Here is a 144,179-nt window from a genome sequence, read left to right on the forward strand (position 1 = left end):
GAGATTTAGCATATTACCAAAAACCAAAAGAGTACAATTTTGTAAAAGAACAAATATTTTTTGTATATAAGAAAGATCCCTCTCTCATTGTGACTATTAAAAATGCCAATAGTTCTACTCAAAGTAAAGGTTCTTGCCTCAAAACAGAAACAGCCTCAGTAGTAGAAATAAGAGTGATACATTCCAGGTGGAAGTTCAAAATACCCTCAAAGGGAGAAATTCATAGATGGAACTTCTCACAAAAGGAGAAATACACATGAGGAGAATTTACTGCTTATTTGGGGTGTCAGACCTAAAAGAAATGTGAGAAGTGATTATCAACACCCCAGGGTTACCAAAACACCCAAAAAAAACATCCAGGGAAAAAGGGGAGGAAAAAGATCTAGAAAGATGAATTCAATTAAATGCTAAAGGTATTTTCAACTTATCTAAAAAAAACAGTTAACCCCAGCTCAAATTTTATTATTGAACAAAGGCCTAAAAAATGCTCCATTCTCAGAACCTAACATGTTTGACTTATTCATACAGCTTAATAGGTAAATACGAGATTTATTTAGAAAAAAAAGTATTTCTTTAATAAACAAACAAAACACAAAAGTCCTCTTTCCCAGTTGTACTGGATAAAAAGTATCAACCTAGTTTAAGCATGTACCAAGAATTACTAGAAGAGAACTACACTATACCTGATCCTCCCAATGGGAGTCTACTTATTTATATTACTTCACATTTAGCATTGAACTATCGAGGAAGAACCAATTCAAATCAAAATCTGATTTGTTTCCTCATACAAGCTATAAGCTTAATTTAAAGCAATTGTGTAACAAACCCATATAACATCATAAGAATCTTACCAAAATGGAAAAACAAACTTTGAGAGAACTGTCCCATATGTCCTAAAATCAGCAGATAAAGGTGGTGAGGGGGGTGTAATTCAAAATTTAGCAGATTACAAAAAGAAAGCCCTCAGACTAATAACTGATCCATGGATTATCAGTCAATCCAATCTTGGATTATAAGCATCAATACAAAGTACTTTTACATAATGCACTGGTTGATGGGGTCATTTTCAGAGACAAAAGGGTATTCCTGTATATTACTCACTCAGTCACGTCTATCTAATATCGCTTACTCAATATTCACAAAACATTCACTGCATCTCCGGGGCTTCCTTTTACTTGAGTTTGGGTTCCCTCACATCTAGTTTTCACACTATATCACATTAACAGGTGTATTTATGTTGTAGCATTCGACATAGCTTAACTGCACACTGGTGGACTCCAAAAAACTATTAAAGTGATTTGTGAAGAAAGTTAGTTACTTCAGAGGCAATTATATGGGTATAGCAAGGGGGTAAATACTAATGCAGTCACTTTTTTCAGTTTTTGTTCATAATTAATTTGGACAAACGGTTGTATTACATTTTTTTGGGCCAATTATCAAGTACTTTGTGTTGATTAGTGGTATTCCAATAAATCCATCATGGTTCCATTTCCAAGGGGGGTAAATACAGTTTATTTATATATTTATAGACTAATATGCTGATCAACTGATTTATAAAACCGTCTTCAGGGACAACCAAGGTGTGTAGGTTGGTGGCCATTAGCAAAAGAGAACCTGTCCTCTTTGAGACAGTTCCTCTTCTTCTAACTGAGCTAGTTGCAGGTTTATTTTAAGAATTAATAATTATATTATTGTTAGTTTCTGAGTGTGTATTATAAAAAAGTTTTACTCACCAATAGGAGCATCCATAGTTATAGAAGATGCACTGGCTGATGGGGTATTTCCAGGGACCACAAAAATCCACTGCAGGATGATCAATTTAATCAAATCACAATTCTAGACCAATAGTAGTTAGTGGTTAGACACTGACTGGTAGTAGCCCGGAGGCCACAGAAAGTAGTAGGATACAATGTGATACCATGATTATGTCATAAACAATAGGCTTATGATACTGCAGCCATTATTTGCTAAGCTGACCACCAGCAGCATTGTAACCCAGCCACTGCATGTAAATAGAAAAATAGCAGAGGTGTTTCTCACATTGAAATACATCTCTCACTAATATTTTCTAGATGTACAGTATAATATGAAAATAACCCATTGGGTGAACTTGGGGTTAAAAGGAAATATATACAGTATATGTAACTGCTTTATTCTGCCATATTAAATGATTTTCCTCATCAATCAAAATTCCAATTTGAGAGCCAATATTGTCAACAATAATTTGGTGTATAAATTACATGTATCAGTGGCCCATATGCAGCTTAAAGCCAGATTAGTCCGTATAAAAATATTTAAAAAGACTGTATTCAAGTATTGTGGCTAGTAGTATTATATACAGTTAAATCCTCCTAATCATTCCCTGATTATACACTTTGGGTCTGAGTCAAGGAAAGTAAGGCAAAAAAGGAGTAAATGTTCTTCAGGAAAAGCTGTGTTACAATGCAAGGGGTGCAAATACAGCCTGTTTAAACTCTTAAATTGTATAATTCACAATGTTGACTAAAGCTCACAATACATCCAATTAATAGATTGAGGATAAAAATAAATGATGCAGATTGCTCCCTGATAACAGATATTGTTGAAGAAATTTACCCCTTGTAGACCAGATAAAATGCTAAAAAGCAGTTTAGGCAGCTATCTTTACATATAGACTTTTTAAAGTAACACTTAATATTTCAAGCATGCAATAGTATAATGCAATAGAAAACAGAGATGTGGAGAACATAGATAGATTGTTTACAACATAACAGAATATACTGGTTGAAATAGTACAAATTCTCTTATACCCCTTTCATACTGCACCAAAATCCCAGGTTTTTCCTGGGTTGAGCTGAAACGACCCGGGTCTTGGTGCAGTATGAATGGTACAAGTCCAAAATCCCGGGTCTAAAAACCCGGGTCTTCAACTCGGGATTTATCGAGGGGTAATTCCCGGATCGGACCCGGGTCGCCTGCACTATGAATGGTGCAACCCGGGTTTTTCAACCCGGGTTGCACAGAAAACATGCTGATTGGCTGTCTGCCTGTCTCTGGAGGATGATGTCATTGTTGGAAGCCCGTGGAACATTGTAGAAGCTTTCTAGGAGAGATGGTGGATGGTGGTCTCAAGCTAAAGCTGAAGCAGAAGCGTTTTTGTACAGAGAAAATTGCTTTTATTAGTTTGCAAAAACAGTGTTTATACAGCAATAATGACACACTGGATGGAGGAAGAGGTGCGTGAGCTGCTGAATGTCAGAGGGGAGGAAGAAATTAGAAGGCAAGTGACTGGGACTGTGAAGGATGCCAGTGTACTACAACATCGCCAAAATACTCACTCAACGTGGCATAAAGAGGACACAGCAACAAGTCCTGAACAAATTGAAGTCCCTGAAGAAGCAGTACACTAAAGTCCATGACCAAAACAGGCGCAAAAGTGGCGCTGAATGAATGGACTGGCCCTTTTATGACCAGTGCAATATGGTCTTTGGACATTCTCCTCTGACAAATCCAATTGCACTGTCATCTTCTAGCAATGTGGATGCGGCTATACCAACACCACCAGAGAGCACACAGACAAGCGAGACCGCAACCATAATAATAGAAGATTCTATTGAAGACACCCCAGAACTGGAGTGCTCTGTCACAACAGATGACACCAACATGTCTTGGGAGGAATTGAACGATTCACAGCCATTCCCTGCTGCGCAAGTTGTTAGAGACTTCGCAAGAAACGCAGCCAGAACCAGTGCCGGTGTCAAAGTCTACGCCAGGTCCCAATTTACGCTCCAACAGTAAGTATCTTTAATAATCTCACATAATAACCAACCATAATTACATACATATATATCTACATAATTGAAAAAAAAAAAAAAAAGAACTGTATAAACAAAAGTCCCAAAAACAGAGAACTATATCAACCGAAATGCAAGCCAAATACCAATAAATATATCTACATAACTAAAAAAAAAAAAAAAAAAAAAATGTTTGAACATAACTGTCAAAAAAATAGAAGTATATCAACATAAATGCAAACCAAACACCAATGTTTCTACATAACTTTAAAAAGAGAACTATATCAACAAAAAGCCCAAAAGACAAATATAATACACTCCAAAGTATTAAAACATTAACAGGCATATGTTGCAGTGCAAAACTACTGAGCAAGAGGGAGGAGGCCTCAAGCACATATCAGCTTAGAACACTGCTTTTTTGTTCTGCCACATTATATATTCTAATGTATGTTTTACTGTGTTTTTTCTACGTACAGTTTACAACGTTCCAAAAAAACGCAAAAGGCCCAACAAAATGGACCAAGCAACTAAAACAATGACACCTGTCATGATGGATCAACTGCGGGAGATGGACAGCACCATGAGGGAACACGAGAATACACAACTGCAGCGTTTCATGGACAATGAGCGGGAACTGCAGGACTCTTTCCTCATGCAAATCATGAACATGCAGGAACGCGTGTTACGCGAAAATCGTGAGTGTATTATGGGATTCATGGACAGACTCCTCTCACGGGTGCAGGCACCTCCTCCAAGTCCTTACTATTATGACGGACATTATCCTATGTACCAGCTGGGGCAACCCATGTTAGGCAACAATAACCCTCCAAACCCGGTACACAATACACAACACGCTCAACCTATGGGTAACCCCAACATAGAATACCCACCAGGTTATCCACTCCAAACCACTCCACCACCAGAAATGCCACAATATAGGCAATTGTAATAATCATGTTTTATGGTCAAATGTTTCACTGTTAATTGTTATCATGTCTGTTACGTGTGATCTGGAATCACACCGTTAGCTTCTCATATATATATATATAACCTGAAAAGCAAATTTGCACTTACTGTTTGGGCACATTTGTGTCTTGGGTTTACTACTTATGTATATATTTTATTTTTTTCTACATGCAAGTAAGCACTTTTATATTGTGTCATTTTATATTTTTTTGTGAAGAGACATATGAGGAAATATGTACAAAGTAAAATACAATATGTGAAATAAACATATATTTTTTAATTTTACATTTGTGTGGTACATTCAAACAAGTGAGGACAAATTGGCAGTGAGGGTGGTCCTAATAAGTTCAGCAGAGGTATTGGTGCGCTCTCCTTCAAAAGTACTGGAGTCCACTGACAGCACTGGCATTTCCGATTCCTGCACATTCCACTCAGGTAGAAATTGGTCTTTTGGAATTTCACAAATGTTATGTAAAATACAGCAAGCAGCAACCACGTGGGGCACAAGCTTGGTGTCAATGTCAATGCGCTTCAATAGACAGCGCCAACGTCCTTTCAAGCGCCCAAAAGCATTTTCCACCACCATCCGAGCCGAGCTGAGGGTATGTGTAAAACGGATCTGTTCCTGAGACAGGTGATGTTGCTGAGTGAACCCCTTCATCAGCCAGCGCCTCAAAGGGTAAGCAGCATCCCCAATGATGTGTACCGGTATCTCCACACCATCAACAAACGTAGATTTCTATAAATAAAAACATACAGTTTCACGTCACCATGTTTAAAATATTGGTCAAATAACGCAGTATACTTGGTACTATATGGTGAAAATGCATTTTCCAAGTGATACATCTGTATATAAAAAGGGGCAGTAAATACATACAATATTGATAGCAAACAATAGTATATAAGCTTCAATTACAAATACATTATACAACATTACACCGATATTTACCTCTCTAGGGAACAGCCAGTCATCTTGTCTTTCCTCAGCAATTTGGTAAAGGTCCGAATTTTCTAGAACTCTGATGTCATGGGAACGGCCAGGCCACCCAATGAAAACATCTGTGAAACTAACATAAAAAAAACCCATATATAAATATGTTTTACAATACGCATTACACATGGCACAGTCACATACAAAAAACCCATAAAAAATGCTTACCAATAGTTGTGGTCAACCACAGCCTGCAGAATGATGGAATGCCAGCCTTTGCGGTTGTAGTAATCTGCATGGTTGTCTGTGGGGGCAATGATGGGGATGTGTGTCCAGTCTATGGCTCCAGCACACTGAGGAAACCCACGCTTCAGGAATCCTGCAATTGTATCATCCAGGCGCTGACCTTGCGGTAAGGAGATGAAGCGATGATACAGGGCTTCCAGCAATGCCGTGGTGACTTCATGCACTAGAGTGCACACCGTGGATATTCCCACTCCAAACAAGCAGGAGATTGTCCGGTATTCTCCAGGGGTAGCATACCACCACAACACAATAGAAAGGCGCCTACATGGTGGAATAGGTTTCCCAAAGTTAGTGGCCTTCCTGGTAAGTGCTGGGGTAATAAGGTCCAGCACATAGTTAAATGTCCCACGTGACATTCTGAAGTGTTGCATCCACTGCTGTTCCTCAAACGCTTCCACAGTAGACCAGAAAGCTTCTCCGTGGCTACGCTCTCTGGCATGCATGGTTCGGTTACTGGCAGCACTGAATCTCAAAATTGAGGCAATGCTGGCCCTGAGAAACGCTCTCCTCCTGCACATATACAGACACCGAGTTTTCTTTTGTTGTGCCATAAACTTCGCCTTTCTCCTCCTGAACTGGGACTGTGCAAGAGTGTACAGTGTCAGCAGCTGCAGCAAACTCTCATTTGCTGCATAAAACATCAAAAAAATACTGGTAAACATGAACTCTGGGCTACACAAAAGTGAGTCGTCGGCCATGATGAAAAGTAATGTGGTAAACAATCACCACCCACTTTAGCATCATCTTTATGCGTCAACAAACCAGTCACCTTTCAATGACATCACCGTTTTTCAGCCAATGAAAACTGCTCTGGTGATGACTCCCACAAATTGCCAGGGCACAGACTTGTGCAGTATGAATAGGGTCAACCCGGGAAATTCCCGGGTCCGAGGTGCAGTATGAATGGTGTTTCTGAGCTGGGACGCTCCGAGACCCTGCAAAAACCCGGCTTCAAAAACCCAGGATATTGCAGGAGCGGCAGTATGAAAGTGGTATTAGTGTATTTCCTCTGAAAGGTGACCGATTATATCTTAGAATGAATATTCATGAACACTGATCCCACAAAACACATAAATACAAAAATACAATCTATTACATTTAAATAAACCCATCCCTGGCAATAATATAATTTTTATTTTGACCCCAGAATACTACAAGATTACACTTTTCAAATGTTACATTAATCTTATTCAGATGAGAAAACACATAGAATAGAGATTAGAGGTCAGATTTAGACCTTAAATTTGCATTGCTGGCTGCTAGTACATATAGTTATATTACAATTTCGTCTAATAAATAATGATTGTGCTGAAAAAAATCTGATCCAAAATAGTTTTCCTTATTAATGAGAGAAAGTAATACATATCTATCTTAAAAAAACGTAATATGTAACATAATACATGTAATAACAATCATCCTTATTATTAAGAGAAAGTGATACATATCTATCTTACAAAACATAATATATAACATAATATATGTAATAACAATCGTGGTATTCTAAAAACTGCAAGAATAAATAATATTAAATAAATATAGCATCTAATAAGTTTCGCTAAAAACCCAAAAAAAACAACCAATCATTAAAATAGTTGGGACAAAAATTATTTTGTTGTTGGTATTTTCAAAACCAAAAAAATTTAGATCCATTTCACCAAGAAGTGGATACAACCAGAGACTCTTAACTAGACCCGTGGAAAACGTCATCATGGGCCAATATACTATCTCTGCCTTCAATATGGCAGAAATGGGTGAGCCACAGGGATACTACAACAGCAAACAGACTTGTAGAAATGGTGGAGAGGTATTCAGCGATTGAGGATCTATTGAGCTTACTGTAGCGCACCATAGAAATGCAACAGCGACCTTCAGTGGTAAGACTGTTCCATGGGAAAAGGGTGCTGTGTGGGTGAAGGACTTTAAATCATTTGATAGTAGTCTCAGGACCTGGAGACTGGCCAGCTAAGCCAGTATAGACGCCGCCTCATAAAGCACTTAGTAAATGCAAGATAAAATGTTTCAGGTGTGGTGTGTTACTAAGACATGTGTTGCTAATAGGTGGGATACACCATTGCGATGCTGAAATGTACCACAGAAGTGTCTGTGACAAATTAATTTCGATATCTGTAATGTAGACAGTTTGGAAATTGGTGTGTGTCACTTTCTGCGTAAGTTGCTATTTCCAAACTGTTTACATTACAGACATTGGAATTATTTTGTCACAGACACCTGTGTTGGAAATGTAGTCATCGGATTGAGGTTCTTTTGGAAGGAGATTCCAAAAGAGTATGTTCGCTTAGGAAAATCTGGTAAGGGTCCCTTGTGTTTTGTAGGGATGGGCTCCATGCAAAAGGCCCAGTCTGGGTCGTCTGGTCTGCAGGCTCACAGAAGACTAATTAGGAACTGCGGGTGAGTGAAGGCTCTAAAAGGCTGCAGCTCTGCCTCAAACTGGCTCTCAGACCTGGGGAGGAGGTTAGTTGCCTCCTGAGAGACTCTGCTGTGGTGAGCAATAAGATGTGTATATGATTTGTGTGTGGGACATAAGGTCCTGCACAGGAGAGAGTGTCTACACAAATGTTTACATAAGTGCTGGACAGGCAAGGTTTTTATTTGTTTTGTTTACTTTTATTATGCTAATAAAGCTGGTTGAGGCCAGTTAAACTGAAAACCCTTCTTTCAAGTAACTTATAACTGCTGTTCGTGGCCATATACCCCAGGAGATAGTACCTATTACCCTTGCACGGTCACAGTGCCTAGAAACAGAGAAGACACAAGAAAGCCCACCCACAATGCTGTCTACCGGGTTACTATGTGCTGCCCTCACTAATGCTAGCTACAATAACACAAAACAGCGTCCTGATCCGAACAACTAAACTATGTGACCAGATGACGCATTTATAAACTCCAAGCACTAGGTGTTGTGTACTACCCTAACTTAAACCCCACAGTCACATACACAAATCTCAATATGCAGACAGTGAATATGGATGCCAAAAGCCTAACTTTAATGGGAGCCTGATTCCTGAATCCTAGAAGGGAAAATACTTACACAAAATCCCTATACAGTACAATGCAATATCATAAAGTACAGTGAAGGATACACCACAAAATTACTTCAGAGTGCAGTTTCAAATGACAGGGTACGTCCTAATTTCTTCCATGCCTAATGTCAATCCAAAAGTGCCTGAATTATGTGCGCCCGTGCTACTCCTGTAATTTTATTGGTGTCAGAGGTGAATTCTGGATGTATTTGTTAGCACAAGCTAAGACTGAATTATTTCTAGAGGAATTGGTGATCTTCTGCACAGAACCTTATATATTATTAAGAGAATTTTTTTAGTGAAAAAACCTGTTCATTTTTTAACTATTTGACATAAATGGTAGCATCCCTTATAATGTTAGCTTTAAATAATACAGGGGGTACTTGAAGAAAATAAAAGATAAAGGAAGTCTTTTATAATAGTGGCACTCACGAATTCACACTACTATTTTTTTAAGTTAAAATCCAAAATGTTATTTCATTAATTGAATCTATTACTAATTCAACTTCCACATAACAAATTCCATAAACAATGAAATATTAAAATACAGAAAAGAATCAGTAAAGATTAAAAAAAAATGTAGTGTTTTAAAATGTGTGATTACACAATAGATAGCACTCCTGTGGTTAATTAGACACTAGAGTATCCATCCTATCTTATGTATGTTGTAGGACTACAACCCAATAACTCTGCTTGGAATAATTATTCCTCAAATTGCATAAATTTCAATATCTTTTGGGATATTTCTTAATAACTTAAGCCCTCTTTTCAGATTTCAGTAATTCAGGTATGGTTTAAACTTTGTAGGCTATATTCTATTATCCTTCCTATTACTTGCAATCGCACGTGCATAACTTATCTCTGTCACAAATCGGGGTCTTAGTCCTGTTTACACCACTCGGCGGTACCATATCACCGTACATCTCCCTCCTGGTCGAATGCAGCATTCTATCCAGGGACATCGTGACTTCTGTCTGCAGTACTGGAGGCTGCCATCTCGGGTGAGACATTTGCTAAACATCCTGCCGAGTCTGAACACCTGGGGGTAAATGTGTGAAGCTCCGGGTTCTTCAACACCCGCGAGTTCGGAGTCTTCAGAGCTTAAATTTAAAGCGGTGCTGCCTTGTAAAGGGAAGTTTCCCTTTACAAGGCAGCGCCGCTTTAAATTTAAGCGCTGAAGACGCCGAACTCGCGGGTGTTGAAGAACCCGGAGCTTCATAAATTTACCCCCTGATCTCATCCACCAATTGACTTCCTCTGCAAACTATAAGAGTTTCCTCCTACACTCAGCAAATTGCCAGTGCAACACTTTCCTAGTTCTAGACTCCCACAGTTGCTGGTGGTTGCTGCTTTAATCCTGTCTGCTGTATACAGATCTCAACCATCCTCCTTTGTGTGAATTCAGCTTCACCCTGTTTGCTATTCTATGGATTTCTACAATTAACCCTCTGAGTTCAGCTTCATTGTGTATGCTTTATATGAACTGTAAACCATTAACCCTCTTGTGTGAATTCAGCTTCATCCTGTTGCTGTTCCAGGTTTAGTCTGTTCAGGAGGTTGCCACTCCAGTATATCCTCCGCCTGAGTTCTGAGTCTTCCCAGTCCCAGTTGTGGTACTAAATTTGCCTGAGTCTCTGAGTTCTTGGAGGTACTGAGTCTCTGGTCGTGAGTTCAGGTTCCCCCTGTTCCTTCGTCCAGGTTTCAGTCCATCAACTCCAGATTCCAGGCATTTATTTCAGTACGGAGTCCAGTCCAGCATTCCTCCTCCTAACATCCAGTATATGGGATTAGAGCAAGCTCTATGAGCAAGGCATTCATCCGGCCTCCCAGTTTCCACTACACTCCTGCCGCGACTAGCCCCAGGGGTCTCGAGATGGATCCCAGAAACCCTATTGCCGTGACAGGTGGTCCGCAAGGGGATGGCGGTGCTCTCTGCTGACCAGTAGCGCCGATCACCCTCCTGTCACTTCTTTTATTAATCTGTAGTACCAGAGCGGTCTGTGCTCTGGCAAAACAGCAGCCGGAGTCCTGTGAGGAAATGGGTTTCCAACACAGCCTCAGTAAGTAGCAGCTGCTGTACCTGCACTTAATCTTATGTAAAGAAAGAAAAATTTATTTTATTTTCATTTATTGTATCTAAGTCTATAAGAAAATGCCTAAATCCCTCTGTTCTTATTAAATATAGAGTTGGCTCTAAATCTAATGTTTGTAGCTTTCTCATCAGCTGGTTACGATTAAAAGGACTGTAAAAAATGTCTTGATTAATAAAGGTAATGGTGTCCAAAGCAAATTAATTATATTCCTCTCTGCATAACTACAATGCTTTTCAGCAAATGATGTCTAGAAATATTTTCCTGGACATGTGTATGAAGCACCGTGGAGTGGTGGGTGGCTTCAACATACATTTGCAAATGTGTGCAACTAAGACTTTTGCATTTTTATCTACAGTAGAAATAGCAGATCTGTTGCTGGCTATAGCAGTGTGCTGGGGGTATTTGTCTGTGTTTGTTCCTTTTAGGATAACCCCACCCTTTCATGCACCTTATATAGCCTATAAATTGATTTGAGCAACTTCCATTTTCTTTATGTGTATGAAGGGGACAGGTGTTCCTAGGCTGAGAGTGGGGTTGGACCCCACTCCAACCTGTTGGCAATGTGCAGTACTCCTGTGCTGCTTTTGTGGTGGCTACTGGTGCTTTCTATGGAACACTAACACTAGCGGTTCTGAGGCTCTTTATATTGGCGTCTTTTAACCCCTAATGTGGTGGTGTACGCATAAAGCACCTGCATCAACGGACGTGCCATTTTCAAATCAATTTCAAAACTACTATTCCATTGCACCACTTTTACCAAAGGTTTTGCTTTTGTTTGCGCAAAGAAAATAACCTTCTACTTGTCCTAACTATCCTATGTTAGAGACAGGAAAAGACAAAGGAGAAGAGGAGCTGGGCTCCAAACTACTTCTTGGGGTGTTTCGAATTTCCTTTACATCCATTGTGAAATTACAAATCCATGTGAACACGATTATGCTGAAACCTAATTTAAAAAAAAAAAGAAAACAAGAAAAGAGGACGGGGGTTATTTTAGGTGGTCCTTTTTAATAATAGTGAGTTGTTATAATCTCACCAATTATAATGATGTTTATCAAGAAAATCTAAAAAATATGGAAGTGGTTCTTTTTTGCCAGTACAAAACATATATGTAAATATTACATTCACAAGTAAAATCTTCATATGAAAGCAATAAATATAGCCAAAGCCAGTGGGAGTGAAGTTTTAATGGCCCTTCTGGTAAATCAGTACATACAATTTCTCCCATACACTTCTACATGTCTTGCTCCTTCAGGAAATTGTGAAGAGCCAAAGTCTACAATATAGATAGTTAGTCCGTGCTTCCTTATTGGTTCCCTGGAGCAATTAAACCGGTTCTGATACCAATGAGGTTTAATAAGATTCAACAACAAAAAGTGTCCCATATCATAAAAGGAATATAGAGAAAGTCTCCAATTTCCAATTATTATAATCTCTAAGGGATCCGAATTAAGGAAGCATTTGCAGCAATTAATACCACTGCGTCAGGATGTAAAGTTGAAGTAGAAGCAGTCACCACCAATTTTTTAGTCTGCGTTGAGTTCGCAGTTTTGTGTGTCCCAGATGTCACACGTTATGCTCATTCCAATAAGCTAGTGAATAAAAACACATGATCTACCCCTAAAACAGTGGAATCTTTTGAACAATAAAAAGTAATTTTAACAGCACAAAATAAGTGTAAATGGCATATTCAATATTTAGACACAATGGGCCCGATTCATCTTTGAACACAAGTCCCGTTACGTGCTGTATCTTGTGTGAAATTGCTCTGTGCATGCTCAGAAATGGACTTTACACTAGTGAACACAACTGCAAGCAATTCAAGTCCAAACACAAATGACGCTTCTGACTGCAGACGCATGTAGGCAATGTACAGTAAAGCCGTGCCGAGGTCAAATGCATGCACATTCGTCAGATTCCAGCACTGGGCATCTCTAAGGTATGTGTTTTTTTTTTAGAAGTATCACTTGCACCACCATGTGTAAATGCCAACTGATAGTGATGACTGACGCGTATGCATGCCAGAGTATGTGCTTGCAAGTAAGAGAAACTGTAAAAATGCATTAAATATACAATACATATTAAGAACATCCTGATTTATTTCATTGATAATGAAAAACAAATATTTTTTAAATATATTTTATTAGTGATTATAGTATTATGAGTAGGGATGTGCACCGGCCACTTTTGGTGTCTCTCGTGTTTTGTATTCGGATTTGCTTGAGGTTTTGGGTTCGGATTTGTTTCGCAAAACACCTGACGAAAGGTTTTGGTTCGGATTTAAGGTTTTGGATTCGGATTTATTTTGAAAAAAAACATAAAAAGTGTTAAAATCAAGTTTTTGGGTTTATTTTCACTCCTACGCTATTATTAACCTCAATAACATTCAATAACAATCATTTCCACTAATTCCCAGTCTATTCTGAACACCTCACAATATTGTTTTTAGTCCAACTGGACTTATACTGCTGAATCAGTGAACTTTGTAATATAGCAGTACCAATGGACCTATACTGCAGAATCAGTGAACTTTGTAATATTGCAGTACCAATGGACCTATACTGCAGAATCAGTGAACTTTGTAATATTGCAGTACCAATGGACTTATACTGCAGGATTGTTTTTGGATATTTTTTTTTAATTTCTTTTTTTTATAATTATTTTTTTTTAATTTTTTTAAAATTTTTATAACTTGGGAATAATGGGGAAATATCAATGCCCTTAGAAGGACACAGCACAGCACAGCACAGCACGAGATATAGCAGGACAGAGGACCACCTAACACAACCTCCCTCTACCCTGATCAATGCCCGAGTGAAGATGGCGGCGGCTAGCGGGGAATTTATAGAATACGAGTATCGCGAGATCCGACAGCAGGATTATGACTCAGAGCCTCGATTTCAGTTTTGCAATTGACGGGAATACCCGGATCTGTCTCGGATCGGCAACGTTCGGGTGGGCTCGGATTTCAGATATCCGAGCCCACTCATCTCTAATTATGAGTTAATGTATTTAATATATTTGTGTTTGGCAGTCTGCATACGGCAAGTACCATATGTCCAGAGCGTACTTATACCTATATTCAAATTGAAACGTTTCTGGAGAGCTGCTTGTACTTGAATACTGGCATACGTGCATGCAGTTTATGTACGATTTAAAAAAAACACGCAAATTACGTTCCAAGATGAAGCAGGCCCAATATTTCAATCTACTTTCAGGGAACAAGAAAATAGAAAAGAAAATCAATTTTATTTTATGACAACTTCAACCAATATACAGTTTACTGCATTATTATTTATTACAAATATATTCTGTAGTTATGTAGAGACAACACCTTGACCCATTGCATTACAACATGCTTATAATGTATGCCAACTGGTTGACACACAGCAGTCAATTATAAAACACATTTATTATTCTTTAGAAGAATGTGACATTTCTAAAATGTACATCTCTCAAGATGTTAAAATAGCAACACTTAATACTGTAGCACAATCCTATACAAAAGGCAATGTATTTGGAATGTAAGTTCTGATGGCACATGTTGTGTATATCTGAGCCAGAGTATCTGCAGACCATTGACCTGGTTCATACGCACAGTCCATGCCTCTTCTAATGGGCCAATCTTCATCCTTCTTTGTCTTCCATTTCTGAAAAATCCGTCAAGGTTCCTATGTCGAGTGGAATGATCAAATATTCCACTCCGTCTGCACCCTGCAACAATGAAAATGACAGTTTAATACCGTTATAATTACTAGCTAGTTGCAATGTAAAAACTATTCAAGCTACCATGAAAATACCCTATCCAAGTGACCATTACTCATAAAAACATCCCAATAGCTAAATAAAAGTTGTTGTTACTGAATAAATTAGCTCATTGCCTGATATTGTAAAAAGTTGTCCACAGTCGCAAAGCCCTCTTTAAGAAAACAAGCCCCCGTCCCTCCATATGGCAAACAATCTCTTTTATTGAAGAGGTATGGATGAATGTGTTCTTCTAGCACCATGATATGATAAATAAGCTGGAACTTCGTTTCAGGTAACCTGGGAGGTTTAATGGAGGGGGGAGGGGGGGCTGTTGTACTCTGGGATAGGGATTTGTTATAAATGTGCTATATGGGGGGGGGGGGGGTGAAGACAAACGATTACACCCTTTTAAATAAAATGTTTTTTTGTTTACTCACCAACAAAGACAAAAATACACAAACCATATGCAAACTGCTTACGTGCAGGAACTTCAAATCTACATTTGGTGTGTAGTGCAGATGTAAGAGAAACACCCTTTTGAGGGTGCTATTTCGCAGTAGCACCCTTATAAAAAGGTCTGAATTGAGGAGGGCAAACACAGGAAATCTGCTTCCTCTATGCTTTACTATAGCTCTTACAAAAAAATACACAGAAATTCCATGGCAATCTAATTACTTACCATATCAATTCTGTACCATTTTTTTTTTAAATGGAGAACATTTACAAGTATGTAAGTAGCGAGAAATAAAAAGTTTGCTCTAATTTGTTAACATTTCAAATAACTTTTCTATAGAGATGTAGCAAGCATCAACTTGAATCTTTCTTTAATGCTGGGTGATTTTGCAGCCAAAGCATAGACCATGTTAGTGATATGTCTATAGGGATAATGTTAAATATCAAACCATTGAAACATTTTAGTTGCAATACCATTAAACACAAAAAGGGGAAAGTTGGCACAAATTTGAAAAAGTGCAAATTTTTCTTGCTTTAACACATACCTTTACAAAAAAAACAAAAAAAAACCTAACTAAAAAAATATAATAATAAAAAATATATAATAATAATAATTAATTAATAATGTTAATGCAGCAAGCCCATAACCTGCCCGCTCTCACCAGGGACGCCTTGATAGTCTGGGACCGATTGTGTGAAGGCCCTGAGGGTTTTCCTCGACCCACGGAAAATGTCTCAATACAAGCAGCATCAAAACAGATTCCCGACTTAAACCTGTCGGGATGGGTATCTAGGGGGATTCTGACTTCAGGCCAATTGTTTAATTCAGGTACACTTTCCTCCTTTTCTCAGTTGAGTGAACAATATAATTTGCCGAAGAGCGACTTTTATAAATTTCTTCAGCTTAGACACTGGCTGTCAGAGCCCTCATTCAGAGGTATAGTCATAGGTTCCCCCCCGGCTATATATCAAGTAAACCTGACAAAGAGTAACAACAAAGCTAGCATAACTACCTGGTATAATATTTTAACTTCGCAAGTCGTTATCACCAAATCAAAAATTCAACTCCAATGGGAGGTAGATCTCCAGGTAGTATTCACGGAGGAGGAATGGGAATGTATTTTTCGAAACTCTTTCACAATGTCTAAATGCCTTAATCATACTGAAATGTTGGTGAAGCTTTTGAATAGATTGTACGTGACCCCTGAGAAACTGCACAAAATTTGGCCCTCAGTACCCCCGACATGTTGGCGTAATTGTTCTGAGAGAGGGGATATATTCCATATTTTTTGGGCATGCCCAGTCCTACAACCCCTGTGGTTATATTTAAATACTACAAAGTGATAAATGTCTAGATTGCTGGTGTTTTATGACATATTGTTGTGTTTCGTCCCCACTATGTACCCCTTTCCCCTTTTATGTCCTACCCTTTTCCTGTTTCTTTTTTTTGTATCCTTTGCAATTATCTTAGAAAATTCAATAAACTTTACTTCAGTTAAAAAAAAAAGCTACTCAGACTAGCAAGACCCACACCAGCAAGCAAAGGGTTAACTATTCACACCTCCAGACTGTTACACAAATGTAAAAAAAAGCATGCACAGCTTGTTAATCAAATGTATCAACAAATCACACACTGGCATTCAAAAGTTAATTTGGTCGAGCTACATTCTTCTCAACAGGCTAATGGATTTGTTAGAGTATCAAGGATGCCACATATTAAATTATAGCTTTAATATACAAAACTACAGGGCATACAGATATAAAAAAAATAATTTATAAACAATCAATAGATTGACATAACAAGCAAAACAGTTTAAAATATAGTAGCACTTACGTGAAATGCCTTTTCAGGCCAAGGGAAATTGGCTTGGAAGATGGACAACTTATCAATGTGAATTGATTTCCCAAAAGGTCTGACCATTTGCTGTAACTGGTTTCAGCTTTTTAAAGACACTTCCACACCTCTGCTTTTTAATTATTTGTACTCTGTATTATTGCTGTTAGCTGTTTGTATTAAAGGATAAAACACTATATATCTTTCATATCTTCCCTGTTTTGTTAAAATCTCTCCATCTTGTGAAATATATGAGAGAAAATCTACAGGAGAAGCATTTATGTGATACAAACAGACAGTTATGATGATTATGTGGCGAATTATACCATCATTTGTGATTTTATTCCTTTAAGTACTGGTATTTATTTCCAGTATATGTGGAGAAGATTTGTAGCATCCAATAAAGATATATTTGAGTGAATTATTTGATCAATTCCTGGACTAAGTAATTGTATGGATTTATAGACAGCTTTGGACTTTATTATATTACATATCCTTATAAGCAAAAGTTTAGCGCCGTATGTTATACTTCCACACCTCTTCCTACCCAGGGGGGGTTGTGGCCTGTGACACTTTTTCAATCACCATTTGCATGTTGTCTGATTTACTACTCAATTCTACTATGTGACCTAACTTTTCTGTGGCGCGTCACACAGACCTAATTCTATTATTAATAAATCCCTTATGACTTTGTCAAAATTTCTTCTATCAAAAGATAGACAATGTGACATACCGTATCCGTAGCTAAAGATATGTGATTTTAGCTGTTCTCAGATACCACCCGTACCCGTCATTCACAACCCTGGTGTGATGTCTGCTCCTCAGTATGGAGGAGCAGAAATCAGTAATGGCACCCGGATTTCCCAAAATATGAACTATGAAAATATTTTCCTTGGAAGCTCATATTTCTATATACCTGTATAGGCCTTCAAAATGCTGCAAGGATGTCCAGCTGTGACCGGCCCCACAAAGTCTATTCAGGAGTCCAAAAACTAACTTGTGTTAGGATATAGCTCACAGCAAGAGTCCTTTGAAGCTGCTACAGGTAATATGGTTATCTTCTCACAGAGCCATCAAATACACATACAACAGACTTTCTGTTTTCACATTTTACGCTTTAGCTAAACTTATCTATGGATTAATTTGATATAACATTTACACTGCAGTTATGATTTATCCCTTATAAATAACTGTAAGTTCTCTATGTTCACGACAACCACTAAAATTAATGAATTTCAAAATTGCATCTTAAGAGAGTTATGCATGGCATGGTTTTAAATAATCTGACCCTTTCATTATAGTGCAGGAACTGGAGTATTGCCTAATACTGTGCTCTGGGCATTACTGTGTTCTCTGGGTCACAAAAATTATGTTCCAGTTGGCTTTCTTAAAATGCCCATTAGAGCCCCCCATATTTTCTAATTTTGTAAGTTTCCACATTTGGGACCTTACATTAATTGAGAGGATTTTACAATACAAATTGCTCAGTATTTAAAATTTGTCTGCTTTAGTTGTGTTGAAATGAAAAAATTACAATATTCAAGGAAACGAAGATGAGCAATTACAATATCAAAGGCAAAATGTCCTGTGTCTGCTTCGATTCCTGCAGCAGCAGTGAACTCTGACACTTTTTTTCATCATTTAGAGGTGCTCAGATAGGGTTACTCACGGCACTGGGCACAGGTGATCTTACCAGCGGTCGCTGTTACCAGTACTACTCAGTAATAATTGAGATCCAGGTTTACGGTTACCATTTTTGTCAGAACACAGAACAGCAAGGGCCTCCTCATCACTATAAAATATGTCTGCTAGAATTCTAGTTATGAACAAAATGTTTTTTTAACCTCACATTAGATAGCCATGTTACTCCCGATTACACAGATCTGAATGCTTAGATTAACATAAACTTTTCTTAACACTATATCCAAATGGTAGTTTTAAGTAATTATTGTAACACACTACCAATTCCCTAACTCCCCATTAACAAAAGGACTGAAATGGTGAACCCACAACTAAATCTTTTAAAATGATTTTCTTTGAATTATACAATCTTTTTGAATTTACGCCTCCAGGCTGTAACAAGCTCCTTGTCAGAGTACTCTTCTTCTGCAGCTTTAACATGGCAAACTGCAATTGTGTGTGTCTCACACAGTATGTGCCAAGGGGGCAGAATTTGGTGATAAAAGTCAGTGTTTCAAAAATACCGACTTTACTTGTCGGCTATTGTTATTTGCTCCCAGCATTTGCAGCGTGATCCAAGGCAGTCAGCAACAGACCAATCACAGTGCCAGCACTTGGACATTTAAACTTAAAAATATAGCCCTCTCCCACAGGACGTAGCGACTACATTACGACACACAGTAGGGATCAAGCAATTTACAGAAAAGGACAGTGAGTAAGAAACATACATCCAGAGTCTCATCAATTGAAATGTAAAAAACGGAAATTAGGTAAATGAAGCAAAGCCACAATCATCCATCTTACAGCTATAGTGTAACCATTCTGTTTTTATAGCCCACTGATCACTGATATATGGCTAATAGATTCACTTGAGAAGTACATTATAATACAAAAACATGCATTTTGAAATCTTTGCAGACAAACAAACTTTTTTCACTCTATATTATATACAGTATCATGTTTAAATGAGATATGAGTTATTAATTATTTTTGTTTCCTAGATGCTCACCACACGTGCAGAGAACATGCACATGTTACTGTGACCAATTGAGTGTGCAGAATGGGACAATGCACGTAGGGTCGTGATCTGTATAAAAGGGTACTTCAATGTTTGAGGAATGCATAGTTTAAGTTACTGCTTGGCAATGCTGATGAAGCATTTTCGTTCTATTTCTATAGTTCCCCACCACCCCTGCCCAATCGGTTCTATTCTATGCAAGATTGCAACATTTACTCATAAAAATATGAATATGCATAGGAAAACAGCTCTGTTCAGAATTCATGTGCATATATTGTACATCTCTCATTTAATTCACCGGGAAAATGTGACATATACTGTACAAATGGATGAAGAAATGACTTCATTGTGCTATCACAAGACCATGAAACTTACTTTTTTTGTACGGATCAGTTTGTGGTCTCTAAATTCAGTAAGCTGAGCTCTTAGTGTTAAGTCACTGTTGACAAGAAAGGCTTCTCGGCATTGTTGATAAAAATCTTGAAATGAGAGACCTAAAAAAAAAAAAAAATGATTTATAGGAGTAGGGCATGATCTTAATTTTCATTGGATCTGTTTGATAGTGGGAAAGACATCATACAGAATACATGCTGCTTCTTATAGACACATTGAATCCAATACATTGAAAAAGACAAGCTGTACACTGGAGCCACAACAAATCTGAAGTTTGATTGAAAGCTCAATTAAGGGCAGTTCTGAATTTACTGTTAAACTTTTTACGCTCATGCTATGCAGGGAGATAGACAATGGGTTATGTTTATCCCTTAGGATGCAGGGAGTAATCTAAGCAGTCATCTATGTCCCCCTACTGCATCCTCTAAAAACTTTGATAATTGGGGGAAATATTGTATCTACTATGAAAGAATCTGCAGATATAATGGGTAGGGTACATATTTCCGACAGTGTAAATGTCTGCCGACACAAAAATGTTGTAAGGTTAAATGCAGACACCTACACTGTGTTAATAGGTGGACAACGTCGTCAGTGTGATTGGCAACATTCACAATGTCGGCAATCTCAATGTGGACATTAAAAAACCAATGCTGACGTGTCTGGGGTATTGGCGGCATTGGTCCACTTGTGTCGGCATTAAGCCTGCTGACTTTGTCATGTTGACAGGTTAAGTGCCGACATTTACACGGTCACTGACCACCACCGGGACTAATCACTACAAAAAAATAAAACACAAAAAGTAATACCCCATTCGTACTGCAACAAAAACCTGGGTTTTTGCCGGGGCAGCCCAGACGACCCGGGTCGAGGTGCAATATGAATGGTCCCAGGTCAAATTCCTGGGTCATCAGACCCGAGTCTTTTGGTGGGGAAATTCCCGGGTCTGCCCGGGAAGCCTGCACTATGAATGGCGCGACCTGGATTTTTCAACCCGGGTCTCAGACAAAATGTTATACCAAAGAGCCTCATAAGACACATCTATCATGCAAATGTTAACAGTCATGTTTCATTAGTTTCTTTATCCTGACAAAGCCAAGAGGAGCAGTTGCTGACCGTAGCCTACCAAACTTTCACCTTAATTTATTTAAACAAGATAAAACAGTGTATGAACTGCTTAAAATAGCACATACCCCATAATCAAAAGAGAGATACCTGTATATGAAGGGTTGTCTTTGTTGGCTAACTGGTACTCTGCAAGCAGACTGAAAATCCCCCTAGACATCAGGATAATATACAATAAGTTTAGAATATACCAGCAAATGAAATGAAAACTTATTTCTCTTCCCTGCCATTGGGGGGCACTGCGAGACATTGGGGTATAGTAGGTGGTCTGGGAGTTTAGGCACTTATAAACTTGTTGGTCTGTCACACTCCTCCCCTACTAAACCCCTCCTCTCCAGCTCAGACCTTAGTCTTTTGCAAGTGCCTAGGAGATAGGTCACTTCGGTATAGGCTCCTGCCTATACTTGTATTAGTCTTTAGGCTTTTCGTGTTTTTATTTTAACTCCCTTTCAGGTGCAGTGCAGGACTCGAACCAAAGACCCAGGAGAGTGAGTAGCACACAGCTCTGCTCACTCTGGGTCCCAGCGCAGGTAAGAGAAGCCCTGGGCTCACTTAACTAGCACCTCTGCCGGCAATCCCCTAGAAAAGTGCAAAGAGGGGACAGATTTTTTATTAAGGGTCTGCCATAGCTATTGTTTGTAAGGGGGACAACAGTGGCAGCTTTAAAAGCACCGCTGACCTTATATAGCGGGGCCGCCGACTGCAACCGCAGCAGGCCTCTAGAACAGACGGGAGGAGGCTGTAATGCTCCTCCTCGTATTCTCCCCTCTTGCTGGCAGGTCCACCCAGCGTCTCCCCCCTTTAAACGAGCAGCGGGTGGACACAGCAGCTTCCGCACTCAATAGGAGGCAGGCCACCTGTAGAAGCCGCACACGCGCCCTTGGGCACCATTACAATTGGCGTGGTGCAGGCACACAGCGCTGGCCATATTGCTACAGGCAATAGGCGGTGGAAGCGGCGGGAACAGGAGGAATTGAGGGAGGAACTTCCCCTCTACTCCTTACGAATTTCATGGCGCACTCGGCGGCCATACTGGATTAGGAGAGACGCTGCCCGACTCGGCCTCTCCTCAGCTGGTATTGTTTGTATCTTTGCTACTAATCCTATTGAAAGTGATGGTTAAACGATTGAGTGTGGCCTAATGTGTTTATCTTTTTCACAAACAGCGCTGTTAAACACTGTGTTGGGGAGAGTGGTGTTATAGGAATGAATACCTTGTATACAGAGTAAGACTCGGTAATTTCCTATTGCTTCAGCCAGCAGACTACTATAAGAGAGAGAGCCTTATTTTATTTATCTGCTAATTTTAGGCTATGGCTGAAAAAGGGAACAAAAACAAGCAAAGGACCCTCTGGTTCTGCTGTGTTATACTATACCTGTACCAAGTGTAAATGGGAATTGCCAATTTCACAGGTCTACAGATAATTTATCTCAGAACACTGGAGATTAGTGGCTATTGTGAGGATTACCTAGTATATAGTCTTGGTAAATTCCTACTATACTGTGATTATGTATGTATATATATATATATATATATATATATATATATATATATATATATATATATATATATAACATGGATATTTATATTATGCATTTTTCTCTGCCGTGCCATTATGCCTAAAAAGGAGGGGACCCCAAGGGGTCAGAGACTCTCTGGTATGTTTGCATTCCATTATATAAGGTGTCACAAGAATAACAAGATTTATTTCATATAAAGGCACCAGCGAATGGGGCCATATTGCAATGTCTAAATATGTCCCAGAGGAAAGATAACAATTTTATTCTGTTGCACAGGCCTTACCAGGGTATTATGGCCAAAAGGGGACACCTCCAGCAGCAGGCAACACTCTGGTTCATCTGTACTGCAAAATATATATATAATATATATATATATATATATATATATATATATATATATATATATATATATATATATATATATATATATATATATATATATATATATATATATATATATATATATATATATATATATAGTTACATTTTCAGCAGCTTAGCCCAGATACTCTCGGTGCAGCTTGTGATACTAAGGCCTGTGAACGAGGTGCTCCCACTTCGGTGTCGGCAACTCTGGAGAAGGCAGTCTAAGCAAAAATCACTAACAGTATCAGTGATCGAATGCACTAGAGTGACGTTAGGGTCTGAAAAGGTATGTAAACCCTCCCTTTTCGCACACCTCCACCCACACTCAATATACACAGATCATATCTGTCGCAGGCACGTCTTCCCAGTCAGAAGGCCCATGTGTCCTGATTTAATTCCACACAAACATGGACACATCTGCTCACCACCTCACAGGGGTAAGCATAATTTTGATTTTCAGAGCTTTTCAGTCAGGATCAGGATACGGACCAGTCCTCAACAGACGAGGGCTAGTTAGATCCGCTTTCACAGACAAAAACATAACTCTGAAAATGTAGCATCCATTCTCAAGATGTATATTATCAGCTTAAGCATCAAACACACTTTAACCCTGGCGAAATTTGAGTTGGAGGGCCCATCCACACCTCCTTCAGAGGCTGGGCTCCGTGTATGATCTTTTGGCTGAGAGCCAAATAAACAATTATTACACAGGCCACAATTTCTTCATATAATTTTCCTCCCTGGAAATTAGATGGAAAGAAACACATGGCATTAACAACCCTTGTGATTCGTATATTCACCTATTCTGCTATCCCTACGCAGGGCAGACGCCCATGGTAGGTTTGTCTCTTACTAAAGGTGTAACATAGCCTCCACTCAACTTAACTGACGGCTACTGGTATGTTTTACACCCTACAGGGTCATAGCTAAGTTTGGAAATACGCCATTCAGCCATGGCCAGAGCAGTTAGCCAAAGGTATACTGGAGTACGTTCCAAGAACGGAGCTGCTCACTTTGCCAGTATTACAGTGCAGTCTAAAGGGGGCCTCTGACAGTAAGAGTACATTTCTTCCCGTCAGCTCCACTAGGCACGTCAAGGGCGGCCTTAAACCCCTCATTCATCTTCTTTCCCGGGGTCGGCGTGTCCCAGCATGTAGTCCCTTCCTGGCTCCCGTAGGAGCATACAGTACCTGCTCAGGTGCAGTTAGGGAAGAAGCCTATATACCTGGTGGTATTCCCAGAGGTTGGTGTAGTTATTCCAACCTCTTCCCGATCCACAAGGGGATAATTTTTCTTCCTGGAAACTGGCAGTCCTGCAACAGGCAGTCTGCATTCTCTTGTTTCGGAGATAGCCACTGCAAGCAGTGTACAAAAGGCGTTCCGGACATCAGTATACATGATGTAGGCCTTTTTACATGTACCAGTTAGGAAGAAGGCACCGGTGTCTCTTTCGCTTTGGCGGACCAGTAATTCCAGTTTCGGCTCAGGCCCCTGCCCTTTTCATTACGCACATTGCACCTCGTAAGATGCCGAGGTTAGGGCAGTCAGGCCAGGGCTACGCTGCACCCGGCAAGTCATGATGGTACCCTGCCTGAACAGACACTTTCCGAGGGCTCCGCCATCTCTCTCTCTCACACAGATAAACCTCCATCCGGTTCCGGGAAGCACACGTGCGGGTGCAAAGACTACATTGTTAAACACCCAATTTGCCACAGCAGATACGTGCATTACACCTCAGCTTATATACTGGGTCACACAGGGTCTCCCTACCGAAGGAAAGGGCCCCCCACTTCAGCGCAGGAATAGGATACTCCTGACGTGGAAAGAGGTCCTCTCTTCTCAGTAGCATTAGGCTCCTGGTATACAGGGTACCAACTTTCAGGGTAAAGATGGTTGCATACTCATCTCTCGACATTCCTAGAGGGAGATTCCCCGGATAGAACCTGGTTCACCGGTTATTGGACTCACAGTTCATCACGCTGTCCAAACTTACGTGTCAAACTCTCAGTGGTTAGCCACACAGTCAGGAGTAAGGTCAATCGTCCTCCAGCTCCTGAACTCCGATCCGAACAGGCTCTAGTCTGTTACTGGAGGCGGATTAATAGAATTCTTAGAGTTCCAGGGTCTTGTGGGTCCTCCCAAGAAGACTGTTATTCAATCAGAGGCTCAGGATTCACAGGATGTGACGCCAGGTCCATCGGGTCCTAATCAGTAAGCCCCCTAAACAATCTGTCAGATAGGCCATGCCTGTTTTAATGCTAAAGTATCACAGGGGAACTCGTGGCTCGAGAGCAGTGGAACAGACAACCAGGTTATAACCTGAGCAACGGGTTAAGTTCCCACTCATTTGTCCATTATCCAGACATAAAAAGAGGGGAAGCCGAGAATCTCAGCATGCAGGCAATTAACCAAGACGAACGGTCTCCACAGTAACGTCCGTTGCCCTCCAGGTGGAGTATTGGGGGCACTTCAGATTTTGCCACCGGGGCGTCCATACTTAGTTATCAGGTCACCCTGTTACTGTTCATAATCTAGAGACCCTTAAGCGGAATTCTCCGATGCCAGCATACCCCCTAAAGCTTCGATCTGGTGTACCTGTTGCTCCCAATTCCCAGGTCCCCATGGAGGCTAAGGAGTCTCAAACATAGTGCGCCTTCCTGCTATACTGCGACCCTTCATTTACTTTGCAGGGTATGGTTCTCGAACATTGGCACCTCCCTTCCGCCTACCTCGGTGGTCAGATCGGAACGGTCAAGGACCTCCTTCTGTCACTCTTCATATCAGCTAGCTGGTGGCGTTGGAAGACTCTAACCTTAGGGCCAGAGGTCTTTGCAGGGAGCTGCTTAGTACCTTGGATAGAGCGGGAGGACAATTTCCTCATCTGGTTTCCTAGGTCTGGAAACAGGAAAGAGTTTGGTGTGAGTCCTGCAGTTTCACACGTCTCCGTGCTGACTTTCTAGGTCTCTTTCTTACACAACCTAGCTCTGATATCCGTCTAGTTTCCCGCAGGGTGCTGCCCCCAGTACTCTACTTCTATTTCAGCACCGGTTTACAGGATCTTCAAGTCTTCCTTGGACGGGTCTCTGCCGGTTAAGGTTAAACCATGAAATCTAGTCCGGGGGATCAGAGCACTTGTTGTGCCCACGTTTGTCTTGCGACTAGAGGAAGATATGTTTATCCCAGGATAGGTCACTTGCCTATCACCTGGTCCCAGGGGTCCAGAGGAGGTAGTGTGCAATGCACTCCCACATTCTTCTTTACCTGTAGGGGAGAGAGGTGCGTCACTCCAGCCAATATTGGTTCAGGGAATAGTATCAGCATTATACGCACCTCAGAAGCTTGGGGTCAAGCATTAAGTTATTCTTCCTCCTCTGCGTGTTACGCTCTTCGTCGGCTGGATGCGGTTTGTGCTCCTCGGGGCCGGACTGACTGCAGAGTCTCTAGTCGGGAGACTAAGGGTTCTCTTCGTCCTTTCGGACGCTATTTTATCCAGTTCTGGTGTTTTCTTGGACGACATGTCAAAGTGCTTCGGTAGAACTCTTGTACAGGATGGCAATGCCTACATCTTCTACAGAGTTTCTTGGTGGCATGGTTTGGACTCCGCTGATACGAGCTGTGCCCATAAGTTGTGGCGTATAGCCGTTCCAGAGCATTCCCACCCTTGAGGAAGCTTTGGTATATCCCCAATGTCTCGCAGTGCCCCCCAATGGTACGGAAGAGAAAATAAGATTTTTACTCACCGTAAAATCCATTTCTCTGACTCCATTAGGGGCACTACGCACCCTCCCTTGCTCTGAAAGTAGTGCTGGTTTTGGTGCTATTTTCTGTATTGCTTCTCCTTTCTTCCTAACTTGAGTATATAAGACTGAGGTCTGAGCTGGAGAGGAGGGGTTTAGTAGGGGAGGAGTGTGACAGACCAACAAGTTTATAAGTACCTAAACTTCCAGACCACCTATTATACCCCAATGTCTCGCAGTGCCCCCCCAATGGAGTCAGAGAAATGGATTTTACGGTGAGTAAAAATCTTATTTTTGGTGAGGAGAAACGTAATTTATTTTTAAACAAAATATCAAATTACTTTCAAGCCTAAGAGAGCTAAAACTTTAAACATCAAACATTTAGGACTGACCTAGCAGTGATGCTGTGGGATTTTCTAAATATGACCTGTAATTTCCTGTCTGTAAGACACTGCAGAAAGGCTTACAGAGTCTTAACTAGCTGATAAGAGCGAACAACTAAGGTACATAGGCATATTACATGCATCTATTAACTAAAGTAGCATGGGAAACTTACTTGTAAACAATGCAAGATCCTTTTCATACTGGATCAACTTGGATTTTAGATATAGGGGCTAAGACAACTAGAAATATGTTATAATACATATAATAAGAAATTTGGAATCGCACTAGGAATAGGACCAACCTCATTTCTGAATTAAAAGAGAGCTCAATATAAATGGTCAAATACAGGTGAGGGAGTGCTAGTTCTAACAGATTAACATATTAATACTTAAAGACCAGAGTTAGAATAAGAACAAAAAGGCACTCCAGTCCACTAGTAATAATCTTTCATATATAGATATGTCAATTATACATTGATAATCATATAGTAATTGGCAAAAGCCTTTACTTGATATTACATGTAGGCGAAATATTAAAAACTAGGTAGAAAGTGAAAAACTAAGAATAGAAAATGGTGAAATTAAAATAATCTGAACCCTTCAGACACCTGCATTGTGTTGACAGGTCGACAACATCGTCAGTGTGATTGGCGACATTCACAATGGGGTAAAAGGAACAATACTTTTGGAGAAAGAAGAAAAGAGAAAAATACTTAAATGTCAAGAAGTGAGGAAGTGGCTCAACTAGTACCAGGTAATGTAGTGTGATAAAATGTGTACCATGAATCCCATGTCTTGTGAAAGTTTAAAACCTTATCCTTTTAAAAGGCTTGTGATGTACTCCATCGACGCAATATACCACACCCGAGAGATCAGCGCCTGGAGGCATGAAGGGGATGAGGATTTGGATGTCACCTTTATATCAACATATTAGAAAATTCACGCGTTAGCTTATCACTCCTATGTTATTGTATACAATGATAAAAATGTAGGGATTAGCAGAAGTTTATTAATCTTCTTGGAGGATCCTATTATCCACACATTGTGTCTACATATAGTGTAATTAGATTGATGTATGCTGTATTAGTTAGTTTCTCTCCTATTGTAGTACCAGAGTATTTAAGATCTTCTTCTGATCAAAGAGATTTGTGGTTTATTATTCCTTCAAAGAGTGAGATACATATAGTAATTACTATATACGACGCACACATAGATAGTATAGATATTTCAGATCCTCCAGAATACTATCATTCCATGTGTAATAACCTAAGAGCGTCTCCTATATTGTGAACTAATAATCATTGAAAAGTGAGATAGATATTCATACATGTGTATTACATTAAATCTAAAAGTCCCGTTATTCATATATCTTCTCTAGTCTCCTAATCTCTTTATTAGGGCAATTTAATTTATAGGAGTGATTTTGAGAGTACACAAACGCGATGGACGCAGCTACATCGCCGCCAGCACCCACCACTACCGGGTTGAAGAACGTCACTGCTGACATCCAAAAACGTCCCAACGTACGTTTCGCCCTCCACTTTTTCAAGGGATAACTCAATGGACGGTCAAAGGATTCCCTTTATATTTCCCTGGGCCAGCCAGCATTGTCTTTACTTAGATTGACACTGGCATCAACCACTAAGTTTTTTGTAACGATTACTGCATTACTGCACTCCTACAATGACACAATACCTGAAACAACATATTGGATTAAATCATGTGTATCTAGGCATCTGGATATATGTATAAAGAAGAAATAAAATATTAAACTCATACATAGTAAAAAAAAGTTATTATTTTCTATTTATTTATCTATTAATTGATTTGCATCATTTATTAAATATTTATTATGTAATGTTAGTTATATGGAGGTTTTATTTGTCGTATTGTACTAATGTTATTTATCTTGTTTTATTGATATTGCTTATGTTTTCATTTGTATTTTCTTTTGATGTTTTTTTTTATTTTTTAGTAATTTTTTGAGTGTTATTTAAAAAGTGATAAAAAATGATTAAATCATCCCCTAAAAAAAATCAAATGGATGATGAAAAAGTGAACTACGAACCATTATGGTGAACAAGGTAGCTATGTGCTATAGTGAAATAGGATAAATAAAGTGCCAAATGATATTAAAAAACAGAAAAATTATTATTAATTAAATAAGTGTAACAGTACTGTTACAAAAAAGGATAACTATATTTCAACAAAAACTAATATCAACTTCATATGGTCAAATATATCAATTACAATATCTATGACTCAAAGCTCTATAACTAAAGAAATTATTCTGAATACATAACTATCTTACATACTTCTAATATTGTCTATTGTGTTTTAAATTGTTAATGTCTTGTTTACAAACAAAAAGGTTTATGCATAGCCATCCATTATCATGTTAGTATGTGATATAAGCATGTGTGCATTTACATAGAGTGTGTAAGTGTCAAAATGGTTCTCAGAAATGTTATTTCTCATAGGAGAATGAGAGCAGGATCCCATACAATTCTTCAGTTATACTACCAAAGATGACTATATGTATATAGTCTAGTACATTCAAGTTGAATGTCTTGTTCACAAACAAAAAAGGATTTATACATATCCAACCAATATCATACATTGATATATGCTGTATGTGATATAGGATTTACACTGCATATATTCCTGAGGTGTACAGTGTTAAATAGATCTAAAAAAAAATATTTATCATTGGACAGTGAGAGCTACACAATACAATTCATCACAGTTATACTGCCAAAGATGACTATATATAAAAATCCCCAAAAATAGATCATAAAAAGCTCATATAACTGTTGTATTCCTTGAGTGCAGATGGAGTAAGAGAATCCAGGAGAAAGATCCATCTACTTTCACGTTGTAATAATAGTCTTTCTAAATCTCCTCCTTGAATCCCCATCTATAAATTCCAAAACATTTCAATATCAGTAGGATTGCCTTTATGTTTTGACAGGAAATGTCATGCCACCAACGTTATTCCTTTGAGCATTCCGAATTGAACCAATGTGTTCAAGGATGCGTAGTTTCAGCATCCTGACTGTCTTGCCCACATCAATCATGTTACAGGGGCACCTAAGAACATAAATGACACCTTTGGTTTTACAATTTATGTATTGATCAATACGGTGTGGATCACCATATCGATCCACAAATTCAATGTTTTTTTCCATATGCTTGCAGATTTTACAACTTCCACATCGAAAGGATCTTCTCTATGTTTTTTAGATGTGAAGTGGCTCTTTACCAATCTATCCTTTAAGTTGGTACTACATATCCTACTAAAATGAACCTTATCCTTCAAGACCTTTCTTAAGTCTACATCAGATAGAAGAATTGAACCAGTTCCTCTGAATTATGGTTTGGATTTCTCTTCATTCATTACAAAAATCACCAATGAATCTGATATTGTGAATGTCATTCTTTTTCTTTGAAGAAAAAATTAAGTTAGTGCGATCTTGCTGGTTAACTGATCTCGGAGCTTTCTTGACAGATCTCCGACTATAGCCTCTTGCAATTAATCTATTGGTTTGCTCTTCAGCCCTCATTTGAAAATCCCTAGGGTTAGAGCAATTCCGGCTGATTCACCCTTAGGGATGTTATTCATTACAGGTGAAAAGTGAAAACTTTGGCGATGAAGAATGCTGTTAGTAGCAGTAGATTTGCAAAATAAGTCTGTCTCAAGCTTACCATTAATTCCTATTCTAATAGTGATACCCAGAAAGTCCTTAAATTAATTTTCATTCCCTTTCCAAAATCATAACATCATCGATATACCTGATCCAAGTGATTATATGGTCGGTATACCTCTGTAAGTCATTGATAAATACAGTATCTCGTTCCCATTGTCCCAAATACAGATTCGCAAAAGTCGGGGCACAGGCCGCTCCCATGGCCGTCCCCCGAATCTGCAGATAGAACTTATCGGAGAAAACAAAGTAGTTTTTCTTCAAAACAAAATTTAGGAATTCTATTAGGAAGTAAAAATTAAATTCCCCATTAGCCTCGGTTTGAAGAAAATACCTCACTGCATCTAAGCCTATTTGATGTCCTATACTAGTGTATAGAGATTCGACATCTACAGTTATCATAAAAGGTCTCTTCATCTAAGGCTACTCCATCTAGCATTTTTAGAACATCTAAAGGTGTCTTTGATGTACGAGGGTAATGATATAACATGTTTTCTCAGATGTGTGTCTAGGAAAATGCTTGCCTGTTCGGTAAGGCTACCATTTCCTGAGAGAATCGGCCTACCTGGAGGTATAATTTTGTTTATATGTATCTTTGGTAATAGATACAGAGTAGGTACTTTTGGTTTGTCGACACTCAGAAAATTGAATTCAGCTTTACATATTATACCCTTAACCAGGGCATTATGAATTATCTGATTGTAAATTTCTCTGTTGCAGTGGAAAATAGATGTTTATAACACCTACTATCATTCAGTTGCCTGAAGATTTCTTTAATATACATAGTTGTAGACTAAATGACTATATTGCCTCCCTTGTCAGAGGGCTTAATAATCCTTCCATTGTTCCATTTGTTTGAGGGCCTTTCTTTCATCTTTAGTGAGATTATCACATCTCATTCAAACTTCTGATAACCCCTACATTTTTATCATTGTATACAATAAGATAGAAGTGATAAGCCAACGCGTGAATTTTCTAATATGTGGATATAAAGGCGACATCCACTGAAGGGTTCAGATTATTTCAATTTCACCATTTTCTATTCTTACTTTTTTTTACTTTCTACCTAGTTTTTAATATTTTACCTACATGTAATCTCAAATAAAGGCTTTTGCCAATTACTATATGATTATCAATGTATAATTGACATATCTATATATATTACTAGTGGACTGGAGTGCCTTTTTGTTTTTATTCTAACTCTGGTCATTAAGTATTCATATAATGCATAGGGTGGCAGATCTATTTTATGACTACTTTACTATAAGAAAAGGAGCTGTTTACCTGGCATTAGGGGTCAGACTGCGAAGTACATGAGTGAGGGAGCTGAGAGCCAGCGCTCCAGAGCGTTTCACAAGCAGAGAATTCTCATAGGATGTCTCTTCTACATAAGAGCTGTAAGTGGTGGTTTCATACCACAGCCAGTTATACAAACTTTGTTTTGACTGATCCCACACTGAAAGGAAAAAAAACAATGTCAATTAATCATTTTGGTTTCTGAAGGACAGATTGTAATAATCGTTGTTCAAAAGATTTTACGGAAATTTTACAATGGTGACTGAGCAGCTAGGCCAGGCCTGGCCAACCTCTGGCTCCCCAGGTGTTGTGAAACTAAAAGTCCCAGCTGGCCAACTACTGGCAAAGCATGTTGGGGCTTGTAGCTTCACAACACCTGGAGAGCTGCAGGTTGTCCAGCCCTGAGCTAGGCAATGAAAGGGACAAAGACTAAAATGAAAGGATGATGAAGTCCTTTGGTTTGATTTGCAACGTGAGATACCTCTCAGCTCCATAAATTTGCAGATAGTCACTTTTATATTACTGAAGCTATCCTGTTAGATATGTGTAGACACCTTTATTAGGAATAATCACAAAATGGACCTCAATCAAACAAATCAGAAAAGTAGAAGTGAATATCTTTAGTCTACCATTTATTACATCTTAGGGAAAGCACCACTCTTTTGAATAGAAAGTAATGCTTAGAAATGAAAAAAAGATATTAAACCCCATTGGACAATTATACCAAAACTAGAGTACTTCTAAGCTGAATAATATACAAGACATGACTTGTGTGAATAAAACAACTCCCTTCCCTCAACTAGCATCAACTCACAGGTCAACAACATCCACTATTCCAGCTGTATTTGGTCAGTAAGTAAACAGTCCATTTTCAAGGACACATATCCTTTAAAGCGATGCTAGTACAAGTGAACTGGGCATTGGTGTAACAGTTTGGTATGGAGGGCAGTTTTAGAGGTGTACACGGGTGGCAGTAAGACAGCTTACCCAAGTAACAGATTGCATGACAGTGAGCTGGGTCAAAGTGGCCAGCAACAAACTGTGACAGATGAATATTCTATTGAAGGATAGTGGTGTAGGAGTGTGGTAGCTTCACCTGTCCCCAGACTTACGTTACACACTCCCTTAACTCCCCCCCCCCCCCTCCACACTACCAGCCTAGGCTGTAAGTGCTTGTACTGGGAACACTTATGGGAAGGGGGTCACTGCTTTATTTATATTTAATCTCTTATTATTATTTGTATTTTTTTGTACAACACATTAATTACCAGTCTTCATCATCATGCTTTAACCATTCACACACAATTGCGTGTATATGTGGACTCTAATACAAGTATAATTGCGTATTTTCGTGTGAACACATTTATCATCTGCATTTTGGACGCAAATGTATTCACACTCTACATTAGGCTCAATATAACAATAGTCACAATAAATAGAACACTGCAAATATCATCCACCATGGAAATGAACAAAGATTTCAAGAATATTATATTTTATAACTTACAAAACAAATTACTCCTATGAGAAACACGCCCTGCCATAGGATTTAATTACACAGCAAGATATAATTAACGACAACTATGTGACCAACTACACAAGTATCTTAACATTCAAAAGACCACTTAACCCAATTTGTTGTTTTTTTTAAACTTTTTTTTCGTACAAACAAAAGTCATAGCAATAATGTTGTGGTTTACATCGTTCCAGACAATGTCAAAACCAAGTGTATAAATTGTAGATATAGCTTGGTAAGACAGTCAAGGAAAACTGAATCAAACGGATTATCACACGCTGTGTCACTGATCAAATGAAACATCAATTAGGACATTGCTGGACTCTCCTATCCCGCTTTGGACATTCAGGATATCAAGGTTGGTCACAGACTATTATCATATTGGACTTACCAACCATTCTCGCTCCTATCATTGAGGTTTTCCCGGGCAACCTCACTGCAGCATTACTTGGACTTTCATTTACATGTTTTGTTATTTGCTCATTTATTTGGTCAGTGACACATTTGTAACTTATTGCATTGTGTTTTATCCCTCTGCAGCTGTCACTTTTTTATGTACATTTTAATGTTTTAATTTATTAAATGCATGTAATCTTACCCCTTTTTGATGATTATCAATTCATCCACCAATTGAATTCATACCCACTTATACTCTTCAGATCATTTCAATATTCACCCTATTCCAATAGAACAACTGAGCACTCACTATATCCTCCTAACAAACATCTAATCCTAATAGGGACAATTGAGCGCACACTATATAATTTTATTATGGTTACTTTGTCACCTCTACAACCATTTACCAGTAACATCATAGTAGGGTTGGAATACAATCCCCATATTATCCCTAGTCATTATCAAAAGGCCCTGTATTGAAGTATCTCAAACAGATGAGACCGTAACTTCATATCGAAGGCCTTGTGAATGTCTAAGTTCAATAAAGTGTTCTGTATACTGGGCTGTGATTTAGATGCTATCACTGTGGTTATAGCAGTGCGAATGCCCCCGACGGAATGCCTTCCCCTGACAAAACCCAACTCATAAGAAGACGCAAGAGACTCAGGTAGTATAGACTGCAACCCATCTGCCATTATTTCTGCCTGTATCTTACAATCTGTATTTAATAAAGTAATTGGGTGATAAGAATCCATTATTTGGGAGTCCCTGCCAGGCTTGAGGAGTAAAGTTGTATGGGCATCGTTAAACCCAGGAAATATGGCACCCTGTTTGTGAATAGTTGTACACAATTCCACCAGGACAGCTGAGAGTTGTGGCTGCAGCATTTTGTAATATTCATTTGAGAAGCTATCAGGACCAGAGGGACTTACCAGATTTTAAGCCTTTGATCATTTTAGTGATCTCCTCCAACGTTATATTACCCTGCAATGCCTCACGTTGAGACTGGGATAACTTGGGTATTTTAGCTTTATCTTGTAGTCGGGTTTGTAATGTCTTGTCAATGGATTTGCCTGCATAGAACTCTGAGCAATACCTCTCAAACTCAGCTAGGATGTCCTGTGCCTTTGTTGCCAAGGCACGTGTGGTAACATTTCTAATAGCAGTAATACGCTTGTGCCAGGGTTTTGTGGACAATAATCTCCCTGCCCTATTACCCCAACTGATAGTTAGAGAACTCTAGTTGGTGCTTATCCTGGGAGAGAGGGAAACTAACCAATAGTTTATTTGCAGTTATATGAATGACCCACAGGACTACTCTCTCACAGATTATTTACAGGCAGTGTTTCCCCAATGATTTGTGAAGAGACAGATATGTGGAATTGGATTCTTTTTCCTAGATATAAAGTTAATAATGTGGCCTGCATAACTGCCTTAGAGGCATTCTAGAACAGCACCAGATCATCCCAATGCTCAAGATTATCGTCTTGATAATCCATCCAAGACACCAGCAAAAATCGTCAAAACTCGTCATAATTACCCATATTTCCCGGGAACCTCAAGAGTCTTTCAGACCGAAGAGGTCCAATATATTGGAAATGGGAGCATAAACGGAGATGATTTTGTTATGTATGTTAACCCTGTGAAACTGGGTAACCCAATTTGTTTAACAAAGTACATTGAAAGAACAAACAAAGCCAAGATAGAGGGCAGGACTTGAAAAAACACGATCAACAGGATGACTAGGAAATGCTGTGATTGAAGCATTAACCACTTCTGTTCCTCCTGCTATCTCCCTACACTGGCAGCCAACTGAGAGTAACTACCGACTCTCTGGTTCATATAACGGGAATCAATGAATCTGGTTGGCAGGTGCTGCAGCTCACAGCATTATAAACACTCTGCTGAAATCCAGAAAGTGGGGTATCTTTCTAGTGCAGCTCTGGTCATCGGGACACAACAGCATTTTAGAAGCTGCACCTATGAGCTGTATTTTCCGGGAATTAAAACATGCCATGAAGAGGGGGAGGAGCCAGGTTACAATTCTGTTATGGGCACAGGTTAGCACAAGGTGTGTGATGGAGGGCACAGCCAGGCACAGAGTGTATGGTATAGGACGCAGTGTATGCGATAGTGTACACAACCAGGCACTAGGTGCTTTTGTGGGGAGCACAGGTTAACAAGCTTACTTAACTGACATGATCTGTTAAACAACAAAGCAACCTACTGTAGTTTCCAAAGAAACGGTATAAGGAGAAATATCATAGACAAGAAAAACTTCACACTTACTTAGAGGAGCATTAATGTGGTCAATAGAAGCAATAAGGTGGATGTTGGAGATAGACGCCAGCTGCCCAAGGATCTGTTGACTTTTGTCACCTCTTAACATATGACTGTCCAGATTATGAATCAGAAGATACAACTCTAGAGAGGGATCTAAAAAACAAAAATAGCACAACAACAAAACACAAGAGCAAGAAATTAAAAACCCAAGAGAGTATCATCCATTGTCCTGCTTGTAGGTGTGAATTAATCAAATCAATAGACCCTGCATTTAACATTCAGGCTACCATAGTGAGAAATGATTCCCGTTGCATGTGTAATAAAAACATTCATGCCTGACTAAGCATGACCTTCGTTATCATAATAATAGCTGTGGCTATGACACAAGTGTAACTAAATCAGCTTGATAAGGACATACAATTGCCTACAAATTCACAGCTCATTAAACACCAACTCACTGTAAAAAGCTTTGAAAGAAAGGCAAAATAAATACACTCATTATGAAAATGCCACTGATCAGAGAGACAGCTATCTGTTATATAACTTATCAATGCTCAAAATACAGTAGGTTGACTACACTATCACATTTTAAATTTAGAATAAGCACAAATCATCTGTTTAGCCAGTGGGAAAAAAAAATTGCTCTGACAAAGAAACTTTGTTTATTATAAAACATACAGGTATGAACTTTTTCACTAAAATTCTTGGGACATTGTTTTCCCAGATGAGGAATTTTTCTAAAATGTTCAGCACAATACTAAAATATCATACATTACATTAAAAATGACTCAATTAAGATATGCTCAACTCTAAGTACAGATGCATTTTGTTATGGATGTGCGGTACGGAAATGCGTATCTTTAGGCACAGCAAAGGGACTCGTGTCCAACTTTAAATAAGGGCTTAAAATTATTAATATGGCTTCTCGCAGTGACTCACAGCCATTACTTTTTTCAGAACTTTGTGGTTAACAGATTTCCAGATAACAGCTCCCATACCTGTACAACAGAATGGTTTGCTAAACACAAGTGTTAAGATTCAGCAGATATATTAAACATATTGAAAGTTTCTTTTAAAAGGAGACAAAAATTATGAAAATTGTGACCACCTTAGTACAAATAAACCCATATTATTCATTCGCACAAAATACCTGTGTATAAATGTCTAAAACAACACTCCATCTTTTGATAAGACACATATAAATATGTGATTATGAAAGCTACTGAGGTCTAGCAAAAAACATCCACTGTCTCTGATTCCAACAAGTCAACAGGAAACTGCCCAATTTAATTTCTGGCAAATAATTTGTGAATACAAACTGCTATGTCCAGGGTTGTCAGAGTCACAGAGAAGTCTACTGGACATTCAGTTAATTTAAAATAAGCTTGTGGAGAGCAGCTTGTATTTCCAAATCTCTAAGCTGGCATTGTCTGGAAAACTGTGTGCTTCTGGCAGGAGTTAGTACCATATATCATGAACATAGGACATTCACATTTCTACTAGTTAGGGGAGGCATATTTAACATTAAAAAACTAGGCTCTGAATGATACCGATTAAGCTCATAAATTTATTCTGCATTTCAATTACCATCTTTGAACTTTTGTACTATGAAGTCCACTTGATCCAAGGGACTACGAAATGCTCCAGAGTGACCGAGAGCCTCTTCTGTGACAGAATTCAAAATCTAGGTGAAAACACAAAAGAATATCTGTTAAAAATACATAATTATTGTTTACTTGCATCTCAAGGACAGTAAGTGCTGCATGTTGTACTGTAAATAATGTATATGTAAAATATGTTTAATTGCCAATTTACAAATCTAAATTGAGTAGAAAAAAAGAAAATTGAAAATAACTGTTTTTTGAGCAGATCTAAAACAGACTGTTGGTATCCAGTGAGAGAAAAGAGGATTTATGTACTTACGTTAAATCCGTTTCTCTGATTCTGTCTGGGGGACACTGCTTACCATGGGTTGTGGAGGGAGCTTGGGGGAGTCGGCACCTAACTAGTTAACTTTTAGTACTGCCGACACACCCCTCCCCTCTACAATCCCCCTGCCCCCTCTTGTTCAGTTATACCGCTTTCATACTGCCGCCCCGGCAATATCCCGGGTTTTTCAAGCTGGGTTTTTTGCCGGGGCTCGGAGCGTCCCAGCTCAGAACCACCATTCATACTGCACCTCGGACCCGGGAATTTCCCGGGTTGACCCCATTCATACTGCACAACTCTGTGCCCTGGCAATTTGTGGGAGTCATCACCAGAGCAGTTTTCATTGGCTGAAAAATAGTGATGTCATTGAAAGGTGACCGTTTTTTTTTTCTTCCACGGGCTCCCATCGATGACATCATCCTCCAGAGACAGGCAGACAGCCAATCAGCTTGTTTTCTGTGCAACCCGGGTTGAAAAACCCGGGTTGCACCATTCATAGTGCAGGCAACCCGGGTCCGACCCGGGAATCACCCCTCGATAAATCCCGGGTTGAGGTCATTTGAGCTCGCCCCGGCAAAAACCCGGGATTTTGGTGCAGTACGAATGGGGTATTATACTGCACCAAGACCCGGGTCGTTTGAGCTCGCCCCGGCAAAATCCCGGGATTTTGGTGCAGTATGAATGGGGTATTAATTAAAAAGCCCAAGGAGAAAAGGCCAGTCAAACAAGAGCACACAGAAGAAAAGCAGAAGGGAGGGATTGCAGTGTCCCCCAGACGGAATCAGAGAAACGGATTTAATGTAAGTATATAAATTCTCTTTTCTCTTTCATTCAGTCTGGGGGACACTGCTTACCATGGGGACGTTCTAAAGCAGCCCCCTAAGGGTGAGACTACTCTGAAAACCCCGCTCGTAAAGCACTACGAGCGAAATTTGCATCCGCGGATGCAAATACATTAAACTGGTAAAATTTTGTAAAGGTGTGGACAGGGGACCAGGTGGCTGCCCTACAAAGCTGGTCTGCAGAAGCCCCATTTCTCGCTGCCCACGACGCCCCAACCGATCTGGTGGAATGGGCCGTAAGTCTCTCCGGCACAGGACGGTTAGCCTTTATGTAAGCTTGCTTGATGGTTGACGTAATCCATCTCGCAATGGACTGTTTTGAGGCTGGCCAGCCTCTCTTATCAGCATCATAAAGGACAAACAGAGAATCCGTACGTCTAATCTGAGAAGTTCTTTTAACATAAATGCGGAGAGCCCTAACCACATCTAACTTTTCCATAGACTGATGAATCGAATGGGAAGTAGATGAGAAGACCGGAACTACAATTTCCTGGTTAAGATGGAAAGCCGAAACTACTTTTGGAACGAAAAAGGGGAGAGTTCTTAACACCGCTCTGTCCTCGTGGAAAACCAGATATGGTTCCCGACAAGACAGAGCTCCTAATTCCGAAACCCTACGTGCAGATGCAATAGCCAAAAGAAAAAATGACCTTCCAGGTCAACCACTTCAAATCTGCTAAAAGTAATGGCTCAAAAGGAGGCCCTTTAAGCATATCCAGTACCAGGTTGAGATCCCATCGTGCTGTAGGCGGAACATAGGGAGGCTGAATATGCAAGACTCCCTGGAGGAAAGTCCTAATATCTGGTAAATCCGCTAATTTCAGGTGAAAAAATACTGAAAGTGCCGATACCTGGACTTTTAGGGAACCTAACCGAAGCCCTGCTTCCAGGCCATCCTGAAGGAAAGCCAACAAGCGAGGGAGACGAAAGGAGGACGAGTGACATGTCCTATTTTCGCACCATCTGATGTAGGCTCTCCAAATCCGGTGATAGATGCGAGCTGAAACTGGCTTTCTGGCTCGCATCATAGTGTTCACTACTCTGGAGGAAATACCTCTAGCCCTCCAGAGGCTGGCTTCAACAGCCATGGCATTAAACTGAGCTGAGGTAAATTCTGGTGACGGAAGGGACCTTGCAGAAGAAGGTCGTCTCGACCCTGTCCTTCCGCCATAGAGATTATGTCCGCATACCAGACTCAGCGCGGCCATGAGGGAGCTATTAGAATTACTGGCAGACCGCCCTACCTTACTCGTCTGAGTACGCGAGGAAGCATGGGAATCGGAGGAAACAGGTATCCCAACCTGAACTCCCATGACATCGTCATTACGTCCACTGCCACCGCTAAGGGGTCTCTTGCCCTTGCACAAAACCTGTGAACCTTTCTGTTGTGTCTGGAGGCCATGAGATCTATGTCCGGAAGAGCCCATCTCTGAACCAGAGACTGGAAAACTTCCGGATGGAGTGACCACTCCCCCGGCATCATCTGGTTTCGACTTAGGTAGTCCGCCTCCCAATTTCTTATTCCTGGAATGTATACTGCTGATATAGCTGGAACATATTGTTCTGCCCAAACCAAAACTTGAGCTGAAATATTGATTGCGGCTACACTCCTGGTTCATCCTTGCCTGTTGACATATGCAACGGCCGTGGCATTGTCGGACTGAATTCCGACAGTGTGGCCCCGGAGGAAGGACTGGGCCCCCCGGAGAGCCAAAAGAATAGCCTTCAACTCCAGCATGTTTATTGACAGGGCTGATTCCTGAACCGACCAAAGCCCCTGGAGCAGGAGGTGCAGGATTACCGCCCCCCCAACCTTTCAGGCTGGCGTCCGTCGTGGCTATGATCCATGACCATGGAGCGAAGGACCTGCCCCACTGTCATGTGGTCCTGAATCAGCCACCACTGAAGCGATTCTCTCGTCCTCGGAGATAGAGAGATCCTCTGAAGATCCAAGCGTAGGTGGGATCCTGACCATTTTGTAAATAGATCCCACTGAATACATTGAGAATGGGCTCGACCGAAGGGGATAGTCTCGAAGGAGGCCACCATCTTTCCCAGCAGCCGCATGCACAAGTGCATTGAGGGGCTGGGAGAAGACAAGACTTGAGTTGTTATGCTCTGAATCGAACTGATCTTCTCGACAGGAAGGAACACCCTTTGCTGGCTGGTGTCCATAATAAGCCCTAGGAAAACCATGCGTTGACACGGAACCATCTGGGATTTCTTTAAATTTATTAGCCATCCATGGTCCTCGAGAACCGCCAAGGTGAGGGATAAGTGATGACGTAAGCAATTTTCTGTGGAGGATTTGATGAGCAGGTCGTCCAAATAAGGCACGACCTGAACTCCCTGAAGGTGAAGACAGGCTGCCATTACGGACATGATCTTCGTGAAAACCCTCGGCGCTGTTGAGAGGCCGAAGGGGAGGGCCCGAAACTGATAGTGGAAGGATCCCACCGAGAATCCTAGGAGGGACTGATGGTGGATGCAAATGGGAATGTGGAGGTATGCGTCTTTTATGTCTATGGACGCCATAAACTGATCCTTCTCTAAGCCGTTTATAACTGACCTTAGGGATTCCACCCGAAATTTGTCCACCCGTAAGTGCACATTGAGGCCCTTTAAGTTTAGGGTGGGACGAAAGGAGCCGTCCGGCTTCTTGACCAGAAACAGGTTTGAATAAAACCCCTGTCCCTTCTGGTAATCTGGGACCCTGCAGATAACTCTTTGAGAAAGAAGAGAGGCGACACAATCCTGTATTGCCTGCCTTCTTGATGGATCACGGGGGAGCCGAGTCATTAAGAAGCGATGTGGAACCGGACCCATCAGGTCTATCCTGTACCCCTCTGATATAATGCCCCGAATCCAAGGATCTTGGGAGGACGCTGCCCACTGTTCTTGAAACAAAGACAGACGTCCCCCCACTGGCGCCCCCTCCAGGAGAACAAAGTGGTCGTCGGGACGCAGGCTTCTCCTGGGTCTTGGAGGCCTGGCGCCTAGCTGCAACCGAGGATCTTCCCCTGGCAGAGGAGCCTCGAGAATTGGGCTGCCTGCCTCTAAAGGACTGACCTCTAGGCAAGGAGGTCCCCCGAAAGGGCTGACGAAAGGAGATGACCCGAGGGTTTCGGCTCCTGCTAGGGAATACCGGCAAGGAAGTGCTTTTGCCCCCCCCCGTTGCCTGTGAGATAAGGGTATCCAATTCCGGGCCGAACAAACCTGCTGCAGAAAAAGGAATGGTTTCCACTGACTTTTTTGATTCCGCATCTCCTTCCCAGGATTTCAGCCATAAGGTTCTTCTTGCTGACATAGATGCAGCCTGAATAGAAAAGGATACAGCCGCTGTGTTCTGGGCCGCCTCATAAAGGTACCCCGATGCTTCCTTCAAATGCAAAGCCAAGGGAAGTAAATCAGAGTCCTGTAAGGCCTCTGCCAGCTGGTCTTCCCATGCCTCCATGGCTCTAGCAACCCAAGCTGAAGCAAATGTGGGCCTAAAGGAAGAACCCGCAGCCGCAAATATAGATTTCAGCTGGGATTCCACTCTGCGGTTATTGACGTCCTGCAGAGATGCAGAACCTGGAGCTGGGAGTAAAGTGTGCTTGGCCAATCGGGCTATTGGAATATCCACTTTTGGAATACTCTCCCAGCGAACCACATCTTCCTCCTGCAATGGATACAAGGAAGAGAACCTTTTGGGAACCGAGAACCTCTTATCAGGCTGTTTCCAGGCTCCTTCTGCAATATCCTTAAGTTCTACGGAAGGGGGAAAACGAAGAGCCTTTCTTTTGGCCTTCTTAAAGAGACTTCTGTCTCTAGGAGTAGGATCCTCCGGTTCTGGGAGGTCCAACGCCTGTCTCACTGCTAAAACCAAATCATTAATAAACTGGCTCTTAGAGCCCTCTCCCTGTCCCAAAAGCTGAACCTGGTCAGGGTCAGAATTAATTTCCCTCTCTTCCTCTGAAAACTCCTCAGAGTCTGAAAGGACCATAAGGGGATTATCGGATCTAGGCCTCCTTCTTTTAGCAGGCGGAATGTTTGGGGATTCAAGTAACTGGTTTAGTTTATTCAAACCCTTTATAAATGCTGCAGACCATGCCGGTTCTGTGGGAACAGGGGCCTGGTCTGTATGTAAAGAGGAAGGTCCTGGTATAGACGTTCCAATAGAACCTGTGGCAACAGGGAGGCCCAATTGTGTACTAGTATTATTAGCCACCGAAGTTGCCACAGTAGAAAGCAATTGATTGGATTGAAAACCCATCTGTGCTAAAGAGGAAACCGACTGTGTCAGGGAGGCCACCCAGGACGGTTCCTCCGTCAGTGGGGCTGAAATATGCTGGGTTTGCGCAGGGGGGACCCCTGCTTCGCAGACAGAGCAGAGCGCCAACGGGTCCTTCTGCCCACAAGGTAATTTTATATTACATTTAGAACATGTAAAATATTTTGCAATAGGGCCCTTTCCCTTATCTGTCATTTCTTAATAAAGGAAGGCACACCAAACACACAGACTTAAATTGTAAAATTTAGCCAAATATAGAGAGAGATATAAATGTGTGGAGAGAATAGTGTAACAAGTAATCAACTAATCTAGATATAAAAGTTGTACTTGTAATTATCTTAAACACAAATAATACTTAAGCAAGTAGGAGAACTATAGTATAACCCCTACTAGCCCACTTGTACACAGCAATACAGAGTATGTGTTTAAGTAAATCAGATACTTAGCCCATAGGCCAAACAGGGGAGAAGTCCAACAGCAGTATTCTGGTGCCTGCTCCCTCAGCTCTGTTCTCTCTTCCCGGGCTTCTCCTTGGCGCCAGAAGATTGGGATAAACCATCTCTCTGGAAGGAGGGGGGAGCTCTCTGTCTTAGCTCCCCCCCTTCAGTAATGTTGTCTGTGTAGCCGATATCCGCTCTGTTCTCTCTTCCTCTTCCATAAAAAAAAGGGGTTAATGTGGCAGAGTAGTGGAGACCTCCAGGGGAGGTCTCCACAGCGGATGATACCAGATGCCCCCTCCTATGCATGAGGGGTGATCCTGGTATAGCCCCCTTCTCCTCTCCTCCTTAATAGCGCTATGTCCCGATCCAAGATGGCCGCCGCTATATCAGATATCCGATAACCGGCGCTCTATGCCTGCAGTGGCAGCGCCGGTTATTGGGGAGGTTCCAGGAGTGACAGCGGTCCGGTGAGACCGCTTGTCACTCCTAATTCAGGCACCCATTCCTCCTGTCCCTGTCAGTGAGAGCCGCTGGCTCTCATCTGACAGGGGAGTGCCTGCGCTGCTCTACTGTGTGTGTTCTCTATAGCAGAACACACACCAGCGCTGCCACCTGCAAAAAAAAAAAAAAAGTTTATAAAAAATAAATAAATGAAATTAAAGTTTAAAATTACACTAGGTACAAAAAAACGCTGCCCAACTCCGCGGGCACCTAAAAAAAACTGAACAAGAGAGGGCAGGGGGATTGTAGAGGGGAGGGGTCTGTCGGCAGTACTAAAAGTTAACTAGTTAGATGCCAACTCCCCCAAGCTCCCTCCACAACCCATGGTAAGCAGTGTCCCCCAGACTGGATGAAAGAGAAAATACAGCAGTAAAATTGCTAATCTTCCACTGATTATGAAGACCAAATTGGATTTGAGGTTACCATAGGTTAAGAAAAAAAAATGGGCAGATTAGATGGGCCAAGCAGTTCTTATCTGCTGTTAAATTCTATGTTTAAGACTTCACATTATGAGTAACGTCTAAACAAAGCAAAAGGGTATCATGCTTCAAAACTAATGTTTAACGTAAACGATTAGTAAGACACCATTTATTGTCAACTAATTGCGAATATATTGTAACTTTACAATGTGCATTATTAGAAAAAAATGCAGCCCTGTATATTTATGCGTGTGTCCATCCTGTTATCTATAGAGAGCTTTTAGCCGCAGAGTAAATTCAGCAGTCAAAGACGACAGCTACGGAATTTCCTTCACAAATGGCACAACCCAACTACCTATGCGAGTCACCTACATTATTACAATCAAATTGCTAAACCAAAGATTTAGTATAAACAGATGGCATTCTAATCATCACATGCCGTTTATGTTTTCATGTATTTTTAAGCATTATATTCCCTTTGAAAACTTAAATGTGACCAGTAAATGGTAACTGATGTATGACATCCAGATCCTGTGTGATCTTACAATAACGTAAACCACTTACAGCTTTGATTGTAATACTTGGAAAAAATCCATTGATGACGATGTGGAGAGAATCCTGCAGCAGCGAGGTCCTAAATTTCTCTATGAGGTTTCGTTTAGAGCCCAGACCAAAGAGGATAACATTGAAACCTAAACTAATCAGGAAAACAAAAGAGTTTGTTAGATAAAGCTTGGAAATATGCTCGTCATGGAAGAATTTTATATACTACAAGACTTTTTTATATATACTATTCGGGCAGGGTAATTACTCATATTAACTTTAATGCACCTTTCTTGTTAGCAACTCTCCTTCAAGACTGACAGGCAATATTTCAGTGAGAGGTTTCCCTGCACATGTCTCTCCCCACTCCCTCCTCCCGCTCTGCTGACAGGCTGAACCACTGTGCTGCAGTAAAGTCAAGCTTAGGAGCACCTGGAGAAAACCCATACAAAAAAGTGAAAACATTTTTCACACCCAGATAACTCAAGAAAAACTTCCATTAAATCCAGTATTTTAAAATTCTCCTAGTATTCTACTATTTGAAAATCAGCCTGTTCAGACTTGTTACCCTATGCTATGGAATTTCATATTGTTTTCCCACATAGCTTACTAACTCATTGTACTGTTCTATATTATCATTTACAGGCTGTGTGAAACCAAAAAGTTACAGGTAACAGGAGCTACAGGTGTAAAGCAAAAAATTATGGCAATTACATTGGCACATCCCAAAAAAGGTTGAGGTTGCTATCTACTTTCCATTAATCTCTTATTGGGAACAAGCTTATCACTGTGTAAAATCATAGATAAGAGAATTTTTATACTCACGATAAATCCGTTTCTCCGATTCCATCTGGGGACACACTGCTACCATGGGTTGTGAGAGTGGAGGTGGGGTTGGCCATTAACTAGTTAACTGTTGATGTAAATGTTGTTAATGTATCATGCCGACAACCCCGTCCCCTCTGCAACCCCCTGTAGCCTCTTCAGTCTAATTATAAATCCTCAAAGAAGGGGAGTCAACCAGAGACCAAACAACAAAAGAGCAGAAGGGAGGGAAAGCAGTGTCCCCCAGACGGAATTAGGGAAACAGATTTATCGTAAGTATAAAAATCCTCCTTTTCTCTTTCATCCTATCTGGGGGACACTGCTTCCACGGGGACATTCTAAAACAGAACCCCTAAGGGAGGGACCGCTCCGACAGCCTGGCACGTAGAGCACAACAGGCAAAACTAGCGTCTGCCGACGCAAATACATTGAATTAATAAAATTTTATAAAAGCATGGACCAAGGACCAAGTGGCTGCTCTGCACAACTGGTCTGCTGAGGCACCATTTCATGCAGCCCAGGACGCCCCAACTGAACTGGGAGAATGGGCAACAATACGATCTGGCACAGGTCAGTTAGCCTTGACATAAGCATGCTTAATAGTAGCAGTAAGTCACCTAGCAGTCGATTGCTTAGACGCCAGCCATCCTTGTTTCTAGGTGTCCAAAAAAAAAATAAGGAATCCGTGTGGCAAATTTTTGATGTCCTCTGAACATAAATTCTTAGAGCCCTGACCACATCCAGGAACTCCATGGAGTCTGTCCCTGAAGACTGTGCCCCCCCCAGTGAATACCGGAACCACTATTTCTTGGTTCACATGAAAACTGGAAACCACCTTTGGCAGGAAAGTAGGAACGGTTCTGCGAACCGCCATATCATTGTGAAAGATAAGGTATGGTTTGCGACATGAGAGAGCACCCAATTCGGAAACTCTACGAGCCAATGCAATAGCTAGTAAAAATACAACCTTCATTGTTTAGAACTGTAATTCCGCCTGTATGTAACCCCCTCCAGAATACCTGGAGCCGTAAGTGAAGGACCACAGCCCCCCATGCCCTTAGGCTGGAGTCTGTGGTTACCAAGATCAAGGTTCATGGGGCAAAGGACCTTCCGACAGCCAAATTGTCCAGAACCGTCCACCATCTGAGGGAAGCCTTTGCCTTTGGTGCCAAACATATCAGTTGGCCCTCTAATTTCAAATGGGATCCTGACCACTTTGTAAATAGAGGTTCCATTGGAAACAGCGAGAGTGAAGTCGACCATAAGGGATGGTCTTGAAGGTTGACACCATCTTTCCGGATAGGCACATGCATAAGTGGACCGATGGTCAGCGGCAGACCAGAACTCGAGTCGTCATGTCCCGCAAGGATTGAGCCTTGTCCTCTGGAAGGAATACCTTTTGTTCGTTGGTATCCATGATTAGTCCCAGAAAAGTCATTTTCTGTCAGGGAGTCGATTGGGATTTGGCTCGATTTAGGAGCCATCCGTGCCTCTCCATGATCCCGATAGTGAACTCCAGGTGCTGGTTTAGCAGGTGAGTTGAGGAGGCTTTTATGAGCAGATCATCCAGATAGGGCCCTATCTGCACTCCTCTGGAATGAAAACAGGCTGCCATTATTTTTGTTAACACCCTTGGTGCTGTTTAGAGGTCAAATGGGAGAGCTCTGAATTAGACGGTCCCACTTTGAATCTGAGAAATGCATGATGAACCTTCCAGTTATGAACATGAAGATAGGCGTCTTTGATTTCCATTGACGCCATAAATTGATTTGGTTCCAGTCCATTGATGATGAACCTGAGAAAATCCATGCGAAACCAGTCCACCCCGAGGTGTAGGTTTAGTCGTTTTTGATTTAGTACAGGTCAGAACGAGCCATCTGGCTTTGGCACCAAAAGAAATTGGGACTAGAACCTCTCGTTTTTGATGTACCAGAACCAGGCGGATGACTGCCGGAGAGAAGAGGGGCAACACATAGAAGCATTGCCTCTTTTTTTTCGAGGGTCACGGGGCATGCTGGTTACAAAAAACCGACAAGCGCCCAGACCTGAAGGTCTATCATGTATCCTCTCGTCATGTTTCCCTGAATCCAACGGTCTTTTGAGGAGACTTCCCACTGATCCTTGATGTCAACCCACTCCCGCTGCCACCACGAGGAGGGGAGGGTGACCGTCAAACTGCCAGCTTGTCCGGGAGCTTGGGAGAGGGACGTTGCGTGAAGGAGGAAGATCTATCTAGACACGAGTGCCCTCTGGTGGCAGATGGTCTGTATTTATGTGCCTGGCCCCGACCAGAGGAGCCCACTCGAAAGGACTTTGGGACATTTACTGGGAGGAAGGTGCTTTTGCCGCCTGTGGCATGGCAAATTATGCTTTCCAATTCAGGACCGAATAACATTCCTCGAGTAAGGGAGGGATTCTAAAGATTTCTTCGCTTCAGTGTCCACATCCCAGGACCTAAGCCATAGAATCCTCCTGGCCGCTACTGCGGTTGCGGCAATGGAGGAGGAAATGGAGGCTGAATTTTGGGCGGCCTCATATAAGTATCAAGAAGTCTCCATGAGGTGTAGGGCAAGAGGAAGTAAGTCAGAACCTTGCAGACCCGTTGTCAACTGGTCAGCCCATGCTTCTATGGCCCTGGCAACCCATGCCATTGAGAACATATGTCTAAATGAGGTACCTGCCAGTGTAGATGTACTTTAAAAATCCCTCTATCTTGCGGTCCATGTTTTCCTGCAGGGTAGCTGTCCCTGAAACAGGGAGTGTGGTGTGGTGCGCTAAATGTACCACTGGAGAATCAACCTTTAATACCTGTTCGCAATGGTTTAGGTCTTCCTCCAATACAGCAAGATACCACCACGGAATAACAAACCTGCGATCTGGTTGTTTCCAGGATGCTTACGCGATATCTTTCAGTTCCATTGATGGTGGAAAGCGGATTGCACATCTCCTAGCTTTTTTAAAGAGACTTTGATCTGCTGTTCTACTCTGTTGTAGATCCAGAATACCTAATGATTGATGAACTGCTACCACCAGGTCGTCAATACCTTGATATCTGGAGGATTCCTCTAGGTCCGTGATCCGTGCGGAATCAGAATCCTCTATCAGCTCACCCTCCTCTTCTGAGGATCTCTCTGAATCAGAGAGGGACACTAGGGGGTTAGTGGATCGGTGTCTTCAATTCCTGGGTAAGGGTCTTGGTGCATCCAAGAATCGGATTAACCAATCTAGGCCTCTAATTGAGGATGCGGACCAAGTCGGATCTCCTGTTGGAGGGCCTTGTTTGGCGAGGATGGATGGAGCCCAAGCCTGTCTTAAGTCAATAGACTCAGCGGTCCACATGTCCTGCCTGTTGCAAGGGAGTCAATTACTACTGAGGTAAAAGAGAGAACCGCAGCAACTGCTGGAATCTCTGCTGGCTTAGAGATCAGTTGGACTAATGTCTCAACCCCCTGCGTCAGGGCATTTGCCCATGCTGGTGTTTCCGCTAGTGGTGGTTCGCTAATCTGGTCATGAACGGCTAGGGTACCCCCACTGCAGACAGTACAAAGTGCCACTGGGTCCTGTAGTCCAATGGGTAACTTTTCTTTACACTTGGAACAAGTAGAATATTTTGTCCGGGGTCCCTTATCAAACATTTTATAGGGGAAAAGGTCACAGCAAATAAAATGCAACACAGGCAGTCAATCAAGAATAAACAGATACTGGTCTATGACATCATCAGCTATTTTTATAGCGCTACTAATTCCGCAGCTCTGTACAGAGAACTCACTCACATCAGTCCCTGCCCCATTGGAACTTACAGTCTAAATTCCCTAACATACACACAGACAGAAAGAGAGAGACGGACTAGGGTCAATATTGATAGCAGCCAAATAGCCTACTAGTATGTTTTTGGAGTGTGGGAGGAAACCAGAGCACCCGGAGGAAACCCACGCAAACATGGGGGGAAAATACAAACTCCACACAGATAAGGCCATGGTCGGGAATCAAACTCATGACCCCGGTGCTGTGAGGCAGAAGTGCTAACCACTGAGCCACCGTACTGCCCATGACAGAAGTCAAAAGGTAGTATCCCTGTTAAGATTATGTGTTTATACAAATAGAATTCTATATTTTATTAAAATGCTATTGCAGTAATATTTTTTTTGTTTCAATATACCTTTATATTATAGAGAGAGTATAGAAGAAATGTGGTACTTAACCTTCCATTCAGGCTAATATGTCTGGAGCAGGAGAGGTCTGTCAGCAGCTCGGTGTCCGTAGGAGTGGCTGTTGTGTTTCCTGGGCAGTGTTTTGGCGCCTTAGAACAGTTCAACGGATCCAGACTGCGGGGTGGGGGAGGGCTCTGTTATCTTTACCTCCTCCGTGCTGCGCCTGTATTTTGTTGCCCATCAAGAAATCCTCCTCTCCCAAATGCAATCTGCTGCATCTATTCTATGCAGCAGTCGGCCCAAACATAATTTAGGTGGCCGTTTTTCTTAATAGACAAGATGCCCCCCCCCCCCTTTGCTGAGAAGAGGACTTGGTATGTTCCAATATGGCGACCCCCAGCGTTCTGATTACCGGTGCTCTTTGCCGGCTCTGGCAGTGTCGGTATAGCGGTCCTGTAGCAGCGTGACCGCAGCTTTCCTAAAACGCTTGTCAGCGCTGAGCGCTGGAGGTTAATGTTAAACTTTCCGTTGCTCTTAGTGAAGCTATCCGGCTCTCACTATCTGAAAGCTGCCTGGTGTTGAATAAGTGTGCTCTGCATTAGTAGAACAGAGCACACTGCAGTAGAAAAGCAAGAAGTTAAACTTGAAAAATTAAAGTAAAAAATTCTTCCTAGCATTAAAGTAAACCGAACTCCCTTGGGCACTTAACTAAGATTGAAGAGGCTACAGGGGGTTGCAGAGGGGAGGGGTTTGTCAGCATGATACATTAACAAGTTAACTAGATAAGTGCCAACCCCTTCTAAACTCTCACAACCCATGGTAGCAATGTCCCCTAGATAGAATAAAAGAAAAAAATAATGCACATCTTATATATAAAAATCATTGCTCTGTTTATCTGTCCACTTATGCAGTCGGGAACCCCTGCACTGATTGGGATGAAACCAACGTGAGGTGGACCAGTTGGATCCTGACCAGCTTTTAGGGGGGGTTAGGGTCCAGGTCAGAAAACCCCTTAGTATACGATGGGCAGAACTTTGAACCAGGGAGCCTGTTCTGAGCCTTCCACTGGATGGATTTGGAGGATATCTTAGATGGTAATAATTTTTAAAATGATGACAGTTACATCCAACTCATTCATAATGGAATAACAAACATTTAAATCCAGGCAACGCCGGGTACTTCAGCGAGTATAATATATGTTTGTTTACAATCATTTCTTAGGTACTTACTGCAGCTGTAGCATCCACTTGTCGAACAGGGCTTCATGTTTCTCATTCAGACTGCGAAGATCATCAGCGAATGCTGAGGAATACTGGTCCAGGAGTTTTCTCAATGTTTCCTGTGGATGTAATCAGTTGGAATACTGTGTTGTTACAAATGTCTTGAGACAGTGGTGGACATTAAACAAAATTGGTGCATGGGTAACTGTGGGGGAAAAAAACAGCATATGTAACCCCTAGCAAGCATTCTTATACTGTAATTTTCTACTACTTTAGAAAATTAAAGGAAAGGTCTTATAGCATGCCATGAGGTACTTTTATATGTATTCCAATCAGGCCCGGCGCTCCCATTAGGCAAGGTTAAGCAGTTGCCTAGGGCACCGGGCTCTGGTGGACGCCACAGAATTAAAATTACTTTAAAACTGTGCGGCGACCGCTTTATGGAGGCAAGTTAAGGTAAGGAAAGACGTGGGGGGGGGGGGGGGATTCTGAAAGTGTGCCTAGGGCGCCAAGGACCCTAGCACCGGCCCTGACTCCAATTTTCATAAATATGTTATTACAGAATTTAATAACGACTTCCCTGTATTATAGAAATAAAATTCAATATGATGCCTCTGAAAACAGCACTGCCCTTATTTCCTCTTCTAATCACAACAACAAAACATTATGTTCTAGGATTCATCATATGCAAATTGGATCTTTCAGTATTAATAACAGAGAAATACCCAAAACATTATACCAAGAGTATGGGGAAGTTAATGTCCTTTTTTAAAAGCTTGTCTGTTCTAAAGAAGAACCCATTTACTAGAGATATCTGAACCTGAATTATGTATTTCATTACAACAATCATCTCATGAGATCTGGTTGGTTGAAAAGTAGGTTCCATTCATTAACAAAACGCCATAAAGGATCATTCCACATTGCAATAATAGTGAGCCCCAATTAATATTTCAACTTCAAATCATACAAAGGAAGAAGTATAATGAACCAGGGCAACCACTCTGTGAGAATTTAGTTTTAGGTGAAGTGTCATAAGTAAAACCTAATCCCAAACATGACTTACCAGGGGTCATGTTCATGCAATCCAGCAGGTACCCCAAGACCTGAGCCCACCCACAGCTGCTGCCTACCTTTGATTACATTGTTTAAGTTGAAACATTACTTGGTGCTCGCTACTATTGCACCAAAGCAAATCGTTTTGTATTGAAGATTTTTGTCATTTTAAACCATCTGTTTTTATGTTTAATCATTATTGGAAGGAATTTTGCTTCATACCTGGTCTAACTTTGGAGTCTGTAACTTCTGCAATGTTCTGTCTGAAGTGATGACCTTGGAGCTGCTGTGAGCTTCAAAATACTCTTCCACCAAGTTGCTCTAGGACAGAAATGCGATTGATAAAACACTAGGGGCTAGATTTACTAAATGGCGGGTTTGAAGAAGTGGGGATGTTGCCTATAGCAACCAATCAGATTCTAGCTTTCATTTTGTAGAATGCACTAAATTAATGACAGCTAGAATCTGATTAGTTGCTATAGGCAACATCTCCACTTTTTCAAACCTGCCGTTTAGTAAATATACCCCTAGGAGTGCTTGCTTTTTACAATAAGCATTTAAACTGAACAAATCTTCAGGTAGCACAAGCTAGTAGAAGTCCAGAATCAAGTGGCTGTGTTAAGTGAGAATACTAGTGATTTCCATGATTTCCAAATAAAATATATAATTACATTGTTCATTTAGATCAGTGGTCAGGGAACAGGGGTAAATTACCCCAAATGGGGTAAAAATTAAATTCATGGGGGTAATGCTGCCGATTCACATGTTGTCAGTTAGATTGTAGACCCCTTTAAATGTGAAATTGCTGTTGTACCAGAAGAGCCTCAAGGGTTGGCAGAGGCAATAATGAAGCACATATTGCATTTGAAAACAAAGCAGATCTGTCATATTTTTGGATGTCAACAGCTGCAAAGGCATTCAAAATTGCACATGAGGAGGCAGCTGCAAAGGCATTCAAAATTGCACATGAGGAGGCAAACGGTTGCTGCCTTTTGCAAAAACCTACCTTTGCGAACAAGGATTTTCCACTCTAACGAACATAAAAACAAAGCCGAGAAATTCCCAATATTGATGCTCTCGTATCAAACATGAAGCAACATCATTTCTCCAAAACATGAAGTTTTGAAGTTGAAGCTTTCAAAAAAAATTTGAATAGATTCAATAAAATTTCGAATTCCAATAATTAATAATATATGATTTCCTTCCTTTTAAATCAAGGGGGTAACGTTGGCGTATCTAAATATATTTGGGGGTAAAAGGTAAAAAAGTTCCCTGACCCCTGATTTAGATTCATGTATTCCCCTCTCTGACCTAGTAACAAGGAAATAAAAATCTACTTAAATGAACTTACTTTTTCCTTTCCTTTTTTGGATGGTGTTTTACCAGGGGTTTGAGACCCTTTGCTTGGTGTCTGTGACGCTTTACTTGGTGTTTTGGCTATAGCTGGCCTCTCTTCCATCTCTTCATCGGAGTTGGAGGCAGAGTAATCACTCTCACTGTCCGACCTTAGATTTGGTGCTGCAAGAGAGCAAGGATATTCCAAGACTGGAGACATTCACAATATCCTAACATCCAAGGAAGGACAACCTTTTAGTGAATTGAATATTAAATCTGTGATCATTAGGATGAAATTAGTTACAGCCTGGGGAAAAAAAAAAAAAGAGGATTTTTACTCACCGTAAAATCAGTTTCTCTTACAGGGACACTGCGTTACCTTGGGGTATAGCAGGTGGGACTGGAGTTAGGCACTTATAAAACTTGTTTGTTCCCATGACTCCTCCCCCACTATGCCCCTCCTCTGTAGCGGACTTCAGTTTTGTATAACAAAGCCAGGAAGAGGGAAAAAGCAATTCAGAAAGCAACACCAAAGACAGTACTACTTTCAGAGCAAGGGAGGGCGTGCAGTGTCCCCCAGTGTAGTAAGAGAAACTGATTTTACGGTGAGTAAAAAAATCCTCTTTTCTCTGTCCTACCACTGGGGGACACTGCGTTACATTGGGGAGCTACCAAAGCTGTGTCCAAGGGAGGAAATGCTCTGGAACGGCTGTGCGCAATATTTTGTGGCCAAAACCCTGCATTTGTGAATGTTTCTGCTGCATGTTGTTTTCTTTGTTGCACCCCTTTGCAGACGCTGCCACTCTGTACAACTGCGCCATTGAATGACGCTGTTGTGCCATCCAAAAAGCTGCAACCCTCCTGGAAAGTGCACTGTAAAAGTCACTGGAACCTGCAGAGGGGTACAGACAGAATGTTGGTCGCGATGCAGTGGCAAGAGACCACCTAGACCCTGCCCCCCCTATGCTCTTTAGCGCTAGAGAGGCTAAAGGGGCATTAAATTCCTAAACAGGAACTGTGCGAACAACAGCACAAACTATCTCCCGTCGGAGAAACATTACACAAAAAGAAGAGGCACAAGAATGATATACCGCAATCCCTCTGTCAGTGGAATGCAGGCACTAATCGTCATAACCAATAATGTCTCGTACAACGCGCCACTAATTTTCTGGGAAAGAAAATGAGGAAGAGCCATACACACTCTCGCCCCGGATCCCCTACGAGATGTGACATCCAAGGGAGCAGCCTGCATTGAACTCAATCCACTCAGTGATATCAAAAGGATCACCATATACAGCAACAGCTTAAACCACTCAGCGATATCTAAGGGAGAACTGATACAGTGCTTAAACCATTCAGAGATATACAAGGGAGCACTCATTCCATGAGCTAAACGGCTTAACTAACTCAACGATATCTGAGGGAGCACTCATATAGAGAGCTAACAACATAAGCCCGACATATATACAAGGAAGCACTCATACCATGAGCTAACAGCTTAAATAATTCAGAGAGTCATCGGAGGCCAAAGCAAGCCCCCTGATGACGAGAACTAGACTCCCTGGAAATTTACAACCAACCAAAGGGGGGCTGAGCCTAAAGAAACCCCTTAAGCAAAACAACCTTCCGCTGAGCTAGACAGAGAGCCACGGAAGCTGCACGCTGAAGGAAGTAGGGCGGAGACCCAAAACGAATCCAGCAGGTAAAGAAAACCTTTTAAAGATTCCTGAGTGGGACGTGTGAGATTCTAGGAATTTACACCAACCGAATATAGTTTCTAGCCCAAAGAAAACAGCTGAGGAAGAAGCTCTACGGCTGAATTGAAGGTAGCAACCATCTCCCTGCAAGGATTCTCTAGCCGAAAAGGTTGGCCATCCGACGCCACAGCGTCAAACCAGATGATGAAAACAAAAAGAGCCAAACTACGAGATGAGGCCACTCTGGAACCGGGAAAAGAGGGAAGACAACACTAGTCCCCTAAACCAGTAGAACACTGCTTTGCGAGACACACGGCGGACCACCAGACTAGCTGGGATGTGCACCCTCCTATAAACTCTTGAACCCCCACGAGGAAATTGGACCTGTAAATCAACTGTACACCCCCTACGTTCTAGGGAGAACCGACTTGGCTATGGACAAATCCACCTGAGGGTCATTAGATTGAGAGCCGATAGAGAAAACAGGTTAACATGTGAAAAGAACCTGGGATCCCTCTCAGAGAGCCCTATGACCTTAACCAGGAGGGCACAAACGTATTACCCTGATGTGACCCACTTTACCTGGTAAATGATTGATTGCTAAGGCATTCGGCCCTCAATAATAATAAGTTGGTCTAGCTTGGTCCATAGTATGGCACAAGGAACACCCCTCTGACCATACACAGGTCGACCCTTATCCTGCATTAGGATACGGGAATTGCATAAGTGCTACAAATATGCAACAGCCCTGCATTATGAGACCGAATCTCTACAGGTTTTCTGACCCCCTTGACAAGAAGGACAACTGGCCCACTAAAAAATCAGTGTGACTAAGCACCACCCGAAAGGTAAACTAGTGAATCAGGGCAGAGGGATGCTATGCACGTCCAAAACAAGGAAAGCAGCTTCCCTTGATGAGAATCTCCCTGTTGAGACATGGGAGATGTTCAGAACAAGGAGAGCCAAAGATACAAGTAGAAGCTTGGTATCCTATTTTGCAAAACAGAAACTCCTGTTACTGAAATGAAATTTTGCAGGGAGCATTTTGTAACTGTGTAGAAGAGAGATGAGCGTGTTCTTCGGTAGGAAGATACTGAAAGCTTCAATCTAGAATATAAGGCATAAACCAAGGCTTCTAGTGTGGTAGAATAAGCAAAGACCTGGGTAGGCTCAAAGTGACCTCCTGTGAACCCAATAATGCAGCCCTGCTGCTTGCCGAGAGGCTGCAAGTATAATATTCTGGCTGAAAACATCTAGCTGTAAGCCAAGCGTTGGATGTAATAAATAACTTCCACTTCCGAGGAATGTCCCCAGACCTATGGATGTTTACCAGACTGCCACTGTACATAAACTATAACCACCCTTGTAAGGCTAAGCCTGACTCGGGATGTGGCACCCTGACCTCAGATCAACAGAGAGGATGAACGGATTAAACACGTAAACATCATGGCCTGGTGTCGCTGACACAAAAAAAAAGAAAGCACACCTACCGCCAGAAGCCTTTGAATACTCGTTTGAAATGATGCAAATTGAGAGTTCCGATATTGGAACGTAGTCCTGTAAGCACGTGGCTAACTATTGGTATCATAGCTGAATAGCTGTATGCCTACCAGCTATGACGCTGCTGGGTGAATACAAACCACCCCATTAACCCTTAATGTGAATAAAGGCTAGAGAACTTCTTCAGTCGCTAGATAAAACCCTTTATCAGCCCCTGCTCTGTGTAGGAGGACTTCTTTGTCTGCTCCCGCCGGGGACAGCAGAATAAGAGAACTGAAGAGCCACAGGATTGTCACCAACAGGGATTACTTCCCTTATATTGACTCTGGAGAGTTAGGGGAGGTGAAAATATAGCCAGTCTATTACTGTTTACCTGGTCTTTGTCCAAAGACAGACACTAAGTCTAAGATATGAGGGAAAACATTTTCCCAACTAGGGTGTCACTAAGGCTTAGGTTGAAAATTGAAAACCAAGTATAGACTGTTGTTTTGCAAATGCGAAAACTGTGTAAAGTTTAAGCTGGGATTATCCACCTCGTGAGTGTAATCAGAAGGAATACTCCTCTTGTTAGTAAAACAAGATGGAGATAGACATCCTCTGGTGAGGAATTAACTATATCCCTATTCTGACTGTGAGAACAGTGAAAGATAAAATCCTGTCCATCTGTGAAAGATGGTGAACAACAGCGTCTTTGTATGGATAACCAGCACAGTGTAAACATGTGAAGAAGCATGAAAAAAGGAATACCCACGTACCATTTCGAACTTAAAAATCACCTTAATGTGTTCGGCCACCAGAAGAGACAGTGATTTAGACCAGACCTGTTTCTGCAAAACAGCTGACAGCGAAATGGGAGCACCCTGTTTGTAGACCCTAGCCCCGCAGTCTGTGCCGAGGCAATCGGGCTAAGCTGTGGAAAAGATCATTTAAAAATTACATTTCGCACATATATAATGTCACTCCTATTTCCCAGTTGATCCGTCAGAAAACATAAGGAAATGGTAGGCAAAGTAACAGGAAATCAGATTGTCTAACAATTATTTTGAAGACACATATACATATAGTAATTATATATAGTAAATATATATATATATATATATATATATATATATATATATATATATATATATATATATAATATCTCTATCTATCTATCTAAATATATATATATATAAATTTTAGAGTGTGCCAGCCAGCGAGTATTCTACTCCTGGAAGAGTCACCTATTGTAACCTGAAACACCAGCATGAAAAAAGACACAGAATAAATCTGTTCTATCTTTTAAACAGGTAATATATATGTGCTATTAGGGAAAATGAACCCACAACACCATGTAATCAAAAAGAGGATTTTTACTTACCGTAAAATCTATTTCTCTTTCTCCACTGGGGTACACTGCCAGACATTGGGGGTATAGTAGTGGGATTGGGAGTTTAGGCACTAAAAACTCTTTGATTTTTACTCCCCTCCTCTGCTATGCCCCTCCTCTCCTAGATACCTCAGTTTTGACTAACCAAGTGTACTATAAGGAGCTGCCCACAGGGCAGAAGAATGTAAATCAAAAACATTCATAATCAGATCGTCTACAGAGCAAGGGAGGGAGCGCAGTGTCCCCCAGTGGAGAAAGAGAAATAGATTTTACGGTAAGTAAAAATCCTCTTTTCTCTCTCCTACCACTGGGGGACACTGCCAGACATTGGGGACATACCAAAGCAGCCTCATGGGAGGGAATGCTCTGGAGCGGCTGCATGTAATACTTTCCTGCCAAAGCTCGCATCAGAAGATGCGAAAGCCTGCAATCTGTAAAACTTTACAAAAGTATGAACAGACGTCCAAGTGGCCGCTTTGCACAGTTGTTCAGCCGAAGCCCCATGGCGTGCCGCCCAAGATGCACCAACAGCCCTGGTCGAGTGAGCCCTAAGCGTCTGAGGAACTGGCCGAGAAGCTCGGACATAAGCCAGACTAATAGTGGAAGTAATCCACCGAGCAATAGTCTGTTTAGACGCCGGCCAACCACGCTTCTTGACGTTGTATAAAACAAACAGATCCTTTGTTTTACGAGTAGAGGCTGTGCGGTCCACATAGCACCGGAGAGCCCTAACCACATCCAGTAGATGAAGATCGTAATCAACAGAGTCAGTTGAAGACGACAAATCCGGACAAAATGCCGGAACCACAATCTCCTGGTTGAGATGGAACCTAGAGACTACCTTTGGAACAAAGGAAGGTTTAGTACGTAACACCGCTCTATCTTCATGAAACACCAAAAATGGAGAACTACAACAGAGTGCTGCCAATTCCGACACCCTCCTAGCTGAAGATATAGCTAGAAGAAAAACCGTCTTCCAAGACAGATGGTGCAATTCTGCGGTATGAAGGGGCTCGAATGGAGGAAGACAAAGAGCCCTCAACACTAAATTCAAGTCCCAAGGTTCTACCGGATGAGAAAATGGGGGTTGAATATGAAGGACTCCTTGTAAAAAGGTCTGAACCTCACTCAGAAGTGCCAATTTTCGATGAAAATAAATTGACAGTGCAGACACCTGAACTTTAAGGGAACCCAGTCTGAGTCCCTTATCCAGGCCCTCCTGCAAAAAAACCAACAGTCTAGACAGGCTAAACCTGGAAGTATGGAAACCCTTGGATTCACACCAAAGGATATAAACCTTCCAGATCCTATGATAAATAGCCGCAGAAGATGACTTTCTTACCCTAATCATGGTGGCAATAACTCGTGACGAAAAACCCTTAGCCTTAAGAACTAAGGATTCAGCAGCCACGCCGTCAAAGCCAGCCGATCTAAATCGAGATAATGAAGAGGGCCCTGAACTAGTAGGTCTGCGCGCATGGGCAGACTAAACGGCTGATCTGCTGACATTCCCAGAATGTCTGAGAACCACGCCCTGCGAGGCCAATGAGGGGCTACCAATATTGCCTGAACGCGTTCTCTTTTTAGCTTTTTCAGAACGTGAGACAGCATCGGAAAAGGTGGGAACAGATACACCAGCCTGAAGCGCCACGGAATCGCCATGGCGTCTGCTGCGTATGCTCGAGGGTCCCGGGAATTTGCACAATACCGAGGGACCTGACAATTCAGTCTGGAAGCCATGAGGTCTATTTCTGGTAGACCCCATTTCTGAACTAGAAGAGCGAATACCTCTTTGCACAGGGACCACTCCCCTGGATGAACTTTCTCCCTGCTTAGGAAATCGGCTTCCCAGTTGTCCACTCCCGGGGGATATATACCGCCGATATCTGGGGAACGTGATGTTCCGCCCAGATTAAAATCTTGCCAGCCTCTTGCATGACTGCCTTGCTGCGAGTTCCTCCTTGATGATTCAAGTAAGCCACAGCCGTGGCATTGTCTGACTGTATCTGCAGGTGTTTTCCTTCCAGAAACCACTGAGCTTTTAACAGAGTCTTGAGCACAGCTCTCAACTCCAATATGTTTATGGGAAGAGCTGACTCCTGGGGAGACCAGAGTCCCTGAAACCTTAACGGTCCCGTGACTCCTCCCCAACCTGAAAGACTTGCGTCCGTGGTCACTAAGGTCCAGGGACCCGATTTGAGGGTCTGACCTTTGCTTAGCTTGCTCGTGGAGAGCCACCACGTTAATGACAGTCGAGTTAAAGGAGACAGTCGAATGAACTGTCTGTCCAACCGTTCCTGTGACCCCGACCATTTCCGGAGAATTTCCAACTGAAGAGACCGGGAATGAAATTGGGCAAACGGAACTGCCTCGTACACCGACACCTTAGTTCCTAGAAGTTTCATGCAAGAGAGTATGGACACTCAAGGACGATCCAATAATACTCTTGTTCTCCGCTGGAGGGCGATGATCTTTTCCTGAGGAAGGAACACCCTCTGAACCATTGTGTCGAACACCAATCCCAGAAAGCTCATGTGCTGAGCTGAGATGAGAGACGATTTTGGCACATTCAGAATCCACCCATGGTCCTCCAAGAACTCCATTATGGTCTGAACCTGGCGAGATAAAATCTCTGCAGACCTCGCCTTTAAAAGGTCGTCTAGATATGGAATTATCGCGACTCCCCTTCTTCTCAGGGCACTTGCCATAACTGCCATGATTTTTGTGAACACTCGAGGAGCAGAGGCCAGACCAAACGGAAGGGCTCTGAATTGAAAATGATCGGAACTCACCGCAAACCTCAGGAACCGATGATGCTGTTCCCATATGGGAACGTGTAAATACACATCTTTTATATCGATGGAAGCTAGAAACTATCCCTCTTCCATCCCTGCAATGACTGTCCGAAGAGACTCCATTTTGAATCTCTGGACTACCACTTGCTTGTTAAAGGACCTGAGATTCAGTATAGGGCGAAATGTTCCGTCCGGCTTCGGAACCAAGAAAAGATTGGAGTAGAACCCCTGACCCCTTTCTGGCCCCGGCACCGGAACCACCACTCCCGCACCCTGAACCTTCGCCATTGCCTCCAGCAGGGCCTGACTTCTGAGGGGACAAGCGGGCACCAGTGAGGATAGGAACCTTATTGGTGGAAATAAAGTCTATAACATATCCTTTCGACACCACTCCTCGAATCCAAGCATCCGACGTGACTGACTACCACTGGCGCTTGAAGAGAAGAAGCCGTGCCCCCACCACGGGTACCCGTGTGGGGGCCAAGGAGTCATGCTGCAGGTTTTTCACTGGGACGCGACGTTCCCCGTCTGGGAGCGCCCCTACCTCTGCCGTCGCCTCCTCTGGAAACTGCCGGCTGACCCCTTGGTGGGCCGCCACGGCCCTGCAAGAAGGAGCGAAAGGACCGAAACCGAGCTTGACGCGGTTTACGAGAGCCCATAGGAAGAATATTACTCTTCCCTCCTGTGGCTACCTCAATCACTTTCTCAAGCTCCGGCCCAAACATAGTGAATCAAAAGGCAGGATTTCCAAGGACCTCTTAGATTCAGCATCCGTCGTCCACGAACGTAACCACAGGGAACGTCGTGACGCCATAATAAGGCCGCCAATTCTGGCATTGACCGCTACTGCATGCATGGATGCCTGTCCCATATAATCCACCGTCTCCTGAATGTGCTCAGCGAGAACCCGGAGATCAGGTAGCGGAGCATTACTTTGGATGGCCGAGATCAACTGCTCTGCCCATATCTGCACAGCCTTATTTGCCCAAGCCATTGCCATAGTGGGCCTAAACAAGCTACCAGAAGCCACATATGCGGACCGGAGCGCATTGTCACACTTTCTGTCAGTGGAGTCTATAAGAGATACTCTCTCCTGGGTAGGAATGGCAGAAGAAGTGGACAACCTGATAATGGGTCTGTCCACCTTGGGAGACGGCTCCCGTTTAATACAATCCTCTGTTGAAAGAGGGTAAAAACTCTTAAATCTACCTGGCATAACGAACTGTTTTCCTGGGTTTAACCAAGCATCCGTCACAATCTGTACCATCTCTGATGACGGTGGGAAAGACATAACCTGAGATTTAGTCCTTTTGAAAATGGAGAAACCTGAGGGAGCCGAGGGTGTAGGGTCAGCAAAACCAAGGCTATGCCTAATACCCAACACCAGGCTTTCAATATTACCCACCGAGGTGGTCATAATACTCAGTGAGTCTTCTTCCTGAGTATCCGAGACTATATTCCCATCCTCATCTGATGGGATATCTGAGCCTGGGCTACGACCCTGGTTTACATCCAGTGAGGCCCTTTTGGCTCTATGGGAGACTGCAAGTGGGCGATCATCACTATGAGTCAGAGAACTCTGTGAGGATGTGCCTGCAAATTCTGTCTGGTCACTCGCCCCTGCTACATGTGAAGAGCGCTGCCCTGCAGTGAGAGATACCTGAGACTCTGTAACTACATTCTGACGTATCTCTGCAGCCTGTAACATCACCGTAGTAAACTTCTCCATAGTTGCAGCAAAGGATTTAACCCAAGGCGGCTCTACCATGGCTACCGGTGTTTAAGCTGGGGCGGGACGCTCCTGAGATCCGGTCTCACAAGCAGCGCAAAGGGCACCTTTGTCATGCTGTCCTTTTGAAAGTTTTACTTTACACATGGCACAAGTAAAATACAATGCAGACCCTCCAGAGGATCCCGTCAGAGGACTCCTTGTTAGACATTACTGGTTAAATACAGTCTAAACTGATTATGACTAGACAGATAAATGATTATTGTCTAAACAGTTAATGTCAGAATACAGCAATACACAATTTGTAGCCAAATCTATATACCCGGGTACAAATTTGCCCCACAGTAACTTTTAACCTCTCCCGCTAGGTAGAACAATCAACCATGAATGTTTAAAATGTTTTTGTACACAAACAAACACAGGATTTAACGATACCAGTCACAGAAGAGGTAAATGAGAGGAGAGAAGCGACATGCAGCTGCTCGGTGTGAGCTAAAGATGGCGACTCCGCTGTGCAGGATCCTGAGAAGTGCGGGAAACGAAGGTCCTCCTCCAGCTCCGCCTTCATCAAATAAAATTTCTGCTCCTCTCTAAGTTACCGAACAGCTCATCTATAATATGGCTGTCGGTAATCTCTCCACAACACGCTTGTTACAGTGCCCAGGTAGCGTGTGCGTCTCTGCCCTCCTCCTGCAGCGCCGCTCTCTATAATAGAGGGAGCGCTAACGGACCCCGCTGCTCGTTGTCAGGGGAAGTGGGGGTATGGAGGAGGGGCTTGCCGGCTAGTCCGTCGGCGGGGAGAAATGGATCCTGGATCTCCCCCGCGCGACCTATCTCTGTGGCCCGCTGAAGAGGTCTACCTACGTGGGCACCTAAAGCCCTAATGGCGCTATCCACAACTAACAGCTCGTTTCTAGGGGATGAACTACCGGCAAGACTGGTGCAGGAAGACCCGGGCATCAGCCACTTCTTACCTTGCGCGGGGATCAGGGTGAAGGAAGCCCAGGACTATTCACCCTCTCTGGGACTTAGGATCGATCCCCGCGAAGCACCCTTAAGAAAAAATAAAAACGTGAAACACTATCACTAAATAACATATAGGCAGGAGCCTATACTAAACTGGCCTAACTCCTAAGGCACTAAAAAAACCAAAAACTGAGGTATCTAGGAGAGGAGGGGAGTAAAAATCAAAGAGTTTTTAGTGACTAAACGCCCAATCCCACTACTATACCCCCAATGTCTGGCAGTGTCCCCCAGTGGTAGGAGAGAGAAACAGTGTATATATCAGATGAGCCCCAGCTCCTGATGTACACATACATATATACATTTACGCACACATATACACATTGCAATACAGGCCAACCAGCCTACCACGGGATAACACTGTATATTAATTTTGAACCACATAAATAATGTAGAGCATATAAAACAGCGTATTTATTACCCCTTAGGTAATTCCTGAGACATACCGCATAATTGGAAAACTGTATAAAAGTTAACCAGCCACAATACTTGGGAACACAGACTATACATAGCAAAAGGGATTTTATATATACAGAACTCCCTTTACCAGACTTATGGAAAAAGTCCATCCACAGTCACCATGTGGAATATTATACATATATGTGTTCCCATATGAATATATATCTGCCTGAAAAGCAAAATATGTCACAGGAGGATAGGAAACTACCAATATTGTATAATAGGTAATCCTATGATATATACAGCAGTCACAGGACCCTGAAACAAAAGTCCTGACTGTGTGGCAAACAGGCTGACAATCATTTAAAAAATAGAATTAAAAACGATACAACATTACCCGGTGAAGAGAGACAGAGTCGGGAACAGCATGCACTAGCTGTGTGTGCTCCGGATCCAAGATGGCCGCCATTTGCTCCATTAGGGAGAGAGAGATGGGGAGGTGTACTCCCCTCCCTTAACATGGCCGCCTCTGATCACCGCCGCTCAGCCCATATACTGAATATGGCTGCAGCCGATGAAAGTGAGAACCTCCGCGCTGCCGTGCCCAGGGTGCGTGCGGTCTCACTGACAAATGCATCGCCTCCAGAGAGAGCGAGGATTGTCCTTCTCCCCCGATGCTAGTTGTCTAGGGGCGGAGGAGGGGGAAGGAGGCTGCCGGCAAGTCTGCGGTCGGAGAGGAGAGGCTGAGACACCTTCACTCCCGCCCGCCTGTTTAAACGTGGCCGCAGCCGTTCTATATGGCCGAATATAATAAATACATGCCCCAAACAAAGCTGCCTTTAAAGGCATACTTATAAATAAAACATGGCCCCTTTGCTCGTTTTCTTCTAGGGAAAGACTGCCGGAAGAGGTGCAAGGGAAGCGTGCTGAAGAGCTGCTTACCTGCGCTGGGACTCAAGAGTGAAGGAATCACTGGGACTATTCACTCCTCTGGGTCTTTGCATCGAGTCCAGCGCTGCACCTGAAAAGGAAAGAAAACTAAAAACAGGAAAACCTACTGCTAAACTAAGTATAGGCAGGAGCCTATACAGAAGTGACCTTTCTCCAGAAGGCACTTACAACAACTGAAGTCAGCTACAGAGGAGGGGCATAGTGGGGGAGGAGTCATGGAAACAAACAAGTTTATAAGTGCCTAACTCCAGTCCCACCTACTATACCCCAATGTAACGCAGTGTCCCCCAGTGGTAGGACAGAGAAATAATGGGATGGGGGGCACATCATAGGCTCGACAGCCGAGTGTGGGATTTCCTGTTAGGTTGACAAGGTTGGAACCTCGACCCACTTCCAGTCTTTTAATAGGAAGTGGGGCAGCTACATTGCAGGAATCCTCTGTTGACCCACCTCAACAGTCTTGTCAGCTAAAGATGGGATTCCCCATTTAGCAAAAACATTTTTATATATTCAGTCCTTTTTATTTATATTAGAGAAATACAAAGAGGGGGAAAAATATAAGTCCAGACTCATCATAAATAATTCAAACATTGCCAAGATGACAGTGGTTTACAAAGCAAAACTTTACCTGATAGCCTCTTCCTCAGTCTGTGGGGTGTGGTGGAAATGAATTCAGGTTTTTTTCCCTTAACAAGAAAAAATAATGTGGAATTGGTTAACCCAATGTAATCTCTTCTACTAACATTACATATGATGGAGAAAAGTGGAAGAAGAAACTGTTTTACATTTTGAAGTAAGTGGGCCTGATTCATTAAGGATCTTAACTTGAGAAACTTCTTATTTCAGTCTCCTGGACAAAACCATGTTACAATGCAAGGGGTGCAAATTAGTATACTGTTTTGCACACAAGTTAAATACTGACTGTTTTTTCATGTAGCACACAAATACTTGATAGCTTATTTGTACACTGAAATTTAAAGTTGATATTTGTGTGCTACATGAAAAAAACAGTCAGTATTTAACTTATATGCAAAACAGAATACTAATTTGCACCCCTTGCATTGTAACATGGTTTTGTCCAGGAGACTGAAATAAGAAGTTTCTCAAGTTAAGATCCTTAATGAATCAGGCCCAGTATTGTTAACGTTTTAAATGGGATCAGCACATAAGATTACATGTGACTGTTTAAGATGTACATTATTTAAGAAAAGAAAAAGAGAAGAAGGATGAACTGGTATTTCAGACAGTGAAATTATCCTGGCTGACAAACGCTGTGGTTCTAACACAAAAGAATATCAGACTCGGCCACTGCATTTACCACACTATATTTGTTCTGCACTTAACAATCTGAAGCTTTCAGATACAAATTTTCCTATGTATCCAATCTGAATTCTGTACAATATAATCGTATAATGTTTTCGTGAATTGTTTGCACAACTTGCACATAGCAGGATTTCTCTACAATTCAATCAAATTGCAATGCATGTGTCGAGTACTAATAGTGGACTGCTCCTCTCATCTACATTCTTTTTTCAGTAAAAAACTCAATCTGCACTGACCAGTTTGAATGCTGTAATTACATCAAAATCCACACACCAAGCACAGGCATAGTGCATGGGTAGAATAAGCTCTGTGTATGGCTGTTACTGGCAACCACTCTGCCAATATAAGAAAAGCAACAAGTCATTATGAGAACTCATTATCAACTGTAACCAGAGAGGAGTTAAAGTATGGAAAGATATTTTCAGAGCATAATGGACTTTTTTTTTTTATTTTTAGACAAACTCTTCCTCAGTCTGTGGAGTGCGGTGGTAATACATTCAGGAACGGAACTATATTTTTGTCTATGAGAACTAAAAGTAAATAATTATGTTTTATATATGCTACATAAGTTAAATACCCTTGACATTATTGCTAATTAGAAAAAAGAGGATTTATATACTTGCGTTAAATCCGTTTCTCTGATTCCGTCTGGGGGACACTGCTTATCATGGGTTGTGGAGGGGAGCACGGGAGTTCGCACCTAGCTACTTAATCTTTAGCACTGCTGACAGACCCCTCCACTCTACAATCCCCCCGCCTCTTCCTCCTCAGTTAATTTAAAAAGCCCCAAGGAGATAGGCCAATCAACCAAGAGCATACAGAGGAAAGGCAGAAGGGAGGGATCGCAGTGTCCCCCAGACGGAATCAGAGAAACGGATTTAACGAAAGTATATAAATCCTCTTTTCTCTTTCATCCAGTCTGGGGGACACTGCTTACCATGGGGACGTTCTAAAGCAGCCCCCTAAGGGTGGGACCGCTCTGAAAGCCCCGCTCGTAGAGCACTACGAGCGAAATTTGCATCCACGGATGCGAATACATTAAATTGATAGAATTTGGTAAATGTGTGGACAGAAGACCAGATGGCTGCCCTGCAAAGCTGGTCTGCAGAAGCCCCGTTTCTTGCTGCCCATGACGCCCCTACCGATCTGGTGGAATGGGCCGTAAGTCTCTCTGGCACAGGAAGGTTAGCTCTTATGTAAGCCTGCTTAATAGTTGCCGTAATCCATCTTGCAATGGACTGTTTAGAGGCTGGCCAGCCTCTTTTGTTAGAATCATAGAGAACAAACAGGGAATCTGTTCGTCTAATTTGAGATGTTCTTTTGACATAAATACAGAGAGCCCTAACCACATCTAACTTTTCCATAGACTGCAGATCAGACTGAGAAGTAGATGAAAAAACCGAACTACAATTTCGATGTTTAAATGGAAGGAGGAAACCACTTTTGGAACAAAAGATGGGAGTGTTCTCAAAACCGCTCTGTCCTCGTGAAAAACCAGATATGGTTCCCGACAAGACAGAGCTCCCAATTCAGACACCCTACGTGCCGATGCAATTGCTAAAAGAAAGACGACCTTCCAGGTCAAACACCTAAAATCTGCCACAAGTAAAGGCTCAAAAGGAGGCCCTTTAAGCATATCCAGTACGAGGTTAAGATCCCATGGTGCTGTAGGCGGAACATAGGTAGGCTGAATATGTAAGACTCCCTGAAGGAAAGTCCTGATATCTGGCAAATCTGCTAATTTTAGGTGAAAAAAGACTGAAAGTGCCGATACCTGAACTTTTAGGGACTCTAAACGAAGCCCTGCTTCCAGCCCATCCTGAAGGAAAGCCAATAAGCGAGGGAAACGAAAGGAAGACGTGTGACATGCGCTATTTTCGCACCATCTGATATAGGCTCGCCAACTCCGGTGACAGATGCGAGCTGAAACTGGCTTTCTAGCTCGCATCATAGTGTTCACTACACTGGGGGAAAAACCCCTAAGCTCTCCAGAGGCTGGCTTCAACAGCCATGCCGTTAAACTGAGCGGAGCTAAATTCTGGTGACGGAAGGGACTTTGAAGAAGAAGGTCGTCTCGTGACGGAAGACAAAATCCTTGTCCTTCCGCCATAGAGATTATGTCCGCGTACCACACTCGGCGCGGCCATGAGGGAGCTATTAGAATTACTGGCAGACCGCCCTGCCTTACTTGCCTGAGCACGCGAGGAAGCATGGGAATCGGAGGAAACAGGTATCCCAACCTGAACTCCCATGACATAGTCATTACGTCCACTGCCACCGCTAAGGGGTCTCTTGCCCTTGCGCAAAACCTGTGAACTTTTCTGTTGTGTCTGGAGGCCATGAGATCTATATCCGGAAGACCCCACCTCTGAACTAGAGACTGAAATACTTCCGGATGGAGTGACCACTCCCCCGGCATCATTTGATTTCGACTTAGGTAGTCGGCCTCCCAATTCTTTATTCCTGGAATGAATACTGCCGATATAGCTGGAACATATTGTTCTGGCCAAACTAAAATCTGAGCTGCAATTTCCATTGCAGCTGCACTCCTGGTTCCTCCCTGCCTGTTGACATATGCTACAGCCGTGGCAGTGTCGGACTGAACTCTGACAGGGTGGCCCTGGAGGAGGGACTGGGCCCCCCAAAGGGCTAAAAGAATTGCCTTCAACTCCAACACGTTTATTGATAAGGCCGATTCCTGAACCGGCCAAAGTCCCTGGAGCCGGAGGTGCAGGATTACTGCCCCCCAACCTCGCAGGCTGGCATCTGTTGTGGCTATGATCCATGACCATGGAGCGAAAGACCTGCCCACCGACAGGTGAACCTGATTCAGGCACCACTGGAGCGATTCTCTCGCCCCCGGAGACAGCGAAATCTTCTGAAGATCCAAGTGTATGTGGGATTTTGACCATTTCCGTAATAGATCCCACTGGAAGCATTGAGAATGAGCCCGGCCAAAGAGGATCGTTTCGAAGGAGGCCACCATCTTCCCAAGCAGCCGCATGCACAAATGAATAGAGAGATTGGGAGAGGACAAAACCTGAGTTGTTATAGCCCGGATTGAACTGATCTTCTCCGTAGGCAAGAACACCTTCTGCCGACTGGTATCCATGATAAGCCCCAGGAAGACCATGCGTTGACACGGAACCATCTGGGATTTCTTTATCAGCCATCCATGGCTCTCGAGAACTGCCAAGGTGAGGGATAAGTGCTGACGTAAGCAAATCTCTGACGAGGATTTGATGAGCAGATCGTCCAAATAAGGCACGACCTGAACTCCCTTTAAGTGAAGACACGCCGCCATGACCAACATGATCTTCGTGAAGACCCTCGGAGCTGTGGAGAGGCCGAAGGGAAGGGCCCGAAACTGATAGTGGGAGGACCCCACTGTGAATCTTAGGAGAGACTGATGGTCGCGCCAAATGGGAACGTGGAGGTATGCGTCCTTTATGTCTATGGAGGCCATAAACTGATTCTTCACTAAGCCGTTTATTACGGACCTCAGGGATTCCATCCGAAATCTGTCCACTCGTAAGTGCACATTGAGGCCCTTTAGGTTTAAAATGGGCCGAAAGGACCTGTCGGGCTTCTTGACCAGAAACAGATTTGCATAAAACCCCTGTCCCTTCTGGTTGTCTGGGACCCTGCAGATGACTCTTTGCGAAAGAAGAGAGGCGACACAAGCCTGTATTGCCTGTCTTCTTGTTGGATCTCAGGGTAGAGGGGTTACAAAGAAACAATGTGGTACAGGACCCAGCAGGTCTATCATGTACCCCCTTGATATAATGCCCCGAATCCAAGGGTCTTGGGAAGACGCTGCCCATTGTTCCCGAAACAGAGACAGACGTCCCCCACTGGCGCTACCTACGGCAGAGTAGAGTGGCCGTCAGGACGCAGGCTTCTCCTGGGTCTTGGAGGCCTGGCTCCTAGCTGCAAACGAGGATCTGCCCCTGACAGAGGAGCCTCGAGCATTTGGTTGTCTACCTCTAAAGGACTGTCCTCTAGGCAAGGCGGTCCCCCTAAAGGGCTGACGAAAGGAGCTGACACAAGAAGTCCGGCACCTACTTGAAAATACCGGCAAAGAAGTGCTTTTGCCCCCTGTTGCCTGGGAAATCATAGTATCCAGTTCCGGGCCGAACAGACCTGCTGCTGAAAAAGGAATGGCTTCAACGGACTTTTTTGACTCTGCATCTTCTTCCCAGGATTTCAGCCATAACGTTCTTCTTGCTGAAACAAACGCAGCCTGAATAGAGGAGGACACAGACGCTGTGTTCTGGGCCGCCTCATAAAGTTACCCCGATGCTTCTTTCAAGTGCAAAGCCAGCGGAAGTAAATCAGAGTCCTGTAAGGCCTCTGCCAGTTGGTCTGCCCATGCTTCCATGGCTCTAGCAACCCAAGCTGAAGCAAATGTGGCTCTAAAAGAAGAGCCCGCAGTCAAAAATATGGATTTCAGCTGGGATTCCACTCTGCGATCATTGGCATCCTGCAGAGTTGCTGAACCTGGGACTGGTAGAAAAGTGTGTCTGGCCAAACGGGCTACTGGAAAATCCACCTTAGGAATACTCTCCCAGCGAGCCACGTCTTCCTCCTGCAATGGATACAGGGAAGAGAACCTTCTGGGAATAGAGAACCTTCTATCAGGCTGTTTCCAGGCTCCCTCTGCAATATCTCTGAGTTCTACCAAAGGGGAAAAACGGGAAGCCTTCCTTTTGGCCTTCTTAAATAGACTTCTGTCTCTAGGAGTAGGATCCTCCGGTTCTGGGAGGTCCAACGCCTGTCTCACCGCTAAAACCAAATCAATAAATTGGCTTTTAAAGTTCTATTCCTGTCCCAAAGGTTGGACCTGGTCAGGATCAGAATTAATTTCCCCCTCCTCCTCTGAGAACCCCTCAGAGTCTGAAAGGACCATAAGGGTATTATCGGATCTAGGCCGCTTTCTATTAGCAGGCGGGATGTTTGGGGATTTTTTTTTCCTCCTATTTTTGACAGGTTAATAGAAATTAACCAGATGGTGACATCATAGAGATCATTGATTTCTAAGCAGAGACGTCATCCACTGTATTAAACTGCCAAGTACACTTTTTCTGTGTCTCCCTAGAAAGAACAATATGTGTATCTGTCTATCCTCTGTTCATCTGTCAAAAATGGAATAGAATAAAGATGGATTATAAATTTTTTGCATGCAAAGTACTGAAGAGGTGCATCAGAACAATACAATGAATAGTCATGGCCAAAGGTTTTGAGAATGACACAAATATTGTTCACAAAGTCTGCTGCCTCAATTTTTATGATGGCAATTTGCATATACTCCAGAATGTGATGAAGAGTGATCAGATGAATTGCAATACATTTCAAAGTCCCTCTTTGCCATGACAATGACCTTTATCCCACAAACAACATTTCCACTGCATTTCAACCCTGTCATAAAAGGACCAACTGACATCAGGTCAGTGATTCTCTCATTAACACAGGTGAGACTGTTGACGAGGACAAGACTGGAGATCACTCGGTCATACCGATTAAGTTAGAATAAGACATTGGAAGCTTTAAAAGGAGAGTGGTGCTTGAAATCATTGTTTTTCCTCTGTTAACCATGGTTATCTGCAAGGAAACACGTGCAGTCATCAGTGCTTTGCACAAAAAGGGATATTGCTGCTAGTAAGATTGCACCTAAATCAACTATTTAACGGATCATCAAGAACTTCAAGAAGAGAGGTTCAATAGTTGTGTAGTAGGCTTCAGGGTGCCCAAGAACCCCCAGCAAGCGCCAGGACCATCTCCTAAAGTTGATTCAGCTACGGGATCGAGGGCACCACTAGTGCACAGCTTTCTCAGGAATGACAGCAGGCAGGTGTGAGTGCATCTGCACACACAGTGAGGTGAAGACATTTGGAGGACGGGCCTGGTGTCAAGAAGGCCACTTCTATCCAGGAAAAACATCAGGGACAAACTGATATTCTGAAAAATGTTCAGGGATTGGACTGCTGAGGACTGGGGTAAAGTCATTTTGTCTGATGAATCCCCTTTCAGATTGTTTGGGGCATCTGGAAAAACACTTGCCTGGAGAAGGAAAGGTAAGCGCTACCATTAGTCATGTGTCATGCCAACAGTAAAGCATCCCGAGACCATTCATGTTTGGGGTTGCTTCTCAGCCAAGGGAGTGGGCTCACTCACAATTTTGCCTAAGAATACAGCCATGAATAAAGAATGGTACCAAAACATCCTCCAAGAGCAACTCTACCCAACCATCCAAGAACAGTTTGGTAACGAACAATGCCTTTTCCAGCATTATGGAGCACCTTGCCATAAGGCAAAAGTGATAAGTGGCTCGGGGATCAAAACATCGAAATTGTGTGTCCATGTCCAGGAACCTCCCCAGACTTTAATCCTATTGATAACTTGTAGTCAATCCTCAAGAGGCGGGTGGACAAACAAAAACCCACAAATTCTGACAAACTCCAAGCATTTATTAGGCAAGAATGGGTGGCCATCAGTCAGTATGTGGCCCAGTAGTTGATAGTGGTTAGCACTTCTGCCTTACAGCACTGGGGTCATGAGTTCAATTCCCGACCATGGCCTTATCTGTGAGGAGTTTGTATGTTCTCCCCGTGTTTGCATGGGTTTCCTCCGGGTGCTCCGGTTTCCTCCCACACTCCAAAAACATACTGGTAGGTTTATTGGCTGCTAACAAACTGACCCTAGTCTGTGTGTGTGTATATGTTAGGGAATTTAGACTGTAAGCCCCAATGGGGCAGGGACTGATGTGAGTGAGCTCTCTGTACAGCGCTGCGGAATTAGTGGCGCTATATAAATAAATGATGATGATTGACAGCATGCCAGGGCGAATTACAGAGGTCTTCAAAAAGAAGGGTCAACACTGAAAATATTGACTCTTTGCATAAACTTAATGTAATTGTCACTTTGACACTTATGAAATGCTTGTAATTATACTTCAGTATACCACAGCAACATCTGACAAAAATGTCTAAAAAAAACAATGAAGCAGAAAACTTTGTGAAAACCAACACTTGTGTCATTCTCAAAACTTCTGGCCATGACTGTACAGAACAATTACAGTAAAAATAAAAGAGGATGTGTTTTTTTCTGCCTTATAATTAATTGCAAAGTCCAAGTATATTTGATACATTTATACCATATAAAAACTGTATCTTGGGACACTTTCCCTTTAGGGACCAACTCAGCCATGTCATACACAAATTAAGTAAAAAAAATTGCTCACCTTAGAAGGAGTTTTATTTACTGCAGGTTGCTCTGTTAAAGAAAACAAAGAGCATTATTTGCTCATTAAACGCACAGCCATGCATGTTCCACTCATAAAATAATCTCCTATATAGTAACATACTCTTGTTGTTCAGGGGTAAACGAATAGCTTCTTCTGGGTCATCTGTTGTGGAGAACGTCACATTCTTACCAGGAGTTCTAGCCATTTCAGAGGCTGAAACAATAGAAAAATTAAGAGCATGATCAGAAGTACGACTAATATTGCTACCTATATAGTGAAGCAGCCTTGTAGTCATGCATGCTCAAGGATAAGGAGAACGGGAGAGTGACAGCAATTCAAACTCTACATTTGCATTAGAAATAATTGTTTTCTGCCTGAAGATCGTAGCTCCTTACCTGTGCTAATTGAAAACTTGCGAGCAGGGCCCTCTTACCACTTTGTCTGTTTTACCCAGTATTGTTTATTACTGTGTTTGTCCCCAGTTGTACAGTGCTACAGAATTTGCTGGCGCTATATAAATAAATGTTGAGAATGATCATCCCAAGCAAGGGTATATTGTGAGAATTCTAATTCGGATAGGGGGAGTTCTTTATATTTTTTTCAAGCAGGGGTCTTCCTGTAACAAGTGGTTTAAAAAAAACCCAAAAAAAACAGGTGTTTTACCTAAATGCGCCATTTTATTTGAACGCTTGACTGTGTGGAAAGAATACACTTCGCCACCTCCAGGACAATTCTGCAACACATCTGCACATGGGAATAAATATAAGCCATCATGAATTTTGGAATTGCATGAAACATTGAAAGAAAACATTTGTTGACTTATTATTTTGTTAATAAAATACCTTCGCCATCTGTTGCTAACACTTCCAAATAGTCCTTTTCCATCCAGACTTCTAAACTTTCGTTGTCCGCATGGTGTTCATTTACAGTCTTAGTCAAGTTCTTCACATTAGCTAGGCGCTGAATTGTTGTGCTATTTCGCAGTTTAAGTCCTGAAACAGCAACGTTTAGAGACAGATCTTTACATATTTCACAGCGTAAAGGCAATAAAATAAAAGCGTTGCAGACTCTATCCCATTGCTAAGTATGCCATATTTTATTTGGGATTTGTACTACAATTACTATGAATCATGGAATAACCATGAGCATATATTTCAGTAATGTATTTTAAACGGACGTAAAGGGGGGGAACTCAATTGACCGCATTACTCGTGAGAGTAAAGCAGCCCGCGCACTATTACAGTTACTAAAGCAATAGTAGTAATTTGCTCCAGGCTCTGAGAGCAGCGAGCATAAATCCACATAAAATTACCGTACTAACGGTAATAGTGCACGGGCCGCATTACTCGTGAGAGTAACAGTCAATTGAGTTCCCCCCAGAATGTTTACAGGAGTCAGTTTTATGAAGGGTAACTTCTGACTGCACTAGCAGATACACTTGAGGCTCTTGAAAATACAGGTAGATGAAGCTAGAAAGAATTTATATTTGTGCGCTAAACATATAAGAATCACTAAAACAGACACAAACAAACACATTATTTCAAATTTAAAGCACATGTGTAATTGCCTGCAAAATTAATACAATTGCATAAAAGGGCTGCATTTTATGCCCACCAAGTACCATTTTTATTATTCTTTACTAATGGCCAAGACAGGGGAGCTCAGTATTTTGATCCTGGCTCCAGGCTGCACATCTCAGGGGTAAAAAAAAAAAAACACTTATGTGTCATTACAATGTTGTTATTGTATTGTATAAATATGACACGTCAACACAGGTTGATATTTTGAACACAGTCTTACAGACTGTACTAGGAAAAGTATTTCTGATGTTTCAGTTATCATACAATAAAGAGCAAACATTTTGATTATTCTGTAAAAGTGAGATGTGATATATAATGGCACAACAAGTGCACCTATCTTGATATTTTTGGTGTCAGTACCTCTTTCTACTGGTAGCCTACACAATTACTTTTGGATTATTCTTCTCTATTAACAGCTCACATTGGAACCAATCTGTCATAGTAGAGGCTCAACTACACAAAACGAGTTCCAATGGTGTCCAAACAATCTCATGTCTCATCTCAAATGTAATACACCTACCATAAAGGGCTAAAGGCTACATATGAAACCCTGAAAAATATCATGCTGCCCTTCTGAGTTCTACTGAAGTCTTTCAACATATCACAGGTAATATTAAACTAGGGATTACATGAAGCAATATATTTATTTATACAGATTTAATTTCTTCACTAAGAACTGATCTAAAAGAGAGATTACATCAAAACACTATTTTAAAAGATGGTGTATATTTTGAGGAACGCCAGTTGTTGTTTAGTAAACTCATCAACCCATTTAGTTTAAACAGTTTTGAAGTAAGGTACAAACGATGTGAATGATATATATGTGCTGTGTTGTTACCTCTGGCTATGTCTTATTGTTACATGTGAATAAATATGGGTAGCCTTTCCTGAAGCTTACGAGTACCCTGTTGCTTCTTCAGTTTTGTCTATTTGGATGGAATCCCTGCTAAACAATCGAGTTTCCTTGAAAACACCACTACAAGCCAACTTCAGCAGCTGATGTCATTAGTGAGTGTCAGATGGAGCATCTATGTTACTCCTAATGCTGGCCACACACGATGAACTATCACAGGATGAGTAGCCTGAAAATAAACTCCATGCCAGGTAGTGATCTAATAAAATAAATCATTATCTGGAATGTTGGCAAATGCAGCATGAACATGATTACAGGTATCAACTTGTTGGTGTGGTTACATGGTGATTACACATAAACAAGAGTCAGTGAAGTCGGCAGTGACCTAGCCATGCAGGTTAGGGATCTGAGATTTTCTCCAATTTGGTCAATGGTTCTGTCCCCCAGTGTCCACACTAAGTGGCAGCATAGACATGTGTGCCAGCTTTAACCTTTCAGTGCCACAGACATGCAATGTGTGAATAGCGCTTCTCTTCGAGGTGTATAGAGGCCACAGATTCTGCATCCCACAAGCTTTTGTTTCCCCATATATTAATGGATGTAGTTAACTACTACTACAAGGCAACACAGTAGATAGGACAACATATTAGGCTGACATACCTTCTTGTTTATCAATGATGTGTTCCAAAACATCTTCATCTGGCACAAACTGCACCTGAAGGTTTTTACTCCTGTTTTCCGAGTCTCGACTCATGTCTCACAATCTGTAATAGAGACAGAAGCACTTTATGCTACGGTTCAACACTATCTTTTGTAAAGAAGAAAAATATTACAGCACAGCACAAAGTAAAGACATGTCATTCAGAGACATAAATTATTCCAACATCCAAAACAGTGTGTTAGACTGATCATCAGTGTTGGAATACTTTACTACATGATAACCTAGAAATGTATGCAAACATTAATAGAATGGCAAAAATATAAACTATGGCAATCACTGGTATCTACTGCTGGAAGCACAATTATATATATATATATATATATATATATATATATATATATATAGCACAGACCCAATCCAAACAGCAGAATATAAACTAAGAAGCATATTACTGTATTTATAAAATAACTTGAAGGCTTAGAATTGCTGTATTTATATATTATACGTTATAAACATTAGTAGGAACTGTATTCTCAAAAAAAAACAATCTGCGTGTGTACAATACTATATTATAATCATGATAGTATGAACCAGATAAACCTAAGAAATCCTACCCTCTTATGAGTATTACCGAACCGCTAACTCTCTATCTCTCTCCCGCCAGCTACCTGTCAAAAGAAAGTCTCTAAGCAGTACGAGCTGAACCAATCAGGAGACAGACGATCACCCTATAGTCAGTCATCTAGTAACCCGGAAAGTTTGGGCTAGTAGGGAACAGACACTAGAAAACAAGACGTCCTTACGTAAACGAATCATAAAGCTATAGAGACGTGCTGCGTGATGACATCATGGACAGACACGTGTAGTCGGTGGGTGGCGCCATATTGGATGTTGTGTATTGTGTAGGTGAGTCTATTTATTCAGTGTTATGTGTGACAGTAAATAAAAAACGAGTACTGTAGAGACGTCATGTTGATTTCATACATGCCGAAAGTGTGGCAGTGTGAGGCGAAGCTAAGCTATTTTGTTAGGTGATCTTTTTGTTAGTTACTGGGACTTCTGTATCTTTAAGAAAAGAGCACATCAGCGTATTATTCCGTATGACGTGTAAGATTGTCAGCGAATTTGATCATACTCTTGGGATATAGTCATTATTATGTGTATTTTGTTAGTCCACTTTAATAACTCCTTTATTTTCACTTTTGTCAGATTCAAAATACAGTGAATGGAACATATTGCCCTTCTGCACCACAGGAGGTTTCTGTCCTCCCTGAGCTCCCAGGACTACTTTGTGTCACATATATGATAGTGAGAGTATCCTAGATCAACAGTGACAAAGTAGTGTTTTATGTAGAACAGGTAATCATAGTTCAGTTGTATCCTTAGCAATAAATGGCAACAAGCATTATAGCTTCACACCAGAGGCAGAACTAGCGAACTGTGGGCTCCGGTGCAGAACCATGGCCCACAGCTTGCTAGTTCCCCTTGCAGCAGGCCCCATTATCTCCACACCTGCTTCACCAATGGTAATTCCTCCACTGCTTCCCACCTATGGAACACTACCCCACATTCAATCAGATTGTCCTCCAGATGCCAAAGCTTTAAACACTACTGAAAACCGGAAGGTTTATCCTTACCTACCAGTCCTCCTAACTCCACTCCCCATATCATCATCATCAACATTTATTTATATAGCACCAGCAAATTCCATAGCGCTTCACTGTATATACCATTCTCACTCTGTGACACCCTCTCTTGTGATACATTATAATTAAATGATAATACATTGTGGAGGTGTGGGGGAGACCTAGATTGTGTACCCCCTGCTAATATTATTTCCCTTCTCTGTACGCAGTCCCCGGTAATGTCACATTCACATTGCTCTGTTTTCTTACTAACCCCTTTGTGGGAGTTAAAGTTTGGGGAAACCGCATTCATATTGAATGCTTTGTTTTACTGATTATGTGACCAGGAACTGAATGCACTAATTAATCGTCACACCACTGGAACCAGATGTCTCCATTTCCCAGCATAACTGTTGAAAATCCCTGGCTTAAATAGGATCTCTGTCCAATTCCAGTATGAATCTGTTGGTGATCCAATCTGATTTGACAACTAGATCTTGCATTGCCCAATCAGTGCAGTTGGCCTATGACTGCATACACTTATAGATTTCAATTAGCTAACATACCTTTAACACCAAGAACATTAAAGTAAATCAAAACAGTCACTTGTGGCCATCTTGCAGTAAAAGCATGTAGCGTCAAAGGGACTATCCAACCAAAATTTATAATTTACTAGTTAGTGTGTATGCAGCTTACTCAGTATTGGCTGTGATGTCACACCTGTATGTCAAGCATCAACATTTGTATAGATTTGTCTTTATTTTTTATATAGCACAACCAGTGTAGAGCTTTACAAAATCATAGACAAGGGACATTTTCTGCCATAGTAACAGGAAATGGATGTTCTTACCCTGGATAAATTATTTTGAATACAAAATATTCCTCTCCGTTATCAGCCCTTGCAAGCAAAATGGGGGGCTACCATACCTCCTAACTGTTCAGATTTGAGGACTCTGTCCCACCTTTCCGATCGGGACAGGTTTGTCTTGTGGCTGGAAAATTTGGGAACAGCAGTGAAAGGGTGTCGTGCGCACGGCAATGAGGGGAGGAGGGTACAGGGCAGCTTAGCACTTCACAAGCACTAGGCACGCCCCCAGGGGTGTGACACCCCTTCTCCCCAGGTTGTGATATGGCCACATTGTGACATGTCACACCCCCTGTTCCAATTAAAGAAGAGGCAAAGTTGAGAGTTGTGCCCTATTCGTGTTTTTAGTGAGATCAATAATAATCTTCTCTGCAAAGTTAAACCTATTTCATCATCAAGCTACTCAACATTCACAGATATATGTTTATCAATATCTCTCTTGTATATATCCACTTATGTGTTCAACTTTACTGTTCATAAGTAGTGAGATTCAAGGTAAAAGTGTCTAGCAGTTAAGCTGGGTACACACTACACTGTTTTCGTCCAATAATCGTCTCAAACAGCCGACATACGACCGCTCATTCAAAAGTCGGGTCAGTGTGTGCAGTGACACGATGGTCGAAAGTCTGCCCAAATGGACGATTATCACCTCATTTGGTTGGTCGTACCGTTTAATATTTTCGTTCCAATCTCGTTTCCGCTGTGTAGTGTGTATAAACTTCCGACCGATCCACAACAGTGAGTACGAAATTACAGTCATTGCTCACGACAACATGGCGCTAAAAGGACGTCCGCTCTTCCCTTTATCGTCCTAAACAAGGCTAGTGTGTATGCAGTCCATGGACCGAGCGATCGGACCATCGATCGCATGTAAAATCGCTCGGCATAAAAAGTTGGTCAAAATTTCTGTAGTGTGTACCCAGCTTTAGTGACCGTGCCTCAGTGAACTGATGCTGCATAAATATTGGTTCAGCCCAAAAAGTGTTTGCTTCCTTTATATGCAAATGATGATACACTTTAACACTAGTGCTTTACCGCACATAACCATTATCTCTATTATCTCTCATTGTTTCTAGATAATTAACGATAAAAGTTCAACTTTTTTAGAAACCATTTTTTTTGACTACAAGAATATACGGTAACTTCATATTATATATAGTGTTTTTCCAACACTTGCCATACACATTTATACAACAATCTGCCTTCTGTTTACATTGTTATTGTCTGGTGTAAAAGGTGAGGTTTTTTTCATATCTTGGCACCATCAACATGAGTTGACATCCAGTTTTACTTTTGACGTAACTGGATATTTTTCATTGTAATTTTAATGGTTATATCGTTAAAACATAGTTTTCTATTTAAACAGGACAGAACAGCAGAATGTCTGCTCCACTTGCACCCAGAGAAGCCGGCAAGCTTATCACTGAGAACAGTAAGGATGTGTTTGTGGAGCTGGAGGGTGTGCATTCTCTTGCTGAAAAGCTATATGAGAAGATTGGACAGAAGGAGATCAGTCTGACCGGATGGAAATCTCTGCATGAATTGAACCCACAGAGTTCTGGCGAAGATGCTGTCAACTGGGTGTTCTTTGTAGACACCTTAAACTTCTCCTTCTGGTCAGAAAATGAAGATAAGAAATTCTTAGTAAAATACAAAGGAAAAGAGTACAGTGGGTATTGGTCTTTCTGTGCTGCAGTGAACAGAGCCTTGGATGAAGGTTAGTGAGGGACCTGTTTCATCTGTACATTTACTGTTGATCTTTATTCTTTGAAGTATCTGGTTCAGATACAGACTTACACTCTTTGCCATTGACTGACATGGAGGACCCAAACATTGTACAATGATGTATTTGATTGAAAGGGAATCTGATTAGATTAGTTAATGTGACAAATTAATATAAACACTTATTATGTAGTGTAATGGCTCCAGGTGTAAATAACATAAGTCTATAGATGCTATGACAAGAAAAGTGGTAGTATGCCAGCGCAGCAAGATACACGTCATTTTAGTGATGCGTAAATATATTGGGAGGCTCATCTATGAAAAGATATAGATATATGGGGTGGTGGATGCACATACAGTACTGGATAGGTAATGTACGAGCTGCTGGGTGAAAGAGAGTTAACCACACTCCTTAATATACAATATGGATAGATGGTTCACTAAGCGCTCCCGTACATATATAAAGAAATATATATGTAAAGTTGGTAAATAAATATTTTATGCAGATGTGTGAAATTGGCGAAAAAGAATGTGACTAGTAATCAATGCAGCGTGGTAGGCTGTACAGTTGATAGGAAGGGATTGCGGCACAGCGTGGTGTGGTGAACTGCAGAGTTCATTGGTCTAAACAGACTGGTGGTCACAAAGTATGGTGACTGTGGTGCCGATGTTTACAGCTATTGAGATGTTGCTGGTGGATGTCTGGAGACTGCGAGCGGTGTTTCAGGTGCTCTCTGTGTATGTAGAGGTGGTTGTGTAATTACCTTTAGCTGGTAGAAATAGCGCCCGGTATTTTATTGCTGGTGGTGGGGATCCTTCTGTGGCGAGCTCTGGTGGTGTTACGTAACCCTTATTCCAGTCATCTGATGCGTGTATACTGTTGGTGCTGTGAGGGTCTGTTGTAATACCTTGGATGTAACTCCGTGCTGGATACCGGGCATGCGCAGCTGGTGAGCTCGGAGGATGAATAATTCTACATAGTGATGTATTGTCAACAAACTTTATTTAGCGATAACAAAAACCGCACTTACATTAGGGTAGTAATAAATCAGCAAATAAGCAGCAATAAGTATGCTATATTACTCGATCATTGCTGCATAATTATTGCTGCTTATTTGCTTATAATACAATTTCTATGCAGGTGCATAATACCATTTTAATTTAGGGATAATTCTGCCCAGCATAAAAACTTTTTAAAAGTCTTTTATACAGTATGGTAATATACCAAGTGCAGATAGATCCATAATTAACCATTGTAGGCTCTTGATTATTACTGATCTAACATAGAACTACTACATGTTGGTGTTCATGCTGACATCAACAATATAATAAGAGGTTTGTTTGTTTTTTTTGTTCCAGGAATACCCCTTACCACTGCTTCTTACTATGCCAACCTAACCATGGACCAGTTGAAGCATGTAATGCGCAGTGACTCAGATTTTTCCATCCCTATGATTGAGGAACGTCTGGAGATCCTTCATCATACTGGAAAGATTCTCACTGAAAGATTTGGAGGCTCTTTTTTGAACTGTGTGAAGATGAGCGAGAAAAGTGCAGTAAAGTTAATGCAGCTTGTGGTGGAACATTTTTCATCTTATAGGGATGAAGGAGTCTTCCAGGTTAGAGTATAGTGTTACAGTTAAACCTGCACTCTGTTATTTTTCAAATATAGAGCAAGTGTTGATTGGTTTCATAGCTCATTTCAGACAGTAGATTGATTATAGACAATGTCTGCATTTTCACTTTGTTGAGGGACCAATGTTTTCATGTGCTCACATATTCTGTGCTATTTTTTTGCAAACTGAATAAAAATAACTTTGTTTTCTTGTGCACTTTATAAATAGCAGGGTGTGTGGCATTGACTACACCAGATGGCATGCTTGAAAGTGTTTTGCAAGTAATCAAGTATTTTTAGTATGTAAATTGTCATTTAAAGGTAATGCTGTACCCAACAAATGGGTATCTAAGTGCGCAAAAGTTGTGTGATACTTTCCTTCTGGCACCTAGTTTTGGCAGTATGACACTTACTTGTAGTTTTGTGTTGACTACATAACACTACTTCTCTAAATCTCCTTCAGTAATTTTTGGACCTCCTGTTACTGTGTGGACTTATGTAGTTTGTATACGGTTATCTAGTCGTTTTACAATTATAGATGTTGTCCTATATTGTCTTATCACTCATTGAACACACACAGGTCATCTAGTGGTCTCACAATATGTGGGGCACATCAAAATGTGTATATTTTCACAGAAACACACTTCTATCGGTGCATGCCCGCAATACAGTTGTTTCATGGTCCATCTGAGCCATGCAAGATATTTGTGGATGTTAGTATTGTGGCTGATGTAGGACATTCCTATAACAGTAAACGCATCCTCACAATGTATGATTGATTACCTGTGATCACATTTCAGTCTTATGCACCCAACCCACCCTGCACACCTTTCTGGATAAGTATAGTAAATCTTAGTGGCAGTGTAAAAGTTCTGCATCTGTGCTTATTCCTAGCCAATAGTTAATTTTATCCGAAAATAGATTGTATGCAGTAAGTGTAACTGTTCAGTCTTGTTCTTTAAATCACCAAGCCTAATCTATGATCTTCCCTCTTCCAATTTTCAGGGTCAGAAGGTAGCCTTCTACAAACGTGCTCAGATCCTGGTAGGAGACACATGGGGAGTACTGGAAGGAAAGAATGATGGTTGTTTTTATGACATCCATAAAATAACCATGTTTGCTGACTACAGGATTCCTCAAGCCCTTGTCCATTTTGGAGCAATGAGATATTCAGAAGAGCTACTGGAAAAGCTCAAAGAAGGTTTGTACAATGTAATGACCTCATCTAAAGCATACTTTAGAGGGAGAAACTAATCGGCTAACTTTCAACTGAGTATGCTACTGTAACATTATGGGAGTTATTCTCTAAAACGGAGGAAAATTGTCCTTTGTCATGGAAATTGGTCTCCTAAAACGTTATAGAATGTTGAATGATCAGAGGTTCTTTTAATAAAATGAAAGTACAAATGAAGTCATCAAAGAGCAATGCAGGGCCCATGCTATTTAGTGTCACTCCTCCCATTCATAATAAATGCAGTGGGTATATACCTTTACAATAAATGTGTTTAACATGTAGAGAACATCCTTTAATAATAGCTTGCATGCAAATATGAAGAAACATTCCCAAGACAAAGTAAATAACTATCTTTTTGCTCACACCCCTGAGTCTTACATATTTCACATGTCATCTGTCCTGTGAAATAAATAGTTATATCTGAATTTATCATTAACAGTATCCTAAACCTATGACTATTAATATTTTGTTGACTGTGGTAGTGTCTGTTTTAGCACATGTGTAGCCCACAACCCTTTCAGAGTACTTACAAACAATTGGCAAAACATATTCAAAGTTACAGCATTTTCTCATCTGAGTTCAATCAATTTGCAGATTTACAAATGGGTCCCATTGTGGGGCTTGTGCAGCCTGTGTCTTTTCAGACGTGCCAACATTGTTGTTCTGGTATACAAGTCAAATCTGACAATATTGTTGAGCATTGGATGTGCACGCATGCGCAACTTAATCCTGGTTCACATCAAAAATCTTCCCTCCTTGGTTCACATGTGCCATCCTATGGCATGCAGGAGCAATATATGGGGAACCACCATCAGCCATTGGGGATTTCCAGAGGTTTCAGACTCAGTGGATGTGGGAGGGAGGTATGCTAGAAGATAACAAAATAATTTGATGATGGCTGTTTAAGAGGGTAACATGATAGCATCAAGTAATTATTTTATAAAAGAGCAGAAAGTTTTAATAACTCGCAACTACTTTGTTCTGGAAACAAACAGCATAACAAAGCACAGCACCACCATTTCTTGCATTAGAGCCATCCATGTAAAAAAATTAAAGGATTGTTTCAAACAACATAGCGCCAGCTGTTACAGCTTTCATTTTAGAGGGGGAAGCTTGTTCTTACTGTTTTTTTCTTTTTCTTCAAGTTTCTTGATTGCAAGGCAATAATATCCTGCCATGCCCAGAAAAGAATGAAAATAAGTTTGAGAACAGCCTGGATCCTGTCTTGGGAAAGATGTCTAAACCTATTTGTAATGTCATGTCACAGTTCCCTTTAGAGCAATGTCCAGGTGCATTATTGACCCTTATGTGAATACAAGGAGAAACTGGGTCTTTTAGTAATACTGAAGAAAGCAGATTTTCAAAACTAAAATATTTAGGCTCTTTGGGAATGGTGGGAAAAAAATGATCATTGGATTCAGCACTGTGTGAATAAGACAGCATTATTTATTGCTCTACGTTCCCAGATGTCCTTAGCTGAATTCTTAGTTGGAAGGTTAGGTGTGTTATAGGTACTTTGAATGTGAATAATAATTCCATGAGTTAATAAGGAATGTATCGCTGGTGTAATAGCCTCATCAAGTGTTATTGCAGTAAAATTTGCACCAATTTAGTTTGGCCAATAGTCCTTCATACAGAAGTATCTGTGAGAGTTTGTCCTACCTAAGTATGTTGTCGCCACAAATGAGGAGACAAGTCTGAAACTTGTTTTGAGAAGGTACATTAAGATACGCTGTTTCGGAGCACTATAAATAGTGCAACTGAACTTCAAAGTAAACCAAGAGGCATTGGATTGAGAAGGAAAAGTGGCTGCTGACAGAATTCACCCTAGTCTGTGTGTTAAGGAATTTAGACTGTAAGCTCCAGTGGGACAGGGACTGATGTGACTGACAAATATTGTCTATACAGCGCTGCAGAATTTGTGGTGCTATATAAATAAAATGATGAAATTATGTAGATAAGATATAGAACCTATAATAACAGTTACAGACGGGTGACAGGGTGAGCTTGGGGGTGATTAGAAACACCCACCACTGTAATAGTTTAATATTTAAGGGAGAGAGTAGAACATTCTGAGGCTTTTAGGACAGATTTAGAAGCTCATTTGTCTATTAGACACTAATTTGGACTGACACCACAAGTTACCAAAGAACTGACTGATCTATGGCAACTAGTGGGACAGTGAAGATAATCCTGTATGTTAGTCTAGCTAGTACTGCTTTTGTGAAGGTGGTGGAAAAGTTTGTCTTTTTTTTTTTTTTTTTTGCTCTTGTGATGAAGACATTGCACTTGTAATTGCCCTGTGAATGTCTTATCTTTGTGCAGACAAGGTCTGTTTACCTTTGTCTTGTGATTTCCCCTATATCTCCCTCCACTTCTATTCTGTGTGGAAAGCCTTAGCATCTGCAGAGATGTCAGTTTTTTGTTTCAGCGGCACTTCAGTGATCAAACAGTGTGTAGCTTTATTTACAATTCAATTGACCGCAAGTTTTTTTTTTTTTTTTTTTAAACCACGTTAAGTCATTTTAACATTGTTTTTTTTACCATTTTCGAGCGGGTTAACTTTACCCGCGATTCAATTACATTTTTAACGCTCAGGGTTTTTTTTTCATGAAACGGTCCTCTCGCGCTCCAGTAGAAGGTCTATTGAAAGTATAGGGTGTGCGAGAGGCAGCCGAGTTAAAAGCTATTCAATTGTTTTTTAATGCGGCACGTTAAACAGGCCAGTATGCTCTTTTATCTTGCACCTCTTTGGGGTGTGATAAAAATATAAAACCTAAGAAAACTATTTGAAATCATGTAGTAATGGAAAAAAAAAGATAAACTATGTTTATCAGTAATGCCTAACATAAAATTTGATTTTCTTATGAAAAAATAATGAAAAAAATAATTAAATATATTTATGTAGTTTTTTGGTACAAATATGTATGTACTAATGTGTTTTGACATGGTATAGATGATTCTATAGTAAAAAATAGTTACGCAAAAAATATGCTAAAGAAAGTACTGTAATGTAGATACTATCAATATAGAATGGTTGTGTAATGCAATCTAATATATGAAAATGTATGTCAATCCTTTTTTTGTGTTATACATGACCGCGTTAAACACTCCCCTAAAAACTCGCAAACACAATGATTAATGCTCTGGGCAGCGTTCCCTCTTTTTCAATTGAATTGCATGAGTTTTCACACTGCGTTAACTAAAAAAAGGTCACTAGAGCAGTTAAAAACCCACTTGTGTTTTTTGTGTTTTTTCACTGTGCGGGGGGGAAAAAAACAACAACAAAAAAAAAATTGCGGTCAATTGAATTTGATTCTGGTGAAAAGGTGGAGAAGAAAAGGAGGAATTTTGTGCCATTCTCTGTCTAGATACTGCAACATGTGGTGGTTGTGTGTTAGATGAGCTGTTGGTGGTAAATCCTGCACTTGTTCTATTCGTTGTTTTAGAATTTGTGCATCTTTGGATGAATGGGCATGTCCTATTTCTTTTTAAACCCGCTACATTATAGGGCAGTGCTGGCTAACCTGTGACACTCCAGGTGTTGTGAAACTACAAGTCCCAGCATGCCCCTAGTAGTGCAGACCATGAATAATGCACCACCTATGACGAAAACACCAGCATGGGCGGCTGCCCTGATGCAGAGGGTTTCCACATTGGTACAGCTGCTTTCTAGACCGGCAGAGATTCCGGCTCTTGCTGCAGTACTCCCTTTAACCTTTGGAACAGTAGACCCCCCCCCCCTTGTAACAAGTGGGACACAGGGACCACTGAGTCCGTCAACTTAAGACAGGCGGGGCAACCATCCGTACTCTCCTCTCAAGCTCCTCCTACAGAAGAACTGGCTTGGTCTATATCATTGGTCAGGGGCCTAGATCGGTTAAACTGTTTCTTGGATGCGCCGAGACCTTTACACAAGACAAAGCGTAATAATTCTGCTAACCCCCTTCTGTCTCTCTCTGATTTGGAGAGATCCTCAGAAGAAGAGGGCGTGGTTTTAGAGGATTACGATTCCGTGCAGGTTACGGACCCAGAGGATTCTCCCAGATATCAGGGCATTGACAACCTGGTGGTAGCAGTGCGGCAGGCACTAGGTCTTTAAGTCTTCTAGACCTAGAGGAGCTTAGAACTACAGATCTGAGTCTCTTTTTAAAAAGGCCAGGAGACAGGCAATCCATTTTCCTCCATCAGTGGAGCTGAAAGAGATTGCAGAAGCATTCTGGAAACAGCCTGATCGCAGGCTCGTTATTCCACGAAGGTACTTTGCTCTATACCCATTGCAGGAGGATGATCTAAACTATTAGGAGCAGGTCCCAAGAGTTGATACGCCAGTGGCATGCTTAGTTTTCCACACCACACTCCCTGTTCCAAGGACAGCCTCCCTGCATGATCCCACTGACTGTAAGATGGAGGCTTCCTTGAAGTCCATCTACATTGCAGCAGGCACTTCATTTAGATCCATGTTTTCATCAGCATGGGTTGCCAGGGCTATGGAAACATGGGCTGACCAGTTGGCAGATTCAGACTTACTTCCACTTGCCCTTCACCTCAAGGAGGCTTCAGGATACTTATATTAAGCGGCCCAAAACGCAGCCTCCATCTCCTACTCTGTTTCCGCAACGGCAGTTGCGGCCAGGAGGACTCTATGGCTGAAGTCCTGGGATGCAGACACCGAATCAAAGAAATCTCTGAAGTCTTTCCCTTATTCAGTGGGACTGCTATTTGGGCCTGAATTGGACAGCATAATTTGCCAGGCCACAGGAGGCAAAAGTACCTTCCTCCCATTCAATGATCCAAGTGTAGGGCACCCAGGTTTGGCTCATTTAGATAGCCCTTTCAGGGAGGCTCATAGTGTCTTGGATCTTGTATCCACAGACACCAGCCTACGGCGAAGGGGGGGCTGTGGCCCTTCATTTACGACTACAGGGACTTTGATCCGCTCAGTAGACCTCTCTCCCCAGCAGCATACTGGAACTGAAAGCCATGCTAAAGGCCTTACAGGGCACACAGACATCGTTCAGGGCCACCTGTTCCGTCTGCAGTTTGAAAACGCCACAACTGTGTCTTGCATCAACAGAGAGGGTACCAGGAGTGCAGGAGCAATGTAGGTGGTGGCTCAGATTTTGACCTGGGCCGAAAACCACTTTCCGTCATCTCCGCTTTCCAGTTCTGGATGCCTGGAATAGACTGTCTAAGCTGGCATGCAATTCTGCCAGAGGAATGGTCTTTGCATCCGGAGATCTTCCAGTCTCTGGTCTTACAGTGAGGGACCCAGGACAGAGACCTAATGGCATCTTGTCACAACCGAAATGTCCAACACTTTTGTTCAAGAGCAAGGGACCCTCCTGTTCCTTTCCATTTCCATGATTCCCCCCGTCCTTCAACGAGTCAAGCAGGGCGGACTCCCAGTGATACTGGTGGCTCCAGCTTGGCCACGGCGAGTCTGGTATGCAGAAATTGTTGATGGCGGTAGGTTCAGGTCTTCGGATATTTCTTCGAGAAGACCTTCTTCTACAGGGACCATTTCAACATCAGGACTTACCTTGGCTGAATTTAATGGCATGGTTGTTGAAGCCAACAAGGAGGTCCAGAGGGTTCTCTCCATGATTAGTGGACACCCTCCTGCATGCTAGAAAGCCAGTCTCTGCTAACATTTACCACTGCAATTACATCAGATAGTGTGAGCCGAACCTGCCACACGGCTTCCTTCCCCCTCTCAATGTTTCTTGCTTTTCTCCAGGATGGCCTGGATGAGGGCCTTCGCGTGGGTTCCTTAAAAGTGCAGATCTCGGCCCTTACGGTGTTTATTCACCTTCATCTGGCAGATTAGTCACAATTTTTCATTTGACTTCTCAAAACGAGGATGGCTGGCCTCCAAGCAATCTACATGGATTACATTGACTATTAAGCAGGCTTATATCAATGCTAACCGACCTGTGCCAGATCGTATTGTGGCCCATTCTACAGTTCGGAGGGAGCGTCTTGGGCTGCACAAAATGGGGCCTCAGCAGACCAGATATGCAGAGCAGCCACTTGGTCCTCGGTTCATACCTTTACAAAATTTTATCAATTCAATGTATTTGCGCCTGCGGGCACCAGTTTTGGCCGTAGTGCTCTACGTGCAGGGCTGTCAGAGCGGTCCCTCCCTTAAAGGGGCTGCTTTAGAACGTCTCCGTGGTAGCAGTGACTCCAGATAGGAGGAAAGAAAAATGAGGATTTTTATACTCGTGATAAGTCAGTTTTTCTGATTGCATCTGGGGGACAAGTTGTTCCCTCCCTTCTGTTGTTTGGTCTCTGGTTGATTGACTCCCCTTCCTTGGGGCTTTATACTTAAACTGAAGAGGCTACAGGGGGGTTGTAGTCCTACACAGCATATGCTTTCCATTATGTAATAATCTCTCCAAAGTGGTTATTGTTTAATGATCTGTAGAGTCTTTCTAATATATCGAAATGAAATGTACCTTCAGTGAAAACGGATTGATTTTCTTCATTAGCAAACTTGTGCCAATAGTGCATGTACTTTGAAAGTGTGTTTCCAAGGTTTATACACATATGCTTTGCTATTGCCTACCATATTGTCTAAATTGCAATCATTCCTACACACACACACACACACACACACTTTTAAAATCATGAAGAAGCAAACAGAAAGTAGAAGAATATTCAACTCAGTCCAGACAGCTCACACCCAATGGCTGACCTCGTTTCCTACAATCTAATACCAGAAAAGGACTGTTGTCCCTTATGAGTGGTACGGTATGTGCATTTATCCTACCAGTGTAAACATTAGCACTACTTTTTTATCTGCATGCAACTCCACATATTTTTTTCTTATTATTAGAACTAGAGTTCAGAGGGAAGAAAATGCTGTCTTTGTGTGGTAAGCACATTACAAGAAACAATCTGATCAGTCAGGACATTACCAGTCAGATACAGGTTATACCGTAAGGAGGAGATAGATGGCACATGAGGCAAATCCCATAGAGAAAATGTCTTACCTGGTGGCATGCCTGGAATTGACTAAAGGCTGGTCAGTGTAATGATTCTTCACCACCACAGACATTTTAATGTCATTTCATGTAAGTGCTGTGTAATCACTTTGTGGTGCTAGTATATGAACTTCATATACATCTAGAATTTTAAAGGCAATTTGCCTCCACTTCCTACTTCCTCCATTTTAAGATGGCACTCCCCTACAAACAAATATGGACTTTACTAGCTGAAAAATGGGATTTTTACTCACCGTAAAATCCGTTTCACTGACTCCATTGGGGGACACTGCGAGACATTGGGGTATAGTAGTGGGCTCAGGAGTTCTTGTCACTTTAATTGTTAAACCTTTGGACTCCTCCCCTGCTATGCCCCTCCTCTCCAGAGAGATCCTCAGTTTTGACTAACAAAGAGTGAACTTAAGGAGGAAACATAACCTAGACAGGTCCTAGTAATAAAGAACCCTAATCAAACTTTTCACACACAGAACTATATACAGAGCAAGGGAGGGTGCGCAATGTCCCCCAATGGAGTCAGAAACGGATTTTACGGTGAGTAAAAATCCCATTTTCTCTTCCCTGCCATTGGGGGACACTGCGAGACATTGGGGATATACCAAAGCTTCCTCAAGGGTGGGAATGCTCTGGACCAGCTGCACGCATAATCCTGCAACCAAAGCTTGCATCAGCCGATGCAAAGCCCTGAAGTCTATAAAATCTTGTGAATGTGTGGACGGAAGACCAAGTCGCCGCTCTACACAACTGTTCTGCCGACGCGCCGTGCCTAGCCACCCAGGAGGCACCCACTGCCCTAGTAGAATGTGCCCTTAAAGACTGCGGAACGGCTAGAGAAGCTGAAACATAAGCCTTACAAATCGTGGACGTAATCCTCCGAGTAATTGACTGCTTTGAAGCAGGCCAGCCTCTCTTATTGGCGTTATATAAAACGAAAAGATCTCTGGTCTTTCTAACCTGCGCAGTACGATCTACATAAATCTGTAGAGCTCGCACCACATCCAAATGCTGCATAGACCCTTCTGAAGAGTCCCTCCTTGCTTTAAAAGCAGGAACAACAATTTCCTGATTTAGGTGGAATCTCAAAACCACTTTAGGAACAAAAGACGGCTTGGTCCGAAGGACTGCCCTGTCTGCGTGAAAAATAAGAAAAGGAGGGTCAAATCGGAGTGCCCCAAGCTCAGACACTCTTCGTGCTGAAGCTATGGCCAACAAAAACACTGTCTTCCACGTAAGATACCGCAAGTCAACAGACTGTAAAGGCTCAAACGGAGGATTAGAAAGAGCACGAAGAACCAAATTGAGGTCCCAGGGCTCGACAGGATGGCAAAAATGAGGTTGTATACGCAACACACCCTGCAAAAATGTCTTTATCTGCATCTTCTGCAATCTTTTTCTGAAAATAAACAGAAAGGGTGGATATCTGCCCCTTAAGGGAACTAGGCCGCAAACCTTTCTGAACCCCGTCCTGAAGAAAATCCAGGATACGGGAAATCTTAAATCTTGAGGAATGAAACCCCTTAGACTCACACCACACAATATACGTCTTCCACACTCTATAATAAATGGAAGACGACGCAGGCTTCCTGGCCCTTATCATGGTGTTTATGACCTCTTGAGAGAAACCCTTAGCCTTAAGTATTAGGGTTTCAATAGCCAGGCCGTCAAAGCCAGCTGATCCAAACCTTGGTAAAGGAATGGACCCTGAACCAGAAGATCTGCCTGCATGGGAAGCCGAAATGGAGGAGCTCCTGCTAACAATAGCAGATCTGAGAACCACGCTCTGCGTGGCCAGAATGGAGCTATGAAAATCGCTGGAACCTTCTCCCTCTTCATCTTCTTTAGCACCCGCGCAATCATTGGAATGGGCGGGAAAATGTACACCATCCGGTACTGCCAAGGGGCTGACATGGCATCTACTGTTTCTGCTGCTGGGTCTCGTGCTCTTGCGCCGTAGCGCGGCACCTGATGGTTCAGACTGGACGCCATCAGGTCTATCTGCGGACGGCCCCAACGCTCCACCAGTAAGGAGAATACCTGACTGTTTAGAGCCCATTCCCCGGGATGAAGGGTGTGTCTGCTGAGGAAGTCTGCTTCCCAATTCTTCACCCCCGGAATGTGAATGGCTGAAATCCTGGGAACCTGATGCTCTGCCCACGCTAGTATGCGTCTGGCCTCTCGCATTGCAGCCGCGCTGCGAGTGCCCCCTTGATGATTTATGTACGCTACTGTGGTGGCGTTGTCGGACTGAATCTGAAGAGGTTTTCCTCTTAGAAATTCCTGTGTTCCTATCAGTGTCTTGTATACTGCTCTGAGCTCCAGAATGTTTATTGGAAGACGTGATTCCTGAGGGGACCAGAGACCCTGAAGCCTCAGGGTTCCTGTTACGCCCACCCCCCCCCCATCCCAACAGACTGGCGTCTGTTGTGACTAGAGTCCAAGACCATACCTGTAAGGATTGGCCTCTCTCCAAGTTGGATCGGGACGTCCACCAGACCAGAGATAGCCTTGTGACTGTGGACAGACAAACCATCTGTTTGTCCAAATTCCTCTGAGACCCTGACCACTTCCGCAGGATCTCTCCCTGAAGTGGACGGGAGTGAAATTGAGCAAAAGGAACTGCCTCGAATACCGAGACCATTGTTCCCAGGAGCTTCATGCAACTGAGAACTGAGACACTCCTTTTCCTCAGCATGGCTCTGGTCCTTGCCTGCAAAGCTAAGACTTTTTCTGCTGGAAGATAAACTCTCAGAGACTGAGTATCGAAAAGCATCCCCAAGAAGCGCATCCGCTGAGTTGGCACCAGCGATGACTTGGGTAAATTCAATACCCAACCGTGTCTCTGCAGAAACTGCATAACAGTCTGAATCTGTTGGGATAGAAGGACCGCAGACGGTGCCTTCAACAACAGGTCGTCTAGGTAAGGGACAATTGTCATACCCTTCTGGCGCAACAGACCGGCCATGATCTTGGTAAAAACTCTGGGAGCGGTGGCCAGGCCGAAGGGGAGTGCCCTGAACTGAAAGTGCGCCTTTCCTACTGCGAACCGAAGGAGACTCTGATGTCCTTCCCAGATCGGGACGTGTAGGTAGGCATCCTTGATGTCTAATGATGCCAAAAACTCCCCTTTTTCTATCCCTGTTATTACAGAGCGAAGGGATGCCATGCGAAATCTCTGAACCCTCAGCTGCTTGTTTAGAGACCGAAGATTCAGGATGGGCCGGGAAGATGCATCTGGTTTTGGCACCAGGAAGAGTTTTGAATAAAAACCTCGCCCCCTTTGTGGAGGAGGGACCTGAACTATTACTTGAGCAGACAGGAGCTTTTGCACGGCTTCCTGAAATGCTACACGTCTTAGGGGGCAAGAGGGGAGAGGAGTGACTAAGAACCTGTGAGGGGGGGAGTGGGCTAGATCTATGACGTAGCCCCGGGCCACAACTCCTTGAACCCAGAGATCAGTCGTGGAATTCCACCACTGATCCCTGAATTGAAGAAGACGTGCGCCCACCTGAAACTCCCCCTGAAGAACTATGTCACGCGGAGGGCTTGTCTGCTGGACGAGCAGAACCTCTCCTTGCTGCACCTCTGCCTCTGATGGCCGATTATCTAGACGCTGAGGAATACCCTCTATTAAAGGCACCTCCCCCTCGGGAAAAACTCCAAAAGGAACGAAATCTACCCTGACGGGGCCTGTTTGAAACCGTGGGTAGAGCAGTACTCTTAGCTCCCGTGGTCTCCTGAATAACCCTTTCGAGCTCCGCCCCGAATAGAGTTGGTCCATCAAAGGGTAAATTCTCTAAAGCTCTCTTAGATTCTGCGTCTACTGACCACGTCCATAACCATAGGTTACGAGGAGCTGCTACAATAAGAGCCGAGGCCTTGGCATTTACCGAAACTGCATCTATGGCAGCGTTCGCTACGTACTCCGAAGTCTCTAGTACGTGCTCTGCTAGATTTGCTAGCTCTGTACGTGGAGTGTTATCTCTAAGGCCCTTAATCAAAGCCTCCATCCATAACTGCACAGCCTTGTTGGCCCATGCTACCGCCATATTAGGCCTAAACAAACTCCCCACAGCGGTATAAGCTGAGCGAAGAGCCAGATCACACTTCTTATCAGTGTAATCCTTAAGGGTTATCCTCTCCTGGACCAGGATAGCTGAAGATGACGCTAACCGGGCTACCGGAGTGTCCACCCTAGGCAAAGTCTCCCATTTTACTGTGTCCTCTGGAGGCAGAGGGTAAAGGGATTTAAACTTTCCCGGCATCATAAACGGCTTATTTGGCTTGTGCCAAGCTTCAGAAATAATCTCCAACATTTCTGGAGAATGCGGGAAAATTGCTAACTTTGCCTTAGGTCTTTTAAATAAGGATATCCCCTTAGGTGCTACGGGCTCCGGATCGGCTAACCCTAAGGCATGCCTTATCCCCAAAATAAGACTGTCCACGCTCGTGGAACCAGGGTCAGAATCATAGATAGCCTCCCCTTCTGGGTCGATATCTACCTCACCTTCCTCGGCTGAGGAGCGATCAGAAAGCTGATCTATTTCCAGACCTGCCTCAGCAATGGCTCTCTTACCCCTCTGGGAAATAGATACTAGCCTATCTTCCCCGTGGGTAGACCCTGCCTGTGATGTGACATTCTCGTCAGACTGGCTGCCTGCAAGTGTAAGTGTGGTAGTGTTGTCACGTACCTCTATTGCCTGCAGCATCACGGCCGTCATTTTCTCCATAGCCGAAGAAAAAGACCTCATCCAGGGCGGTTCCACCATTGCAGAGGATCCCTCCTGGGCTGAGTTGTCTCGCCTCTGAGCGTCCGCAGCACAAGCTGCGCAAAGGGCGTTTCGGTCTATGTGGCCAACAGAAAGTTTTGTGTCACATTTTGAACAGGTATAATACATAGCAGCAGGCACAGAACTACTCTTGCCTTTAGCTGTCCCCTTCTCCGCCATTGTTCTGCTTCTTAAAATAATTGTTAAAAGAAATGCAGACAACTAAGGCGACACAATAGAAGAGTGCTGTGTTAGTAAGTCTCTGAAAGAGCACCATTTCAAATTATAGCACAACTCCAATATAGTACTGTCTGTGAAACTTCTAACATGAAATAACTCACAAGACCATACAACACAAAAAATATATATACACTCCCCCAAATGCTCCTAACGATACCAGCCTGTAGCGATTAGGGCATCTAAAAATCTTCCAGAGAGGAGGCAGAGCAAAAGGCTTTTGATCCAGGCAGAGCTGCACGCTTGTAATGGTGGCTAGTCTCCGTTGCCGCGCGGGAAGAACCTACACAGGAAGCCCTGTTCACTCCTCCCCTTCCTGCGCTGCCTCTCTCTGTCCTCAGAACACTCACTGGCGCCATCCTCCAATGGCTGCCAGGAGTGACAGTAAACGCGCCAATTTTAAAGTGCCCAGCGTTGCGCTTTCATATCTCTCAAGCAGCCGCTCACCTCAGCGAGTGTGAGCGCTGCTTCTGCCCCTTCACACTGCTCGTTGTCTAGGGAGAGCGGTAAGCTGCCGGCCAGGGATCGCTGCAGGGGGGTGGGGGAGGCTGTTGCCGTTCCTCCCCCCTTCTATGGTGCACAGATACGCTCAAGAAGCCTCCTTCATACCGTACTGCACCAACACCTTCACACTGGCTTCTCAATCCAGCTTCTCCTAATAAACTAATGGCCCCTATAGATAACTGCCGGCAGAGGTGCCAGTAAAGTGAGCGCTGGGCTTCACTTACCTGCGCTGGGATCCAGAGTGAGCAGAGCCAAATCCTACTCACTCTGCTGGGTCGTCCTAGGATCCCGCGCTGCACCTATAAAGAATAAAATAAAAACATGAAACCTATCTACTAAACTGGGTATAGGCAGGAGCCTATACCCCAGTGACTGAACTCTAAGTCACTTATTAAAAACTGAAGATCTCTCTGGAGAGGAGGGGCATAGCAGGGGAGGAGTCCAAAGGTTTAACAATTAAAGTGACAAGAACTCCTGAGCCCACTACTATACCCCAATGTTTCGCAGTGTCCCCCAATGGTAGGGAAGAGAAATACCTGAGGTTTTACACGTATAGTGGAGTGGATTTGTCAATAGTAAGCGGTCTAGCCAATTGGCATTGGATCATTTTTCACTGATTTATTGTTGGGCTTTCCGCCTATTAGTGATTGTCTTGATGACCGCTGCATTATTACAGGGCATTGTAGAGACTTCCACAATGCAGGTGATAGAAGAGCAACTCCTGTCATAATTTACATTGTGTAGGTCGATGGTAATATAATGGTCAAGTAAACATATATTGCATAATAATGCTACTACCTGGAGGAGCCACTTTCCTGTTATAGGGTTTAGATATTCATTTTCCTAATATAACTGGATTTTTTTTTTTTAGCTTGTATTTTGTTTTTATAAAGTAAATGACATACCAATGATGGCAGCCAACCTTTAGACTGGTCTGCAGAAAGTCACTCTGATCTGCTTTTATTCACTGTGCATATAGGTTGGCTTTTCAAGAATGGAGATCGCGAGGAGATGGAGATTCGTGGTGGTTCAATTTGGGCTGTGGAACTGATCTGTGAGCACCTGCAGGAATTATTCAAGAAGAAAGGAGAGAAAATGAGCAATGAAATCAACCCGGTCTTGATTGACCACTTCCTCTGGGACTATGCCCGGGATTACAGGGAGGAAATAAAAGTGGTTCCTTTCCACAGGGTTCGGTGTATCTACTATTAAGTTAATTTTGAGAGAAACTTCCAGTTAATTTCAGCCCTTAATTAGATTTAAGTAATGTAGTACTGAGTATATATTGTAATTGCAACCTAATTTATTTAGCTACAGATTTAGGCTGGTAAATTTATATGTTCCAAGATAAGGTGTAGATGGGATGAATGGATTTGAAAGCAAACTGTACTGAGACCATATAAGTACCATCTTAAAGTCCAATCTGGCAGCAAGATTTCTCCACCCCAAAACAATAGTCAGCTCTCCAATATGTTAATTGCATTAATAGCAAATTAAAGTATAGCTAGTACTTGAATAAGATCCTCACTTGAAAGTAGACATTGGTGCAGATATCAATGTTTCTAAACACACGCAGGGCTTTATTCTAAATCTATACGTTCACATTTATGTAATTTTAGACATTAGTACCATCTTGGGAAAAAACCACTGCGTTTCGCCCGACACATTGGTGGGATATCGACATCTGTCGTCTTTTGAGTGAGAATGTCTTAGTGCATTACTGCCTGTCCTTTTGCTCTGTCAATAGTTAACCAGGCCTTGGTGCCTGCACATACTGATGGACTAGAATTTTTGTTTACTTTCTGTGGTGCACCATTGTGCAGATATCGATATTACAGTTGCAGTCCATTAATCTCAATAGAAATTATTTGGTAAATATCTTTCAAATTGGTTGATAAATGATGAACCAGAGAAGATCTTTTGCTAAAGACTAAATTACACGAATAGCGAAAATGAAACCTAATGTTTTAAATTTTCTTTGAGTAGTGTATAAATAATGTTATCTCTCTGAAGTCTAATAGTGGTTGTACTACATGAAGAATATGTAAATATAAGGAAATGATGCTTGCATTAATTATTTTTGAATACTAATTTTATTTGGGCACAAGTCTTTTTTTTGGGGGGGGGGGGTGTTTTCTTGGTGCACTGCATCATTTTAATATCTTGGAACACAATGTGAATGCAGTTTGAATACGGGCGAATATAAAACACAAATACAAGTGGATCTCAAGAAACGTTTCTATTTAAATATGGGTATAAGTATGCTCGTGGTGGCTTAGTGGGCAGCACTTCTGCTTAACAGCAGTGGGGTCAGTTCCCGTACATGGCCTTACCTGTGTGAAGTTTGTATTCCCCGTGTGTGCGTGGGTTTTCTTCCGGGTGCTCCGGTTTCCACACCCAAGCCAAAAACGTAGGTTAATTGGCTGCTATCAAATTGACCCTAGTCTGTGTGTGTGTTAGGGAATTTAGCCTGGAAGCTCTATTGGGGCAGGGACTGATGTGAGTGAGTTTTGTGTACAGCGCTGCAGATTTAGTGGTGCTATATAAATAAATGATGATGGCTATATGTTACTTGCTGTATGCAGCCAGGACACACTGCAGGATACGCACAATGTTTATGTGCAACATAGTCCTAGCAGAACACATGAAAAAAATTATTAAATACATTAACTGTTCTATAATCATTAATAAAAAAAACTACATGAAATACATTAGGATATTAATGCGTACGATACATAAAATGCATTTTTAGAGTTTCTCTTACTTGCAATTACACGTTCTGGCATGTATAAGTGTTAGTCAACACTTACACCTGCCTTGTAGCTGCTGCAAGTGATACAACTAAAAATCACGTATCCCAGAATTGCCCAGAGCTTGATTCGGACGAATGTGTGCTTAACTTTGGCATGCCTTTATTGTACATTGCTATATGCGTCCGCCTTCCAGGCAGAGGGAAGTGTACTCTGCATTGCATGCAGTTTTGTTCACCGGTGTAAGGTCTGTTTTCAGAGCATGCACAGAAACATATGCAGTATTTACTGTCCTTCCTGTTCATGGCTAAGCCCAGGCCCCTGTGGTTCAGGTCACAGAGAAACCACTTTCCAAGATAAGGTACATTTGTTGGAAGTTAGGTCAAGGTTTGGCATAACAGAAGTTTTTGTTCGTGTCGTAAAATCAGTATTTCACAAACGGCAAGTGAAAATTCTGGCTCCAGTCCGGGGTATCCTTATAAATTTATTTACTAAAGAAAAATTGCTCTGACCATCATTGCCAAGTGCGAGCGGGAGTTCAGTCTCAAGGTACCAAGTATAAGAACTTTGTTTTAGGATTACAGTAAGGTTGGTGGTAGTTATATTTCCTACACTGAAAACACAAACACAGATATGCGTGACACGTAAATGGTGACAATCAAAACCCCGACAAGGAGGAAATAGCTAACATTATAAACAGTGGAAAAATCCCGACAGCCTAAATATCTACATGGAAGAAATCCTGACGCTTGTAGTATACAGACAGCTAAATCAGCAAAGCTAGCGGATACGGCGACTATCCAGCTGCCAGACCAGCTACAAGTAACCCGTGTCTAAATAAATAGTAAAAACAGTGTATTCACCCTCCTCAGTCATATTAATCCTAATGCTTTCTGTAGGAAAATCGGGGGGGGGGGGGGGGGGCGGTTACACAAACAGCGTGAGGATGGATCAGGAGTCAGTGATAACAGTCTACTTTAGCGATAGAGTCTTGGATTCCAAAGTGATATGCAAATTATCATCAACAATGAACTAAAGGTAGTCAACCACAATTATCATTAACCAAATAATGCCCTGTCAGGCATTTCCTCCTTGTCAGTATTTTCAGCAGTTTTGTGTCGCTTATATTTGTGTCTGTGTTTTCAGCATAAGAAATTCATTCCCAACCCGGTAAGATGGTTAGTAGTCTGGCTATTAGGGGAGTGAATATTAACTAAATGACTTTAAGAAACTAATTTCATACTCTCTGCTCTCTCACCTAAACATGGCAAGAGTTGACATAAAATAAACCCAGATGTTATTTAAAGATGTTTAAACCACCTAGAAACAGATGAATGTGTTATGCACTGTGTCCTCCCTTTATGAAGAATCCCCGATTGTGATTCATAATACTGAAACCCTTTGACAGGTAGAAGAGAGTGAGGTCTTATCACATCTTAACATTGTTTTACATAACATCATAGCGAATAAAATGAATGTAATGTGCACTATATTCTATAAAATGACAGCGAGAGAAAAGTTAGAGAATAATCTCTTGTCTACTTATAAATGTCTCATCAATTGTAAATTTTGAGTCTTGGAGAAAACTGTTTTAAAATGTTGGCTAAAGGTTTTGCGGAAAACTGTTCACCTACTACAAGGGTGCTGTACAAACATACTTTCTATCATTATCATCATCAATTTATTTATATAGCGCCACTAATTCCCCAGCACTGTACAGGGAACTTACTCACATCAGTCCCTGCCCCATTGGGGCTTACAGTCTAAATTCCCTGACAGACAGACTTGGGTCTATTTGTTAGTAGTCAATTAACCTACCAGTATGTTTTTTGTAATGTGGGAAGAAACCCACGCAAACACGGGGAGAACATACAAACTCCTCACAGATAAGGCCATGGTCAAGAATTGAACTCATGACCCCAGTCCTGTAAGGCAAAAGTGCTAACCACTTAGCTACGATGCTGCCCTTTCTATGGAACACATCAATGATTTCTTGCAAGCATAAAATGTTCTTTTGAACTCTAGTGAAAATATGCATTCAGGATCTACTTCCATATGATACATCAATGGCTATGGATCACGAAGTGATGATTATGGGTGTTAAAATGTTTTTCCAAAGTGCAAGTATTACCTGCCAACTTTACTGGGTGGACTGAGCAGAATTACTTGGAGACTGTCAGGCGCCATTGCATTGAGACGCAGAAAGCCCATTGACTCCCTTAGACCAACTGATATCAATACTGTGGGTGGTGAATGCTGTCACAGGAGACAAATTATTTCTACACAGCAGAAAGAAACTTTATCCTCTTGCTCAGATAAAAGCTTCCATTAAGTTATCTGTACTGCACCCAGATCCAGACCCTACCTGAGTTCACTTCCACACACTCTGCTACAGGGTGAAAAATCAGATAAGTACTAGCTACAGGAGTGTATGGGGAGTTAATTTTATAAAAGCAAACCTACTTTATAATATTGCATTTTAGCAAGGGATATTGGTTTTATAGAATTACCACAGTAAAGCAGGGCGTTATTGTACAAAGTAAACCACAATACTATGTAAAGCCATTAGAGGGCAGCAACAACCTTCCTATTGAACTGCTTTATACCTATTTAGTCAGAGCTGAGAAAGGTTTAATCTCTGGCAGCAACAATCTCGTTTTCCGTTTTCTTTACCGGACTCTTTCAAGCCCTTACTCTGCTGAAGCATAATTACTTTGGGACATCCTCCATTCTAATTTCCAGTTGACATGGAGAAATGTATGGCTATGCAGGAGCGAGTCCCTTGTCAACTCAAGAACAACCAAGATCCCCCACGTCTCTGTCACCTGAGGCAATAACGCAACAGATATGAAGTTAGATCCAACAAGATATAGCCCCCCTTCCCCCCATGCAGTAAAGAGAGCACCGGAAATTTCAAACATTATTTATCCACTATTGCACAAAAATTTGGCAGGCCTCAAGGAATCAATTGATTCAGCAATGACACAATTATCTAATCATACCCACCGTCTTGCATAGTAGCAAATCTGCACACCCATGAATCGGCCATAAAATCTCTCCAGGATAATCTGGAAAATAGGAATAAACAACCTACAAATCATTGGTGTGACAAAAAACATTAAAAGAAAGACTTTCACATTTGTTTCAAAATGGTTGCCCATAGAACTGGCATTTAATATCAACACACAACCAATAGCCCCAGAAAAGCAAACCTATCAGCACAGATCCCGCGACCTGTAATAATGAACGGTGGTAATCGTATTAACGATTACCATAAATCCGACACGCATGTGACCTACAAAATAAAACAGATTGCAGAAAACAACGAATAGAACATACCTATGGAGCTGTCCATGTGTTTAATAATGGCCATGATAGATAGAAGAATAGAACTAGACCGTGTATATATGTATGTGTACCTATCTATATATATATATATATATATATATATATATATATATATATTGTCGAAGTCAGCAAATTGGATAAAGTAATTTCAATTAATATCGAGCAAACTTGATTGTCTTTGTCTGAAATTATGCGTAGAGCACGCTACGGCGTAAAAGGGCGTATCCAGCCGCAACACGTGGCAATAAACAGTTTCTACACTTTTACACACATTCGCACAAACATAAACATTAGTAAATAGTACACATTAGTTGTAGTTGCAACACATAGTCATTTATGTCGAAATATAGTAGAATTCATGTTTAATAAAGAAGGTATATGCATACTAGTGAAACCTATGGTTCAGGTTAAGGGAAATGTGTCATGTTTGATATCATATTAATTCCCTTTACATCAGCAGCTGTCTGGTGCATTCGGTGAAGTGATCGCACATTGCATACTCTAGTTTCTCTTTCATCCGGTCTGGGGGACACTGCTTACCATGGGGTTGTGGAGGGGAGCTTGGGAGTTGGCACCTAACTAGTTAAACTTTAGTACTGCTGACAGACCCCTCCCCTCTACAATCCCCCTGCCTCTTCCTGTTCAGTTTTTTTTAGGTGCCCTGGAGTTAGGGCAGTGTTTTAGTACGTAGTGTAAATTTTAAAGAAATTTAATTTCTTTTATTTGATTTTTACATTTTTTTTTTTTCACAGGTGGCAGCGCTGGAGTGTGTTCTACTATAGAGAACACACTCACAGCAGAGAAGCGCAGGCATTCCCCTGTCAGATGAGAGCCAGCGGCTCTCACCGACAGGGACTGGAGGAGAAGAAGAAGGGTGCCTGATTGAGGAGTGACAAGCGGTCTCAGGGACCGCTGCACTCCTCCAGCCTCCCTGATAACCGGCACTGCCATTACAGGCATAGAGCGTCGGTTATCGGATACTGAGAACGCCGGCGGCCATCTTGGATTCGCTCACTCGGCGCTGAAGGAGAGGAGTGTAAGGGGGCCATACCAAGATCCCCCCTCATACATAGGAGGGGGGCGTCGGGTAGCTTCGCTGCGGAGACCTCTGTCTCCACTACTCTGCCACGCTTACAGAAACATTTTTATTTTTATGTTTGGAAATGAATCGGCATTTGGGAAGGGGGGGGGAGATAGAACATAGAGTTCCCCCCTCCTTCCAGAGAGAGAGATGGTCTTTCCCAGGCTTCTGGCGCCAAGACAAGCCCAGGAGAGTGAACAGAGCTGAGGGAGAAAGCACAGGACTGCTGTTGGACTTCTCCCCTTTTGTGGCCTATGGGCTAAGTATCACCTTTATTTAAACACTTTTCTAATATTTTAATAACTGGGCTAGTAGGATTTACATTATAGTCTCCTACTAGCTTAAATACTTTGTGGTGTTTAACTTTTACAAGTTCAACTTTTATATAAAGATCAGTTGATTACTTGTTTTTTATCTCTGTTCTTCCATACATTTCTTCTCTCTCTCTGTTTACTCAGCTAGATTTATTATTTAGTCTGTGTGTTTGGTGTGCCTTCCTTTACAAGAATGACAGATAAGGGAAAGGGCCCCATGGCAAAATACTTCACATGCTCAAAGTGTCATGTAAAATTACCTTGTGGCCAGAAGGACCCTTTAGCGCTCTGCATGCGAAGCAGTGGTTCCCACTGCGCATACCCAGCAGGTTTCAGCCCCACCGACGGAGGAACCGGCCTGGGTAACCTCCCTGACACAGTCGGTTTCCTCTTTAGCTCAGATGGTTTTTCAATCAAATCAGTTGCTAACTACTGTAGCAACTTCAGTGGCTAATAATGCTAACCCACAGTCAGACCTCCCAGCTTCCTCAGGTTCGAGTGGATCGGGTTTGCCGGGACCTTCCTCATTACAGCCTGACCCAGCCCCTGTTCTTACAGAACCGGCATGGTCTACAGCTTTTTTAAAGGGTTTGAACAAGCTTAACCAGTTGCTTGATTCCTCTAATACCCCGTCTGCTAAAAGAAAGAGACCTAGATCAGTAAATCCCCTTATGGTCCTATCAGACTCTTAAGAAGGCTCTGAGGAAGAGGGGGAAATTTATTCGGATCCTGAACAATTACCCCTATTGGATCAGGAAGACAATCCCAAAAGCCAATTTGTTAATGATTTGGTTTTAGCGGTTAGACAGGCGTTGGACCTCCCAGAGCCGGAGGATCTTACCTCCAGAGACAGAAGTCTCTTTAAGCAGGATAAGAGAAAGGCCAGCCATTTTCCCCCTTCTGCTGAGCTTAGGGTTATTGCTGAAGGGGCATGGAAGCAGCCTGAAAAAATGTTTTCTATTCCTAGGAGATTCTCCTCCCTGTATCCATTACAGGAGGAAGAGGTGGTTCGCTGGGAGACTATTCCTAAGGTAGATATTCCTATTGCCCGCTTGGCAAAGCATACCTTACTCCCAGCTCCTGGTTCAGCGTCCCTTCCGGACGCCAATGACCGCAAGGTTGAATCCCAGCTTAAATCCATTTTTGCGGCTGCGGGTTCTTCTTTCAGACCTACATTTGCCTCAGCTTGGGTGGCTAGAGCCATGGAAGCATGGGCAGACCAGCTGGCAGAGGCCTTACAGGACTCCGAACTTCTTCCCCTAGCGCTGCATTTGAAGGAGGCTACGGGGTACCTTTATGAGGCAGCCCAGGCGGTTTCCTCTTCCATTCAGGCGGCCTCTATTTCAGCAAGAAGGACGCTATGGCTGAAATCCTGGGAAGGTGATGCGGAATCAAAAAGGTCCGTTGAAACTATTCCGTTTTCTGCAACAGGTTTGTTTGGCCCGGAATTATATACCCTTATTTCACAGGCAACGGGGGGGCAAAAGCACTTCCTTGCCAGTATATTCTTACAGGAGCCGCAACCCACGGGGCAGCTCTTTCCGTCAGCCCTTTCGGTGGACCTCCTCTCATAGGGGACAGTCCTTTAGAGGCAGACAATCTAATTCTCGAGGCTCCTCCACTAGGGGGAGTTCCTCGTTTGCATCTAAGCGCCAGGCCTCCAAGACCCAGAAGAAGCCTGCGTCCTGACGACCACCCTGTACCACAGGGGGCCCCAGTAGGGGGACGTCTGTCTCTGTTTCGGGAACAGTGGGCAGCGTCTTCCCAGGATCCTTGCATCCGGGGAATTATTTCAGAAGGGTACAGGATAGACCTGTTGGGCCCGGCTCCACAGCGTTACTTCCAGACCCCGCTACCCCGGGATCCATTAAGAAGACAGGCTATACAGGATTGTTTCGCTTCTCTTCTGCTTCAAAAGGACATCTGCAGAGTTCCAGATTGCTAGAAAGGTCTGGGTTTCTATTCCAACCTATTCCTAGTCAAGAAGCCGGATGGCTCCTTTCGTCCCATCCTAAACTTAAAGGGCCTCAATGTTCACATAAGGGTGGACAGATTTCGGATGGAATCTCTGAGGTCAGTGATAAACGGCCTAGAGAAGGACTAGTATATGGCGTCCATAGATATAAAGGACGCATACCTCCACGTTCCCATTTGGATCCACCATCAGTCCCTTCTCAGATTCTCGGTGGGATCATTCCACTACCAGTTTTGGGCCCTCCCCTTCGGCCTCTCAACTGCGCCAAGGGTCTTCACGAAGGTTATGTCAATAATGGCAGCATGTCTTCACCTGCAGGGAGTTCAGGTCGTTCCTTATTTGGACGACCTACTCATCAAGGCTTCCTCAGAGAATTGCCTACTTCATCACTTCTCCCTCACCCGGGCGGTTCTCGAGGGCCACGGTTGGCTGATAAATTCAAAGAAATCCCAGATAGTTCCGTGTCAGCGCATGGTTTTCCTGGGACTCATGGACACCAGCAAACAAAAAGTGTTTCTCCCAGTAGAGAAGATCAGCTCTATTCAGACTGTAACTACTCAGGTTTTGTCTTCCCCAAGCCCCTCAATGCATTTATGCATGAGGCTACTCGGAAAGATGGTGGCCTCCTACGAGACCATTCCCTTCGGTCGAGCCCATTCTCGATGTTTCCAGTGGGATCTATTGTCGAAGTGGTCAGGATCACACCTACACCTGGAACTTCAGAAGATCTCCCTATCTCCGAGGGTGAGAGAATCCCTTCAGTGGTGGCTGGTTCAGGATCACCTGAAAGTGGGCAGATCTTTCACTCCATGGTCGTGGATCATATCCACGACGGACGCCAGCCTGAAAGGTTGGGGGGTGGTAATCCTGCACCTCCGACTCCAGGGACGTTGGTCGGTTCAGGAATCCGCTCTATCAATAAAAGTATTAGAATTGAAGGCCATTCTCTTGGCCCTCAGGGGAGCACAGTCCCTTCTTCTGGGCCACCCGGTCAGAATTCAGTCCGACAATACCACGGCCGTGGCATATGTCAACAGGCAGGGAGGAACCAGGATTGCAGCTCAAATATTGGTTTGGGCAGAGCTATATGTTCCGGCAATATCTGCAGTTTTCATTCCAGGAATAGAAAACTGGGAGGCGGACTATCTAAGTCGAATCCAGATGATGCCGGGGGAGTGGTCACTCCACTCGGAGGTCTTCCAGTCTCTGGTTCAGAAGTGGGGTCTTCCGGACATAGATCTCATGGCCTCCAGGCACAACAGGAAAGTTCCAAGGTTTTGCGCAAGGGCAAGAGATCCCCTAGCGGTGGCAGTGGATGTCATGACTATGTCATGGGAGTTCAGGATGGGATACCCGTTTCCTCCAATTCCCATGCTTCCTCGCGTCCTCAAACGAGTAAGGCAGGGCGGTCTGCCAGTAATACTAGTAGTTCCCTCTTGGCCGCGCCGAGTGTGGTACGCAGACATATTGTCTATGGCGGAAGGACAAGGAATTCCTCTTCTGTCACGTGACGACCTGCTTCTGCAAGGTCCATTCCGTCACCAGAATTTACCTCAGCTCAATTTAACGGCATGGCTGTTGAAGCCAGCCTCTGGAGGTCTAGAGGTTTTTCTTACAGTGTATTTAACACTATGATGTTAGCTAGGAAACCTGTTTCATCTCGCATCTATCACAGGATTTGGAAGGCCTACATTAGGTGGTGCGAAAACAGGACATGCAATTCGTCCGCTTTTCTTATTCCTCGCTTGTTAGCTTTTGTTCAGGAGGGCCTGGAAGCAGGTCTCAGATTAGGTTCCCTAAAGGTACAGGTATCAGCACTTTCAGTATTTTTTCATATGAAATTAGCTGATTTGCCAGATATTAGAACTTTTTTCCAGGGAGTCTTGCACATACAGCCTCCTTATGTACCTCCTACAGCTCCATGTGATCTCAACATGGTACTGGATATGCTCAAGGGGCCTCCATTTGAGCCTTTGAGCGAGGCAGATTTAAAGTGGTTGACCTGGAAGGTCCTCTTTCTTTTGGCTATCGCATCAGCTCGTAGGGTTTCTGAATTAGGAGTCTTGTCCTGTCGAGAACCTTATTTGGTTTTCCATGAGGACAGAGCGGTGTTAAGGACCCTTCCTTCTTTTGTCCCTAAAGTAGTGTCGGCTTTCCATCTTAACCAGGAAATTGTAGTTCCGGTTTTTTGCATCTTCTCATTCAGATACACAATCTATGGACAAGTTAGATGTTGTTAGGGCTCTCCGCATTTATGTCAAAAGAACTTCCCAGATTAGACGTACCGACTCTGTTTGTCCTTTATGACACTAATAAAAGAGGCTGGCCAGCCTCAAAACAATCCATCGCAAGATGGATTACGTCTACCATCAGACAAGCATATATAAAGGCTAACCGTCCTGTGCCGGAGAGACTTACAGCCCATTCCACCAGATCGGTAGGGGCTTCGTGGGCAGCAAGGAATGGAGCTTCTGCAGACCAGCTTTGCAGGGCAGCCACCTGGTCCTCTGTCCACACCTTTACAAAATTTTATCAGTTTAATGTTTTTGCATCAGCTGATGCAGATTTTGCTCGTAGTGCTTTACGAGCGGGATTTTCAGAGTAGTCCCACCCTTAGGGGGCTGCTTTAGAACGTCCCCATGGTAAGCAGTGTCCCCCAGACCGGATGAAAGAGAAAAGAGGATTTATGTACTTACGTTAAATCCGTTTCTCTGATTCCGTCTGGGGGACACTGCGATCCCTCCCTTCTGTTTTTCTTCTGTGTGCTCTTGTTTGACTGCCCTCTTTATCCTTGGGCTTTTTAAAACTAACTGAACAGGAAGAGGCAGGGGGATTGTAGAGGGGAGGGGTCTGTCAGCAGTACTAAAGTTTAACTAGTTAGGTGCCAACTCCCAAGCTCCCCTCCACAACCCCATGGTAAGCAGTGTCCCCAGACGGGATCAGAGAAACGGATTTATCGTAAGTACATAAATCCTCTTTTTTGATGTTAGGGAATAAACCTTTAATATGATTCTGACCGTAAAATGTTAATGACTGGTAGTAATTGGAGTTATGGCGGGAAGAACAGAGTTCATTCCCTGGAGAGATGACCCCCACCTTTGGATTCCTTAGATTAAACCAGCCTATGATCTACAACCCCCTGGACCTTCCTTAAACCTGGATCAATAGAAGCAAGCTACATCATCTGCATTGTTTTACTGTATTTCTGTTTGCATATAAGCATGAGCCTCACATCCAGTGAACAGACTTCTTGTCCACAGACTTCAGGATTGAATGACTGTTCGCTGGATCCAAAGCGCCTGCGATAAGTAACGGCTGTACTTATTATTATTTTGCTTGATTATATTCTGCTACCTTTTGAGAATAAATATTTGTGCGTTGGAAACACAAATCGAGATTCGACAATCGTTATTAGATAGCGATAAAACGCTCTTAACAATTTGGGGGCTCGCAGCGGAGGTTTCGTTGCCGGACGATACGCAAGACCAACGGATTTTGGTTCCTCAACAAAGTGTGGAGACGCATCATATATGGGTAAGAACGCAATGTGTTCAAAACCTGAATTTTACTCTGTGTTGTGAAACCGAATGTCCGTTTTGCATAATCTGAAGGCCTGAAGGTGCGCTGACTAGAATCGAGGGACAAAAGAGAAAACTGTTTCTTTTTCTGTCATATTGCGTTTTGATATATTGTATTGCATAGCGTATGTGTACTTCCTGCTTAGCGTATGTGAACTTCCGGTAAGATTTGCCACGTGGTTAAACAATCGTTTTGACAGTTATTATATGTGCATAGTATAATTACTTGTGAAAGCCTCTGAGACATTATTACTATTGTTGGGAACTTTTGATTTTCTGCGCAGAAAAGGTGTATAGTGTGTGATTTTGTAACGTAGATACACTGTTTTATTGTGGATTGTGCTCAGTTGCTGTCTGACGAGGCAGGTTGCCCAACTGAAGGACTGGTATACCGAATGCGAAGACAAAGGGGTTTTCGCAAAAGCGCCACCAATAGATCGCAAAGTTTACTGCTAGTTAGTATCAATAGGCGGTGCGATCTAACCGCACAATAACCGTCAGTGCGAATTGGAGGAGCAGCTAGGAGGAATTATACTGGAAAGGCAGGTTGATTGTATCGACTTTGCGCTCCCAGCGATAATAAACTCAGCAGATTTTGTGGTTGAGCCAGGGTATCGAGGAGCTGATAGCCCTTGGGGCCTACAGTGACATTTCTGTGTTAGGGGTCCTCGTCTGGTGCGAGAAAAAAAAGCGAGTGGACGCGGCTAGTGGAAATACGTCCGGAGATCTCTAGCGGTGATTGTAGCAACAGGGTTGAAATTGTTTGCTGGAAGGAACAGAGCATTGCGGTGTATCTGTGTTCCGCATAGAAGGTACTGTTCAACATGGGTGCTAAGCATACACTAAAGATGGCCAGTGTACTGCCTAAGAAAGGGCCTATTGGTTCAGCACGGTTTCTTTATGTGCAAGAAATATGGTGCTTACGCAACTGTGTATTGTGACACGTGGGTCGAGATGACCAAAGAGTGTGTTAGGCCTTTCCCAACAATAGGGAGTTTTAATGCAGAGGTACTAAATAACGTAAAAGATAATGTGTGGTTGATTAAGTCAACGAAAGTGAGAAATAAACATAATGATTGTTTAAAATTGTGGCAAATGGAAGGCAACACGTGGCAGCACAGTGAGTGCACAGCGGAAGTAGGCGTGGAGAAAAGCGCACGCACAACGAAAGTAGCCGTTGAGAAGTGTGGAGAACTCGGCACAAGCGCGCCCCCGCCACCCTATGTGGCAGGAGGAGTAAGTACAGCCGTTATTAAAAATGAAAAAAAGGAAATTGCTAAGTTATATCCTGTTTTAAGTCAGTTTAAAGCAAGTGTTTCTGAAGAAGAGGATGAACCCACGGTAATTTCAGCCATTGCCCATGCTGTTAATATGTTAGAGGTTCAGCATAAGTATGGAAAGGGGGCAATGGCTGAGATAGGTGAGAGTAGTGTGACCACTAGGAGAGATAATATTCAAAGTACTGAAGTGGCTAACCCTGAAAATAGTGAACCAGTGGGTACTTATCCAGTCCGCACAATATCAATTCCCAATGGGAAGGCGGATAAGAATGGTGTAGTTCCTTTAAGAAATGTTACAATGCATTGTCCCTATACTAGGTCAGAATTACGTTCCATTATGACTGAATTCCCAGATCCTAGAAAAGAGTTGGCTAAATGTCAGTGGTTTGTTAAAAACCTAGGAAATGCACACAAACCAACCAATAAGGATTGGCGTATAGTGTTGAGGGCGTGTCTTCCTCCCAATACTAACATACAAAAATTTATTAAAGATTGTTCGTTGGAGGAAGACGACACCTTGACAGATGAGATTAATCAAGAGAATAAAGAACAAATTATCAAACATTTAGCCATCTATTTTCCAGTAGTAGTAAATTGGAGTCAAATTTTCACCATCAAACAGAAAGATAGTGAAACAGCATCAGATTACTTCGCTAGAGCTCTAATGGCGATAGCACGGTTCACTGGGATATCAAACATAGGTGAGGACCCACATCACAGAGAGGTAGCTGTAGAAGTATTAATGGATGGCCTTAGAGAAAATTTAAAGATGAGGGTACAAACCACATTACCTAATTGGAGAGGCATCACAGTAGATTCTCTTAGGGAGTCTGCTGTGGAGCATGACAAAAACCTTTTTAGAAAAAAGGAAGAGAAAAGTGATAGGTTAATGACGGTAAGTATACAGGCTCTAGAGGGAATGCATACACAACCACCAGCATACAACCCACATAACAAGAAACATAAAATTATCAGGTGTTTCAACTGTAATGAGGAAGGACATTACATGAGAGATTGTAAGAAGGAAAGACTCAATGCACATAGGGGTGGGTCACGTAGATATCCTCCAAGGAGGAATTCACATAGACTAGAAGACTCACATCTACCGCGCATATTATAGCAGCAAATGCTGAGCGGGAAAGCAATAGTCGGCGCTAGGGGTCAGGTCATACCTGTAGTCTACAGCCAGTGAGGTTAACAGAGAGTCTGAGAGAAGAACCAACAATGATAGTTGACATAGCTGGTAGGAAACAAACTTTTCTTGTAGATACAGGGGCGACCAGATCTGTGATAACCTCTCCTTTCAATCTACAGGTGACAAGTAAAACTATTCCAGCTATGGGGGTAACGGGAAGAGTGTTACATTATCCTTTAAGCCCACTGAAGTTACTATCGGGCCCCTGCATACAAAGCATTCGTTTCTCTTGGCTGCGGTGGCTCTTACTAACTTGCTGGGAAGAGACTTGTTATGTAAAATGGGATGTGTCATATACTGTACCCCAGATGGTGTGTTCTTAGATATACCAGAGAAGGTCGTGCATGAGGTACAGGATATATTAGACACCCCTCAAAGGTTAATGTTGCACTCTACTTGAGATGGACTCTCTTCTATAACGGTAAAGGGGATGTTGCTGGAAATACTGGGTTCACTATGGACCAGAGATGGACAGGACACTGGATTAATGGCACACGTAGCTCCTGTGATGGTAAATTTAAAAAGTTGTAGGATAGCTCCAAAAATCCCACAGTATCCATTAAAACCGGAGGTGGCACTAGGGGTATATCCTGTTATTGAGAGGCTGTTGCAGCAAGGGATTTTAATTCGTACCTCCAGCACAGCAAATAGTCCCATTTTCCCTGTGAAGAAGAGTGGTGGGAGGGGCTATAGATTAGTCCAGGACTTAAGGGGAATTAATAAAGTTATTGAGAGCCAATTCCCCATAGTGCCCAATCCAGCTGTCATCCACATGCAGATTCCACCGTCTGCTAGTCATTTCGCTGTCATTGATCTATGTTCTGCTTTCTTCTCAGTCCCTCTTCACCCTGACTGACAATACCTTTTTGCGTTCTCCTACCGGGGGGTGCAATATACATGGACCAGACTTCCCCAGGGGTTCATTGACAGCCCCAGTATTTTCTCTCAAGCCTTACATGACTGTTTACAAACTTTCCAGCCTAGCAATGGGTCTGTTCTAATTCAATATGTGGACGATTTGTTGTTGTGCTCTGATTCTTTTATGTCATGATTACATGATACTAAATTGTTGTTGCTCCATCTCTCGCAAACAGGGCACAAAATGGCAAAGGACAAGTTACAGCCATGTCAGACTAAGGTCAAATACTTAGGGCACTGTCACCCATGGGCTAAGACATCTGACGACTGACAGAATTGAGGCCATACAACACATGACTCTGCCGCAGAGCCAGAAGCAAATTCGTACCTTCTTGGGGATGTGTGGATACTGTAGATCCTGGATCCCAGGTTTTCTATTCTGGCATTACCATTGCAGGAGCTAGTCTCTTCCTCAAAACCAGAACGTGTCGTACACACAAGAGAGTCAGAGCAAGCGTTCTTTAATCTCAAAGATAGTCTGACTAGAGCACCTGCATTGGGAATACCCGATTATGAAAAGCCTTTTGAGCTATACTGTACGGAAGCTGATGGTTGTGCAGCAGATGTTCTCACACAGAAACATGGTAATGCTAGCAGACCGGTAGCATACTACAGTGCACAATTAGACACTGTGGCACGATCACTCCCAACATGTCTCAGAAGTGTAGCAGTGACAGCTCTACTGGTAAGTAAGAGCGAGGATGTCGTATTAGGACATAATTCAACTGTCTATACACCCCATGCTGTATCAGCTTTGTTAAACTCAGCTCAAACCAGACATGTTTCCTCAGCTAGATTCACAAAATGGGAACTAGCTCTGATGCCACCCTCAAACATCAACATCAAACGATGTAGCACCTTAAATCCAGCTACATACCTTCCATATGTGTCTCAAGAGACACAAAGGGTGGGAGGTAAGGAGACACTGGGTGATGAGGAGTTTGGCAAGAGTACTGATACGCATGATTGTACGGAATACCTGAACCAGACCTTTACTTCCAGGCCCGACATACGTGACACCCCCTTAGAAAATGTCGATTTTACATTTTATACAAACGGGAGTTGTCATAGACAGAGACGGGAGAACTATGTACTGGTTACGCTGTTGTAGACGATCAGGATGTTGTAGAAGCTAAACCCCTTGGCCCACCTCACTCAGCCCAGGTGGCTGAACTAGTAGCATTAAGGAGAGCCTGCGAGTTGGCAGAGGGTAAATCAGCTAATATATATACTGACTCTAGGTACGCCTTCGGGGTAGTGCACGATTTTGGGCCCCTTTGGCGTCTTAGAAACTTTACGACAACAGCAGGTACGCCAGTGGCAAACTCACAACACATAAAAGGACTTCTGACAGCGATACAGTTACCCAGGACAGTAGCCGTCATAAAGTGTAAAGTCCATACCTCTGAAGAAGACCCGGTGTCATTGGGCAACAACAGGGCAGACGAAGCTGCTAAATGGGCGGCAGGGCAACCTATGACTGTATCGACCGAGACTATGATGGTTTTTCAGACATTAGACATGCAGAAATTAATTGAAATGCAAGATTTGTGTTCCCTGCAGGAAAAGGCGGTCTGGAAGGCGAAGGGATGTGGTCAAGAGTCCTCAGGACTCTGGAGGGATGGACAAGGTAAGCCTGTAGCTCCCCGAACATACTATCCAAGCCTGGCTAAAGCAGCACACGGTCTGACTCACCTGGGTAAAGAAGGTATGTGCAAACTGGTGAGAGCATACTGGTGTGCTCCTGGATTTTCCTCTTAGGCTGGTAAGAAAGCAATGTCATGTCTTACTTGTTTGAGGAAAAATGTTGGGAAAACTATTCCAACTGAGTCACCCCACATTCCTCCTACAGACGGGCCTTTTCAGGTAATACAAATTGACTATATCCAATTACCAACTTGCAGGAATCTAAAGTATGTGTTAGTATGTATTTATGTGTTTTCCGGTTGGGTAGAAGCATATCCGGCAGCCACTAATACTGCTGTGTTCAATGCAAAGAAAATTGTACAAGATTTTGTGTGTAGGTTCGGTATCCCTAGAATCATTGAAAGTGATAGGGGTACCCACTTTACTGGTGATATCTTCCAAAATTAGTGTAAACTCATGGGAATCAGTAGCAGACTTCACACCCCTTACCGACCACAAGCCAGTGGTAAGGTGGAAAGAGTAAATTGTACTATTAAGAACAAGCTTGGTAAGGTAATGGCTGAAACTGGGTTGGCGTGGCCCGAAGCTTTGCCAGTAGTCCTCCATAGCACTCAAACCACTCCTAGACCTCCTCTTAATCTGTCCCCCTTTGAGATACTGTTCGGCTGACAACCTCATTTGATCGTGAGTCCGCAAGACGACTTAAAGTGTAATAATTAAGTGACTGTGCAATATCTTAGAAAAATGAGCAGACAGCTGAAACAACAAAAACTCAAAATGCTGTCACCTGGTATGCCAGAAACGAACTGTCATGATGTTAAACCTGGGGACTATGTTATGATCCGCAATTTCTTACGTTCAGGTTGTTTAACAGACCGTTGGGAAGGCCCGTACCAAGTGCTGCTGACCAGTACCACATCACTGAAGGTTGCAGAGAGAGACACTTGGATCCATTCCACCCACTGCAGGAGAGTCAGTAACCCGGAGAAAGTGCGAGATAAAGCTGAGACCGACGACACTGATCTGTCATTTGTACACCTGTTCCGGGAGACCTAAAGCCTGCAGTCAAGACACCTGAACCAAAGACGTTGCCTCAGAACTATCTTTCCAGCGATGGAGTGGCGGTTTTTGTTTTTCTTTTGTTCCAGGATTTTCCTTGTTTTTACTTTTTCTAGGACAGTCGATTTTTGTGATGGAGGACAGAGGCAGGTTCTGGTAGTGATACAGATGAGATGGAGTTATTAGAATACCCAGAGCAGCCCATTATGAAGCTTGGTCCAGGGGTTATGAAAAGGTCTGCTAGTTCAGGAACTCGGAGGCAGTGTGAGGGGCTATTGTCTGATGAGTATTGTATCTGTAAGTTCTGTGACTCCCTAGTTGAAGAAAAGTGCATCCAGCGATGCCAGTCCACCAGTACCCTGGACATGGGCGGGCATCCTCTAGAGCAGGGGTCGGGAACCTTTTTGACTAAGAGAGCCATGAAAGCAAAATATTTGGAAATTTATTTCAGTGAGAGCCATATAATATATTTTAAAAGTGAATTCAACTAAATGTCAGTATAAAACGCCTCTGAATTTATTCTTTTAAATAATGTTGTTATAATACTCACCATTAATGCGACTTCTGGTGCTGCATGGATTTGCTGATGTCTTTGTAGTCTGGTTGGTACTTGGTGAGGTTAAGCTTCATGCAAGCGTTGAGACTTTCATCCGTTAAACGTGATCGCAGATTGGACTTGATGTTTTTAAGATGTGAGAATGACTGCTCACATGCATACGTAGATCCAAACATGGTCAACACAGCAATACTCACACGCTGCAGTGTGTGGTATGTGACAGGAAGCGCGTTCCAAGTTTTGAGAATCAGCTGGTCTTCGGGTTGAAGTTTTTTCATTTCTGTCCACATGTGCTTGCTCGCCAACTCCGCTTTCTGTCGTGTGATTCTTTCCAAATCTTCATTCAGTGACTTGAACTTATTCACCCACATGTCTGAGGCCTTCAGGTCAGCCACTTCTGCTTCAAAATCTCTGACGGAGACACCAGCAATGTAACTCAGGTCGGCTGTGTTCAGTGAACACTCGGTTGGATGGGTGATGAACTTAAAAAGACGAGCGTGCTCACGAAATTCTGTAAAGCGTGCTTTGAAGGACTGTAGGAGACTGAATGTGAAGCCAGCTAGCTGGTGGAGATCAAAGTTTTGAATGGGCTCACTTGCTGTGCATGCATCTTTAAACTGGCTCAGTTTTTCAAAATGTAGTAAACGACCTGTTTCAAGATCCATAATGAAGAGCTCTAGCTTGTTTTCAAAAGCAAACACAGCTTGTTGAAGGGATAACACTGTATTTCCAATGCCTTGCATTTTCACGTTGAGCTGGTTCAGATGTTCAGTCATATCTACAAGATAGTAAAACTTGAGGAGCCACTCAGTTTCGGCTAGCTCAGGATGCTCGATGCCTTTCATTTCAAGAAAAGTCTGGATTTCATTCAGGCAAGCCGCAAAACGGCTAAGCACCTTCCCTCTTGACAACCAACGCACATTGCTGTGCAAAAGCAGACCAGGATAGTTATTTCCAACTTCATCCAGCAGTGTTTTAAACTGGCGATCATTTAAGGCTCGGGCAGCAATAAAGTTGATCACACGAATGACCAGCGACATCACTTCGCCAAACTGCCCGTCACACATCTGAGCACAAAGTGCCTCCTGGTGTAGAATGCAATGGAAACTTAGGATGGGTCTATTTTCATGTTCACGAAGAAGCGCCACAAATCCTTTGTTTTTCCCCACCATACACGGAGCACCATCAGTACACACTGAGAGAAGTTTATCCATAGGTAGATTTTTTTCTTGAGCAAACTCCATGAAAGACTTGAATAAATCCTCACCTCTTGTGGACCCTTTTATTGCCAGAACAGCAAGACTTTCTTCGCGCAGTGTGTCATCAACAGCATATCTTGCAATCACGCTGAACTGCGACAAATGGCTCACGTCTGTTGACTCATCCAAAGCCAGGGAAAAGAACGGCGCTGCATTTATGTCCTTCACTTGCGTTTCCTCCACTTTGTTTGCCATCATGATGGTACGATCATGAACAGTTCTTGCCGACAGAGGCATGTCTTGTATCCGTTTGATTATCTTGTCTTTGTTCGGAAGATCATCAAAAAGTTCATTGGCTACATCCAGCATGAACGTTTTAGCATACTCGCCATCTGTGAATGGTTTTCCGTTCCTCACTATTGCTAAAGATCCAGCAAAGCTAGCGGAATTATAGTCACCTTGCCGGGTCCATACGCGGAGTTGCTGCTGGCTAGCTTGCACCCTGCTCAGTAGCTCTTGGGCCGCTTTCTTTCTGCTGTCTCCCGAAGGGTATTTTGATGCAAAGGTAGCATGGCGCGTGTCGAAGTGCCGCTTTACATTCGACCGTTTCATCGATGCAATTTTGTCATTGCAAATTAGACACACCGCAGAACCTGCTCTCTCCACAAAGGCGAATTCTTCGGTCCATTCGTCCCGAAATATACGATACTCATCATCTTTTTTTCTTTTCGCCATCTTCTTTGTCGAAGGGTTAGCTTTGAGCTAATGACCAGGGTTGCCAACTATAAAATACAGAATAAGCAACCAATTCGTAAAAAACAAGCCCAAAACAAGCCAAACACAATCCTAAAAAGCCCAAAAACAAGCCCAATATATATTATATATATATATATATATATACACATATACACACACACACACATATATATATATATATATATATATATACTTAGGATTTATTGATTATTATTATTTTTTTTTAAATATGCTTTACAATGACCCTCCTCCTTAGTGTCCATTATCCCCTCTGCTCTATTTCACACCCCCGTTCACACTCCATTCATACTTCATTCACACCCCCATTCATACTCTACTCTAGTTCACACCTTTTATACTTTACCTACACTCGATCTTCTCCCCTGCAGAGTACTCCTCCCCGGCTGTCCAGCAGATGAGGAAAAAAAAAAAGCCCAAAAAACCGCGACCCGCGGCAGACAAAAAAAAGCCGCGACAATTGGCAACACTGCTAATGACCGAGCAGACTGATTCAAAAGGGGGCGTTTACCTGTTTACCCAGCAACGGCCAACGTAGGCCAGTATCATCCAATTAAAATAATGGAAAATTGCTCCTACAGCAAACTGCAGCCCTGAACAGGACATGAGCAGTGAAAAATCGATCTGCGAGCCAGATGCAATCATCAAAAGAGCCACACCTGGCTCGCGAGCCATTGGTTCCCGACCCCTGCTCTAGAGGATTATCACTCCTTAGTGGGTAAGGTTCTAAATCAAACTGAGTGCTGGGTGTGCTCACATGTGCCTCAGGGACAGCATAACATAGGACTAGTACCATACCCACTAAACATCTCTGAGGTACTAGAATTGAAGGGAGGGAGGCCCATAGAAGGGAGGTACAATAACACTAGGTCCCCTAGTCTGAAGCTTCGACAATACTCCTTAGACAGATCGTTACTGTGCCTAAACATTTCTCATGCAAAGCGTCTGGAGGATTGGGAAGCTAACCTATCAGATCAGACAATGGCTCGCTACACTCATGTTGGAGGGAGACTTGCAAGGTCACCAATAAGTAGGACTGTTGATGGACACCACAAATTAGGGCGTGTAACTAAACATAAGAAAGTATCCATTGGAAAGGTCTCTTTAGGTAATTGTAAGAATGTCATCCATGCAGACACGTGTCTTGAACAAATGGAGACACTAGGCAGGGGTAGATTTGTCAAAACCTTATGTGATATAATTAATGGACATACTGTTCCTTATGTTCTCCCTGATGATGTGTACTTTGTGGGAGGAAAGCTTATTCCTGGGTGACTCCGAGTTCCAAGGGTTTGTGTTTCTTAGCTAAACTGGTTCCGGAAATCATGACTATTACTCATGAAGAAATGGTTGGTATTCACAAGACATAACCACCATACATACACACACAGTATGAACACCGTGGCAAGAGAAATATGATTCCTGGTGAGGAACTCATAGCTACAAAATTGATTAGTGAAACCGCGGGTTTCCAATTTATGGTTGCTCTAGATCTCACCAGGACCGCTCAGGGAACATTGAACTTTAAATATATTCAAGACCTAGCTCAATTGATAAACCGAGATGTATGATGACACTTTCAGGTATACTGGAAGGGAGCTACAAGCGTACAAGAAGGAGTTGGTGCAACATAGACTGGTACAAAATTATCTCACCTCTATTACTGGTGGATACTGTGTGACTTTCTTTGGATACCCAGTTTGGTGTCAAGTGTTGCACGTACATCACCAATAATACAGATAACCCCAAAGAGGTTATATACCGGAAGATGGACGAAATTCTGCAACTGAAATGGGAATTTCGAAGGAATCATAATTCTTCATTATATGATGTCGGGGAAAAGGTGGCAGGTTGGTTCTCGTGGTTGAACCCTGTAAAATGGTTCTCCGGTCTAGGGGAGTGGGTACAAGAAATGGTTGCTGGTGTAGGTAAGCTCCTTCTCCTTATACTTGGTGTCATGTTAGCAATTAGTTTGTGTGTCAAATGTGTTCCTACTGTGTTGAAGTGTGGAAAACAGTCTCCTGGGAGAAACACTGAAAACGAGACTGAAAGGTTGGTGAGAGATACCGAGATCTTGGTCTGTGAAGAAATATTGTATAATCCTGAACTTGAAACGGTTATCATGTGATAGTTTGGTGTACTATCAAAGGGCGGCGCTGTCGAAGTCAGCAAATTGGATAAAGTCATTTCAATTAATATCGAGCAAATTTGATTGTCTTTATCTGAAATTATGCGTAGAGCACGCTACGGCCTAAAAAGGGCGTATCAAGCCGCAACACGTGGCAATAAACAGTTTATACACTTTTACACACATTTGCACAAACATAAACATTAGTAAATAGTACACATTAATTGTTGCAACACAGTCATTTATGTCGAAATATAGTAGAATTCATGTTTAATAAAGAAGGTATATGCATACTAGTGAAACCTATGGTTCAGGTTAAGGGAAATGTGTCATGTTTGATATCATATTAATCCCCTTTACATCAGCAGCTGTCCGGTGCATTCGGCGAAGAGATTGCCCATTGCATACTCTAGTTATTGATGTTAGGGAATAAACCTTTAATATGATTCTGACTGTAAAATGTTAATGACTGGTTGTAATTGGAGTTATGGCGGGAAGAACAGAGCTCATTCCCTGGAGAGATGACCCCCACCTTTGGATTCCTTAGATTAAACCAGCCTATGATCTACAACCCCCTGGACCTTCCTTAAACCTGGACCAATAGAAGCAAGCCACATCATCTGCATTGTTTTACTGTATTTCTGTTTGCATATAAGCATGAGCCTCACATCCAGTGAACAGACTTCTTGTCCACAGACTTCAGGATTGAATGACTGATCGCTGGATCCAGAGCGTGGATGTGATAAGTAACGGCTGCACTTATTATTATTTCGCTTGAATATATTCTGCCACCTTTTGAGAATATTTGTGCGTTGGAAACACAAATCGAGATTCGACAATCGTTATTGGATAGTGACAAAACGCTCAAATATATATATATATATATATATATATATATATATATATATATATATATATATATTGGATGTGAATAAAGCATTCCTCACACTACAGTACAGCTTATTATACTAATTACTACATCTTTAACTCATGTACTAATTATTAGAATTTTCAGGCTAGATGCTTCAAACATTACTTTTTCATACATGTGAAACAAAGATATTTTTTCTCCAGTTTGAGGAATTTCTTCTTGACATCATTTATGTTTGCCCTCAATTCGTTCAGCTTCTCAATCTTCTCGGCCACACCTTTTCCATCACCGGAAGCCAGAGAACTATTGACGCTTGTGCCCTCCTTCTCTCCTTCCAAACTTTTATCATAAATGACGGCAGTATCTAAATGAAGAACGGAAAACTAATTTCCTTCGTGCATTTTTTTTTTTTTTTTTTTAAAACATCTGTTTATTATACAGAAACAACAATAATCATACAGTAGCATATATTGGTGTAAAGATAAAAAATGAACTGTACAAGTAATGTACAATGTTAATTTTTAAAGGGTAAGGATAGGAGTAAAGGGTAGTGGTTAGGGAAAGTTAAGAAAGGAAATAAAAAGGAGAGGGGGAGAAGAATCAAACTCAAGAATGACCTATTATCATAAATTCATACAGATGCTGTTATATTGTTGTATATTTACCGTAACAGCAGAAGGAAAGGAAGGGGGAGGAGACTGTGTAATACATGAGAAAAAATGAAGCCACAAAGATCGTAAAGTTACAGTATAACACACTTCACTGCAAATGCCTCAAGAGAAACCATTTGGTTCCTTCAAACACCTTCGTAATTTGAGTTTGTGTGTGACCTTCTAAAGTTTCAATATATACAATATGGACAAAAGTATTTGGCCACACCTGTTAATTATTGAATTGAAGTGTTTCAATCAGACCCGTTGCCAGAAGTATATAAAATAAAAAAGTATATGTATTTAAATACAATGTCCTTTCTAACACCTTTCTCTAAGTCAGAGAACTGAGTGCCTATCAAAATACAAAATATCTACTAACTCTAATAACAGTTGGACACACTTGAGGTCCATCAAATCAAATATTTTTATTTAGACTTTTTATTTAGACCAGCAAAACTGAGAATCTCCCATGATGGAAAGTCTTTCTACTCTGCTAAAGCATATCTGCAATTCTGCCGATAAAAATCACAAAGGAATAAAGAAGATGGTGAAGAGGCATAGGCCGCTTTTGTTGACCTTCACTGACATCAGATACTGTTTATTCTGTTCATGCTTCTATGTTTTATTAAATTGTGCAGTATATTAGCTGTGATCATGATTTCCATGCTATGTGTTACCGAATATTTTGGTTAATATTGATTCATGCTATTACTGCACTGCAGGTCAGTTTTTAGCTTTTAGCTAATTTGATTGAGAACAGTTCATCAGGTAAACATATAACGGCTATTAAATCAAGATCATATACAATTTTAGATCCCAAAAAATCTCGGATATATTTTTAAAATATCATCAGCAATTATATGACACCACTGAAGATAACCCTCAAAAAAAAATTACATTTTTGCAAGAAACAGTTTGGAGAAAACTGACAGAAATAGAGAGACACTTGTGGCTCTAGTAACAGATTTACAAGTTAAAAGACTCATTATGTCCCTATCTAATGGGGAAACGCCAGATGGCCTGAGTACAGAGTACAACAAGATATTGTCCATTCACATTACCACACACCTGGTAACTCTTTTCAATTCTATACTAACTGGAGACTCTGCAGCAAGGGATATCAACCTAAATGTCCTTCCAAAACCAAATCCTATCATCACTCAATCAGGATATAAAAATTTTCACTAGACTCATGACTCTCATAGTTCAAACCATTCTATCCACTTTACTTCATCCACACAAAGAGGATTCTCTAAGGACAGACATTCTGTGCACAATATAACACATTTAATTTCTGCAATAATTAAAACCCACCAGCATAAGAAATAAAATAATGTAATAGTGAGTTAATGGTTGAGGATGCAATTAGGATATTTGTGTACCTACCTTCTTAAATGTTTTTAGAACATTGTATAATCATGCCAAGGTATTCTTTACTGTCAACAATTGGAACACACCAACTTTCTCGGTAAGCAGATATACTAGGCAGGGATTACCCCCATCCCCCTTCTCTTTAATATAGTATTTGATCCACTGTTAAGGCACTTAGGGGTATATTTACTAAGCGGTGGTTCTGATGAACCGTCAATTCTCTGCGCTTTGCCGTCATTTCTTTAAAATGGCAATTTTATTAAAAACAAAGCCCATCTGGTAGGAAAGAGATAAAAATCAGCACAACAGAGCTTAAGATATCTGCTTTTTCATACCCTCTATACTATTTACATTTGCAGTATAGGAAACCATAACTAGGTTCTTAGTCAATATCAGTATGACAGAGGCAATGACCTTCTGCCTAGAAGTGAGATGGGCTTGAAGGGGTGCTTTCCCATTTAAATGGACTACTGGGACACTCAAATATCTAGGTTCAAACAAAGCCATCATTCACAGCATTATAGTGAAAACATTCCAAATTTGATTAAAAGAACATTATTAGAATTTCAGTCCTGGACACTTCTCCCTATCTTCTTTTTGAGAAGATGTCATCTTGTTAAGATGTACCCCTTTCGGATGTAACATGGGGCAGCATGTGGGTGGGTTAGCACTTCTGCCTAACAGCACTGGGGTCATGGCTTCGATTTCTGACCATGGCCTTATCTGTGTGGAGTTTGTATGTTCTCCCAGTGTTTGCGTGGGTTTCCTCCACTCTCCTCCCACACTCCAAAAACATACTGGTAGGTTAATTGGCTGCTGTCAAATTGACGCTAATCTGTCTGTGTTGTGAAACTTAAACTGTAAACTCCAATGGGGCAGGGACTGATGTGAGTGAGTTCTCTGTACAGCGCTGCGGACTTAGTGGTGCTATATAAATAAATGATGATGACAATGAACCAAACATACTTATAAAAAAATAAAAAAAATGTTAAATAAAGCCCTTCACAAATGTATATGGTCTCACAATCACCCAAGAAAATAATTCCTTAGATTACAACAGCCTGTTCAATTGGGAGGGGTAAATTTGCTGACTATTAAAGAGTATAATAAAGTCGCAAACTACAGATATGTCAGACTGAATAAGAGACACAGATACATATTCAATATGTGCATTAGAACAGTCCAGATATACACCTCATAGCCCTCTTACATACCAAACCGACCCGCCTCCCAATCGACATTGGCGATAACCCTTTGATATGCCCAGTGTATATGCATTGAGACATACACATTCAAAATTAAAACTCTCTCCAAGATATTCTCTCTTCTGTTAGTTTTTAATCCAGATTTTCAAAAAGACCAGCCCTCTAAAATACTACAACATTGAAACACCTAAGGATTACGCCTCCTCCATCAATTTATAGATGTCAACCAGTTTATATAACCATAGGACTTCAACTAACTACCAAATTTCTAGATATAGTAATGCCCCTGTTTACATATCTCCTAGTAAGGAGTTATGTTAATAAAGTACTACAAATCCTAAAAGAAGTAGATTGACAATTTATGTTATACCTTTTCCACCTCCCACAAAACAGTCACATATTGTTATGATTCCTAGTAACCTCAGCAAGCAGCCACGGAAGGATAATACAAATGTCTTTATTCCAGCAAAATATATAAACAGGGATTCAGTTCCAGGAACATGCAGGTTTTCATAAACAGGTATAATGAACAGGTATGGCAGGAAGGTACACAGAAATGAATGGTTCCAGGAACATGCAGGTTTTCATAAACAGGTATAAGTTTTTACCCCAGTCCAGAAGGCACAAGGCTGTCCAGGAAAGTAGATAGAGTCCAGGGATATTGTGAAATAGCATACAGCGGTGGTGAAGTCCAGGCAAAAAGGTCAGGGCTGGCGGCAAACAACAAATCCAGGAAACAGGCAGAGATCGAGGTCATAAGCAATACAGCAGAGTCCAGTACACGGTCCAAGGTCATACACAGCAAGATCAATCCAAAGGCAGAGAAGGGGAACTGAGCAGGAACAAACGGGAACACAAGCAGCAGCCAGGTATACAAGGATGAACTGCTCAGAGCACAGCTTGAGGCAGGTACTTAAGCAGTGCCACAGGTGCAGTTCCAATTAGGTCTCGGGTAAGGAGATTAACTCCTTCAGGCATGCAGAAGAGTCTAGGACAGAACAGCAGCACCTCTGGTGGAATAAGGTACTGCTGCTAGGTACAAATAACAGGCAGAGTTGTAACATAGCCCCCCCCTTTAAGGAGCGGATTCCAGACGCTCCATACAAGCTCCCTTCAGGTTTTCCTCCTCTTCTTTTTCTTTTTATGGGATCTTCCTGAAGACACAATTGGGCTCTTCTCCAAAGGAGTACAGAGAAGACCCAATTCCTCAAAAGAAAAAGAAGAATTGCCAAGTTCGTCCACTAAGTCTCTAGCATCTTCAATGAACTCACTTTCAGAGTCTGAGTCCCAGCCAAGGGTCGGGATAGGACCTTTTATTCTATTAGAGGATGATGATATGCCCAAAAAGCCAGTCACCAAGGTTGGTGTTTGTTGTGACTGAAGTGGCAAAGCAAGGTTTTTCCCGTTCTTGCTAACCTTCTCCCTAGGTGACCTAGACTGTCTGATGGAAAACACATTCATAGAGGTCTTATGGACAAGAGCAGGAGCTGACGCACAGGCTGGAATGGGAACAGAAAAATCGTGATCAGATGACTTGACTGTGGATGGAGTGTACTTTTGACAAACAGCATTAATAAAGTCCATGGTATTATGAATAATGGGGTCATCAGAATTTAGTAATGAGAAGGCCCAGGTTTGTGGCTCCCCTCTAAAACACATAATGATTGAACCCACTTGGTTAAATTGGTCAACAAAATAATCTGGACATTCTTGAAACTGTTTCATGGAAAGTTCGAGTACTGTAACAAACTGTTTGATGTCTCCATCAAAGAAGGCTGGAGGAGGGTCTGAAGATTCAGAAGCAGCTTTTGGGCGTTCAGGCTCAATGGCAGACTCTGGAGAGTCCCTAGCTGGGACGGCAGGGCAGGGGTCCCCGACTGGGACGGCAAGCTGAGTACAGTTGACGGGAAGCCTGGATTGGGCACAGCACTCCCACTGTACAGCACTGTGAGATGCCTCAGAGCAGACAGCACCAAGTGGTAACTCGGGCTGGACCGCATGGGCAGGCAACTCGGGCTGGACCGCATGGGTAGGCAACTCGGGCTGGACCGCATGGACAGGCAACTCGGGCTGGACCGCATGGACAGGCAACTCGGGCTGGACCGCATGGACAGGCAACTCGGGCTGGACCGCATGGACAGGCAACTCGGGCTGGACCGCATGGACAGGCAACTCGGGCTGGACCGCATGGACAGGCAACTCGGGCTGGACCGCATGGACAGGCAACTCGGGCTGGACCGCATGGACAGGCAGACTGTAAGGGCAGCAGCCCCTCTGGAGCAGACTGTAAGAGGCAGCGGCGGGAGACTCGGGACCGGAGGCAGCGGCGGGAGACTCGGGACCGGAGGCAGCGGCGGGAGACTCGGGACCGGAGGCAGCGGCGGGAGACTCGGGACCGGAGGCAGCGGCGGGAGACTCGGGACCGGAGGCAGCGGCGGGAGACTCGGGACCGGAGGCAGCGGCGGGAGACTCGGGACCGGACGCAGCGGCGGGAGACTCGGGACCGGACGCAGCGGCGGGAGACTCAAAGCTGGAGGCAGATGATGTGACCTCAGAGCTAGAGGCAGAGGCTGGCACCTCGGCACAGGCGGCTGGAGCTGGCAGATTGGGTCTCTTCCCAGAGAACAGAAATGGTGGAGTATAAATAATTTTGGAACGCGGAGAGGAAATAACAGGAGATGGTTCAGTAAGCTGACGTGGTCTACGGACAGGACAGTCCTGCAAGAAATGTACATTGCTGGCACAGTAGAGACACAACTTGTATGTTATCCTGCGCCGCCGTTCCTCTTCGGTCAGATGGGGGCGTGGACCACCTGTGTACTGGGAATTTGTTACCCCATAGTTCATAGAAAACAGCAAATTTGTAGAAGTATTTTTAAGAGGTGCTGTTTGCACAGGTTCATCAGCAGAGAAGGTGGATTTAGACAGATCAGCAGCTTCTAAATTAGGAGAGACAGAATCTGACAGTCTCCTGAGCGGGTCCAAAAGCAAAGTGGAAAATTTAGCCAGCTGGGAACGTAGCAATATAATGTCCATCTGTAAAGTTTGTAGCAGTGGCAATTCCAAGACTGGTGAAACAGACATGTTGCAAACACAAATGAAAACTTGATTGCAGAAAAAGGTCCCAGAATAAAACAAAACTTTCACCTGACTCCAAAGCTGTTTTGTGGGCTGATTATACTGTCCCGGTTCAAATACAAAAATACTAGGAATCCCAGGACTAAGCAGAGGGCGTGCAATCAGCAGGCCTAAATAGTATGGCAGTTCATCATGTTATGATTCCTAGTAACCTCAGCAAGCAGCCACGGAAGGATAATACAAATGTCTTTATTCCAGTAAAATATATAAACAGGGATTCAGTTCCAGGAACATGCAGGTTTTCATAAACAGGTATAATGAACAGGTATGGCAGGAAGGTACACAGAAATGGATGGTTCCAGGAACATGCAGGTTTTCATAAACAGGTATAAGTTTTTACCCCAGTCCAGAAGGCACAAGGCTGTCTAGGAAAGTAGATAGAGTCCAGGGATATTGTGAAATAGCATACAGCGGTGGTGAAGTCCAGGCAAAAAAGGTCAGGGCTGGCGGCAAACAACAAATCCAGGAAACAGGCAGAGATCGAGGTCATAAGCAATACAGCAGAGTCCAGTACACGGTCCAAGGTCATACACAGCAAGATCAATCCAAAGGCAGAGAAGGGGAACTGAGCAGGAACAAACGGGAACACAAGCAGCAGCCAGGTATACAAGGATGAACTGCTCAGAGCACAGCTTGAGGCAGGTACTTAAGCAGTGCCACAGGTGCAGTTCCAATTAGGTCTCAGGTAAGGAGATTAACTCCTTCAGGCATGCAGAAGAGTCTAGGACAGAACAGCAGCACCTCTGGTGGAATAAGGTACTGCTGCTAGGTACAAATAACAGGCAGAGTTGTAACACATATTAGTGAATTAATGGCGCTATATAAATAGATGATGATAAGCGATATATCATTAATCTAGATAATATACAGACCGCTATGACAAAATGAGTAGATCTATTCCCGCATCTAAAACGTCATGATATTTTGGAAGTGTATGGGAAGATGATTAAGCAGTTAGTGTTCAGTTCGTATAAAGAAATGAGTTTTAAAATCTTACCAAACACCAAAATTAAAATTCACTATTGGAAAATTTACTATACTCCAACTGTTAAAATTGTCAACATCCAGATGTAGATCTAACACATTGTTTATGGTTTTGTAAAAAGTTAAGTGCCTTCTGGTAAACTGTTCAGGGATTCTCCACACACACTCTTAGAATCCTATTTAAAATAATCAGTGATTAGATGTTCTGGAATATTTATACCCATGAAATGAAATGGCAATAATCGGGGGGTGGAAATTGCATTTAATGATAGCTGTAGCCTCGAAAATCTTATTGTATGTCATGACAATATACATGTACACAGTATTTTCTAATGGTAGAATACGTGTGGTAAGTTCACAGTTTATCCATATTGCTGAAGCAAATTGCTGTATGTTTCCACAAGTCATAGGAAGTGTGTAGTATTACAGCACTGAGATTCTTCATTTATGCATAGAAGGATCTGTCTGGACATGTCTCAAACTTCAGTCAGTTCTTCATGTGTATCAATTCACAGCACTAAATACAATTTAGTACACCAGAAGCACCAATCTTTAGCTTTCTAGCTGTTGTGAGACTACAAGTCCCTGTATGCCTGATAGTTCATGCTGGATATGTTAGTTCCACAACAGCTGAAGGTTGTCTGTTTCTGTAATACATACTAGCCTACTTTTAGTAGGCGACATCCGGGAGAGGGGCGTGATTAATGGGCGAGAGTAAAATGCCATTTTCTTGCGGGGTGCAAAATGACGCGATTCTCTGTGAATCACATTATTTTAACAGAAGAATTTCTGGATGCGGGAGAAATGCCAGCTCTCGCGGGAGTCCGGGAGACTGACCCGAATTTCGGGAGTCTCCCGGATTTTCCGGGAGAGTTGGCAAGTATGCTGTAATATGCCATTACATGAAGAAGCCTTACACTGAACTGTTAAGGAAAGGGATAATAGATATAAAAGATTTTGCATTCCATAAACTTTGAAAAGTTCACCTTTTTGTTTGAGGGAGCGGGTAACAAAAAAAATAAATAAAAAATACTCACGTGACGAGGCGTCAGTGCCCCTCCTCTGTGCTCCGTTGGCACTGAATGTCAGGCGTGACATCATCACGCCCGACATTCAGTGAGGAGCGGCGCACAGAGGAGTCGGCAAGAAGACAAAAGAGAAGAAAGAAGCCAGACAGCATGGCAGAGAGTGAAGGGGGCGCACAGACAGCATGGTAGAAAGTGAAGGGGGAGCACAGACAGCAAGAATTTACTTTCTTAAGGTTTTTTTTTTTTTAGGTTAGTGAGGTGCCAATTATTGGGTTATTTATTTACTAGTCAGCAGTATACACTAGCCACTAGAATGGGAATCTGCTGTGTATACTAGTCCTAAGAGTTGGACTCTGCCTTGAGAAAGGGGCCCTTTAGTATATAATAGTAACCAAAATTGGGCTGTAAAGTATATACCCGTCACTAGACTTTTATGCTTATATTTATGACTGTAAGTATCTCTTCTGCTCTACAACAGTGCTCTTGGCAATGATAGTATTATGAAACACTTGCTTACAATTACAAAACAATATATTTTGAGTGAAACATTGAGGATACTGTGTTTATCTGACCCAATTCTGTTCCATTTCATGCTGGCTGGCCACGCAATGATACCTTATTATGCCAGGGAAGCCTACCCAGTACATTCTACGATTCTCAAAGTCACTCGGACAAATGCAGATAGAAAGTACAAAAATACATTTATTGTAATAGAAACAATCACTAGAATACTATATACAAACAGTAAATAAATGCCAGTCAAGTTTACCACATTATCTGTCCCTTACCCCACTAGCTTGAGGAGTTACAGTCACCTGACTGTCCTGATTGTAGAATCAAAGACCCATGGATGTCTCTCTGCTGCAGATGTAGTCTGCTGGTAGAGAGCAGAAACTCAACACCAGCCAGCACTTCACCTTCCAGGAATCAATCCTCCGCTAATCCTGCTCCAGGGCGGCTTCTAGCTCATCAGGACCCAGGTGAATCAGCATCCTGTAGACTATTGCTCTCTTCTATAATCCTGAACTTCCACTTACCTGTTGGACCTGCATCCAGCACTCTGACATATCCTTACTGCAACCAATATCTCCTGATCCTTCATTTAGTCTCGCTCATTGCCCCCTAGAGAACCGCAACCTGTGGTTACAGAGCTGCTAAGTCCATGCTAACTTGTGGGGATCCCTGGTGAAAACATCTCTTCCTGTTAGACTCTGCACCTCTCTGGGGGTAGTATCTAACTGAGGAGAATTCGAGGACCATCTTGACAAAAAGGATGGATCCCGAACGTGAACCCTCCACCAAGGATATGTAACACCTTGTTGGCTGAGTGCAACAGCGGGATGTCACTCAACTTCAGTTTCAGCTTCTCCATTGTCTGCAAGCACTAGTTGCTTGCTTGGACTCTCTACAAGCTGCCCTGCCAGCTTCGCAACCTTCCCCTGCCGCTGAACCGTCTGCTCCTGCAGCCACATCTATTTCTATACGATTACCATCGCCCCAAAAGTGTGATGGTGATCCTTGCTCCTGCCTGGATTGCTCCAAAGTTGCCTATATTGTTTCACTCCTTTCTGGCCGGGCTTTAGCGTGGGCCTCCCCAATATGGGAGAGAGATGACCCTATCCTTCGAGATTGTGCAGCATTTATCTCAGCCTTCCGGAAATTTTTTGAAGAGCTGGGTAGTGTTTCCTCAGCCGCTTCCGGTATACTCGGACTCCGCCAAGGTTCTCATACCCTCACCCAGTACGTGATTCAGCTCCGTACTCTTTCCTCAGAAGCACGGTGGAATAATGAAGCCCTGTTGCTGCCTTCTGGCAAGGTCTTGCTGACCGAACAAAAGATGTATTGGTCTCTCAGTAAATGCCTATGTCTCTTGATGCACTTATCCCCTTCTATCATTGGGTGAACATTCTTTATCGAAAAAAGGCCTCTGAAGAAGAATTGCCTCGGTGCTCCTCCTTGAAGCTAGCACCCCTTTTTCAGTCTCCCACTACTCTTGATGAGCCTATGCAACTTGGGCGCTCCAGACTTTCTGCAGTAGAAAGACAGAAAGGGATCTCTAATAATCTTTGTATTTATTGTACCGAACTGGGACACCTGTTGGCCTCCTGTCCTAAAATGCCACAGAAACTCCAAGCCCTTACCGGTTCTTGGGAGGTCAGGTTAGGGACATTTAAATGCTCTCCTAAACTCAGTAACTCCTCCGTCTGTGTCATTCCAGTTATCATTGATGGACCCTCTGGACCGCAAAAACCTTTCAGCTCTTATAGACTCCGGAGCAGCGGGAATTTTCATTTCATCCTTTATAGTGGTATCTCTGTCTCTACCCTCCACTTCTTTACCCAACCCTGTTGTTCTCACAGCCATTGATGGGAATCAGATCACCAGCAGTACTATTCTACAAGGGACTGAACCTCATTCTGAGAAGATATAATTTTTTATTGTGGCTCAAACTACTAGTCCAGTGATTCTGGGCCTACCCTGGCTGCAACAGCATTCTGCTCAGATTGATTGGAACCATTCTCAAGTACTAGCCTGGGGACCCATCTGCCACTCTCCTTGTCTAGCACAGGTGAAACCGCTACTTGCTTCCTCCAACTGTTCAGAGGCCTCCAAAGCTTTGCTCCCACCTCAGTATGCTCCATTTGCTGAAGTTTCTGATAAGGGTAGGTCTGAAGTATTGCCTCCACATCGCCCTTGGGACCTCCTAGACCTTGCTCCAGACAAAGACACCCCCAGGGGTCGTGTTTACCCTCTGTCAGGTCCAGAAACTCAGGCCATGACAAAGTATGTCAGTGAGAATCTCCAGCAGGGTTTTTCTTTGTAAAAAAAACAAAACAAAAAAAAAACGCTACCTAACGTCCTCGTATTGACTATAGGGGTCTTAACGCAATTACCCTCAAAGATCAGTATTCTATCCCGTTGGTGACGGATTTCTTCAATCGCATTAAGGGAGCCTGAATTTTCACTAGACATGACCTTAGGGGCGTTTACAACCTCATCAGAATACATGATGGGGATGAGTGGAAGACCGCATTCAACACCAGAGACGGTCACTATGAATAACTGCTTATGCCTTTTGGACTCAGCAATGCTCCAGCTGCATTTCAGAGTTTTGTCAATGACATTTTCAAATATCTTCTCTACTCCTCAGTAGTAGTTTACCTGAACGATATTTTAATCTTCTCCCAAGATTTGTCTTCCATTCGTCATCATGTGTCGGAAGCACTTTCCAGACTCCAGACTAACCAACTGTTCTGCAAGCTTGAAAAGTGTGTATTTGAGACTGCGCAGTGTTAAAAGACCTGTATTTACGCAATAATTGCGCATGCTATCTTCTTATTCTATTTCTGGATACGCTCGTTACGTTACTATACGCATTTACACTTTACCTCTTATGACACGCCTACTTCAGTCCTTTAAACCTAATTTACTGTATCACACAGATTTCTATCTATATATATATATATATATATATTAGGGATGTGCACCGGCCACTTTTGGTGTCTCGTGTTTTGTGTGTTGGATTCGGATTTGCTTGAGGTTTTGGGTTCGGATTTGTTTTGCAAAACACCTGACGAAAGGTTTTGGTTCGGATTTAAGGTTTTGGATTCGGATTTATTTTGAAAAAAACATAAAAAGTGTTAAAATCAAGTTTTTGGGTTTATTTTCACTCCTACGCTATTATTAACCTCAATAACATTCATTAGCAATCATTTCCACTAATTCCCAGTCTATTCTGAACACCTCACACCTCACAATATTGTTTTTAGTCCAAAACGTTTCACCGAGGTAGCTTTCTGGACTGCATAGTGCAGTGGTCCCAGTACACAATTTGGTACCGGGGCCACAATATATCACCTTCAACTGGTCTCAATTCCACCAAAAAAGTATCTGGACTGCGTAGTGGAGTGGTCCCCACAATATAATAAAAAAAAACCTCAACTGGTCTGAATTCCACCAAAAAAGTATCTGGACTGCATAGTGGAGTGGTCCCCACAATATAATAAAAAAAACCTCAACCCTCAACTGGTCTGAATTCTACCAAACAAGTATCTGGACTGCGTAGTGGAGTGGCCCCGGTACCCAATTTTATACCGGGGCCACAATATAATAAAAAAAAACCTCAACTGGTCTGAATTCCAGGGAACAGATGGCGGACACTGGATGGACGTCTAAAACCAACATAGCAGTTAAGGGCGCAGTTCCTCTTTTTTGTGACTGCACAAACAATTAACGTAGTAATAGAAATGACAGGGTTTTTTTTGTTTTAAATATAGAAAGAAAGAAGGTAGTACTAGAAATGGCAGTTATTTTATTTTTTTTAAAATAGAGAAAGAAAGAAGGTAGTAATAGAAATGGCAGTTATTCGAATCCCCAGGAGAGTCTAAGTGGGGTGAGCCACAGAGAGATTATTTCCCTCAGTTTCTCTAACAGGTTGTCAGTGTTGTGCCTCTTCTTAAAACCTGTGATACATAACTACACACACTCAGCAAAGCTTTTACAAATTATCTGCGGTACATGAGAGTACCACTGGACTGTACTTTAATAGCAGTACCTATTATTTTTGGGTACAGCAACAGTGAATGATCGTAGTTAGACTTTTAAATAGCAGTACAACCTAGATTTTTAAAAATTTTGTAATATTTTTTTCCAATTCATTTTGGAAATTTTTTTTAATTAATTTTTTATAATTTTTTTTATAAAAATATATTTATTTTTTTTTAACTTTTGGATAACTTGGAAATAATGCCCTTAGCAGAACAGACCACAGGACACAGGAAATACAGAAAGAAAGAAGGTAGCAATAGAAATGGCAGTTCCTCTTTTTTGGAACTGCACAAACAGTGATGAAAATGAAGGTGAAGCTGGTGGCATGTCACAGTCCTCTTCAGAGGACAATCTACTGACCAGCAGGTCTTTGCACCGCTGTAGACTTGTGTCCGCCGGAAACAGAGACACAACATACGCTTTAAACCGAGGATCGAGAACGGTGGGCAGAATGTATTCCTCTGACTTTAAAAGACTGACCACCCTCGGATCCTGGCAAAGCGTGCGAAGGGCTTCATCCACAAGAGCTACATGCTTGGTGGAATCGCAATGGTGTACCAGCTCCTCCCTCACTTTCTCCAGCTGCTTCTGCAAAAGCCTGATCAGGGGAATCACCTGACTCAAGCTGGCAGTGTCGGAACTGACTTCTCGTGTGGCAAGTTCAAATGGCTGCAGAACCTTGCACAACACGAAAATCATTCTCCAGTGCGCTTGACTCAGGCGCATCCCCACTCCTTTTCCTATGTCGTAGGTGGCTGTGTAGGCTTGAATGGCCTTTTGATGCTCCTCCATCACTCTGCAGCATATAGAGGGTGGAGTTCTAGCACGTCACTACCTCTAGTTAATTTAGATTGCAAGGCTTGTAAATACTTTGTGCAGCCTGCTTTTTTTATCTTCAGACTGTGGAGCTAGAAAGTGAAATTAAATGGACCACGTGACTTTGGTGGCTATCTATGCCCCCCCGCCCTACACTTGTAGTTGAATATAAAAAAATCAGCCTGCATAGACTGTAGAACTAGAAATTCAAATAAACAAAGAAATGGACTAAGGCAGTTTGGTATCTGTCTGCATCAGATCCCCTCTCCACTAGGAGTAAAATAGAAAACTATTCAGCCGTTATATAATCTAGAATATAAATAGAAATTGAGAAAGGCAATTTGGTATCTGTCTGCATCATAATCATCAACATCCTCCTCAGCGCCAGCTACATCAATATCCTCCTCCCGGTGTACATCATTCACACCTTCATTAGCCAAATCTGTAACTGGACTGTGGGTGATCCTTCCAGCATATGCAGAGGGCGTGCTGCAAATGCTGGATGGAGTCACCTCTTCCCGTACAGTGATGGGAAGGTCAGGCTTCACAACCACCAACACCCTTGGACTCGCCTTGGGGATTTGTGATGTCATCTGTTTAGAAGGCAGAGTTCTTTGCTGTTTTGTTGTTGTTGCTGACAGCATAACTCTCTTAAATTTTTTGTAGGGGGGGAGGAGAAGGGCTTAGATCCTTGGGTGAAGCTGGACCACTAGTCATGAACACGGGCCAGGGCCTAAGCCGTTCCTTGCCACTACATGTCGTAAATGGCATATTGCCAACTTTACGTTTCTCCTCAGATGATTTTAAGTTTCTCTTTTTGCTATTTTTTGAGAACTTGGGCTTTTTGGATTTTACATGCCCTGTACTAGGAGAATGGGCATCGGGCTTGCCAGACGACGTTGATGGCATTTCATCGTCTATGTCATGACTAGTGGCAGCAGCTTCAGCATTAGGAGGAAGTGGGTCTTGATCTTTCCCTACTTTATCCTCCAAATTTTTGTTTTCCATTATATGTAGCACAAGAGAGCGTACCCCTAAGCCACACACACTCGGCAAAGCCTTTAAAAATAATATGCGGCACAGGAGAGTAGCACTGGACTTATACTGCTGAATCAGTGAACTTTGTAATAGCAGTACCACTGGACTTATACACTGCTGAATCAGTGAACTTTGTAATAGCAGTACCACTGGACTTATACTGCTGAATCAGTGAACTTTGTAATATAGCAGTATCACTGGACTTATACTGCTGAATCAGTGAACTTTGTAATATAGCGGTACCACTGGACTTATACTGCTGAATCAGTGAACTTTGTAATATAGCAGTACCACTGGACTTATACTGCAGAATCAGTGAACTTTGAAATATAGCAGTACCAATGGACTTATAAAAAAAAAATATCCCAAAACAATCCTGCAGTATAATTACTTTTTTTGTAATTTTTTTTATAACTTTTTTGGAAATTTTTTATAATTTGGGAATAATGGGGAAATAACAATGCACTTAGAAGGACAGAGCACAGGACACAGCACCACTGGACTGAGCAGAACACAGCACAGAACAGAACAGCACAGCACAGCGGACCACCTAACACAACCTCCCTCTCCCCTGATCAATGCCCGAGTGAAGATGGCGGCGACTAGCGGGGAATTTATAGGATCCGAGTATCGCGAGATCCGACAGCGGGATTATGACTCAGAGCCTCGGTTTCAGTTTTGCAATTGGCGGGAATACCCGGATCTGTCTCGGATCCGGCTCGGATTGGCAACGTTCAGGTGGGCTCGGATTTCAGATATCCGAGCCAGCTCATCTCTAATATATATATATATATACATATACATGGGCCCCAGTGCACTGCTTTGCCCGGGGACCCAAAATGTTGTTAAGAGGGCCCTGCTTTCTATGCTTACAGTGTTACCCTAAACAAAACACTTCTTAAAAGCTACACCACATGGTCTGTGACTTTATAACAAAGCTTACAGCAGTCTATTGTAGCTCCTACAGTCTATAGCTTAACTATTTAAAGAAATAACAATACACAGTGTACATTTTACTCATATTTAAGTCTATTCCCTCATGTTCAAAACATTACCAGCGCCCCGAAGGGCACATGTAGCAAAATCCTTGTGTCTGTCTGTTTCCAAATTGGGAGAGAAAACCTTATGTCTGTCTATTTCCAAGTCCAGTTTTCAAGACACTTTAGTCTTCACAAAAGTTAATTAGAAAACTTCTGTGGGATAAGCTGATGTACTTGATTGGAGGCCAATTGTTTAGATATGTAAATGTACCTAGCTTCACACTTCCTTTCAGACAAATGCTATGTACTTTGACATAGTGGGGGAGAAGAGAAAGTAGCTATTTAAGGAAGGAAAATGGTGTGTGTGTGTGTGTGTGTGTGTGTGTGTGTCATATATATATATATATATATATATATATATATATCCCTATATATCTATAATATAAATGTCTAGTGGCGTGTGTTAGTCTGTCTATGTGTGAAAAAAAAAAAACCAAGCTGCAGCGCCACCTGCTGGGGCAGAGTTATACACTGACCTATATATTTCTTGAAGGAGAAGTGACAGTTGGGAGTGGTTGGTGGTTGCCGGGGGTGACAGTGGGGAGTTTTTAACACCTTAAGTAGCTTGATTTGACTAGAATGCTTGAGTATCATGCACGGGTTAACTGACCTACTAAATTCTTAGTGTGTGTTTGGAAAAAAAAACCTCAAAAAGGGCTGAAATTTGGTATACTGACATTATTGACGAGTTGAGGGGTCAAACTCATTTTCGTGAGGTAATTTTACCTCATGAACACACATGTGTACAGTGGCGGATCCAGGGGGGTGCGATCGGGGCAATCGCCCCCCCTAGCAGGGGTTTGCTACCGACGGCTGCACAGTATGTGCAGGTCCGTTTGGCAGTAACAGTGTGCTGCCCGGCTGCTCTGATTGTGTTTTAAACACAATCAGAGCAGTCGGGCAGCACACTGTCCCTGCCTGTCACTGCAGAGCGGACCTGCACATACTGCCTCGGCAGCCTCAGAAGTCGGAAAGGGGGCGGGGCCTAAATCGCCCCGCCCTAACATCCCCCCAGGGAACAAACATTTTCTAGATCCGCCCCTGCATGTGTAGCGGAGTGTGCTAGTGTGTGTGTGTCTGTGGAAAAAACTATTTTCTCAGAAAGGGCTCATACGAATGACCTGAAATTTGGTATACTGACATTATTTGACAAAAAAATGCATGAGTATCATGCACGGGTTATATATATATATATATATATATATATATATATATATATATATATATATATATATATATATATATATATGCCTAGTGGCGTGTGTTAGTCTGTCTGTGTGTGGAAAAAATAAAACCAAGCTGCAGCGCCACCTGCTGGGCGGAGTTATACACTGACCTACTAAATTCTTAGTGTGTGTGTAAAAAAAAATTCAGAAAGGGCTGAAATTTTGTATACTAAGATGTTTTTAATTTGTTAATTGTTAAAAGTGTTTCTAAAGATTTAAAAAAAATATATATATATTTCTTTAAGGAGAAGTGACAGTTGGGAGTGGTTGGTGGTTGCCCGGGGTGACAGTGGGGAGTGGTTGGTGGTTGCCGGGGGTGACAGAGTGAGAGGAGTGTGATACTCAGGACCGCTGAGAGAGATCCCTGTGTCTGGATAGACATCTGGATAGATAAATGATGAGGTGGTGACATGTGGACAAAACCACGTTAAAAAAGGGCACTTACGTCAGGAAGTAACGCTGTTCCCCTGAGGAGGCCTGGGCTATGGCCCAAATGCATGACAAGAACCTTTTTAAGACCTTAAGTATATATATATATATATATATACACACACACATACACATACACACACACACACAAGTTAACCCGTGCATGATACTCATGCATTCTAGTCAAATCAAGATACTTAAGGTCTTAAAAAGGTTCTTGTCATGCATTTGGGCCTAGCCCAGGCCTCCTCAGGGGAAGATCGTTACTTCCCGACGCAAGCGCCCTTTTTAATGTGTGTTCATGAGGTAAAATTACCTCACGAAAATGAGTTTGACCCCTCAACTCGTAAATTTAGCCTTTACTACCCCTCCCACGGGGGGAAGGGGGGATGACGGAAGTTAACTGACTTGACTATTCTAATTTTTTTGTCAAATAATGTCAGTATACCAAATTTCAGGTCAATTGGATGAGCCCTTTCTGAGAAAAGTTTTTTCCACACACACACACACACACACACACACTAACGCACGCCTCTACACATGTGTGTTCATGAGGTAAAATTATCTCACGAAAATGAGTTTGAGCCCTACCAAAATTCAGCCCTTTTTGAATTTTTTTCCCCCACACAGACTAAGAATTTAGTAGGTCAGTGTTTAACTCTGCCCAGCAGGTGGCGCTGCAACTTGTTTTTTTTTTTCACACACACACAGACGCCACTAAGCATTTATATATATACATATATATATATATATATATATATATATATATATATATATATATATATATATATACATACATATATATATATATATATATATATATATATATATATATATTAATCAATTATATATCTTCTTCACTCAGAAATCTTTCCTTGGTAATATAGTCTCCAGAAGCAGCCTGCAAATGGATCCCGAAAAAGTTTGAGCCATCATTGATTGGCCTATTCCTTCAGGACTAGCGGCCAGTCAACGATTTCTGGGGTTCGCCAACTATTATAGACAATTTACCTGAGACTACTCTTCTATTGTGGCTCCCATTGTTGCTCTGACCTGGAAAGGCGCAGACACCAAGACCTGGGGGTAAATGTATCAAAGTGCGATTTAGCAACTCCAGCGATTTTCTCGGGAGAGTTGAAACTCGCCGATGTATGAAGCTGGGTTTTCATACAAAATTGCCAGAGTTCTGCTTCTTGCAAAATCGACATTGATAGCAGCGTGTTGTATCAACACATCACTGTTACACTGCCCTGGCAGTGTTAAAAAGTAAAAGAACAGATAAAAGTTGAAAAAAAAAAAAAGCGTGAGGTCCCCTCACTATTTATGCTTAACCCTAGTGCTGCCTGACTAGTGCTGGTCCCGTGAGAATCGGGGAAAATTTTGCGTGGGGTCCCCCCGATTTTCACTTTACCAGCACTAGGCAAACCAGCCAGGGTTGGCAGCACTATAGGAGGGGGACACGTGGCAGGGGTCCCCCTGCCATAATGACTAACCAACCCTAGACTGTTCAGCGCTGGGCTGGATTCCCTAGGGAGTGGGGTCCGCCGAAAAAAATGAGCGCCCCACCCCCCTAGAAAGAACCAGCCCAGTGCTGATAGCACTAGGGCTCTTCCTACTACCCCTGGGCTGTGGGTAGTAGGTTAATACGGCGATAAAGTATTAAAAAAAAAAAACTGACACCAATTTTTTTTGTGGAACTACAAGTCCCAGCCAGCCAGGTTGCCCTAAAAACTGTGGCCATGCTGTTGCTTGTATAACTACAATCAACAGCATACCCACGGCAGCCAGGGCATGTTGGCACTTGGAGAACCACAAGTGTCAACATGCCCTGACATCCCTGGCTTGCTGGGCCCTGTAGTTCCACAAAGAAAAAAGTTTACAAAAACAACAACTCCCTCATAAACACCACATATATTTATTAAAAATAAAAACCCCACAATAAAGACACTAACCACCCTCTTTTTAACCACATCTATTTAATAAAAATAAAAAAAAACAAATACTCACCAATGAGGTCTTCTTTCTTCTTTCCAACGTCCTGGCTTGCCCCAGTCCCTTAATTTTTATACCTCCATCTTGACGGCTTGCCCCAGTCCCAGCCATTTTATACTTCCAAAAACGATTGTTGAAAAGCAGGAACACTTCGCCTAGAAGGGGCCCATATTTGTAAGATCCCGAATCTGTGTGCTTGCTTGAAGAAAAATAAAAAAAGTCTTGAGACGCCGCAGACACCTCCTACCTAGTAGGAGGTCTGTATCGCACTGAGCTTACGTTGTTTGCGTAAGTTCAAAGTACAGTATTATGGCATTTTACCACGCTAGTGGGGAATCACCTAATACTGTACCTAGATTCAGGATCAGCACTGGGCTGGTTCTTTCTAGGGGGGGGCCCGCTCTTTTTTTTCGGCGAACCCCACTCCCTAGGGAATCCAGCCCAGCGCTGAACAGTCTAGGTTTGGTTAGTCATTATGGCAGGGGGATCCCTGCCGCGCGTCCCCCTGCTATAGTGCCGCCAACCCTGGCTGGTTTGCCTAGTGCTGGTAAAGTGAAAATCAGGGGGACCCCACGCAAAATTTTTCCCCGATTTTCACGGGACCAGCACTAGTCAGGCAGCACTAGGGTTAAGCATAAATAGCGGGGGGACCTCACGCTTTTTTTTTTTTTTTTAAACTTTTATCTATTCTTTTACTTTTTACCAGGGCCAGTGTAACAGTGATGTGTTGACAACTCACTGTTACAACACAGGCGAGTTTGCCAAACACAGGAGAGTTTGCTAAACTCGTGAGTGTTTACATCTCTCAAAATCGCCAGAGATGACCAGCTTGATACATTTGCATATATTTTTTTCAAAACTCGCGGGTAAACCCCGCGATTTTCCGCGATTTAAACACGCTGGCAAACTCGCACTTTGATACATTTACCCCCTGGTCTCCAGATACTATATTCGCTTTTAGCACTCAAACAGGAATTTTCTACGGCTCCTGTCCTTAGACAGCCCAACACCTCTCTGCTATTTTTTGTAAAGGTTGACACCTCATTAGTAGAAGTTGGAGCAGTTCTATCCCAGAAGACATCCGCAGAGAAATGATTCCATCCATGCGCCTTCTACTCACGCAAGTTTCTTCTGGCAGAGAAAAACTATTCCATCGGTGAGAAGGAACTCCTGGCTATGAAATTGGTGCTTGCAGAATGGAGATACCTCCTGGAGGGGTATGTTTCCCGGTTACTATTTTTACGGATCACAAAAATTTGTTATATCTTCAGTCGGCCCTTGTTTTAATCCATGACAAGCTTGTTGGTCTCTCTTTTGCTCCCGCTTTAATTTGCATGTCACCTTTCGACCCAAGTCAAAGAACAAGGCCAAAGCCCTTTCACTCCGAGTTGGCAGATTCCACTAAAAGCTTTGCTTCTCCTAACCTACCTAAGAGAGTTTTGCACTGGTACCACTATTCATGATTTTCCGGGCATGCAGACTACCTCAAGGTCATCGAACTTATTTCCCAGAATTATTGGTGGCCTACCCTAAACTCTGATGTCAGCAGCTTGCAAAACCAAGACCTCCCGTCTAGCTCCTTCTAGACCTGTTACCACTCCCTCTTTCATCCAGGCCATGGTAACATATCTCCATGGATTTCGTTACTGATCTCCCTCCTAGCAAAAAATTCAACACCATTTGGGTTGTCGTAGACCAGTTTTCAAAAATCGCACATTTTATTCCCCTTACCGGTCTCACTTCTGCTTCTCTCCTGGCACGTTTATTCATTAAGGAAATTTTCTGGCTCCACAGATGTCCAGTTGAGATTGTCTCCGATTGTGGAGTGCAGTTTACTTCTAAATTCTGGAGATCCCCGTGTAAAATTCTTGACATCCAGCTTACCTTTTCCTCCTTTTACCATCCACAATCCAATGGTCAAACCGAAAGAGTGAACCAGGATCTGGAGACTTTCATTCGTCTATAGCAGTGTTGTGAAACTACAATTTCCAGCATGCTTCGCCAATATATAGCAGCTTATTGCTGGAAGGGTATGCTGGGACTTGTAGTTTCACAGCACCTGGAGTGTCACAAATTAGCCAACACTGGTCTATAGTCTTCTGCTACTCAAGGTAATTAGGCAGATCTACTGCCTTGTGCTGAATTCGCCCATAATAATCTCTACCACAAGTCAACTGGTGCCACTCCATTTTCCATTGTCTATGGCCTTCATCCCACTTTACCCAGGCTTATTCCCCACTCAGGTTCCGGTTGTTGACGACCTTCATCTGGATTTTATTTACATTTGGACCCAGACAATGAGATGCCTCAGGAAGGCTTCTTCTCGTTACAAACGCTTTGCCATTAGGAAACGTTGGGCCGTTCCTCCTTTGCAAGTTGAGGACAAGGTGTGGCTATCTACTAAGAATATTTGCCTTCGGGTTCCATCTATGAAGTTTGCTTAACTGTTTATTAAACCCTTTAAAAATTCTTTGGGTCATTAACCGAGTCTCCTTCAAGCTCAAGCTCCCGACCTCTCTCCGCATTTCCAATGCTTTTCATGTTTCTTTTCTAAAACCTTTGGTGGTCAATCAATACTCTTCCAAAAAAATCACTTCTCCTCCTCCTGTCACTCAGCAGTCGGATGAATTTGAAATCTCCCAAATCTTTGGCCCGAAGAGCGGTCCTGGGTGGATTCCGCTGATGTTCACGCTCCTTCCTTGGTTAGAAAATACCATTTCAAGTTTCCCAACAGGTCTCATCTAAGTGTGCAAAGCCCACCTTTAAAAGGGGGAAATTACACTCACACATCACACCAGCTAACTGCTCATTCTGGTTGCTCTGAACTGAGCATGCACACACCCAATCTTTTCAAAACTCCCTACTTTCACTTGGCTAAGTACATGTAAGCCTGTCTGTTTTAAGCTCCAGCCTCCTTACTATGGTTGCCAGATCTTCAGGTCTCCTTACCTGTTAGGACGTCCCCTCCTGTAGCTCTTATTTATTGTTCTCTTGTGTATACCTGTATCACCTCCGCAGTCAAGCCGCTGCTGCTACTCTGCAGATCATTACGCATCTCCAATAATCCTGCTTCAGGGCTTCCAGCTCATCAGGACCTCAGCGCTTTATTACCCTACGGACTATTGCTCTCCTGTGTATAGCTGCATCACCTCCACAGTCAAGACGCTGCAGCTACACTGCAGCCCGTTGAGCATCTCCGCTAATCCTGCTCAAGGGCTTCTAGCTTATCAGGACCCGATGCATCAGCATCCTG

At 42.5% G+C, this 144,179-nt stretch overlaps 3 protein-coding genes across 5 annotated transcripts; 1 reads left to right on the forward strand and 2 right to left on the reverse strand.

Annotated features, from left to right (window-relative positions):
• Nucleotides 1-14,370: 14,370 nt before the first annotated feature.
• ORC2 (origin recognition complex subunit 2) lies at nt 14,371-78,000 on the reverse strand. Of its 2 annotated transcripts, none has more exons than XM_075180112.1 (17): nt 77,879-78,000; nt 77,210-77,313; nt 74,959-75,108; nt 74,780-74,860; nt 74,237-74,329; nt 74,114-74,145; nt 66,179-66,236; nt 54,104-54,270; nt 52,975-53,073; nt 51,709-51,818; nt 45,525-45,657; nt 38,144-38,240; nt 36,563-36,709; nt 32,350-32,521; nt 21,445-21,506; nt 20,215-20,333; nt 14,371-14,821 (listed from the first exon to the last, which is right to left on the reverse strand). In XM_075180112.1, exons 2-17 carry the CDS (start codon nt 77,301-77,303, stop codon nt 14,735-14,737), a joined length of 1,701 nt encoding a protein of 566 aa, XP_075036213.1. In that variant the 5' UTR covers nt 77,304-77,313; nt 77,879-78,000; the 3' UTR covers nt 14,371-14,734. The 2 variants fall into 2 exon arrangements, with proteins under 2 accessions (XP_075036213.1, XP_075036212.1); XM_075180111.1 differs by having other exon boundaries at nt 77,825-78,000.
• Nucleotides 78,001-78,013: 13 nt separating this feature from the next.
• On the forward strand, nt 78,014-98,761 carry QNG1 (Q-nucleotide N-glycosylase 1). 2 transcript variants are annotated; one of them, XM_075180113.1, is made up of 5 exons: nt 78,014-78,116; nt 81,067-81,417; nt 82,782-83,041; nt 84,043-84,238; nt 97,765-98,761. In XM_075180113.1, the coding sequence occupies exons 2-5, from the start codon at nt 81,081-81,083 to the stop codon at nt 97,995-97,997; spliced, it is 1,026 nt and encodes a 341-aa protein (XP_075036214.1). In that variant the 5' UTR covers nt 78,014-78,116; nt 81,067-81,080; the 3' UTR covers nt 97,998-98,761. The 2 variants fall into 2 exon arrangements, with proteins under 2 accessions (XP_075036214.1, XP_075036215.1); XM_075180114.1 differs by having other exon boundaries at nt 78,077-78,112.
• A 17,721-nt stretch (nt 98,762-116,482) lies between these two features.
• Nucleotides 116,483-118,420, reverse strand: LOC142098520 (protein FAM200C-like). Its single transcript, XM_075181361.1, has one exon. It carries the CDS (start codon nt 118,418-118,420, stop codon nt 116,483-116,485), a length of 1,938 nt encoding a protein of 645 aa, XP_075037462.1.
• Nucleotides 118,421-144,179: the final 25,759 nt, after the last annotated feature.

Source organism: Mixophyes fleayi, chromosome 7, assembly GCF_038048845.1.
Source record: "Mixophyes fleayi isolate aMixFle1 chromosome 7, aMixFle1.hap1, whole genome shotgun sequence".
NCBI lineage: Eukaryota > Metazoa > Chordata > Amphibia > Anura > Limnodynastidae > Mixophyes > Mixophyes fleayi.

Coding starts and splice junctions, on each gene's coding strand:
- LOC142098520 (XM_075181361.1), bottom strand. CDS start 118,420: ATGGCGAAAAGAAAAAAAGATGATGAGTATCGTATATTTCGGGACGAA.
- ORC2 (XM_075180112.1), bottom strand. CDS start 77,303: ATGAGTCGAGACTCGGAAAACAGGAGTAAAAACCTTCAGGTGCAGTTT. Junction 54,271..66,178: donor ACTGAGGAAGAGGCTATCAG/GTAAAGTTTTGC, acceptor GCTCTCTTGCAG/CACCAAATCTAAGGTCGGAC. Junction 20,334..21,444: donor AGACAACCCTTCATATACAG/GTATCTCTCTTT, acceptor TTTTTTTTTTAG/GTCTCTCATTTCAAGATTTT.
- QNG1 (XM_075180113.1), top strand. CDS start 81,081: ATGTCTGCTCCACTTGCACCCAGAGAAGCCGGCAAGCTTATCACTGAG. Junction 81,418..82,781: donor GAACAGAGCCTTGGATGAAG/GTTAGTGAGGGA, acceptor TTTTTGTTCCAG/GAATACCCCTTACCACTGCT. Junction 83,042..84,042: donor GGGATGAAGGAGTCTTCCAG/GTTAGAGTATAG, acceptor TCCAATTTTCAG/GGTCAGAAGGTAGCCTTCTA.